We start from the raw sequence: 144,179 nt of genomic DNA, 5'->3' as shown, positions 1-144,179 counted from the left end.
CTGGCCAGAGCAATTAGACAGATGAAAGAAATCAAAGGGATGTGTATAGGAAAAGAAGAACTTAAATTAGTACTATTTGCTGATGATATGATTCTATACCTATAAGACCCAAAAAGCTCCACCAGAAAACTTCTGGAACTAGTAAATGAATTCAGAAAAGTACCAGGATATAAAATCAACACCCATAAGTCAAAGGCATTTCTGTAAATCAGTGACAAAGCCTCTGAGAAGGAAATGAGGAAAACTACCCCATTCACAATAACCTCAAAAAAAAAAAAAGATACTTGGGAATCAACATAATGTAAGATTTGAAAGATATATAGAATGAAACTACAGAACCCCAAAGAGAGAAATCAAAGAAGACCTTAGAAGATGGAAAGATCTACCTTGCTCTTGGATAGGCAGAATTAATATTATCAAAATGACCATACTACCAAAAGCGCTATACAGATTTAATGCAATTCCAATCAAAATCCCAATGGCATTCCTCATAGAAACAGAAAGCAATCGTGAAATTCATCTGGAAAAATAAGAGACTCAGAATAGCTAAAGCAATCCTTAGCAGGAAGAGCAAAGCAGGTGGCATCGCTCTACCAGATCTTAAACTATACTACAGAGCAATAGTAACAAAAACAGCATGGTATTGGCACCAAAACAGGCTGGTAGACCAATGGTACAGAATAGAGGACACAGAGACTAACCCACAAAATTACAATTATCTTATATTAGACAAAGATACTAAAAATATACACTGGAGAAAAGATAGCCTCTTCAACAAATGGTGCTGGGAAAACTGGAAATCCATATGCAACAAAATGAAATTAAACCCATATCTCTCATCATGCACATAACTTATCTCAAAATGGATCAAGGACCTATGAATTAAACCAGAGAATCTGCGTCTAATAGAAGAGGCCCTAATCTTCATCATGTGGGATTAGGCCCCAACTTCCTTAATAAGACTCTTATAGCACAAGAATTAAAACCAAGAGTCAATAAATGGGATGGATTCATACTAAAAAGTTTTTTCTCAGCAAAAGAAACAATCTGTGAGGTGAACAGAGAGCCTACATCCTGGGAGCAAATCTTTACCCCTCACACATCAGATAGAGCTGTAATCTCTAGGGTACATAAAGAACTCAAAAAGCTAAGCACTGAAAAAACAAATAACCCAAATCAACAAATGGGCCAAGGACCTCAATAGACACTTCTCAGAAGAGGGTATACAATCAATCAACAAACATATGAAAAAATGCTCATCATCTCTAGCAATCAGAGAAATGCAAATCAATACTACTCTAAGATAGTCAGAATAGCAGCTATTATGAAGACAAACAACAAGTGTTGGCGAGGATGTGGGGAAAAACGTACACTTACACATTGCTAGTGGGACTGCAAATTGGTGCAGCCAATCTGGAAAGCAGTATGGAGATTCCTTGGAAATCTGGGAATGGAACTGCCATTTGACCCAACTATCCCTCTCCTCAGACCATACCCAAAGAACTTAAAAACAGAATACTTCAGGGACATAGTCACATCAATGTTTATAGCAGCACAATTCACAATAGCTAAACTGTGGAGCCAACCTAGATGCCCTTCAGTGGATGAATGGATAAAAAAATGTGGTATATATACACAATGGAATAAAAGAGAATAAAATCATGGCATTTGCAGGTAAATAGATGGCATTGGAGAAGATAATGCTATGTGAAGTTAGCCAATCCCCAAAAAACAAATGCCAAATGTTTTCTCTGATATAAGAAGGCTGACTCATAGTAGGGTAAGGAGGGGAAACATGAGAGGAATAGATTAATTCTAGATAGGGAAGAGGGAAGAGGCAGGGGATTGGCAAGGATGGTGGAATGTGATGGACATCATTATCCAAAGTACATGTATAAAGACACGAATTGGGTGTTAACTTACTTTATATACAAACAGAGAAATGAAAAATTGTGGTATATATGTGTAATAAGAATTGTAATGCAAAAAAAAAAAAAGTACATGTATAAAGACATGAATTGGCATGAACATACTTCATATACAAAGATATGAAAAATTGTGCTCTATATGTGTAATAAGAATTATAATGCATTCCACTGTGTATATTTTAAAAAATAAAATAAATAAAAAATGGTTATTATCTAACAAGCAAAAAATATCAAATTCTGGTGAGAATACAGAGAAAAGGGAACTCTTATACACTACTGGTAGGAATATAAATTTGTAGAGCCATTATGGAGAATAGTATGCAGGCTCATCAAAGAACTAAAAATAGAATTATATATTACCCAGTTATCCCAAATGTATGTATATATCTAAAAGAAATGTAACTAGCACACTCATATTTATCCCTGCATTATTCACAATAGCCAAGATATGGAATCAAATGAGGTATTCATTGACAGAAGAAAAGATGAAGAAAATGTGATATTATATATGTGCATATTTGTATGTATATATAATGGAATTTTACTTAGCCATTTGCAGAAAAATGTATGGAACAGGAGAACATTATATTAAATGAAATAAGCCAGGCACAGAAAAGTAAATTCTGCTTTTTTCCTTCACGTGGAAGCTAAAAAATTTGGTCTTAAAGAAGAAGAGAGTAGAATAATGATTACTAGAGACTAGGAAGTGTTGGGGTAGGGAGTAGTAAGAACACAAGGAGATTGGATAATGGGTACCAGAATCTACTATTGTTAGAGCCAAAGAATAAGTGCTGGTGTTCTATAGCAGAGTAGGGGGATCATAGTTTTCATTAAACATCTATTGTATCCGTGATAAAAAAAAAAAAAAATGGAAGAGAGTAAGTAGGTTGAAATCTCCAAAGATAAAGAAATGATGATGAGATGGGAACCCTAATTACTTGATTTGACCATTATACATTATATATTACACTCTACCTCAGAAATAATCACAATTACCGTACATTAATGAAAACGTGAAATTTAGAAAGAATAACCATTATTAATGGTTATTATATGTATATTATACATAAAGCAATTAAAATAGCAACAAATTTTAATTTAGAAAGTCAAGAACACGTTGAAAGAAACAATTGTATAAAACGTTAAATTCAACATGAAGTGAAATAATTTTTAGCTAACCTGGAACAGTATAAATTGAAGTCAGGCCCATGAAAAATGCATGGTTCCTCATGACCTAGGTCTTAAAGCAAACTTTTGCTGTCCTTCCAGTTGATGGATTACCCACAAACATGCTGCTATCCCTGCCACATTGGGCTTCCACATTCCATTCCTTAGAGGTTTCTTCAGGGCATACTATCTTGAAGCAAGGCTGAACTTGCCACTGTTACACTCTGCAGGCCGGGACTATCACCCACAGCTTTGTCACTCTTCTCAGACATGGGTCTGCCTGCAGTGTCCTTCCACACTGGATAGTGCACTGGGCTTCCAGTGCTCTCAAGCATGTATCTACTTGTGTTGTCATCAAGATACAAGAGGCTGGAGCTGTATATGTCAAACAAGCAGGTTTTGAGACTTGGGAAGAGACAGCATAAATTCCGCATGTTTTCCTTCAAATGGAAGCTAAAAAATTTGGTCTTAAAGGAGAAGAGAGTAGAACTATATCTATAGACTAAATCTACAGAAGCGAAGTGGTCTTAGAATCTGATTAACAAGAAGCCACTGGAATTGCCAAAGATGAAATCAATTACAACAAAAAACTTAGGACAGCACATTGGATAAGACATAACCTCTGTCCTCAAGACACTTCCAGAAAAGAAATAAAAACACTTAACCTTATCATTTAAAATTCATTAAATATTCTTTCTGTTTTTTGTTCTTTCATTTATTTAGGAATTGTAAGCACATGAAACAGTTGAAGATCTCAAAGAGTGTTTGTTATCTTTATTTGATATTTGATCAGCATTAGAAATGAAAATATTTTTATGAAACAGAATGCCAGTGGATTAACTGAAAATAAGAACAGTACCTAAGCCAGTAGAGTTTTATTGCAACTTTCATTCTTTGACTCTGCATTTTAATTTCTCATCAGAAATTATATTTCATGTCTACATTCAAATCATGGTATTTTATTGATCATATTTCATTGTCCTTTCTCCAGTCTGTGCGTTTTTTCATATGGCTCCTAGAAGCAAGAGATATAAAAGAGGGATAAATTTATTATTACAGTATTTATATTGAAAAATTGAATGGAAAATTATATAGCTTTTTTATATCTTTATTTCTTTCAAGCTATAAATTCTGTTTCTGGGAGCAATAAAGCATTCTTACATGCATGCTCACCTTTCATGCAAATCCATCAGTTTCAACAGCTATTATTATTAATATATTACTGATGAGGAAACTGAGACTCATAATGGTTGAAGGATATACTCCGATCACATGGCTAAGTGCAGAGTCAGGAATTGTTCTGACATATTCTAAACCCAAATGTAGCGTCCTTTTTAGTTTTTCATACTGCCTCCTAATATACACCTTAGGTACACTGGTTACCTGTTTTATTCCTCCTTTAGTTACATTTTTGGAAGTCAACAGTTGGAGCAGATTCAGAGGCATTGCTGAAGATGATCGCTCTGTCAGCAGCAGGTCATAGACGGGTAGCTTTGTGACAGCTCAAGGCAATGACAAGCACAGTACTGTGAAATCATTCCTTCAGTCTTTTAGAATAAAGGGACTTGTCTGGAGCCTTGGGGACCAAAAGGAATTCTACAAAGATTCAGCTCAGCTTAGGATCAGTCTGTGGCCTGTAGGGTAGAAGGACACATAGTTATGATCTGCCTCTCTGCTTCAGCTGAGAGGACCAGCTCTGTCCCATCTGACTATGAGCATGACAATCATATGAACCCCATGTTCCACTTGTGTCTTAACCCCCTGCCCTCGCTGTGTCAGCTGGAGGCCGAGAATGTGAAGACTGATGTTCACTACACATTTGGATGCTGAGCACTTCTTAACCTTTTTTTTTCAAATTAGGAACATTATTAGAAATTTTAAATAATTATATGTATTGGTGAGTAAGCCTCCTAGTGAGTCAGTAGTATTTAAGAATGTGGAAATGGCACATCTCTTGGAGATTTGATACCCAATTAAGATCAGTCAATTCTCTTAAGCACTGATTCATTTGTAAATATCACCAAAAGTGAAACGTTTTAATTAGGAGCTTAAAGTCTTAGATGTAAGAGAAAGGCTCAAAAGAAAGGAGCCCAACCAGGTTTTTGAACCTGAACCAATGATCACACCAGGTAAAGCACCTGGGAGAATAATTAACTAGTTTTAAACATTCTTTTCAGGTTGTTGGCCTGAATATATCTTAAATCCAAGAGGTGTTTCAATTTTTTTATCTTTCTCTTTTTAAGAGTTCTTTCAAAGAATACAGTGGTTCAGCTTCTGTTTAAAGGGCCAGGGAATTTTTTAAAGAGAAAGTACTGCTATGTTTTTAGTCTTGAATTATAAAAATTGGAAAAAAAATTTAGATCAAGGACCTGAAAGCAGCTCAAATTAGCTAAAACAAAAAAATACTACAAAATATTTGTTTCCAAACTGCTGTGTTAATTATCTGAAAGAATAAAAAAAAGGAACACAGACTATTGAGAGTAATTTTTTTCTTCCTGTATATTCAAATGAATGTGCACACATTTGCTACAGGAATAAAATACAGAGAAGAAAGAAGAGGACTTGATGAGAACAATCCTGCTGTTATCTTAAAGGCTACTTCAAGTGAAATGTTGGGATTAATCATTCAGAGCTCCATGTGATAAACATGGAGTTGACAAGTGTATGGAGTCAAAACAATTTTGTTAATATTCTTTTTTGTCTTTATCATCCAGGATAAGATTTAGAGGACAGAGACCCTGATCTGAGGTTCACACTTTAGAGAGCCCTGAAACATACAACAGAAACATAGGTAAGATCTGTTCATGTAGCTACCGCTCTTCAGACCCCAGGAAATGCTTAACTACGTTTCTTCCTCTTGGTCTAAAAACAAAAAAATAGCTGGGTCTAAAATCCCATGAATATTTGCTGTGCTGCAGACAGTGGACAGATGCTGCTTTGGAGGGCCAAGAAGAGTTGAGTGACAGAAACACGCAGGTAAAAGGTCAGACAAATTCATCCCTCCTCTCAGAGCCTGTGAATGCAATAGATTGCTGCGTAATGAAGAGTAATTTCCAAGTAGTACTAAATGTCCACTCTGTAGCTTCTCTTTGTCTTCAAAATCACATTTTGGGAATTTTAGATCATCATGGTATTTGCAGTAGGCACACATAGTGGCTCAAAAGCATTTTACAATGTTAGACAATTTATATCATTCTAAATTTACTCATGTATGAATCAGGATGGAATCATATAATAAATAGAAGTATAAATAATCAATATAAATAGTTTTAGTTTTACAAAAATATTTCAAAATATTAAATTTTGAAATTTATTGAACTTTAAAATTCAGGTGTCAATTATTTTGATTAAATTTTAACATATATTAAAGATGATTTATATTTTGTCTTTAGTTTTTACAGAGATTAAAAATTTTTAATTGGTTTGAAAATATAAAAAATACTTTCAATATTTTGCATTTGTTTTAATTTATCTTTTAAAGAGTATATGTTCAGATTTTATAGAGTACATGAAACTATTTTCTTCTAATCTTTCAGGACAATGTGAATTAATGCACATAGTCATGATTGATATAGAAAATATATTGATGCCAAGAAGAGCAAAAAAATCTGTAAAGAAAAAAATGTGAAAACAATTATCTACTTGACTTTTTAAAAACTGACAAAAACAAAATTAAAAGATTTCTGGTGAGTATAAACTATATGACAGTTTAAAATAAAATATTACAAAATCTTCCAGTATTTGATTTAAAAATTAAGAACCAGGGCTGGGGTTGTGGCTCAGTGGTAGAGTGCTCGCCTAGCATGCACAAGGCACTGTGTTTGATCCTTAGAACCACATAAATGTAAAATAAAGATATTGTGTCCACCTAAAACTAAAAAATAAATTTAAAAAAGTAAAAATTAAGAACCAAAGAATAATAGTGAACAAGAAAATTCTTCACATCAAATACAAAATGAATGAATCCAGTGATTTTCTTTACCAAATGAAGAATTTAATGGCTGAGCAAAGAATGGGAATAAAAAAGGAATTACTTATGTCAAATTTCCAACTCAGAAGCAATGCATGCAAATCTGGTGTGCCCATTAGAGCAAATTGTATTCATGAAATCAGAAAATTGGATTTAAAAAAAACTTTGGAGTTTTGCTATGTTCATTAGAAACTTATTCTAGAAAATGAACATCAAATGCTTTGGACAATGTGAACATTTTCTAGAAAAACAGTTTGATTAGAATTTTTTCTGGTTTCAAACACTTTTTTAAATTGGTACATTATAATTACCTGTCATAGGGGATTATTTGTTGCATATGAGTTCGTAGATAACAGAATTCGGTCAATTTCATTTTCCTGTATTTTCTCATCCTCTGCTTTCCTCCCTTGCTATGGTCCTCTTCCTCTCCTGGATTAGAATTTCCTGCCATGATTTTTCCATTGAATGTGTGCAGCAGAAAGTCTTGTTTGCCCCACAATTTCTTCAAATGGAAAAACGAAACTATGCTAAACTTCCTTTTCTATTCTAAGTTCAAAGATGGTATACTGTGCTATAATGTGTTTCCAACCAATCTTTCTAGATTAGTTTTGCCCAGTGTAATATCTGTGACTGAAATTTAATTTGTTGATGACAAACACATATACACACAAACCATAAAATACAAAATATCACTTGCATTCATGAAGATACAAGGGTGGTTACTAAAAAGGAAGCATTGAATAAACAGCAAACAATGGACAGTTTTAAATACAGACAAGTAAATGCCAATATAGAAAACCAGAATGATGTTGTTCTGTGGTTCTGTTGGTGTAATATTGCATACAATAGTGTGGCATTCTAAATTCTATAGAAGTCAATTCAAGGTTCATACTACAATGGCCAAACATATAAAACAATGTAAGAAAAATGCAATAAATGAGTCACTACTTAGAACTGATTATTTAGAAAGTACTCTATTAAATAACTGCCAATGCCTGTTAGTGGGATTGGCTCGATTTTTGTTCTGTCACCTAGAACTGGCTGTATGAATTATAGAATTAAAACCATACACATTTAAGATACATTCTTCAGCTAGAAACAGGAAGCCATTATTTATATTTTAATCATATAATTGCATTATTTACAGTCACTGTAAAATGTATTTTATGGAGATAGAATTTAGCATGTAGAATTTTACAGCATATTTATCACACCTGAGTGAAAAATCTAGATTATTTCAGTTTTCTATTTAAAAAGATATCTTATCAATTCACACACACACACACACACAAAACACATAAAAATGACCTTTAAACACATGGATGAATGTACATTGCCACTCAAAATAGGAGAAATGAGAAATGCAAATCAAAGTGACACGAAGATGCTGTCTCTCACCTATCAGATTGGTAAAACTTAAAAGAATAACAAAAATCTATTGCAAGGCTGTAGAGACACTGGCACACTCACATATTGCTGGTTGAAAAGGAAATTGGTTCATGTCTTGTAGGCTGAGATTTACCAATACCTAAAGCAGCTGGATATGTGTTGACATTTTCACTCGGCGATCCAACTACTGAGAATTTTTCCTGAAAATACACTTTCTATAATAGGAAGATACGTCTATACAAGATCATTCACTGTCATTGAAAACACCCATGCATGCCCATCCATAAGATAGTGATTGAATGAACAATGGAATAGCCACACAAAGGGCTTTCTTTTAGTTTTTTTAAAAAGTGTGAAAGATATTTATCAGTTGATGTGAAATCATTCCCAGGATATTGTAGATATTGCTAAGCAGAGGGACTGTTAATTAATAATGATGTTTGTGGTAGCTTTAAGCTTCTTTAAAATGCATAATTTGTATTTACTTTTCTTAATCTTGGTAAATATTCTCTTTTTAAAACCAATTTTGTCTTTATAATTATGTTTTCTTTTTCATAAAAATTTCCTTGATTTGCATAAACTGCTGGCTACAAAATAAAAACAAACTTCAGTTTCTTCAGAATTGTGGACTATGGTACATAAATAAAGATGTACTGACTTTTAGTTGATTTTTGATAGTCTTTCCAACAACATTAGCCTAAAGCATTTTTTTCTGAAGCAATAGTTCTTAAACCTAGTTGAGCTTTAAGGAAATAGAGATGTACAACTTTAAGGAAATAGAGATTCCTGTACAATACAGAAGGCTGGGTGTGGCTCAGAAAACTATATATTCTAAAAGCTTAGTAAATTCTGAGCATCATCCAGGTTAGGGAACCTCTGCTGTGAGCACATTTACAAACTAGGAAAAGAATAAAGGCATTATTGGTGGCTGGGGTGTGGCTCAGCAGTAAAGCACTTGCCTCCCATGTGTGAGGCACTGGGTTCGATGCTCAGCACCACATAAAAGTAAATCAACAAAATAAAGATGCTGAGCCCATGTACAGCTAAGAAATATATATATATATATATATATATATATATATATATATATATTTATATAAAAGTAGTGTTACTCTGTATTTTTTTTCTTTTCAGTTTGGAAGTTCATAGTTATTCTCAATAATTTAATAGGAAATTGTTTATTGGACAAGAGTGTCTTATCTTGAATTTGGGGGATCTTAAGGCCAAACTAAACAACAGGGAATGGTCTGCCTGCCTTTTGCAGCATGGGTTAGTGGGATGATGACTGAATTTGGAGCCGTTCCACAGGAATTGATTCCTGATTCTCATCTTGCTGTGGTCTATGACTCAGCAAGGCTGCTAATGCTGGTATCTGGTTTCTTTTCGGCAAAACCTGTGTAGCTTTCCTTTTAGACAGTCAGGAGGATCCATGAAGATACACAATGCAAAATGTTCTCATAAACTAGCCAGTGTTCTAGCTTTGAACACAATTTGGTTACATATTTAAAGTCTAAATGTGTCACCATTTAATATAATGTGTAAAGCCAGATTCTATATTGAATGACATCACTTTTGTATGGTAACAACAATCTCTTTATGTATCTGTGTGTCTGTCCCTCTTTCCCACCATCTTCTCTGTTAATTAAAACAGGCATGGACTTCACTTATTTGGGAGTACTGTTCCCTTTCTCAAAAGGACAGTGTCAGTATCAGGTGACTCATGACAGATTTGAGATGGAGTTGAAACAGAAATCTAAGGCGCTTTGAAAATAACTCTCCTGAGGAAGGAGTTCCACACATCTTTCTAAGGCAGATGAATAATTATATTCCATATGATCTAATATAAACATTTACATCTGTTAAACATATATCCTTCAAAAAGTCTGGCAGAATCAAATACAGTTCACAAACAGTTTTATTATTATATAATTGCCTTATTTTCTCGTACATATTGTGTGCTATTATTTCAGAAAACATACCAAGTAACATCATATTTATCTTGGATAAATACATCCTGCATATTTTCAATAAAGTGATAGAAGTCACCACAATAAATTGAAAACCACATATGCTTGAGAAAAATGCCAAAGGGGTGGAAATAGTCTTGATTTTGGTGCTATGTTTCCTGAGCTGGAACAGAATCCTGCATTTCTGGTGGCAGTCGCACCTCTCTGTTAATGCCGTTAGCAATTCTTTATCTACTTCTGGAGTCTATAAAAGCTTAGTGCAGCAAAGCGATGCCAAGTGCATGCATAATTCCTGGTACTCTGTTATGAAAAAGATTCATTAGTAACACGCAGCCCTCCATGACGAAGTGTGGAGTCCATGTCAGAGTGCAGAAGACCCATCCCAATATTATTTTTAGATATCTTCAAAGTAAAATCATGACTACTGTATTTCTACAGCACATTCAGACTAAGAACATTATGTTAATTGACATATCCATTATGATAAGTATATATATTCTTGGGTGGGTGGATTTCCTGTCCCAAATAAGTCATTTTTATTGTTAGAATTTTCACCTGTCCTACTTTCTTCTAATCTATCTTTTAAATTTTTAAAATTTAAATATCTGTTGCTCAAATAAATTGATTCAATGACCCAGAAATATGAAGCAAAAAAAAAAAAAAAACCTGTCTGATCAGTAGTTTCAAAAATCAGCTGGCATGCTTGCTTGAAGCACATCATATTTGAGCACATGTACTCAAACTGTAACAAGAGAGAGAAGAATAGTAGAGCCCCTGATAAAAATGATGTACATTTTTTAAAGAAAATCACCTGGGAGGAGTTTCCATCTGCAGAAGAATAAATAAACAGAATGTGTTCTATACATGCAATGGAATATTATTCAGCCTTGAAAAAGGGAAATTCTTACACATGCTAACAATGTGCATGAACCTTGATGACATGAGGCTGAGTGAAATGAGCACATCATAAAAAGATGAATATTACATGATTTCACTTACATGCAGTGCCTGGAATAGACAAATTCATAGTCAGAAAATAAGATAGTGGTTGCCAAGACATAAGGGGGAGAAATGGAGGACTATTGTTCAACATGCATAGAATTTCAGTTGAACAAGAAGTAAAGTAGAGATGGATGGTGGTGATGGCTGAAAAACTATGTGAATTTACTTAATGCTATTATGCTTGAATTTGGGACCCCCAAAAGACCATCAGAGACCAAGATTGATGTAAGCAGCAAAGAGGTGTTTATTGCGAGCTAGCTTGGTCCTCCGCTCTCACACACCAACTGGTGACATTGAGAGGCCCCAAGCCCAGGGTTTGCAGCAGTTTTATACACTCTTTGGGGAAGGCAGGGACTTCACATACATCATAGCATCTCTTAGCAAATCATCACACACTGCGGGAAAATCATAAAACAACTCTAAAACATGATTAGCACATTCACTGGCGGGAACAAGTTGGGTAAGGGTGATTGGTTGGTACAAGAGGGGTATTTCTTTGAACTGATTGGTTTAGGCCACGAGGGGTGTACATGCTGAACTACATGGTTTCCCAACATATTATCTGCCACCATAAACTACTGGGAGGGTCATCTGGCATCCCAGGTATTTTCCCTGTCTCATGCTGATTGGTGGCTGCTAGGGGGTTGCTATGGGTCCCCACCTAGCCTGACTGAGTCAGGGACACCTTGTGCAGCAGATCTCTCCTGTTATTTGTAGATAAACAACTCAGCAGAGTGGGCATGTGCCTAGGAGTGCTCTGTGGGTCTTTCCAAGGACAAGGGTCACGCCCCCTTCCTTGGACTGGCTTTGCTCTGAGGTAGAGGCTGGCTTTTCAATACCATAGAACTGTACAGTTAAATGGTTAAGATACAAGTTTTATATGTATTTGACAACAATTATAAAACAATGTCTTAAAAAATATCACCCAAGAATACACAAACCCCAGTTATGTGCTTCAGGTCTACAGAATTAGAGATGGGGACCCTGCACATGGGATTTCTAGGAGATACCCAGCTAAATTGGACACAAAATTGTTTAGGAAACACTGTTTTAGAATACAATCATGGCTTTATTTTGTATCATTCATTTTTTAAAAAATATATACTAGGAATTAAACTCGGGCACTTAACCATTGAGCCATATCCCCAGCCCTTTTTATTTTTTATTTTGAAACAGGGTCTAGCTAAGTTTCCGAGGCTGGGCTTGAACTTGTGGTCCTCCTGCCTCAACCTCCCAAGTTACTGGGATTACACGTATGCACCACCCACACTAACTCCAATCATTTTACTGCTTGTTTAAGAAAACCAGATAGTGTGCAGCAGGATCCAACCAAAGTCTAACTTCACCCTTGATTAGAATTGGGGAGGGCGGGGAAAGGAAGAAGACTACGAATCAGAGAAAGAAACTTTTCCAAAAGAGACAAAAGATAACATTAAAAGACAAGATTGAACAAATGTTGATGCTTGAAGTAGCATTCAGGGTCTTTTCTCAATTAAAAAAAAAAAAAAAAAGAAAGAAAGAAAACAATCCCTTCCTTTGCCTTTGCTTATTTTTGCCTTTGCTTATTTTTGCCTTTTATAGACAAGTTCTTTACAGGTATGGCTTTATTCAGTAGCACAATGTTGTTAAATGAGAATTTACATTTTTATTTTACTGATAAAGAAATGAAGGCTCAAAGATGCCAAGACTTTGCCCCATGTTACATGCTCATATATGGTGAAAACTATGTCTACCTGACATCAGAACCTTTTGTCTTTTCAACGGTGCCCTGCTTCTCTGCGTGACTTCATTCCACTCCTTCACAGCGCAATGAGGAGGACCTCATTATTGCCATTTTTAAAATAAGGAAAGAACCTCAGGGAGACAAGTTTATGAAGGTCACACAGTAAGGCTTCCATGTTTTGATTTGATTTTCATCCATAAAATAGAGCTATTTCACCTTTGAGAAATATATTGAAGAAGCCAAATAAAATTGAATGTCATAAAAATAATGCAAGAAGAAGTAAAATCTTGATTAATAGAAAGTGCCAGGCAGCTATGGTTAATTGAAGGTTAACTAGAAGCTTCTTTTTGTTTTAACCTTTAATGCTGAAAAATCCTTTCAAAACAGATTGAGACACATCCTGGTTTTACATAAGTTTAATGCAATGAACACAATTAAATTTTTTTTTGACTGTTCTTTTTAAACTTCTGTCTATCCCTGCAGATATAATTTATATAGGAAATTTTTTTTAGAAATTTTTTTTCTTTATAGTTTTATAGAAAATTCATATATAGTTATATATGAATTTTTATGGAAGCCAGGAAAAACTTAAAAAGTGGTCCTTTTGACCAAGTCTTTACTTGGAGCTTACATGATTCTTTATTTAAAACAAAGCATCAAAAAACTTCTTTCCTAAGACAGTTTACAGGAAATAATTACACATTTGGTCAATATTTTATGCTCTTCCTCTTAAATAAAACTGTAGGCTAGAGAAGTATCGTCAATTTTATACTTAAATCGGATATTCCCTTATATAAAGGTGCTGAGGGCCATTGCCAAGTAGGAATGACGCATCGAAATTTTCTTGCCAGCGTACCCCATGTTGCTTAGAGGAAGGACTCGTGGAAATGGACTTGCCTTGGACATTCGCTGTGACATTGCATGTATGTTTGAGAAAGATGACCCTGCTCAAGGACCAGGGTGGATCCAGGTTTAGGGTGTATCCTGCAGGTTTTAGGAAGTATCCCGTTCCTTGGGTTTAGGGTGTTCCCCGGTTTAGGACAATTTGGGTTTAGGGTGTTCCCGGTTTAGGACAATCTGGGTTTAGGGCAGTTCCAGGTTTAAGGTTATTCTTGCTGGGAGTAGGGCATATCCTGCTGCCTGAGTTCCCGTTGAGTTCTCTTGGAATTCAGAAAGTAATTGGGATTCAAAGCCTGGTGGAGTACGTGAATTTGGGCCCAGAACTTGGATTTCCCCAGAACGTGTGTAGAGGCCCGTGTGAGTTCGGGAATAAAGAATTGCTGTTTGAATCTACAAAGCTGTGAGTGGCTCGTGATCTTGTGCCCAGCCAGACTGTGGCATAAAGGAAAAGATGCATTATGACTTGTATGACTTTCTCACTTATTAGGAAAAATGTGAGATATACAAGTTTGTCATATGATCTAGTGTTATGTTTTAGATATGAAGTATCCCTCAAAAGCTCATGTATGAGACAAGGCAAGAATGTTCAGAGGTGAAATTGTGAGAGCTGTAACCTAATCGGTAAGTCAATCCACTGGTCCAGATTAACTATGTGGTAACGGTAGGCAAGTAGGGTGTGGCTGGAGGAAGTAGGTCACTGGGAATTCGCTTTTGGAGTTTGGATTTTATCCTTGTTGAGAAGAGCACTCTCTGCTTTCTGGTTGTCATGTCCTGCGCTGATTTCCTCCATTGCGCCCTTCCACCATGATGTTCGGCCTCAGTTGGGCACAGGGCTATGGGATTGACCCACTGTGGACTGAACCTCTCAAACCATGAGACAAAATAAACTTTTCCTCCCTATGTTGTTCTTGCCTGATGTTTTGGTCACAGCAATGAAAAAACTAGCTAAAATACCTTGTGCAATACCCACTCTGAGAAGTTGATTTATTTATTTATTTATTTATTTATTTATTTATTTTTGCCTAAACTGATGTTCATTGACCTTCTCTTTATGTTTCATGCATTCCTGTCACAATTTTCATTGGCACATACCTGCTGAAACAGATAGTTAAAATAATTTGAAATAAGAAGAAATGCCAGAGTGGTCTATGACAAGAACTTAAGGTATCTATTGGCCAGTCAATATTATGCCCTTTGTATATTAGAAAAATAATAGTAGAAATAAATGTCCATTGTTGAAATTATGATTAGTGATTTCTCCAAGTAGAGGCTAAAATACTTTAAATCCCTTTCACACTTGCCAGAATACAGTATGTGAACCTAGCTAGTTTGTTACAGTTTACCTAGAAGAATGGTCCCCTAGATTTCATTCCTGCAAAAACCTCTGGCTAGACACTAGATTACGAAATGGTTGGTCACCCAAGGTTAACCAGAAACCCAGCTGCAATTACGTTGTATTTGTTGTATTTTCTTTGAGTGAATCTTCCATGCTAGGTTCAGCTGTAATATTCTTTAAAAAAAAAAAGAATACAAATACAGGAATTGGAAGAATAAATAGGACTTGATTATGTCTATACTTGCTAATAAATGTCTATTTTCACAGGAAAGTTTCATTCTCAGTTACTTAGAAAGCTTGCTTTATTTACTCAGAAAGATTGTGTAAGAACATCTTACACCATCTACAGTACTGTCTATTGTTTTTTACTCAAGGGAACCCAATATTTGTATATCCAAATTGTTTAGGTCAGTTTATGGCAATAGAGCCCCAAGTAAATTATATGCATTCTTAAAGATATTCAGGCAGTGGATTCACTAAATGATCAAGAAGATCCCTTTCAGTGTACAGAAACAGAACTGCATAGGGGCCTGCATTTGGAATAGTCCTAGAAAAGAAATCATTTATCTGGAACATTCTGATGATTAGAAATGACTTGCCAAGAAGAATTTGCTCGCTCTCGTTTGCTTGGATGGATGGTTCTTTTTGGAAGTCAATTTGCTGTAACACAGGCAGAACGTGTGGGAAGATGTTCAAATTCGTATGATAAGCCCAGGCCTGGCATTTCACATGGGAGTGGTTGTAGGGTCAGAGTCCAACAGATGGGATGGTGACAGAGTGTGCTCACAAGAAGTGAAAAGTGGCCTGAAGTCCTGATACACAAGATCGTTCTAGAAACAGGAAGAGGACTTGCCTCTTTTTCCCTCACCACAGCACTATCAGGCTTCCTGCATCCTGTTTCCCTTTTATGATTTTTTCTTACAGATATAGCTTAGTCTTTACCTGAGTTTTTCATTATAAGATTAAGAATTATGAGTAAGATGGCAATGACGTAGCAGGAAGATCCACAATCACACTCCAAATTTGAACAGGCGTGGCAGATGTCAGATCCTCATTTCTAACACATTGTCTGAGAAAGCCCAATGCCCTCCCGGTAGAGTTAGCTGCTGGGAGTTAAAAACTCACGTAAAACTCAAAACGTTCATTTTCCAAGGAGAATATCTGGCTCCATGTTTGTGGGTGATATTTATGTCATTAGAAGGGCTGAATGTCCCTTCTATTTATCATCACATTCATGAAGCTGGATATCAGATATTTTATTCTCCGGGCTTGTTGTTATAGTTTGTGGTGGAGACACTCCTCAAACACTTGCAAAAGTGATAACAGAAAGAAAGCTGACAAAACCTGATATGATTTTATTTCCCAGATTTCTTCTATCTCATATAAGCGAGTCTGAGTCAGCACCTATCTTTCTTGCTTTCTTCCATCTGCTCTCTTTTTGCACCAGCACAATTTACCATTTGATTGATATTCTGGCTGTTTAACATGTGGTCCAAAAGACAATGAAAATTTTATATCTTTAAATATTTAACAAAATGGATTTAACTAATTATGAACTCAGTATCTTTCCAGGACCAGAGCTGAGGCTGCACAAAGCACACAGGCTTCCTGTCTAATAGTCACTCACCACCTCAGTAGTCTTGCTTCTGGCAAGATTGAAAAGGAAAGGACTACAAACTTGGTGGGAGGGGCAGGTGGCCTAAGAAAATAAGGAAAGCATGGTTTCAGAAGCCTTTTATGCAACTCCCAGTGTTCTGGCATTTACTTCAATGTCACTTTTCTTCATGATGTTGAAAGATGCAAAACCTCTCTCCTTCTGTAACCTCAGGAAAGTCATATGCTCTACAGAATAGTTACTTTTCTTGAGCCCATCAGAGAGCCGAGTCACAAGGTATCTTGGTCCATTTGGGTTGCCATAACACAGTAACATAGACTGGGTGGCTTTTTCACAGTTCTGGGGACTTGAAGTCCAAGATCAGGTAGACTAGTCTGGTGAAGATGCTCCCCTTTCTGGATTGTAAGTGTCCCTCTCTTTGTTGTGTGTTCATGTGGTGGAGAGCAGAGGAAGAGTATGCACCCCAGGATCTTTAGTTAAGGACACTCGCACCATTTGGAGGCTCTACATTCATGACTTGATTACCCTGCAAAGCCCTACCTTCTAATAGAACATGCTCACTTCAGCATATGAAATATGGGATACATGAACATTCAATCCATAACACAAAGCAATCAAACACACTAAATGTCAATAAAGAACAAATCTTATCCAAAAGAAAAAAAGTTAAGATACACAAACTGGCTCACCTTGGGCACAGCATGAGACATACAACACATGAAGGGGAATAAAGAAATTGGCTAAAGTTTAACAAACTCTCAAATACAAAGGATGGCTAGCCAAGCATGCCAGTTTAGAAAAGATGATAGGATCAGACACGATTTTCTATTTTGCAGGCCTGTATTTTGCGCTTATAAGTACTTGAGACTAAATTAGAACAAGATATATTTCATTCTTTTATAATTATATAAAAATGGATTCTACTGTGTATATAACTAAAAAGAACAAATAAAAATATAAAAAGAGAAAGACTGGGAAAGGACAGGTGACAAGCTAGTATCCTACTACACACTGCACAGGGGGACATTTCAGGTACTAGTGACCAAGTCAAAGCTGTGCCTACAACCTAGAACCATTCTGTCCTACAAAACAAGCTTTACTCTGCTAGGTAGGAGCCATGAACTCTCACTCCTAAAGCATGGGTAAATATGCAGTATTTCTGGTTTAGGAGTAGAGGAAAACCAGTCTGCCTCAGAAAAAGGGTAGGAAAGCCTTTCAATCTTTATAGCCATTCTTGCTTAACTAGATGTAGAAGCAGATGTCCTTCTATTTGAATTTTTGCACCCCACACCATATGTTATATCTTAATTCCCAGTGTGATAGCACATATATATATCGATGTGGTATTAAGAAGGTGAGTTGTCATGAGAGTGGAGCCCTCATGAATGGAATCAGCGCCCTTGCAAGAGACCCCAGAGACATCCTTCGCCCTCTGCCATACAAGGACACAGCAAGAAGACAACCATCTATAAACAAGGAAAATGCCCCTCCCTAGACATTGAATCTTCTCGTGCCTTGATCTTGTTCTTCTCAGACTCCAGAACTGTGAGAAATAACATAAGGTCATCCAATCGATGGTATTCTTCTATAGGTATTCGAATGGACTAAGATATAGGGAAAAGAGCAAGAGATTATCTTGAACCTAGTATCCTACACTCATAACAAAAATGATCTATCATTACAGGAGGAAGGGCTGGAAATATTTCCTAAGACCACCTAGAAATAGAAAGCAGAGTTTGGGTGCTTTAGGGAAATGGAGCATGGAGGTAGGGAAAAAAAAAAAAAAACAGAAAAAAAGACCTAGATCCTGACTACAACTGACCAAAAAACAAAACAAACTAAAAGAGTGTCCTAAGGACTAAGGACATAGCTCAGTAGGAAAGCACATGCCTAGCATGTGAGATGCCCTGGGTTGAATCCCCAACACTGAAAAATTAAAAAAAAAAAGCGCCCAATCCTTTGACAAATCTAGTACTGACTAACACATATAACTCATGAGGTAGGAGAGAAACTTCCTATGCTGCACAGTAAAGCCTGAGGATGAACCAGGACACTGAGAGAGTCCTTCCTGCAGCTCCCCAGGAGGTGTGTTAAGCCAGAGTTAATGAAAGTCAAACATTGGAAGACTAAAACCTGGGCAGTACTACCTAGGAAAACCTTAAGCCCAGGTCAACTATTGACTGTGTGGAATCCACTCAGCACACCACCGAGAGCTGCACTGAGGACAACACAGGTCAGACTCCATAGCTGTTTTGCACACAGTGTTAATTATTCAGTCAAAAACCCCAAGGCACACAGATAAGAGAAAAGACCCCAAAACACCAATTGCCAATAGTTCAAGCAATCAATAGAACCAGACAAATGATCTAGATGCTAATGCCATCAGATGGGACTTTCAAATATCCAAGATAAATTACAGACACAGGTAATCACATACAGGAACAGATGGGACTTATATCAGAGAAGAAGAAAGTATTTGTTCAAGCATATATGCTAGTAAAAAAAAAAGAAAGAAAGAAAGAAAAAGCTATCAAAAATGAAAATTTCCTTCATGGAGCTTATTAGCAGACCAGATACCACTAAAAATATCAGCTAAGTAGAAGGAAAAAGAAGAAGAATAGGAATGAAAGCAGTGGAGGGAGGGAGAGAGGGAAGAAAAAAGGAAGGAGAGGGAGAAGGGAGGAAGAAAAGGAGGAGAGGGAGGGAAGAAGAGAAGAAAGCATCTGAGAATAATGGGATAGTATTAATAGGCCTAACATGCATGGATTAATTGGATTCCCAGTAGGAGAAAAGAGATGGAATGGGCTAGAGGACATACTTAAAGAGGAAAAGATTGAGAACATTTGAAATAAATGAAGAAAACAAACCAGAGAGTTAGGACAAACATCAAGACTCTTGCCAAACCACTTAAAACCAAAGGAAAAGAAAATATCTTGAAGATAAACAGAGGATCAAAAAACATTGCACACAAAGGAACGGAAGAATACAGCAAGAGAGAAGCCAATGAACAACATGTTTAAAGTATTTAGAGGACAAAATGAAATTGTATGGCCAATTCCATACTTTTCATACTAACAAACAGAGAGAGGATTCTTTGCCAGCAATCTTGTGCTAGAAGTTTTAAGGGAAGTTCCTCAGGGTAGCTTTGCTAGATTTATACAAATTAGTGGAGCACTAAAAATGGTAAAACTGAAAGTAAAGTGTTTTTCTACTTTTATTCACAGGATAGTTGATCATTTAAAGTAAAAATAAATAAAGAAATAAGGTAATGCATCGTAGGGTTTTTACTATGTATTAAAGCAAAAGAATTCCAATACCATAGTGGAAGAGAAGAATAGAAGTACAGTATGGTAAGGTTCTTGTACTTACATAAAGTAGTATAATATTATTGAATGTACAGAATGGGAAGATGGTGTATGTTATAAACCTTATAAATCATGAAAAGAAAATATGTAGTTTATAAGCATCCTTATAAGTGAAGGTAAAGTAGAATAAAATACTCAATCCAAAAGAAGACAGAAAATAAAACAGATGAGGCCAGCAAAAAGCAATTACTAAAATTGTGGATTTGAATCTAGCTGCAAAAATTATGTCAAATAAAAAATTCTGAAAAATGACAACTAAAAGGCACATATTTTCGGATTGCACACAAAAGTTACATCCAACTATATGCCTTATAAGTTTCCTTTAGTATAAATACATGTATAGGGTAAACATTAAGATATGGAAGTTATTTCATGAAAAAATCTATTAAAATAATGCTGGAATGGATACACTAGTATCTGTAAAAGTCAACCTCTTAACTGGAAATATAATAAGGAATATGAGAGGCATGACATAATAATAAAATTTCACCATCAATTCACCAAAAGATGTGACAATATTCCATGTGCATATATCCAAAATAGGGCATAAAAATTCATAAAACAAAACTAGTAAATTGACAGGAGAAACAGATAAATCCACAATTATCATTGGCACTTTCAATACTTCTCTCTTAGAAATCAATAGAACAAGTTGATGGAAAATCAGTAAGGATATATAAGACCTGAACAATACTGTCAAACAATGTGATCTACTAGATATAACGTTTCCATGTAACAGCAGAATTCACAATCTTTTCAAGTGCATATGCAACATTCAGAAAAATAGGCATATTTTGTGACATAAAACCATTTGAATAAATCTAAGCTAACCAAAATCATTCACAATATGTTCTCTGACCCTGATATCTTTAATTAAACAATGAGTAACTGAAAGATATATGGAAAATGTCCAAATATTTAGGAATTAACACAATATTACATAGTTCAAAGAGGAAGCCACGAGGAAAATTAGAAAATATTTTGAATTGAATAAAAATGAAAACCTAACTTTTGAAAATGTGTTAGATGCATCTAAAGCAATGCTTAGAACAAAATTTCCATTACTAAAAGCCAACATTAGAAAATTATAGATTATTTTGAATTCCCTCTGGAAACTAAAAAACAGGGATAAATTAAACTCAATAAAAAACAGAAGGAAAAAAAGATAAAAATAAGAGTAGAAATAAATAAAATTGAAAACATAAAAACAATCAATAAAATAGATAAAATCAAAAGCCGTTTTCCTGAAAAGATAAATAGAACTCAAAAATATATCACCATGTATATAAACAAAGGGAAAATGTGAGAGAAAACATTAAATCAATATTATGAAGTAAAGGAGAGGACATCACTACATGTTCAACAACAATTAGAAAAGATAGTAAAGAAATATTACAAGTGTCCTTCTGCTAGTAAATCTGGCAACTAAGATAAACTAGCAAATTCCTTGACATGTACCCATTAAGAACACTCAAGAAGAAATTGATGAGCTGAATAGTTCTATATCTATCAAAGTTAAATTCAGAGTTAAGCTCTTCCAATATATATACTGCCAGGCCCAGATGGCTTTAATAGTAAATTCTACCAAACATTTGAGGAAGCAATATTCCAAAGTCTACAAACTTTTTCAGAATATAGAAGAAGAAAAAAATCATTTTCATGTTTGCTTTATGAGGCCAATGTTAGTCTGATACCAAAACCTGACAACTTCAAACAAACTACTACATTTTAAAGGTTTAAAATGATTAGACTTAAAAAAACAAAACCATTAAGATAAAATTTTTAACCCCAAACCAATAAGATACAATTTTTCAAATGGCAAGTAGATTTTAAATATCCAAAACAACTGAACTAAGAAATTGCTGTTTGTTCTCATCAAACTTATTCTTATGGCAACAGACATTTTAAAACTTAATATTTAATAGGCCATGTAGAGATCTTTGCTAATAAAAAATAAATTAGGATAAGATAATAAAGACTGCTGAAGAAGGAGATGATATTTAGTATACTTAAGTGGGTTTTAGGAGAACTTCTGTGAGAAGGTGGATTTGAGCATAGACCCTAAGGAAGTGAGAAAATTAGGATGTGAGTAAGTTAACCAATGAAAGGTAAAGAAATGAAAAATATGAAACAGAAATTAAGACACAGAGCACAGAGTAAAATGTCTTATATGTATTGAACAGGAATTACACACACACACACACACACACACACACACACAGAGACAGAGAGAGAGAGAGAGAGAGAGAGAGAGAGAGAGAGAGAGAGAGAATATAAACAGAAGGGTTCAAGGCAACAATGTTCAACTAGATCTTGGCTGAGAAATTTCCAGAATCAGTGAAAGAATTTATATCCTCACATGAAAGGAATACAAGCCCTAGGATACCTTATACAAACAGGATACATAAAAATAAACCTCAGCAAAACACATCTTCATGAAATGGCTGGACACTAAAGATAATTTTATAACAGTAAATGGTACATGAAGTATTGGAAAAACTACGTAATGTGCTCTTTCGGGTCACTGGGCTATCATGTAAAGGGAAAAGTTAGGTGAAAGAGAAGACAAAAAAGGAATCAATTGCCCTTTCTGGTTTTTATTCAGGAGAAATTTGAATATGAAGAAGGCATTTGGGGAAGATATGGGTGAAGAGAAATGATTACAGATGGGAGAGAGAATGGGATGAGATAAATTTTAGTGGAAAGAAATATGACTCAGACTTACAATGGAGATCTAACTCCAGTGGACAGACTCCCGTAATAAAAAGGAAAACAGTAAACTGGGGCTACATGCAGAGGATTGTGGGTATTGTAAGAGCATCCTAGGGCCCCTCCTAGATTTGGTTTTAAATGTACCATGGCTTCTATAAAGTAAGTTCTGAAGAGTTGAAAACAAAATGGAAAAGTTGCTGAGTAACAGTTGCATCATCATCATCATCATAATAGCAGGCACAGGAACATCAGTCTCTGAAGCCAAAAATCGAAGAGAGATGGTCTCCTTCATATTGTTTCAAATGCATCAGAACCACAGACATAATGTTTCCTGGTTCTTCTTGGAGAAGCACATTTTTGTTACTTAAAAAAGTCTTCATTTCTTGAAAAAAATAAAATAAAATAAACGGTCTTATCTACTTTGTAGGTCAACATAATGTTAAAAAAAATCTACATTTTATCCTTAGATTTTAAAGCCCACTCATTCAATGAGAAGGAACACATATGGCTAAGCTGTGTTAACAAAAATCTCCCAAAATTTCAAAAATATTTGATTCCTCTCTCCAGATAACCTAATTTCTTTCTCAGATTTTTCCAAATGAAGCATGACACATCATTGTTATGACACAACGAGGTAAGACTTCAAAGTGTGAGGGGGTGTTAGGCAGAAGAATATTGCTAACAAATAAAAAAAATGTAGGTTGGATTCCCACATACCATTTTAAAAAACAGTCGTGTCTGTTGCACTCAATCACTTATTGCTAAAAATGAAATATCACAGGATATAAAGTGTCAGAGAGGCAGTCAAGAGACTTCCTTCAAATTTTTCATTGCATAAAATTAATTGGTTCAATTGAAGTTGGAGGATTGTCTAGGGGTTTCTGATAAATGCTCTTTAAAAACCATGTAGCAGTAGATTTTGAAGTGAGAGATCTATCTATTAGTACAAGCTGTTCCATTGGAGGCATTTATAATTTGGTCAAACTAATTCTAGAAATAAATGTTCCCATCAGAAGTTGCATGCGATTGCCAATAAAATAAATGTGAGATAGAAATATTGTTCAGAAGAGAATATTGCCCTTGGTGGAAATACAATTTATTTTTTTTAGGTGAGATCAGAAACATGAGTACATCTGTGTTTCCTGTCATGTAAAGTAAACATTAGGCTCTCGCTCTGGTCACAGGGACTCATTTAACAGGAATGGACCTTTAAGGTCATATGGTACTTTTGTGGTAATGTTTGATCAAAATATGTTGCTTGTCTTTGATTGTAAAATCAAGAGACTAAAAATTCCAACACAAATCACAGGAACAAGAAATAGTTGGGAGAATCATGATTCCACCCTCTCAGTAACAATTTCTAATATGATATCACAGTATCTGAAATTTAAACAGTTCTGTAGAGCTGAACTGTCACTGCCACTGCCTGAGTGTCATTGTTCCAGTGGTGATGATATGGTGAGCAGCCTGGTGCTGGAGCCACCTGCCAAAATTCACACCCTGAGACAGAGGCTTTAGAACCAAGTTGGCCCAGTTCCCTTCTTGAGGCCCTAACTTATGCCTGAGCCACACGAGAAATGATAAAAACTGCCTCCATTGAAGAGTCGTTGAGTGAATCATATAAGAAAATGTATGGCAAAGCCATCTGTAAGTTTCAAGGATCCATATCACTTTGAGGAATTTTTAATATTGGGTAAGAGCAAACATCACTGCTGCTCTAGATTATGGGGCCAAATGTCAGTATGAGAATATCTTTTTTTTTCCAAAATATTTTTTAGGGGGCTAGGGAACACTGGGTTTGATCCTCAGCATCACATTAAAATAAATATATAAAGATAGTGTGTCCATCTATAACTAAAAAATTTAAAAATATTTATTTTTTAGTTGTCCGTGGACCTTTATTTTATTTTTTTATATATAGTTCTGAGAATTGAACCCAGTGCATCACACATGCTAGGCAAGCACTCTACCACTGAGCCACAACCCCAGCCGTGAGAAAATTCTTCTTGTGTGCTTGCCTAGCATGTGTGAGGTACTTGATTCGATTCTCGGGACCACATATACATAAATAAAATAAAGGTCCATTGACAACTAAAAAATATTTTTAAAAAAGAAAGCAAATTCTTCTTGCTTTCATTTTGTGAAATATTTTCATCAATCAGAACAGCTTTTGCCTAACAGTTTTAATTCTGTGTGCTTCTGCAGAGTCTTTGACCAATGATATGAATCTTTTTAAAGAACAGATTTTCTAATTTTAGGACATACTAGGACTCAATGAACCACAGTGATCAAATATGCCTAATCATTGTTCATAGTTGTTGTGGGTCTAAAAAAAGGCTTATTCACTGGGACAAAGAGAATTGCAGATCTTGTTTATCAGACCCTCATACCATGTGGCCACAGAGTAAGAAATGCAACCAGTTAACTTCATAACTGAGATGGAGAGATGAAGAGCCAGAAAATAATAATAAAGGTGCTCTTGTTCTTTTTTTTTCTATTAAACATTGGGTCCCTGTAATCAAATACTGATAATTTTAACACATTTAAAAATTATTTTTCAAAATATTTTCTTTTCTGACTTTTCTAATGTTGACATTTTTTTCATACTTGGCTGTTGTTCAAGATGCTTATCAATGGAGGTTGCTAGGATAAAACAGGAAACAGTTTTTTGGTACACAGTTTTTCAATGTTTTTATGTGTAAAATCATAGAAATATGTTTTCTTGTTTCCCCCTGCTAAGAGGTTCCATGTTGGCATGTACACCTGTTCCTATGCAAAGATTTTGTTGCAATGAATGGGGGACTGGGGAGTAGCTCGATGGTGGAGTGCTCTTCTAATATCTGTGAGGCTGGATTCAATCCCTACAAATAAGTAAATAAAAATTATTGCAATGAAGTAGTTAACTGATATAATGTGCTTCAATCTTCTAGTGAGGGAAGAAGAGTGCTGATCATCTAATAAGCATTTGTCATTACTGAAAAGCACTAGCAATGACCAACAGTGTTTGGAGTTTGCTTTTGACAGTGTAAATGAGGGTTCAGAAAAAAAAAAAAAAAGCTTCATTCTCAGTATTCTGTGTTAAAAGAACTAGTTCATTTTAACAAGTTTTGATTGTATTAGGCCCCAGGTTCAATCCCTAGCATCACCACAAATAAAAATAAAATAAAAAATAAAACTACATGTTTGCACTTGGACCTCACTGGTAAGAAAAAAAAAAAAAACAAAAGAAAAAGAAAAAAGAAAGAAAAGAAAACCCTGAGCAGAGGCTTATGATATCCTGTGATAGGAGTATTGCAGCAGATGTGATGCAGACAAAAATGACAGATTTCAGGCTGGCATGAGGAAAGCATAATTCACACTGAGGACAATTAAGTTGCATGTTAAATGATGAGTAAATATTCACCATAACTGGGGAACACTGATAAAGGAAAAGCATTTGGAACAAAGGCTCATCAGCATTGAGATGGAAGGGCTAGAGAGAAAGTTTAGAGAACTGAGAAAAGTCTTTGTGAAAGGCTCATTTTCTGTTAAGGAACAAGAAGCTTGGATTTAAGTGCAAACCTACCTATAATCATTTCGATCTGAAACAGTTCCTTTTCTTAATATACATTCCTTTCCAGTCCCTTACTCTCTAAGTAGTTATGAATTCAGCAGGTCTGGTCTCCAGGTCTGCTTCAAAGCTGTCATTTTGACATCACCATTGGTTCATCCCAGGGCTATTTCCTTTATCTTGAAATAGCCCCCTCCCCCTGCTTTACATCTGATGCACATCCTCAATAAGTTTCTCAGAAAGGGTAAATGAAATGTGAAATTTATTCTTTGTAAAACTAAAAATCTTTCATAGGCTTTCAATTTTCATCAATCGTTCAGTTAAATTTCAAAAAAAAAAAAAAAAAAAAAACCTCTGTTTAAAACTTTTCCACTTAGAGGAGTTTTTTGTTTGTTTGTTTTTGTTTTCAAATCAACATCTAATGTTAATATAATGAAAAAGTCAGTATGGTACCAGTTTCTTTCTTTGTCTTTTTCATTTTAGGTGAACTATGGGTAGGTGGAGGGAGTGGGGAAGGGAGAGCACATGGCTGAAAGACAGAGCTAGCAAGTCCTGTGTTTTTAAGTATGTAGCTTCTCTTGCCTTTAACCAAGCAGATTCTCGCTGCCCCTGAAGTTTCATGTGCATATTGTGAAATATGGCCCACCATTGCTTTACCATTCAACATGTGAACATGTTTCCAAGTGCTTTCGGTCTTCCAGAAATTTATTCATTGCTCTCCCTTCTCACTTTCCAACCTTGTCTCATGGCTCACTTCCTTTTCTTCAATTTATAGTTTAAAATTTTCATTTCTATGTAATATCAGGAGGAATAAAAAGTGAATGTGTATTATTTGTTTACTGTCTTGAGTTAGAACTTCACGTCACTTTTTAAATGAATAAGTGAGTTTACAAAGGGACAGTCCATTGTAGTCACTTAATTTATTTTAAGATGATATTGTGATCTGGTAGCTCAGTGTTAGAGCTCCTGCCTAGCATGCTGGAAGCCCTGGGTTCAATCCCTAACATCATCACAAAGAAAAAGAAAAAAGAATCAGAATAGATATTACTATACATATCCAAACTTCTCCTTATGATTTCTTATTCTGCTTTTTACTATGCCATTTTTGTTTGGTTTATGGATATATAATGAATGCAGGTTAAATAAAATGATTTTGACCTTACACTTTCTATGCCCTCATTTTTTTCATAATACAGAACAGTAGCTTTTTGTTTCCCAAAGAAGTTCAGATAAAAGGTATCGACCAAAGACTCAGCATAATTTTAATTTTTGGAATCTCCATAAATTCTTCAACAGAGATGAATTTATGATGCCTTTAATGATTGGCACCATAGAATTGAAAGAACTTCAAAAAATCCACTGTCATCAATCATGCATGGCACTTCTTTACTGATGCACATGTTAAAGGATTTAACGGTTTCTTATGATGTGTGCACCTTGAAATTTTCGAGTTTGATTTAAAAGAGCTCACTAGGATATAATTAACTCAGAACTTAGAGCCTTGTGCATAATTTAGAAGCAATTACAGTTCAAGGAAATAATAAGCTAACTTTTCAAATTCAAACAAAAAACAATCTGGAAAAATAGAATTAATCACTGGCAATTACTGAGTTAAAATATCTAACTTATTACCTAAAACACCCCCACATAATCATGCATTCAACTTTAACTGAGCCTGTAATTGTAATCATAATTAGGGATGTGCAGGCATTAAAAACTCAAAAGATCATAAAACACATGAAGTTTCTATTTAAAAAAACTACTTAAACTTTCCTCCTACAAAGTTTGTAATGCAGTTTAAAGTCCTTAGCTATGCCTTATAAAACTGAAACTTGTGACAATTTGAAATGGTTCTTAGACAAAATATAATTTTACACAATTTTGGAAAATAGGTTTGAAAAATCAATAGTAGAAATCCTATTTGTTTCTTATTTCTTCTGAAATCTTATTTGATTATTAGTTGCATTTAAAATCAACAGCAGGCTACAAATCTTTTGCTATGTTTCACTGACAGAGCATGGAGTTAGCCTTGTTTACACATTTGAAATAATAAAATAATTTCAGACTTCTCATTAAAGTCCAATTCCCTCCTTGATTAGCTCAAATAAGTGGACATTTTACTATACCTAACATTGGTTTTGAGGTCCTCTCTTGTATAAATACTCATTAGGGCTATGAAGTGGCATCTTTTACTATAATGCAATGATAAGAAAAATTAAAAGGTTCAAGGTTGATTCATCTAGGTACCACATGTATTTCATTTAAAAAATTCAATATACAAATGCCCACAAACTGAACAAAGTGTCATCCTTGCATATCTCTGAGGTTCTGTATAACTAAATCTCCACTTTAGGTATATCCAAGATGCTTCTGCAATGTCTGAGCTTGTTCCTTTTCTTCTCTGTTATTCTATAGACTCCCTTGAATTGAATTGTGGAAGGTATCTTCTGATGATCTTAAGCAAACATTAAGAACAACAACTGTACCAAATTACTCAACACTCCTTCCTGTATAAATAATAGTCAAAAAATTTTAAATGAAAAATGTACTTTTAAAATATCAGTTTTTGAGTTCTATAATAATATTTGGCAAATAGCAAGCGTCACTGAATGGCTTCAAGATACTCAGGATGAAAATAATAAAATCTTAACACAAAGGATGAGATTAACTCTTGATTAAAAGAATAGAAAAGCAAAAAATATATCAATAAAAATACTAGAATAAATATAGAGAACTATGAGATTTGAAAATTCCTACCTCTAATAAAGAATGACCAAGTTGTTCCCTTAGAACTTGAATATAGTCATAACAAGTAGAATCTGAGTAATGGTTTAGAGAAAACAATCAGGTGGCTTGCATATGGTCCAGTAAAAGGTACACTGTCACCAGGAGAAAGACTGGCTCAGGACAAACTAGGGGGAAGATAACTGGATTGCAGTTTCACAAGCCTGATATCACTAATCACAAACGTCATCCATTTGCTCCCTTTGCTCTGATTGCATAACTATCAAATTAACAAATACATTTCTTAGAATAATTTGGATTTTTCTAGACTTTTCCAGAAAGGAAAATCAAAATTTGAATTGTCTTTTTATATATATAAATATCATATCCAAAAGAATTTCCTTTAAATATGTACCAGTAGTGGGATTGTTAGATCATATGATAGTTCCATTTTTAATTTTTGAGGAACCTCTGTACGGTTTTCATAATGGCTATACTAATTTACATTATATACAATTATTTCATCTCATCCAAAAGAATCAATATTTTCTTGACTTTATAGTTACCTCTTGTGATTCTAGTTGTGGAAAACCTGTATCATCAAAATAGCTCAATCAAAGGAGAGACAAAATGTGTGTTTCCTAGCCTACCAGGGTTAAGGTTTTACCCCAAGATCATTAATTTATGAGGCTCATGGATGGAAGTTACCTAGAATCCCTTGTCAACATCCAAGATATCAACATTACACCTTTAATTTCTTAAGTTTGAGATGTTATTCCAAGAAGTAATTAAGTGTTCACTTTTATATTTGTATTGTTATTTATTTGTTTACTCCAGGAATTTTACAGTCCTACCAGGAATTATGCTAAGCTCTACTGTATTCAACAGATTTATTCCCTGATACATAGTTACATTCTTTGGTTTTGAAGGTCTTATCTTGTTGCCCATGTATTCAAGTGATCCTCCCACCTCAGCCTGCTGAGCAGCTAGGACTGTAGACACATGCCACTACACCCAGCTTCAGAAACCACTGGATGGGAAATTCGGTAAACATCTATTAGGTCCTTTTGATCTAGAATGCAGTTTATTTTATTTTTTTTTTTAAAGAGAGAGTGAGAGAGGAGAGAGAGAGAGAATTTTTAATATTTATTTTTTAGTTCTCGGCGGACACAACATCTTTGTTGGTATGTGGTGCTGAGGATCGAACCCGGGCTGCACGCATGCCAGACGAGCGCGCTACCGCCTGAGCCACATTCCCAGCCCTAGAGTGCAGTTTAAATTTTGGTTTTCTTTGTTGATTTTCTGTCTAGAGGACCTTTCCGTTGATAAAATTGTGACATTGAAGTCCCCTATTATTATGGTTTTGGAGTGTATTTGTCCCTTTCAATCTACTAATGTTTGCTTTATATATTGAGATGCTCCAAAGTTTTGTACATACATATTTATAATCATTGCATCTTCTTGTTGTATTGATTTATTCATCACTATATAATGGCCTTATTTGTCCCTTTTTATAGTTTTTGATGTGGTCTATTTTATCTGACAAAGTATAGCTACTCCTGTTTTCTTTTGCTTTTTCATTGTCTATCTGAAAAAGAAATTTGAAAAATCAGTTCCATTTATAACAGTTACCCAACTAAGGTAACTGGAAATAAGTTTAGCCAAGGAAATATAAAAAAAAAATCTACAATAAAAGCTATAAAACATTGATGAAAGAAATTTATAAAGACACAAATAAATTTAACAATATCCCATGTTCATGGATTAGAGGAATTAATATTGTCAGACTGTCCATACTTGCTAAAGTAGTATACAGATTCAAAATACCAATTTTTGAGCAAAAAGAAGAAAGCTAGAGGTGTCACACTACCTGACTTTTAAACATTACAAAGCTATATATTTTAATTAATAATTAAAACAATATGGTACTGACATACAAACAGACTCATAAGCCAATGGAACAGAACAGAGATCCAAAAGATAAATTCATGCATTTTTAGCCAACTGTTTTTTTTTTGACAAATATGCCAAATATACACAATAGGGAAAGAACAATCTCTTCAATAGGGGTACTTGAATAACTAGATATTCCCATGCAAATGAATGAGACTACACCCCTTTCATCACATACAAAAATCAACTCAAAGTGGATTAAAACTTAAATGTCAGACCTGGAATTTTAAAAACACTAAAGAAAACAGGGGTAATGCTACCTAACATTAGTCTGGGAAAAAACTTTTTAGATAAGACCTCAAGAGCATAGCAACAAAAACAAAAATAAACAACATGGATATGTCAAACTAAAAAGTTTACACATTGAAAAGGAAACAACCAACATGGTGAACAGGCAACTTACACAATGGGAAAAATAACTGCAAGTTATACATTTAACAAGGGGTTAATATACAGAAGGCATAAGAACTTTAGCAACAAATTTGTTAGCCATCAAACATATAATCCAGTTTTTAAAATGGGCAAAAGACCTGGACAGATCCTTCATTAAAGAATATGTGTAAATGGGTATTAGCGATAGAAAAATGTTTAATATCATTAACTATCAGCAATGCAAATAAAAACCTAAATAAGGTACCACCTCACCCCAATTATTTGATAATAACTATTATCAAAAAGACCAAAAAAATGCAAGTTGTCAAGAATGGGGAGAAAATGGAATCCATATATTGTTGGTGGAAATGTAAATTAGTATAGCCATTATGAAAACAGTACAGAGGTTCCTCAAAAATTAAAAATGGAACTATCATATGATCTAACAATCCCATTACTGGTACATATTTAAAGGAAATGGAAGCATTATGTTGTGTGCATGCTTTCATGTTTGCCGAAGAACTATTCAGTAAGAACTGAGATATGGAATCAACCCAAGAGCCAACAACAGATGAAGGGATAAAGAAAACAAAGAATGTATAAGTAGAGCAATACCATTTAGTCATAAAAAGGATAAAATCCTATTTTATTCTATTTTTTCTGGATGGACCAGGCTAAAGGACATTTTTTTTTAAAAAAAGGAAATAATCCAGGCATAGAAGGACAAATGCTACATGATCTCACTCATAAGTGGAATCTAAAGAAATGGACATCATAGAAATTGAGATTACAATGGTAGTTTCCAGAGGCTGCAGGGAGTAGGAAGGAAGGAAGGAGAGGTTGATCAGAGGGTACAATGACACACCTGGGAGTAAGTTCTGGTGTTCTATTGCACAGTAGGGTGACTATGTCCAACAAGAATGCATTGTTTATTTCAAATAGATAGACCAGAGAATTATGAATGTTCTCACAACAAAGAAATTGTAAATGTTTAAGCTAATAAACATGCTAACTAAAGAGATTTGATCATTACATACTGTAAACATATAAAAGATCATGTCATACCCCGTACATATGTATAATTACGAGTTAATTTTTTTAAGCTAAGGTAAAAAAAGACCACATTGGAGGTGGTAGAGATGGGGAAAAGTGTGCTGTTTTGAGTATTGACAATTAATATCAACAGAATTTGTAAAAAGTTAAGAGCAAGCTGTATGTCAAGGAAATTTCTAGAAATCTGACCTGTCTAGCAGAATGGATTGTAATGCTATACCCCAAGACATAGAAAAATAATCACACCTTCTAAATTGTTTGAAAATCCTTTCTAAAATTGCATTTCTTCAAAAGTGTCAAATCATAGCCAATTATTTCTTCACTTTCTGACAGTCAAAATGTGTATTTTAATTAAGCCTTCTTCACAGTTTCACTATCAGCCTATGGTCTTCCCAGGACAGAATTCACAGGGAATCATCTCTGAACTACTGTTCCTGTTTTTTTTTTCTTTCTGAACCTTGAAACATTCCTTTTCTTGCCTACTAGACTATTAACTTCATTCATATATACTACTTGAGGAGTTAATATTTGCCAGATATTGTGCACTTGAAATCCAGATGACTCTTCAATATCCCACTCACTAGCACCTCCTCCAGGAACTCCTATTTCATAGTTTTACCTTCTTTGTAGTCCCATAGAGCTTTCCTTCAATCTATGTCATCAATATTACTTCATTTGTTTTGAATTTAACTACTTGTTCTACGTGCCCCACAACACCCACACATATCTTTAAGAACTTGTCTCTGTTTTCCCTATGCCAAGCATGGTTTGTTTTACACATATTAGAGGCTGTGTTTGCTGATAAAATTATATCGATTAGAGATCCACAGTGAACACTGTAATACCTGGGTAAGTGTGCAGATTTGTAAAAACAACAACAAAAATCTTTTGACTGTTGGTTCAAATATATTAGAAATCACTACAGGGAAATTGTAATTGTAGAAATTAAAGATGCCCATTTTTTTCTAAGTGCTGATGCCTCTATAACATGATTGTTTTAATGTTCCACATATTTCCATATCATTGATTAAGTGGTTCCATTTTGCACTGACTCAGGGAAGCATCCAACCAAGGCAGAACAGCATGCTTCAATAAGGGAAAGAAGAGCTTAATCTTCATTTCAGATTCATGACCTACATTTTCTAATAGCCGTAATGACCATCTTCTTGGCAGATATTTTCTACATTTTTTTACCAACTGATCTTGAGTAGCATAGTTCTTCAAAAACATCAAAACTAAAATGCATTTCCTGAAAACTATAAAAAAAATAGGATGAAATGCTAGTCAAAACTAAAACAATCATCTGTAAGTGTCCTATTGTCTGCCTGGCACTAGAACTATTACCAGTCTCTGAAATGAAGGATCAATTACATTAGTAGTTCATCATTAGCCCTGAGACTGCCCGTGTCCTCGCGGCTGATTGAAGTTGAGTGGAGGCAAATCAGAGAGAGAGCTGCTGAGGACCATTTTCTCCAATTTTACACGATATTTGACTATAGATACATCTAGATTCTATTAAAAATGAATCTCTGGCACTTCAAAAAAATCACCCTATTAATGGACATTAATTCAGTAAACTAAAATGGGGGGGGTGCACAGTGAATATTGCTAAAGGAATAGAAACGTGACATTTACATAAGCATTTAGTGACCACAGGCAATTGCCCCTATCTCTGTGTTTCCATTAACTCCTCTGTAAAATGGGAGTGATAAATAAATAATGGTTCCTACCTCACAGTACTGCTGTGGGTATTAATGAGTTAAAAAAGACCATTGCTTTGGACACTGGCTGGCACTATCTTTGTAGCCCTCAATCTGTGTTCTTTTCTTTTTGCTTTTGACATACCCTCTCTCTAAGTTGCCCAGGCAGGTCTCAAGTGATTCTTCCACCTCAGCCTCCCAGGTAGCTGGGATTATGAGCCACCACACTGAGCTCCAGGGCCTTGTGCATTCTAGGCAAGGGCTCTACCACTAAGTTATCCTCCCTCAGTGAGTGTTCTCGTGTGTTTTTATTCCCTGAGTTGCTTTCAACTTAATTTAGTTAATCGTTTTTAAAAGCATCCAATCCAAGCAGGATCTACCATAGAGTGGAGGCCAGGATGGCTTGTCTACTCTTTCAATTCATCCTCCCTCATGGCTCCTCAGTAAGTTTGGGTTCTTATATCTCTGCTTTTTATGGCTCTTCCAAGATGCCTGTCTTCTACATTTATTACAAAACAATACCCCTATGGCTGTCTTCTTTTCTTTTTAATCCCTATTCTCCCAGCCTCTAGACGCCCACATTTTTCTCTTCATTTCCTGATATGTAGTGATACTCATTCATTTCCACTGGATTCCTATCTAGATAAATAGGCCTGAGGGATGTGCATCAATTAGAAGACCATTCCCATTGTTGAGTTGTGCTTTCTCTTACTGTTGCTAAAAGTATCTCCATCTTTTCTTCACCTTGATTCTATTGACCTAGTTTTAGGGTCTGCCGAATGCAAGAAAAATGGCCCTAGGAGAAGGATGATGCTAAAGGAAAAACAAAACAACACCCCTCCCCGAAAGAAAAATAACTCTTCTTCCGAAAAGTCTGAAATAATCTTGAAAAATTCAAAGCAAATCGTGGTACCTGCCCTTCAAAGCACACTCAACAGCTTCTCATCATATTTAAGATGAAGTTCAAACTCCACACTATGGTGAGATCCTGCAGGATCTAGAATCCACCCACTGTCCTTGCCACTTACATCTCTCAGCACACTCTCAGCCTCTCCATGTCACTGACCCTCTCTCTGACCCTGAAAAGTTTCATCTCTCAGCTGTTTCAATGCCTGAAATAATCTTCTCTTGACTTTCTCTGAACAAATCCTTTGTCTCCATCAGGCTTTAGCTTAATTGTCCCTTATGTGGCAAGGCCATCTTCTCTTGACCTCTCCAACTAAATGTGTTTTAATAATACCTTATATTTTCTTCTAGAGATTTATTCATAACTTGTAATTATATGTTTTGAACTTGATAGATTTCTGAATGGCCATCTCCTCCATTAGGCTCCACCTAAGGACATTGGCCTTATGCTGCTGAACCTCCATGGACTTGGGTGTGTATTCATTGAGCTCATCTATTCATAGTATTGAGGAAAATGCCTATGAAATAATGTTAAGAGTTCAACAGACCTTATTAGCTATGGGACATGGGGATGTTACTTTCTGAGCCTCAATTCCCCAGCAGTAAAATGTAGCTGCATTCCCAAAGTCTGATGATAAAAGCATGGGACAGGTGCTCAGTAGACACTCAGGGACATTCATCTGACCTTCCAGCTGCTACTCTTGCCATCATCACAGCCAGTGTGTTAAAAGTTGATCCTCTCCACTTGCAACTCCTCGACATCTTATTTCATTCTGGGTTCCTCGGAATCACAGAGACCTTCTCTCCACCTCCCTCTCCCTTTCCCCCCTCACAGGCTCTTCCCCTATTCCTTCTTCCCCTTCCCTATTCCTCTCTTTTCTGCAGCAGCACTTACCCCTTCCTAATCTCAGAGCACAGCACGCCCCCTATGGGGCCTTTGCCTTGGCTGTTCCTTCTGTTGGGAGAAATCCCAGATGTCAGAATGGCTGGCTTTCTAGCCTGTCCAGGAACAGTTCTCCTGCCCCAGCACTCCCCATCCTCCTTATCTCACTTCCTTTTGTTCCATCTCAGCATTCATTCTTCAAAGCACTCTTAAGTTACCTATTTATTAGGTACCCCACCAAATCGTAGACCCTATGACAGAAGACCTGTTCATCTTTCATGTCATTGGTGACTCCTCAATACCTTGAATGGGATGTAGCCTATAATAGATTCTTCATAAACATTTCGATTCATAAGTGTAGCTATCACATTAGCATTATTATTGTCACTCACTCTATGGAGATGGAATCTCTTTTCCCAAGGTACCTCCTCTTGGATTCTAACACTATTTTCATTTTTTTAAAAAAAGCCTAATTATTTGCCATCATGATAGCTTCAAAATAATTTGTCCCTTCAGAGAGTTAAGGGCAAATAATTTAACCAAAAATCACCTTACATTCTGAGACAACTTAGGCCTTTTGTCATTTAGTCACTCTTATTTGAAATGTTCAGCTTTACAAGTATTTTCATTGAACTTGTTTTTCTTTCTAATATGGCATCTTAGCCTTTCCTTACCAATTTATTTTTCTTTTATTTAATTATTTATAAATTTAATTTTATTCAAATTGACCAATGAAAATGAATCATGTATTGTGATGTTTGAATATATACATTATGTAATGTTTACATCAGTTTAAACTTCTCTATTTCCCAAACATTTATCACTTCTTTATGATAAAACTTTCAATGTCTATATTTTACCAAAACTAAATATTTGCACTGGGCCATGGTAGGAAAACATCAAGACCTTTTCATTCTTCCCTGTCCATCTGTTCCTGTCCTCAGGCTACATTCTGTGATGACAGGGCCTGCGCCCTTCATCTGTGTGTCTGATCCACTGTGCCTCACTAGATCTTGATTTTCTGACTTTCCCTTACATAATCCTGCTGCTTCTCAATTGCTCACACTGATTTAGCTACTTGGCCTGATTAAGACTTTGATTGACATCAATATTTGCCTTTTAGAACTCTATTTGATCTAGCTTTTCACTCTGCCCTATTACACTTTGCTATACTTTCTAATTCCCCTTTGCGAATATCTTGAGGCTTGAGATTTGGGGTAGGAGCCAACAAGGGGCTATAATTACAAAGATGTGGATGATGGGAAAATAACACACATACCAAAGGATTAATATAAGACTTAAGTCACCTTAAAGCCTTCCCTCGTGGGATTGTCACATGGGAAATACAGGAGAAAAAGATCCCTCTGGAACACAGAATAATGGACCAGAAGGAAATCTGGTGAGAAATAAAATGAGACTTAAAAAAATTTTTTTTCATTTTCCCAGGGTAGGAAGACTTCGTATTACTTTACTTAAGCATTTCACATAGTGTCTGGTAGCAGGCATTGAACAAATATTTCTTGGTGAATATGTTTGTAAAGACAAAAATAGGGCACCGACTTATTATAAATCTGTAGTGGGTCACTATTGTCACAATGTAGTTACTTTCTGTCAGAATTATATCATGAGTACGCAGTTACAAAATCTTAGGATATGAAAAAAATGTATAAACAATACATGCAAGGTCACTTCACTATACCTTATATGGAAGAAGGGGATGTGGATGTGGTTGAGATAGAGCCAACTGGCTTACTAGTGCTTAAATTTTTGGGAAAAAAATTCTCCAGGGTTGTGGGAGTATGAACTAAGTTAATCCATATATAAAACTTAAAAGAAGAGTGACTTAAGTTCAATAAATGATAGCTATTATAAAGCTTGTTATTATTTTATACTGATAGAGATTAAAAATATCTATTCCTGGTTCTGACATACAAGACTTAGAAAGCCCAGGCTTAGAAAACCAGAGAAAAAACTCTGGTTTTAAAAATCTCATCTGTTGATTTCAAAATCTTTCCCTGGGAGGTCAATGTAACAACCAAGTAAGTGAAGATGTGACTGTAGAACTCCAAGCCTGGTTCCTACCTGGTACATCTTGGTACCACATTAATTACTGTCCTGTGGCCAGAGACAGAAAAAAAAGGGCATATGCCTCTTCTAGTTTTGTGTCATTAGTCTGAAGAAATTCTCAAACTTTTTTCCCTTAATGTATTCCAGAGGTGGCATGAACCAGAAAGAGCTTAAAGAAACATAACCATATGCTAACTGTCCCTGGTGCTGCCTAGGAAGGAATTTCCAACTGAGTGTAAATGAATTTCATTGCCTCTCTTCCTTATCTTGATTCTGTTATATACGCCCTTTCTTGGTTAAATGACCCTATAATCCAAAATCAGTCTCCCAACCTAGAAAATTATAATTTATCTACATCTGTTCCATCCTTTACCCTATTCACTCCCAAACAGCATGATATTCTTCCACAGAATATCAATTTCTGCTCCTTAAGACCCACCTTGCTCCAAGCCCTGCTGCTCTCTTGCTGAGTCATGAAACAGACCCCTGCCTCTACCTCCTGACCTGCTACATGGTCCTTTTGATTGCACCATTCCTCTGCCCAGAACCTTCCACTGCCTTCTCAATGCCCACAGGACCATGTGCAAAAGCCTTGGCAAAGACCAGATGAATCTCCAAACACATTGGGAAGGAATATGCTAAGAAGTTCAGGAAATGGGTTTTGGAATCCACAGAGCTGGTTGAATTGTGATTTTATTGTCTACCAACTGTGTAAACTTAGAAAAGTAATTTTTCTTTTTTTTTTGGGGGGGTGAGGTACCAGGGGCATTCAACCACTGAGCCACATCCCTAGCCCTATTTTGTATTATATTTAGAGACAGAGTCTCACTGAGTTGCTTAGCACCTTGGTTTGCTGAGGCTGGCTTTAAACTCTGAATCCTCCTGCCTCAGCCTCCTGAGCCACTGGAATTACAGGAGTGCGTGATAGCAAAAATAATTTTTCTATGGCTCAGTTTCCTTATTTGTTAGATGAAGATGTTAATAATGTCCTCAGAGAGCCCTTGAGAATATTAATTTATATATGGTGCTTAATCATATTGTTTGATACCTAGTAAAGTTAGTGCTAAATAGTTGTCACTGGTAGAGTTATGATTAGTTGTGGCATAATAATCTGTCTCCAATCTATGTTGTTAGACTGTCTTCCCTCTGCCATTTTTCTTCATCTCTCCACTTCCGTGTCTGAACTCCAAAGCCTAGTCACTGAGACTTCTCCCCATTCTCTGAACAAGCCTTCTCTGTCACAGTTCCATGCCATTATGTCTGCCTGGATTTTCCCTTTCTATATTCTCTGGTCAGCAAATTCCAATTCTTCTGAAAGATCTGATTCAAATAGCACCTCTTCCATATGGCCTCTTCATCTCGTCCTCTCTGTAATTGCACTCCACTCAAGTTCCCATTGTACTATAAAAAGAGATCATAGTGTTGTCAGGAATGTCTACTTTATCAAAGAATGAATTAACTTCTGTCAGGAGTAAGAAAATTAACCATTTGAAAAATAAATACTCTGTAGAATTGCAATAATTTCTATTGCAATTTAGGAGAATAGAGACCTCTAATAAAAATGAAAAACTTGCATTATTTTTATAGATAATCCAAAACAAATTCTTCTACTCCCACCCAGTTTATTTTGGAGGCTATATGTTATCTTAGAATCTGATTTATCAACAGATAGTTACTCTGCATACAAATCTGCAACACAGTGTTCCAAATCCTATTCAAATCATTAAAATGCTACACCTAATAAAACTGCTTTCTGTCATATCACATTGACAGATGGTTTTCTTATTGGAAATGGGAATTATTAGTAACATCTTTCAGAGACACAAATTTTGGATAATGCCGCAGTCTCGGCTGGGCACAGAATCACGAGCCACCACACAGCTTTGTAGATTCAAACAGCAATTCTTTATTCCCGAACTCACGCCGGCCTCCACACACGTTCTGGGGCAATCCCAGTTCTGCTGCCACCCCATTCACCTCCTCCACGAGGCTTTTTTCCCAAAATGCTCTCTGAATCTCACAAGAACTCCAAGGGAGCTCAGGTAGCAGGAACCCCCTATTTCCAGCAGCAATAATCCTTAACATGAACTTCCCTAAAACCCAAGGTCTTAAACTGGGAACGCCCTAAACCCAAGGACCGGGATACTATACTTCCTCAAACTGCAGGATACACCCTAATCCTGGATCCACTCTGGTCGTTGAGCAGGGTCACCTTTCTCAAACACACATGCAAGGTCAACAGCGAAATTAACATGGGGTACGCTGGCAAGGCAATTTCGATGCGTCATTTCTACTTGGTAATGGCCCTCAGCATCTCCCCCCTTCTGATTAATTAAACAACAAGCAATGTAGCTTAAGGACCGTGCCTGGTAGGTTGTCCAATTCAACATATGGTTCTTACCCGTCATGGGAAAACTGACCTTTAGGCGTCAGCCTCCTGTCTTAGGTTGAATCCACTGCAATCAGATCAACCCGTCACTGACTACCGGTCCAGCATTCAGCCATGCTTGTGGATAGGCCTATGCACTAGTGGGGGGGTGAGGTTCTTGCCTCACCTCTGTTGGCCCCCAAATTTTAGACCATCACTAGTAGAAGGGAGGAAGATACAGAAATGCCACGACACCAAGGCAATTGACGGCTCTTTTGGAAAAATTGCGTCACTGGTGACACCATCAGCAAAGATATGCCAGCATTACCACAATTAACATGGGGTGCATTGGCAAGGAAATTGCATCACTGGTGACACCATCAGCAAAGATATGCCAGCAGTACCATAATTCGCTGCATCAGACGATATTTCACAATGCATGCAACTGATATATAGTCCAGGCAAGTTCTGCAGGCAGTTCAAATCGGAGGAGTCTATCAATATGTCCATTTCCTCCCAAAGTAAATCGAGTCCTTGATTGAGCATAACTTGTTGAGTTATATTCATTGATGCATCAGTTTATACAGTTACTGTGATGGCTATCATAGAAGCTGTAGTTTGGTTTTATCTTAGTCTTCACCGGCACTGGGATGGAGATGGGAATTCTGGCAATGACGCTAAAGAGACATTATCCTGAACAGAATTATTAAATATAATGAAAAGGAAAGGTGAAAGTAAACAAACAGATCTGTTAACCTCCTTAAAAAACAATCTTTAACAGCTGTTTACCTAATTTAAATTAGTAAGCAAACAGATCTGTTAACCACCTTTAAAAACAATCATTAACAGCTGTTTACCTAAATTAAATTAAACCATTTAAATCACGTGAATAATAAAAAAAAATTCGGATCCATTTTTTCATGAGCGCTCCTCATATATGAAATATGGACATACACACATACAGACATACAACACAAAACAGTGCACACATAACATACAACACATAAGACAATAAAGGCCTTGTAGTTTTACCTAGGTGAAATCTCCATTGCAATGTTTAAAAACTCTAGTCAAAAAATAAAACACAGTCAAAAAATAAAACTGATCAAAAAAACATTAACCTAGGTTTGTATGAGCTCAAAAAATAAAATAGAACTTTACGATGTGGGAAAAATGCAATAATAAAATAGATATTGAAAAAAGCACCGTGGTTAATCACTGTCGAAGATGTAAGAATAGCCAAGCTGGAGCTCCGGATATCAGCTGTTATGGATTTGAGTCAAATCATCTTCTTTTTCTGTAGAAATTGCTTTAGTTAATCTCTCTGGAATCCAAATCGGCTGCTGTTCTCCCTGTGGAAACACACAAAGGGAACCCCGATTCCAGACAATAACTGGATCAGGGCCTTTCCATTGTCCTGTTAGAATATCTTTCCAAAGTACCTTAGGCTTATGTACATTTTTTGGGTACATATGTCTTTCCGCAGCACTAAGTCCTGATGAATCCAAATTTAAAAAGTTTAGAGTAAAAAGGGTTATTTTAAGTTTATCTTTGGGGGATATATACCCCTTTCCAATTCCCTCTTTTTGCTTTAATAGGTACGTTTTAATAGTTTGATGAGCTCTTTCAACTATGCCTTGTCCCTGTGGATTGTATGGGATTCCTGTTATATGAGTAATACCAAATGATGAGCAAAATTGTTTAAAAGAGGTAGAAGTATAACCAGGACCGTTATCAGTTTTTAACTGTTTAGGAACACCCACAGTGGCAAAATTTTGTAAGCAATGAGCTATAACATCTTTAGTTTTTTCTCCGGCATGAAGGGAGCCCATCAAAAATCCAGAAGAAGTATCAACTGTAACATGTAAATATTTTAATTTTCCAAATTCTGGCAAGTGTGTGACGTCCATCTGCCAAATATGGTTAGGTATCAGTCCTCTAGGATTGACTCCAAGATTAACTTGTGGTAGAAAGGTTACACAATTTTGACATTGTTTTATTATATGCCTGGCTTGTTCCTTAGTTATTTTAAAACGCTTTTGTAAAGTATTAGCATTAACATGAAACCTTTTATGAAAATTTGTAGCTTCTTCTAATGTAGAGAAAATATGTATGTCATGTGTAGTTTTATCTGCTAAATCATTGCCCAAACTAAGGGCTCCAGGCAATCCTGTATGTGCCCTAATATGTCCTATAAAGAATGGATCTTTTCTGTCCCATATTAGACTTTGTATAGTGGAAAACAAAGAAAAAACAGTAGAAGAAGGGGAAATCCTACCAGCATCTTCAAGGGAATTAATAGCATTAACTATATACTGACTATCAGAAAATAAATTAAATACAGAATCTTTGAACATCACAAAAGCTTGTAAAACTGCATTAAGCTCTACCTTTTGAGCTGATTGTTTGGGTACTAAAAATGTAAAAGTTTGATCAGGGGTAACTACAGCTGCTGTACCATTATTAGACCCATCAGTGAATATATTTGGAGCATTCATGATAGGTGTTTTCCTTGTCATTTTAGGAAAAACTACAGGATGCTTAGACCAAAAAGACAACAAAGGATTCGATGGCAAATGATTATCAAATGAAACATTAGATTTACACATGATTATTGCCCAAGTATTTAACTCATTAGCTAACTCATCAATTTGATCCATAGTATATGGAGTAATAATTTTATTGGGAGAAATTCCAAACACTCCCTTTGCTGCTCTTATTCCTTTGAGTATTAATTGTCCTACAGCCTCAGGATACCTAGTAAGAATAGTGTTAGGAGAATAAGATAAATGTATCCACAATAATGGACCTTCTTGCCAAAATACTCCTGTAGGAATATTTTTTGTTGGTAGTACAATAAATAATAAAGGCAAACTTATATCAATTCTATCTAGATGCATATTTTCCATATATGCTTCAATAATTTTTAATGCCTTTCTAGCTTTAGGAGTTAACATTCGGGGTGAATTTGGATCTGATGGACCTTTTAGAATATCAAATAAAGGTCCCAACTCTCCTGTTGGTATGCCTAGATAAGGCCTTATCCAATTTATGTCTCCCAATAACTTTTGAAAATCGTTGAGTGATTTGAGTTGATCTACTCGTATTTGAATTTTCGGCGGACGGACCATGGTTGAGGATAATAGAACTCCTAAATAATTAATTGGAAAATTTAATTGTACTTTATCTATTGCTATCTCTAGATTATAATTTTTTAATAAGTTCGTAAGTGTGGCATAACATTCCAGCAATATGTTTTTATCTTTATGTGCTAATAATACATCATCCATATAGTGAAATATTTTTAGTTCAGGATTTTGATTTCTAAGTGGCTGGATTGCTTTATTTACATAGATTTGACACATAGTTGGACTGTTAGCCATAGCTTGAGGGAGTACTTTCCACTCATATCTCTCATCAGGACCTTCATGATTTAATGCAGGGATAGTAAATGCAAAACGTGGACTATCCTCGGGATGAATTGGAATCGAAAAAAAACAATCTTTAATATCTATGGCTAAAACATGCCACGTTTTTGGTAAAGCAGACAATTGAGGAATCCCTGATTGAGCAGGTCCCATAATAACCATCTCATTATTAATGGCTCTTAAATCTTGCAATAATCTCCATTTACCCGATTTCTTTTTGATGACAAAAATGGGAGTATTATGGGGAGATACGGAAGGTTGTAAATGTCCTTCTGCTAATTGTTGTTTGACCAGATCATGGGCTACTTGTATCTTTTCTTTAGTCAAGGGCCACTGAGGAACCCACACTGGTCTTTCTGATTTCCAAGTAATTTTGATTGTCTCAGTGGCCCTTTCTGAAAATCCGACCCATGTCTGTCTGTTCCTTGATCTAATTGGACTGGTGCTGCTAAACCTTGTTCTTGTTTTCCTAATCTTTTTTCTTTCTTAACACCTTGTCTAGCCCTAGTAGTGGGCGCATTAGAATTGATGTTATTTGTTAACATCAAACCTAGTTGATCCAGGACATCTCGTCCCCATAGATTAATAGGAAGGTGATCCAAAACATATGGTTGTATAGTTCCTTCACATCCTTCAGGATCCCTCCAATCTAATACCATTGCGCTTCTATCGGGATTAGTCGCCACTCCTAGGCCTCGAAGCGTTTGAGTGGCTTGTTGTAATGGCCAATGTTTTGGCCATTCTCGACGAGATATGATGCTAAGGTTAGCACCTGTGTCCAGTAGCCCATTAAACTCGTGACCTTGAATATTTAGTTTTAGCATCGGGCGAGAATCTAAATTTAAAGACAACATAGCCCAATCTACACCTGTGGAGCCTAATCCCTTAGAACCTCTTTCTACATTATGACTAGAGAACTTATTATGTAGGCTGGGTATTATTAACAACTGTGCTATTCTATCTCCAGGTGAAATTACTGATATACCTCCTGGAGAACTAGCTATAATTTTTATTTCACCTACATAATCGGGATCAATTACCCCAGGACTTATCATAAGTCCTTTTAATGTAGATGAACTACGTCCCAATAATAAGCCTACTGTTCCTTGGGGAAGAGGTCCTTTTACTCCTGTAGGAATGATTTGAACTCCCATCTCTGGAGTTAATACTGCTCTGGCAGAGGCGCAGATGTCCAACCCTGCGCTCCCTCGGGTTTGTCTGATGAGGGATTTAATGGACAATGTGTCCTGGGCACCACCCTGATGGTGTTGCTGGGTTCCTCCACTGCCCCGTATATTTGTGGTTTTGGGCCCCGGAGCATTGGGCCCCTCACTCCGTTTTTTGGCAATGAAGCCTGATGTCTTTCTCCACAATATTGTGGGTAAATACCTGATCCTTGTCCGTTTTTTGATAACGGAGTACCTTCTACGGTGGTTTGAGAACGGCATTCATTGGCCCAATGTCTCCCTCTACGGCATCGTGGGCAAATACCCGGTATTCTATTCCTTTGATTTCTAGTTTTGTTAAAACCTCCTCTTATAGGGCAACTCCTTTTAAAATGTCCTGTTTGTTCGCAATTATAGCATGTTTCTGGCCTGGCATCTAAAGCCTGTTGTACTGCAGCTGCCAAGACTTGCCCTTGTTCATTAATATCTCTACATAATTTAATATATGTATTTAAGTCTTCATGTCTCCATGGTCTAATAACCTCTCTGCAGCAACGATTCGCTTGGTCATAAGCAAGTTGTTTTATTAATGGCATTGCTTAAGCAGGGACTCTGATGTCTCTGCACTAACGGGATCAAAAAGACCCTTTGGAACAGCGGCAGTCTTCACACTGAGGAACCTCTAGCAGAATTCCATGAAGAGGGGTCCTGCAGGGATCTGGTAGGTCCATTAGAAGTGTCGGTGTGTGGCCGCCGGGACTCGGGGCCTGGGGACTGTGATACTTGCCGGAGTCAGGCCGTCGCCTCCCCGGCCCCAGGCGCCGCGAGCCATAAAGACACGGACCGGGCCGCGGTGCGGCTAGAAGCCGGGAACGCCGGGGGCTGAAAGAGCGAACAGGGCAGCGCCGGCTATAGAAACCGCGGCGGAGAGAGGCGCGGGAGCTCGAGGCAGAGACACACCGGAGAGAGTGAGCCAGCACCCCGCCATCATCCCGAAATAGCGAGAGGAGAAAGATGGCGGCGGGAAGTGAGTAAGCCCCTCCTGTTCCGAGCCCCGCACCACCGCGTCTGAAAAGCTGAGACAGACAGCTGCGACTCAGCATTAAGCTATCTGGCTGAGGCGGCTGGTCAGCGCTTCTCATTCCCCGGAGGTGGATGCCTGCCGGGCCTTCGTGGGTAGTGGCCGCAGGGTCCAGGCGGGGCTTGGGAGACAGTGGGGACCCGCCCGAGGCGTTGTTCACCCGGCAGGGGGAGGCGAACTGCAGCCGTTTGCTGAGGACACCACTGTGGCAGAGGGCTGGCGTGGCAGGACTGCGGCGGAGGAGATAACTTCATTGAAGCCTGCTGCAGCAGGTGTGTGGTCTCCTGGTTCTCCCTCTCCACGCATCAGGGAAACCTTAAGAGCCCCTCCCAGCTCTCCCGAGAGTGCTACAGCCAGTCCAAGGGAGTCAGAGGTGCTGCGGGACTGCGGCTCCCTCCAGGGCTAGCTGTTGAGGTCTCTTGCACCAGCTACGGGGGTGTGGCTACAGGAGGGCAAGCAAAATTCGCTGAGGATTCTCAGCACCAAGCTCTACAAGCTTAGGGTCTGAGGGAATGGCAAACTGGAAGAGTGTGCCCAGTCGTTCATGAAAACAGGGCTCCCGGGAGCAGCAGACCTGGCCTGTAGCCAGTATTGTGGTGAGAGGGGCCTGGCTAGAGGAAAAGTGGAAGTGTTTGGACACAAGAGGAGGCCCTAGGCACTCAGGATTGGAGACTCGCCCAGTCTGGGAGGAGCTGCTGCACAGTGAATGGTTCCCGCGTACTGACGGGAAAGACTTGACCTGGGGGGCACAGCACCACCTAGTGGAAGAGAAGTTAATGAAACTCTAAGACGGCATTTATTAGTCTTTTTTATTGTTTTTTTTTTTTTTGATTGATTGGGGTTTTTCTTTCATCTTCATTTTTCAATCTTGTTTTTTCTTTCTTTTCTCTTTTTTTCTCCTTCTTTCTCTTCTAATCTCAATTTTATTTATTTTTTCTTTTAATTATTATTAATATTTTTTTAAATTTTTGTTCTTTTTTAGTCCCTATTTCTTTCTTCTTTTGTCTTTTCATTTTTCTTATCCCCCCTTCCTTGAATTCTACCTGCCTACTCTCATTCTCCTTAGTGACTCCTTCCTTTCCCTTCTAATACCTTTCCTCCCTAGCATCAAATAAATTTATAGGAAAATAACAGTAACCCAGCAGTCAACCAGAACAAGAAGCAACATGAGCAGCTTCAAGAAGCAAGGAAGAAGAGGAGTACAAGCAATGCAGGACAGCCTAAATATTCAAGAGGACCTAGAGTCATCAGAAAAATGGTCATATAAAGACCTCAAGGAATACCTTAGACAGATGGAATGGCATTGCTTGATCTGTATCCCCAAAAATTTTGGCGGCTGTTTGAATAAGCCTATCTACAAAGTCAGCGTAAGGTTCATTAGGTCTCTGTATTACCTTAGATAGCTGACCTTGTGAATCTCCATGTCCTTGTAAAGTCTTCCATGCCCTAAGTGCATCTGCAGCAATTTGTGCATATATAGCAGGATCATATTCAATTTGTTGTCGTTGACCCTCATAAGGTCCTTTTCCTAAAAGCATATCTAGATTTCTTTGAGGGTAACCGGCTGCTGCATTTCGCCTAGCTGTCTCCGTGCAAAATTCCTCATTGGCAACTTTCCATAACAAATATTGTCCTCCATTTAGCACAGATTTACACATGCTAGCCCAATCTGCTGGCGTCATGTCCAAGTTAGTAATGGATTCGACCATGCTTACCGTGAAGGGAGCTTGGGGACCGTAGGTTGTTACAGCCTCCTTTAACTGCTTCACTGTTTTAAAATCTAAAGCACGGTGAATTCGCTGCCCTCCTACCTGTTCAAGTACAGGGCATGCTAATCTTTGAGGTCCTGTCTCAGGATCCCACTTATCAACTACGGGGTTTGAGGGCCACTCAGCTGTTTCCATCGGTGGGGCTGTTGGTTGAATTACACCCTCTGGTAATAAAACGGAGTTAGTAACAGCCTCTTGTTGTGGCCTTTTTCCTAATAACCCCTTTTCCTTTAAATTTTCTTCCTCTCTCTGACTAGCTCGAGAGATCTTCTCTTTTGCTTGATCAAAAATGCCTTTCTCCATGGTCTGAATCTCTAACAATTTACTTAACACCTTTTCAGTTTCTTTTTTACTAATTTCTAATCTTCTATAAAGATAACGCAACCCAATAAGATAACACAAAACAAAACCGCAACTGAATGAAACAAAAACTGAATAAAAATTCACTGTATCAATTTTCTCTTTCTCTGGGCTGACAAACGTCAAACCTTGAGCCATCCATTTTTCCCAGTTTGCCTGAGAAATTTCTAGGGACAGGCAGCTTGAAACAAAAACGAAATAAATCAAAACAGGAACACATTGCTTTTTAAAATAGTCACCCATTCTCTCGCCTTCCCTCAGGGGCGAGGAATTTTACTTACCTCCAAGTTTCAGACGCTCCGCGTACGGGCCACCAAATGCCGCAGTCTCGGCTGGGCACAGAATCACGAGCCACCACACAGCTTTGTAGATTCAAACAGCAATTCTTTATTCCCGAACTCACGCCGGCCTCCACACACGTTCTGGGGCAATCCCAGTTCTGCTGCCACCCCATTCACCTCCTCCACGAGGCTTTTTTCCCAAAATGCTCTCTGAATCTCACGAGAACTCCAAGGGAGCTCAGGTAGCAGGAACCCCCTATTTCCAGCAGCAATAATCCTTAACATGAACTTCCCTAAAACCCAAGGTCTTAAACTGGGAACGCCCTAAACCCAAGGACCGGGATACTATACTTCCTCAAACTGCAGGATACACCCTAATCCTGGATCCACCCTGGTCGTTGAGCAGGGTCACCTTTCTCAAACACACATGCAAGGTCAACAGCGAAATTAACATGGGGTACGCTGGCAAGGCAATTTCGATGCGTCATTTCTACTTGGTAATGGCCCTCAGCAGGATAATAGTGATGTGTCAGTATAACCATTAGCGATTTTCCTATTTTTGGTGTCATGATGTCGTAATTTGGAATTAATGATTCAGATTTGACTTTTTAAAGCTATTCTACAAAGTCCTTGTATATAAGCAATTGATGAAAATTGTGAACAACCATTCCATTTGGTTGCTACAGTTTACAACAGTGGATAAAACCAGTAGAGCCAACTCAGAACTTGGCCATGGACACGGTTTTGCTCACTCTACCTATACCAGTGGACAGGTAATTGTCTTCAGAAGAACAGCAAGAGGTAAGTGCTAAACAGAATCATTTTCCCAGGATGGAAAGGACCTTCTCAGCAACCCAACTGGCAAAAAAATGGTTTAGGGAAACTGCACTGTAGAAACTGTCCCCCCAAACATCATTCTAGTAGATGTGCCCCCCCTCCTTTCTTCTTTCCTTGTTTACCTGCCTCCCTGCTTTCCTTCCCGTCTTTCTTTTTGAAATAGAAAGTAAATATCTGCCTAGGGAATTTAAAATTGAATTATGTTCAGGGTTACTAAAGACCACTTTCTCATTTCTTGTCAATATGAGAGAGAGGAAGAACATTCCAAGGAGTTTTCAAGGACTGAACTTAACTTTCTTTCTTTCTTTCTTTCTTTCTTTCTTTCTTTCTTTCTTTCTTTCTTTCTTTCTTTCTTTTTTAATGGCTAAGGATTTAGAAACAACTTGAGATGTTTTAGGAATATCAAACAACAGTTGATTGTAGCCTCAAAAACAAGCTTAGGTTTTTGTTTTGTTAGATTTACCCAGCATAATAATGCAATTGAGAGCTACTGACTCATCAGTCCACTGTAATGTGAGTTTTAATGGCAAGAAGCACAGTTGCTTCAGTGGCCCATGGATAACACTGATATAAATATGTCTTCTTTACTGAATTAAAAAAATGAGAGTAGCTTTTTAAAAAATTATTGATGCATAATAATTATAAACAATAGGGAATTCATTGTGACACATTTGTATATGCACATAATTTGGTAAATTTCATTCCCCTGTACTACCCCTTTCCCTACCCTTCTACCTTTGATCCCCTTTCTCTACCCTTCTTGACTCCCTTGTAGTTTCATGGGCTCCTTTATTTTTTAAATTCCTTTATTTCCTCTAGCTTCCACATATGAGAGAACATTTGACCCTTGACTTTCTGCGTCTGGCTTATTTCTTTTAACATGATGTTCTCCGGTTCCATCTGCTTTTTTTGCAAATGACATATTTTTTTTTCTTCTTTACAGCTAAATACAACTTCATTATGCATGTATGCCACATTTTCTTTATCCATTCATCTGTTGATGGACACCTGGGCTGGTTCTATAGCTTTGCTATTGTGAATTATGCTGCTATAAACATGAGTATGCATGTCTAGTATAGTGACATAGAAATATGCTGACTTTACTTATTTAGGAAAACTACTGCAATTTACTATAGTTGGGTCATATGATAATTCCATTCCTAATCTTTTGAGGGACCTGCATATTGATTTCCATAGTGGTTGTACTAATTTTCAATCCTACCAGCAGTGTATAAGCCTTTCTTTTCCCCCACGTCTTTGCCAGCATTTACTATTATTTGTATTCTTGATGATTGCCATTGTAATTGGAGTAAGATAAAATCCACTGATTGCTAAAGATGTGCAATTTTTCATATATTGGTTGGCCATTTGTATTTCTTCTTTTGAGAAATGTCTATTTTCTTCATTTGCTAATCAGAATATTTGGGGTGTGTGTAAGGTTTTTGAGTTCTTTGTAAATTCTGGATATTAATTCTCTGTTGGAGAGGAAACTGGCAAAGATTTATGTAATGCTGTAAGCTTTCTCTTGATGTTCTTATTTCATTTGCTATACATAAGCTTTTAATTTGATGTTCTCTCATTTATTAACTCTTGATATTATTTCCTTAGTTTTAAGAGTCCTATTGAAGAAGTAATGCTCTGCCTATATGTTGAAATGTTCCATCTGTTTTCTTCTAGTAGGTGCAAAGTTTCTGATCTAATTCCTAGGTCTTTAATCCATTTTGGGTTGACTTTTCTGCAGGATAAAAGAGAAGGATCTAGTTTCATTCTTCTATACATAAATATCCAGTTTTTCCAGCACAATTTATTAAACTTACGGTTTTAGTGCTTTTATCTAAAACTGTGAGTTTAATAATGACTGTATTTGTAGATTTGTCTCTGTGTTTTCTGTTCCAATCCACTGGTTTGCATGTCTTTTTTCTATACCAGTACTAAGTTAGTTTTCTTACTATGGCTCTGTAGTATAGTTTTAAACTGGGTATTATGATGGTTCCAGCCATGTTCTTTTTGTTTAAAATTGCTTTGGACATTAGGGTTCTTTTATTTTTCTATATGAATTTTGGGGACTGTTTTTTTCTAGATCTGTAAAGAATGTCATTAGTATTTTTTATGGGGATTGCATTGAATCTGTATAGCATTTGGGGGAACATGGCCATTATAGAAATATTAATTCTGTCTATCCATGAATAGGGGCGGTCTTTCCATCTTCTCTGTCTTCCTTTATTTATTTTTGCAGTGTCCTGTAATTTTCATTGTAGAGGTCTGGCATCACTTTGCTTAGATTTATTCATTGACTTTTGGGTTTTATGTGTTGTTATTGTTGTTGAGGCTACTGTGAATGGAATTATTTTCCAGATTTCTCTCTCAGCAGATTTTTATTGGTGTTTTACAGAATTATTGATTTTTGTATGTTGATTTTGTATCCTGCTACCTTGCTGAATTTGTTTAACAGCCCTGGTGGAACTTTGGGGATCTTCTAAGTATGGGATCATACCATCTGCAAGCAGAGATAATTTGATGCCTTCCTTTTCTATATGTCTCCCTTTTTAAAAATATAATAGTTTATTTTAAAAAAATAAATACTTGTTTTCTGCTAATAAACTACATTATGTACTTTGTGTGATTTAAAAAAAAAAACATTCAATATTGTTCTACTAAATATAAACTGAGGCGTCCTAAAATACAAACTGACTTAGGTCACACAGCAGCTGAATGTGGAGCCCAAGTACACTGGAATTCATATTCCCCACTTTTCTGACTAGCTTTCTGACTCATAAAGAGAAGAGAATTTTACCTTATTTTAAAAAGAAATATTTTATTTCCTTTTTAAAAGTCTATTTTTTGGCGTGTGTTTTTTTTCAGCCTATATCCATCCATTTGTTTCCCCATGGACATTTCTCTCTCATGAGTTACAAAGAAATAGCGATTAAGGACAGAATATAAACCAAGTAGTTCCAAAGAGCCTTATGTCATACAGAATTAACAGATATTTGTGGATAATGTTAACAATGATGCTTTAGTGAATGAAACCAAAAAAAGACATTTATAGAATACATTTTTAAGAAATAATTTGATCTATATTATCTCTTTTAATATTATAATCATCTTAAGAACAAGATACTATCTTTCCTTGTACTACTTCTTACTATACTTCTATTCTATTTTAAATATTTTTAAAGTAACTCAAATACATAAAATAACTTCTCTAAGATAACACAATCAATATGAGGCATAATTGGAATTTGAATCCAAATATGTCTGACTTTCAATAATTTTCCCTCCCATAGGATTAATTGGCCAATCCAAAGTAAAGGGAAAAGTAGCCTATCAGTTAGCAATGCTTGGACTTGGTATCACAGACCAAGTGCAGAGTTGACCATTTCAGCACTCAGCTGGTGGATCAAGGGAATTATTCTAAAAGGAAGCTTCTTCTAACTTCTTATCTATTTCCCTTAGAATGAGTCCTCAGTCCCCATGATTCCAAGATGCAGCTCCCCTGATTGGTCATCAGTGCTTCATTTACACAAGGAGTGATGAAAGGTGAAGGCCTAAAGACAGGGACTAGTTAGTCTGTCCGGATCAAGACAATACTAGCCATCCCAGCAGATTTGTCCAGTGAGCTTTATTTTGTCTGTAGGACAGTGTTATATGTGCTTCCTTCATTATAAGCCAGCCTGGGAAACTGCAGTGGATTTTAACTTCATGCATTGATACTGCAAGCAAAATTTAGATTCTGCTAAAATGAAAGAATAGATGTGGTGTTGACAGACAACAGTATCCAGCACAAAAACAGAAACTCTGGAAAATAAGGAATGGAGGCTAGTTAAAAATTGAGACATTCACAAAGACTGGAAAGAAATGATTCATTATTTCCCTTAGAAAAACATATTGGACAACTAGATAAAAAAGATCATAAGGGAGTCATTTTCTCAACAACTTAAATATATTTTCTGTTAACCTCCCTATTGGTCTAATTATTAGGACACCAAAGAGCAGTATCCTACTGGCATCCAGACTATCCTATTTATACTCTGAGGAAAGATCCATTTAGTTAAGACACTCAAATACACCATAAAGATCCAATTGAACTAATAGTCCCTGGCCTTCAGGGTGATTTTAGAAGTAATCTATTGGACAATCCATACCTAAGTCATCAGTAAAGCAGTCAAATCGGGCCTTAGATTCTCCAGACATTTTTAGATGGAAATAATTGTCATAGTGCTTTGGAAATCAAACATTTGCACCTCTTAGGCTGGAAAAGAAAGGAAAAAAACCCTTCAGATGACAATTTATACAATCCACTCATGTTAAACTGGACATGGTTACTCTGATAAACAATCTTCATAGCCATCAAACTTGAAACATGTTCAACTTTTCTATTCTTGTCCTCTTCAGCATAAACCTAGAGAACTATTACAATTGTTCTTTACCTATTATGTCCATAGGTTTGTGTACATCTATATGGGGGAAAAACATTATAAAGAGGAGTTAATGATGGGAAATTAGAAACCCTTTCCCTGCCTTCCCCTCCAACCAGTGAATAAAATAAAGGTCTTATAGCACATGTACTAAAACTGGACTTTCACAACACTGGGTATAGAGCCCATGAAAATTCTCAAAGCTTTTCATGTTTTTCTAAGATTCCCTTGTGAAGCTGTCAGAACCTGTTCTCCTACAGCAGTTAGTAGGTTCCTATCTTAACTGTACATCTTTATATCTACATCTTCTAGCTTCTCTAAAACACTACAGAATCAACCCAGTAATTATTTTTTCTCTCTCCCTCCTTGTCTTTTTAAACTGTGATTTCCTCAAAAAGGACCTCTCTGTAGAACTATATTCCAACCCTTTTGTCATCTGTAGAATATCTCTTTCACTTCTTTTTGAGTAGTTTTTGCATTTTATTTACCAGTATGGTACACTGGTTGGCAATGAGAACATTTTCTGACTCACAGTAGGTACAATAAATCATTGTTAAATGAATTAATAAAACACAATAATATATATGCATATATATACATACATATAATATGTTTAATTATTAATAAAACTACCACAAAGGATGGTGGTAAACATTATATTTCTATAATCAATGAAGATAGTGTTGTCTCAGACAGAAAAGGAGGGAAAAGTAAATGTTAAAAAAGAGATATTTAAAATGTCAGCAATATATTCAACACCTGTAAGCACGTTATAATTGGCTTACAACTCTGAGTGCATGGGAGCTTTAGAAAATGCTAATGCCTGGATTCTACTCTCAGAAATTCTAGTTTGATTGCCTACAGGATGGACTGGTTGGAATGATTTCTAAAGATTCCATGTGCTTTCAATGTGTAGCTAAAGTTGAGTACCAGTAGTTTAGAATCACTATCTAATCATTATGAATTGTCCTTCCATGAACAGAAATTCTAAGAGTTCATAGACAAACTATACACAGACAACCTATTTCATTTTTCAGTTGGAAGGGTTTTGTGATGATTTCTGGAATTGAGTAGTGAAGAGAAGAGAGGGTCTTCATTTGAAACACCAATATTAGCAGGATCACCAAATATACCTTTTCCATGAGAGTGCATCTTCCAATAGGCCTCACTTCATCTCTACCCTTTCCTGCTACACTAAAAATCAAATGGTACCAAAGGCTTAAGACTTGTTTACTATGTAAGTGAACACTCTTAACACTGCAAATTGCTTCTATGATGTTAGATATTTAGTGATTACCAAGAGGGCTGATATTAAAGTTGGTATCAAATAATATTATAATCTACCAGGTAAATAATGTAGGTCAGCCTGCTATTGTATCTTATTGTAGCCATCTCCTTTTAAATGCACTGTCCCTGTGCTGACTCTTGGAATTTAAGGGGGATCAGATCAAGTAAAATTATTATGGGGTAGAAAGAGATAACCTACCTGGAAAGAGAAGGAGAGACAGGGTTACTTATAACAGAAAGGGCTATCTCAGTGTGCAAAGAACTCTAACACAAATAAAGATTGGCTGTTCTCATGCAAGGTAAACAAAACCTAGAACAGGCTATAACCAAAGAAAGAATGGGTTAGACATAAGGACTACATAGGAAATTGAACTTGAAAATATCATACAAAGAATACTCTATCTCTAGAGATTTAAAGGATAGTTTTTGGCATAGGCATATTTAGAGATAGGAAGCTAAATCAGACAGATGACCCTTTCAAAACTCTTCCAGATCTGAAAGTCTCTTTTAAGAGGAATTCCTTTAAAAATAAAATTAGAAGGTATCTTTTTGGTTATCCAGAATATAATTTCATTTTCTCTCTCTACTACTTAATTGGCTCTTTTGCCCAAAGCACATTTAAATTTTGAGTCTCAATAAAGCTATGATGGTAATCATAAAAGATTCAAGAGTATTCATTTCTCATTTCATTACAGTAAAACTACTGCCCAAATCCTACCTAATTCTATAGGCTAAAAATAGTTACTATAGGCAAAATGTCTACTGTACTAATATTCACTAATAGCTCTTAACAGGATTAAGAGTATTGAAAAAACATGTTGTCATATTGCTGGATACACAGAATAATATTTAAAAAACTGTGTTAAATCATGTATTTCAGGGGCCTTTTCTTAGATTAATGCTAAGACCTACTCTTACAATGAAATAGAAAAAGACCTAAAACTTCTATGGGTTGTGAAAGCAGGAGGCTATGAAATAACTTGAAAATGAGAGAATGAGACTTGCTCAGAGAATTAAACTGAGAGATTAAAGCACTCCATAGCAGTATTATGCAAAATTGCCTCAAAGGGACAAAATGACTCATAGGCCTATAGGAATTGACTAAGATTAAATGTATGAACATTTCTAAGAATAGAATATTTTACTCACAAGGGAGTTTGGTTATAGAAGGTCCGAAAAAGATAGAATCTGGAGGTCCCTGGGAAATGGCCACATTATCCTAATGTTCCCTTTTAGAATTGGGAAGGTGAGAAAGTGTGCTCCTCATTCCCATGCTGGTCAGTCACTGAACTGCTGCTCTGGTGTATATTTCAGGCTTGTGGTTTTTAACTTAGAGTGACTTTACTTGATCCAGCTCTCCTTGTTCACCTTCCATATCACCAGTGCCCAGCATAGCACCAAACACAACGAAAGTGCAGTACTTTTATAATTAAATTAATAGCCCTGACATCTGACAAGAGTAAACCAACAAACTAGAATTTCTGGAATACAGGTCCGGAATTAGACCACGGATTGTTAAGATTATCAATAGAATAATTTGCACAGGACCTTTAAGTAACCCCATGTTATTGGATCAAACATATTTTGTCTTCAAAAAGAATAGTTAAACGAAGAAAGGAGATTCAGAAAAGGAAATTGCCCTCTAAAATAGGTTTTAATGACTCTTATCAAATGGAGAGGAGGTAGTTACAACAGGAGCGGAAAAATCTGGATTCAGTTCTTCTCAGTACCTATCAGCTTTGATGTCTTTTTAACATTCTGAGGTTTTACTCATAATTAACTCAGGCATTAGAAATAGATCATTTCTGATGTCCCTTTCAGGACCAAGATATTTTTATTTTAAGTTAAAGGAAATAAGAACTGATAGGTCAGATAGATTTAAAATCAAGGTTTCCAGTAGCAACGAGTACAAATTGGTAACAAGATTTCTAACAATATCATAGGAAAAGTCTGGTACATAAAATATTACTAATGCTTCCATCATTCATAGTGTGTGCTTTAATAAAGATTTTTTATAAATTCACCTAAGTATGTTTATATTGAACTATATAAACATAATGTGTAATCACATTTATATTTAAGTATATTTATTTTAAAATATATCTAGTAAGTATGTAAATTACAGATAATATGTGTCCAAAGATGTTTCTCAGTGTACAGATAATGCAAATTGTCTTGCTTCTGAAAGTGAAACTATTTCTAATTTCTTCAATCTTTTATGTTAATGTCAATTATTTATATTCTAAATTATTTTTGTTCTACATCGTTTTGCTGAGTATAAAAATTTCAGCTTTGCATGAAATTATGAAGTCCAGAGTTAGACACAACTTTTGGTAAGAACCGAAAAAGCCAAGTGTAATCATGAAAATACAATATTGTACTGGTGTTCTTGTATGTTCACTTATATCTGAGTATCCAAATATCAGGCCAGTTTATAAGTTGTCCCCCCTCCCCTTTTTTCAGGCTTGGGGATTGAACTCAGCGTGCTCTACCATTGAGCTGTATCTCCAGCCCTTTGTTTGTTCATTCATTTTTGTTTTGTTCTTAGGGTCTCACTAAGTTGCAACAGCCTCCAAAGTAGCTTGGATTCTACGTGAGTGCCCCTGTGCCCAGGTACATTTTGTTGCTTCTTGAAATACTACCTCTTTTATTTCCAACCTTCAAAACAGCACTATTGGTATACTTTCGCTGGAAGTTTACATTAAACATTATAAAAAGTTCTCCTATTCTTTTAATGGCTAAATAATATACCCTAACTTAATATGTTTTTTTTTTCCTTTTGGAAATTTGGCTTGTGGGAGGTGGTGGTCTTTGCTAGCCAAATTAATAAATAAAACCAAAACATAAAATAGTATGAATAGTTTGTGTAAATCTCTTTTCAGTTGTTTATTCAGAAAGGATAAAAAGTGTAATAATATTTGAAATCTCTTTATATTTATTGAAAATGTTATTTCCAGTATGTTTTGCTTACAAAGATATTTTAGGATCCCTCGTAAAACCACTTGTCAATGTCGTCTATGTATGGTTCCTAAACATACAAAGGAAGGCACTATAAGGTTATTAGTATTTATCCCTTGGTGGTGATATTATGGATTCTTATAACAGTTTTGCTGAGGAATTATTAGTATAATACAATAAGCTACATATTTTTAAAGAATACAGTTTTAATGTTAGTCATCTTCTCATGCTCTTCTTCCCTACTCTGTTCTTAGTTACTCCCCTTATATCAAAGAAGACATTTGGCATTTGTTTTTTAGGGATTGGCTGGCTTCACTTAGCATAATCTGCTCTAATGCCATCCATTTCCCTCCAAATTCTATGATTTTGTCATTTTTTAATGCAGAGTAATACTCCATTGTGTATAAATGCCACATTTTTTTTATCCATTCATCTATTGAAGGGCATCTAGGTTGGGAAGAGAGGTGGGAGGGAAAGCGAAAGAGAAGGGAAATTGCATGGAAATGGAAGGAGACCCTCAGGTTTATACAAAATTACATGCAAGAGGAAGTGAGGGGAAAGGGAAAAATAATACAAGGGGGAGAAATGAATTACAGTAGAAGGGGTAGAGAGAGAAGAGGGGAGGGGAGGGGAGGGGGGATAGTAGAGGATAGGAAAGGCAGCAGAATACAACAGACACTAGTATGGCAATATGTAAATCAATGGAAGTGTAACTGATATGATTCTGCAATCTGTATACGGGGTAAAAATGGGAGTTCATAACCCACTTGAATCAAAGTGTGAAATATGATATGTCAAGAACTATGTAATATTTTGAACAACCAACAATAAAAAAATTTTAAAAAAATTAAAAGAAAAAAAAAGAATACAGTTTTATAAGTTTGTTGCTCTGTTTTGTTCTGTATGCATTCGAGGAATCAAAACCAGGGCCTTGCACATAGTAGGCAAGCACTCCACTCTACCCTGGGCTGTGCTCTTCCTCAGCCCCTGATAAGTTTTGACAAATGCATTTACCCATGGAATCACCCCGCAATCAAGACAACAATGAATATATCCACCACCCAGCAAAGATTCCCCTGCTCCTGTGCTGTTTCTTCCTGCTACCCTTCCCATGAATATGCAGAAAACACTTACAACTTTCACTTTAGTCTACAGCTTCTATAATTGCATATAAATGGAACCATACAGTATGTGATCTCTTTTGTCTGGCTTCTTTTACTTGGAATAATTGTATTGAAATTCCTCTAAGTTTCAGCATCTATCCATGATCTGGTAAGTTAGATCCATAGTGTGGACATACAGGTATTTTTATTCATTTACTTATTGATGAACTTTATTTGATTTGGGGCTATTGCCAATATAGCTCCTTGAACATTCATATTGACATTTATATGGACATTTGCTTACATTTTTCTTCAAAATACAGTAAGCAAGAGGGGGAGTGGTAGTTCCTTATGGTAACTATAAGTTTATCTTTTAAGATGCTGACAAATTGCTGGTGAAAATATGTATTAAATGGTACCTTGGGAAAGCTTTGTATAGCTTTGTCAGATTTATTATTAACATTTCATAGTTTATAATATTTTAAAAATAAATGTTAGTGAAGCATGGTGGCTCATGCCTATAATCCCAGCAACTTGGGAAACCGAGTAAGGAGGGTCACAAGCTCAAATTCACCGGGGGCAAATTACCAGGACTCTCAGAAATTTAGTAAGATCCTGCCTTAAAGTTAAAAGGGCTGAGGATGTGGCTCAGTGGAAGAGCTTCCCTGGGTTCAATCCCCACTACCAGAAACTGAGAAAGAGAAAGGGAGAACTGTTACAATTAGAATTTTGGAGTTCTAATTATTTATACATGGAAATATTGATCTGCATGTTGATATAGTTTCTTGAAAAATTATTAAAGTCATTATTTGTAGAAGTTTGCTTGTAGTTTATGTAGGATTTCCTGCTTGAAAATTATGTGATCTGCACAAAAAGAAAGTTCTAGTTCCTCCTTTCCATTCATCTGAGGCGTTTTCTTTTTCTTTCTTTCTTTTTTTTTTTTAACCGCTGTTGCACTGGCTAGTAAGATATTGAACAGAACTAGTAAGAATGAATAGTGTTACCTTTTTGCACTTCTTAGGAGAAACCATTGAGTTAAAACCATTCTGTTTTTTCATTTTATTAAGGTGAGATGCTTCCTTTCTCTTCCTATGTTGCTGAGGATTTGTATGAGTAATAAATGTTGGGGTCTTTCAAAAGATTTTTATTAAAGTTATTTTATGGGCTTCTCTTCTTTTGATGGTCTGTTAATATGGCATATTGCATCAATTAATTTTCAAATGTTAAACCAATATAGCATTTTTGAGATAAACTCCATTCAATCATGATACATTATGCTTGTAATATACTGATGGATTTTATTTGCTAAAACTTTTTTGTAAGTCTCTTTGTGTCAAATTTCGTGAGGAATATTGGTCTGTGATTTTTCTTTTGTTGTAATGTGTTTGTTTCTGGTATTTGTATAATGTTGTATTTATAGAGTGAGTTGGAAAATATTTTTTGCTCTTTGTTTTATGGGACAAGTTGTGTAAATTGATACTATTTCTTTATAACATATATTGGAAATTTTTTTCAATCAAGCCATCTAAACCTAGAGTTTTCTTGTGAGATAAATTTTAACCAAAAATTTATTCATTTGGTAGATATGTCTATTCAAATTACTTATTTCAGAGAGCTTTGGTAGTTTGTAGCTTTCGAATACTTTTTATATTTAACTTAAGCTGTCAAATTTAATACCATAAAATTTTTTAAAATATAGTCAGTTCCTTGACTATAAGGTACTATATTGCTTATTTTCCTATCTATGTAATCTATATTGATCCATCTCTATCATTTCTAATACAGGTGCCTTCTTTTTGTTCCTGATCTCTGTGGATAGTGGTTTATTAATTTTATTTACCCTCTCAAAATTTGGCTTTGGGGTTCATTAAGTTTCTGTATTGTTTTTTCATTTTCTGTTTCATTGATTTCTACTCTGATCTTCTTTTGCTTACATTGAGCTTTGTTTGCTCTACTTTTTCTGAATTATTAAAATGGAAGCTGAGATCATTAATTTGAGCCATTTTTCTTGTCCAATAATCAGCATTTAATGTTATGCATTTTAAAATAGTACTCTAAGGACTATTTTAACTACGCCCAGAGGTGTTAGAGTAATGCATTTTCATCGTCATTTAGACCAAAATATTTTCTAATGTTCCAGTTCATTTTTTTTTTTTTGTCATCAAGGGTTACATTGAAGTACATTTTCTAGTTACCAAATATTTTTGATTTTCCAGATGTCTTTTATTTCCCTTAACTGTGGCCAGGAAGTACACTTTGTTTGACTAATGATGTTTTTATTTTACTGAAATCTATTTTATGTCCCAGAAAATTGCCTATCTCCGTAAATATTTCACATACATTAAAAGAAATGTATTTCTGCTATTGTTGATTAAAAGTGTTTTATAAAACAAACCTTGTCAAGTTGGTTGACCACGTTTTGCAAGTCTTCATTTATTTTAAATCAATTGATAGTATTGTAATTTTCTCTCAATGAGTTCTACCAGTTATTGAGAAACAGATATTGAAATCTCTGAGGAGGGTGAATTTGTTGTGGAGAAAAATAGAATACCTAACCAGACATTATCCAACATAATCTAGGTTCCTGGAACCAAGAAGTCAGGGGCATGAACTCTGAAGAAACCTAGAAAAAGAATACTTAAACTCCCAAATACTGAGCCAGAGCTGAGAGTTTTTCAGAGAATGTGTCAGGGTGATACCCGGTCTTGGCTCCGATTCCTCATTCTCTTCTGCCCTCTTACCATGACCCTTTCCTTCTGATATTAGAAACCCAAAACACCAAGTGAATCCTGATTCAATAAACAAATATAAAACATGGATTACACATTACTTTGGAAAGTTGAAATTTTATAATACATTGTTTTTAATATTTTATTCTAACACTTATTATTAAAATAATATTATGCCTGTTATTTGCTTCAAAATAATTCAGTGTAAGAGTCTGTAAAGTTCATAGGCATATGAATGAAATAATATTGATCATGAATAATAACTATATAAATTGTGTGATAGATGTATATTCATTTTACTGTTATAAATTTTCTACAATAAATTTAAAACATCATTACCCTCATAACATATGTTTTATAAAAACATGTATTATAAATTATCTATCTCCTATACGCATTCTACTTCTATGATTTTTAAAGGAGGCTTTACTTAGAATTTCTGTATCAGTCAATAGTTCTGTCTGGATAGCAGTAGAGTATCCATTTCTTCATGCTTAACTCTATAAATTTGGAAAACAAAGATGTGCTTTGTCCTTTTGTTGTTTTGGATGAAGGACATTCTACCTTCAAGTCTTTGCCACAATTACTACAGACTTAATCATTTACTAGATGCCTTTGAGGTCCCACAGGAGTCAGTTACTTGACTATAAGGTACTATATTGCTTGATTTATTGCTAAAGCTCTGTGATCAAGAGCTGTAGAATTATTTGAATAGTATGAGACAGTTTGTTGGTAGCTATGTTAGTCAAATCAATGTAATTCATTTCAAAGTTTCATGGAAACTTGGCTTACAAGCAAATACTTAAGAAAATTTAATACCAAGATAAACAGATAAGATCCCCGCCCTGAAAGGTCCTATTAGATAATGGAGAATTTGGACACATTTTGATGATATCAAAAAGGAGGGAAATAAAAGTGCTGTTCAAAACAAAGGTGGGGTGGGGGACAAATTCAGAGGAAGAATTTCCAAAGGGCAAATCTAGGGAGGTATCAATTGAAGGGGGTAATGGCTCTAAAGTCTCAGTTCTTATGTCCTTGGAAGATGAGTAGGACATCAACACTTGAACAAAAGCCTGCAGGATTTTAGGAAAGATGGAATATAATTTCAAAGCAATGACTTCTTCTTGTTCTAACATGAAAATTTACTCTTTCTCAGGTCTATTTTAAATACAAAAGAGTCAGGATAATTTATCTCTTCTACCATAATTTATTACAGTGATATTTTTATTTTCATGGTAATATATTAGCTTCATGACAGTCTCAATATTTTTTTGTTTGCAAATATTGCAAATACTTAAATCAAGGGTGACATTTGGTCTTTTGACATTTTATATTCAGCCACCCAGGAAAAGACAGTTTGCACCATTAAATGTTGCTGTTTTAAGCACTCTTAATAGGAAGTGAGGGCAGAAATACTAGGCTAAAATGAACAATGAACTATCAGATAAATCTTAACTTTGATCTTTGAAATAACATTTTTAACAATTTAAATATATATTTTGCATTTTATTTTTATTTCTCTGTGGTATTATAAAATCTTTTAGAATGTACTGTAACTCAATTGCTAGTATATTCTAAGCAGCCCTTCTGGGAATTCTTAACAGAAACAGCATGAAGTGGGTGCACAGAACACTGCAGCTTGCTCTATAATTTACGATGTAGGTGTAAATCCTTTCTCTTAAGAACACCACAAAATTGCCATTTAATTCACTTCAGGAACATTTAAATTAGGAACATTTATACTTTAAAATAACACTTTGTATTTTCCTCAAGTTATAGCTAAGTGATCTGTTCACCCAAGTGCCACACGTGTATAACGCATAATCAGTAAAATGCCATATGATGCCGATTGTATAATAAATAAGAACAAGCCTGACAATTGATACCCTGGTTAAGCCTGGAATTTCATTCAATGAAGTACTTCCCAGTGTCCTCAGGACCTCTGATTCAAATGGTCATCATGAACCACCTAAGCTTTCTTTAAAAGATGAGTCCATGGTGGTAAAGACTTATATGAGAGAGAAAGAAAAAAAAATCTGAGATTGTGTCCTATTTTTAGATCTTAGAGAGATGCTAAAAGAGTGCATGTTTCCACAGAGCATACAAAAGTCATGAAGGCAGATGAAGAGAAAAAAGGAGTAGGAAAGTGTAAGCATAGCAGGGGTGACAAGCGAATAACAGGCATTGGGAACCTCAGCAGGGGGGGAAGTGCACAGATGGGGGACTGTGGTAAAAACTAAAAGTAGGCACCTGTACAAACAGGTGCACTTACAGTAAAAAAGTGTGACCTCAGGGAAGGGTGAAACTGTGATGAACATCTCAGTTTTGTTTTGCTATGAAGGAATAATATTGGAACAAATTAAATGTTTAATGTTCAGGAAATGAACTGTGACTCTATCATTTTATGAAGTGATCAAGAAGGTTTGTAAATAAAATTGAACCAAGAAAACTTATCCACTATAGACATAAGGCATAGACACTCAACATATCAAGGAAACTTTATTTTGATTTGTTATGTATTTATCTATTTCAAACCTTTTATCATGATCCCAATAATTATCAAGCACTGTTCTAAATATTTAGGATACAGCAGAGATAAAAACAAGTTCCGCACTTTTTGTTTAGAAGCTGGTAGTCCCATAAGGCAGGCAAAAGACTATTCATACATTCAAATACATAATTGCATATAGTGATACTTTAATAGTAATAAAAATTGGCTACTGTGCTAGAGGTGGTGGGCAAGTGTGGATTAGGCAAGTACTCTCAGAGCAGGATGCTGAGGGGAACTCCCTGAGGGGCTGAGGCCTGAATTACACACAAGAAGGGGCCAGCTGGTAAGGGAACAACTGGTGGCCAGATAATAAGACAGAGTCCGGGCATTTCCATGGGCTGTAAATACTATGGGTGTAACATCTTACAACCAAAGTGAGGGTGGTAAAAAAATCTGAAACGTGTTCAGATTTTGAATACTCTTGTTGGCTTTCATCAATGCTGTTGAAAGGTTGAACATGACAAAGTCAAAAGGTAGACTACAGGCTTCTCCAAGTGGGAAGTCATTGCTGCCAATCTTAATGAAAGCTATTTTGAGGCAGTTCTGTAAATGCAAGCCTGAATAAAGTGGGCCGAGAGGACATGGAAATAGAACTAGAGGGGCACATGGTTGTTTCTAGAACTGTGGCTTTAAAAGCAAAAGGAGAAAAATAGGTTAGTGGATGGAGAGTGGAAGACATTTATAATGTCAAGGGACTGTTTTTATATTTCTTTTTTATTGTTTCTTTTAAGATGGCCAATATTAAGGCATGCACATATGCCAAAGTGAGTAACCCTGAAGTGAGGAAGAAATTAGTGCTGCAGGAAAGAAAGGGAATAATTGCAGAAGCAAAGACCTTGAGGTACTGAGAAAGAATTACCCTAATTTCCTCAGTGATGCACTCGATATTTGTTTGCTGTAAGTCTTAGCTAAGCCACTGAATAAAGTGATTCTAATTTAATTGTTCTGGGCTGGGTACTAGGCATCAATATTTTTTAAAAGCTCCCCAGTTAGTTCTAATGTGCAGCCAGGGTTTATAAGAAGTAATCTAAACAATAGTGTTCTGTGCCTTTCATTCCTTGGCTTTTCTTGTTGTTTTATGACATATATATGTATCCTCAGAACTTTACAGTTTAGTGGTATCTGAACATTATATAAACAAAATCACACTGCATATATATCTTGATTTCTTTTATTTTACATTATATTTGTTGGAGTTTATACACTATGATGTGTGCTTTCTCATTCATTTTCACTTGCCCAGAATGCCCCAGCATATGAAAATGTACTATAATCCATTCTCCTGCTTAATGGATATTTGAAAAACTTTTTTCCTTTTTTTTTAATTTTTGAGAAAAAAGAAAGAGAAGGTTTATTGCTTTGCTAACAAAGGAGAAACACAGGAGACTCCGGTCCCAGAAACTGTAATTTTGCCCATCAGGAGGAACAGGGGGCTTTTAAAGAGGTGATTCAAAGGCTACATTCCACATGTTCTCTTTAGGAGATGTAATTCACGTGTTAATTTGGGAGATAGTTATTTCTGAGCACTTTTAGATTCCCAAAATCTGGATTACTTCATTCTTATAGTGGATGTGCTCAAGGACAGACAAATCTGCCTCAAATGGTGAAGAAAGATAATTCTATTTCCTGTGAGATCAGGGAGTGGAAGAGATTATGGAGGAGAAGGGAGAGAGGAAGAGAAAGAAACATGTCCATTTTAAAAATAAGTTGCAATAGCAGAGCAGCAAGGGGTCTATCCAAAGCATAAAGTGGACCACTGTTACATTTCTACATTCTATTTCTATGGAAAGATGAGTGATGATGTCTCCAAGCTGCTTCCTGCTGAAAGAGGGTAAAATTTGGGGAAGTAGCCCAAAGTCCCTGCTCTGTTAAGGATATTCAGCATTAGAGCAGTCCAGAAGTTCACGGTGGTAGATGCAAGATGAGTGGACAAGGCATACTAGGATAGGTCTTTCACTAAGACAATATAAACAAGACAGCAAAGCATTACTTTTGTGTAAACAATTAGCCAAAAATAATTAGTATTTCAGCCAGTCTCTGAAACAATGAGGGCAATAAATCATAATCATATCATTGGAAATCAGATGAAGTTTATCAATGAAGGAGGTTAGGAATATTTGTAGGTCTATGAGATCAGGCTCAAATTAACTCAGGACAAACTTGTGACTTCCACACAAGAAGAGTTGACACAAGTGTACATCTTTTTTTTTTTTTTTTAGTGAGAGAGAGAGAGAGAGAGAGAGAGAGAGAGAGAGGGAGAATTTTTAATATTTATTTTTTTAGTTTTCGGCGGACACAACATTTTTGTTTGTATGTGGTGCTGAGGATCGAACCCGGGCCGCACTCATGCCAGGTGAGCGCGCTACCGCTTGAGCCACATCCCCAGCCCACAAGTGTACATCTTAAATTATATTCGGGAAGGAAAAAAAACATTGTTTTTCCTTTTACATGTTCATGTAGGACTGTGCTTAGGCTACACTCTCTTGCCAGGTGTTTAGGACCAAGTTGGTCAAAACTGACCTTGTTCCTATATACTCTTTAAGAGTCAGCTACGATTTCTCTGAGATCACTCTTGGGGACATGTGTGAAGCCTCTTGGCTCCTTTAGCTTTCCTATACCAGTGTTGCCATCTGCTATGTTGGGTCAGGGTCTTGCTGACCATATGTGGATTCTCTTGAAATCATCAGGGATATTTCCCTCTCCAATGAGCCTCCTCTTTACAGAATGTGCACTGGGTTGTCTTCCTGTTCTCTAGGGTCCTCTTGATCTCCCTGATCAGCATGTCCAGTGACTCACCAGAGTTGCAGGGCCCAAGAGTGATGCCATCATTCTCTGGGTCTTGGCTGACCTTAGAAGGCAAGAGCCAAAATGTTGGCAGCTTTTCCTAAGTTTTTGGTTTTAAAACATAGCTAATCCATTTCACAAGTCTTAAAGTGGGAGTAACAGGTTATAACCTCAATATCTATAATTTTACAGTTTTCCCTTTCATTTAATCAGGGCCAGTATTAGTACTGGAAGCCAGCATTATATCCTATCTGTCCCATTGGTAGCTGCTTATTAACTCAAATTAACTTAGGTTGTTTTATTAGAAGCAGTACCTGCACAAAACACTAACAAGCAACAGTTATGAAATTTATAATGTCACCTTTAAACAGATCAGGCTGTCTTTATTACCTTCCAAAAATACATTAATTTCTAATTCCATGTGAAAAGTAACACAAAATTGTATATATAACTTTTTAACAACAGGTTACTTTATCCATCTATAAAACATCAAACAACATGAATCAAAGCTGTTATTTTTATATAATCCTGACACTATTGCTACAGATAATTTTAGTTTGGAGAACACCAACTTGGTAAGGTGCTTTCCACTAAGCTTTATATTTAACTAAGTTCAACAATTTAGAATGCATAGTTATGGTAACAATAATCACAGATCTTCATGGGTCAACAAAAATCAAAGGATAGCCTCACATCTCTTATACAAGTAGGAAACAGCATTAATGATCAGAAAATTAACTTAATCAAAGCAAACATATATAAGATAGGCCTTCAAATGACAACGTGACACTTCTATGTCAGATACATTGCATAAAAGAGAGTAGTTATTGGTTATTTTGCCAGTAAAGCATACATATACCTAGTCACATATATTTAGAGTGTCAACTATATTGTTATAACCTAAATAACAGTTTATTTTAACCAGTTACAAAGTAAGCATTTAAGACTTTAAAACAGGTACAAACCCTAAGACTTAGTTTCCCCAAGTAATAAAACCTAACAAATACAAATACAAGAAAGTTTTCTTGATAGATAAGAGCAGATCAAAGTTTCAGACTTTGCTTCATATCAGTACATTAAAGTTCAAATAATTTTAACTGTGCTAATTATAGCCAATTTAATAACAAACATAAACTTTTTGAGATTTACTTTCTGCAAATCATCTGTGACTTACTTAAACAATCACAATTTTTTAAAAATCCTTAGTTTGTTTGTTTCTTGAGGTGCTGGGGATTGAACCCAGGGCCTTATGCATGTGAGGCAAGCACTCTACCAACTGAGCTATATCCCCAGCCCCTCCATCCTTAGTTTTGTCCTCTTTTATCTTGGACTTTAGCACAAGAATATTACTTTAACAGACAATATATTTTCTCATCCAGAAACATTTCTTTTACCTTCTATTTTTTCATACTGAGATATTTCCATACTTATGACTTTCTTTTATCTTTTTGGGTTTCAGACCCTTTCTTAAATTTATATTCTGAAACAGACCTTATGAATGTTATCTGAGCATATAATTTACACAATAAATTCCATCCCAGGAGAGGGATCAGACAATCTGGCATATACAAAAACTGTGAATTCATATTTTCTCTCCCATGTGGTATTCAGGGATTGGAGTACAAGATATTTTTGAGCCTGACCTGTCTGCCTTATCATTATCATGATACCATCAACTTTAAGTGAGTTTCCCACTGTTAATTGTACCCAGAGTCTCCTTTGGGCCTTTTTCTTGTACTAGGCATATTGATATGCAATAGAGGAGGTTCTTTCCATCCTTTTCTTTAAGCTTCCTTGAAGATCCCCTTGCAGAGGGATCTACAAAACATAGGATAGCCTTACTTTCTGGTTTTTTTTTTTTATGGGTGCAGTTGTTTATTCTTCCAGTCTCCCCAGCATTTAGTTCGATGGGATGCTGCTATAGCAAGAATTGCTTTGACCCAGTTATGGATATCCCCTGGTCAAATGGGGTGTTCTATCAGATCTGAAAATGGAGATATTCCTATCCTTAGGTCATAAACTAACAGTTTTAAAGCCTACTGCCACATTCTTTGTGGCCAGCAGCCTCCACCCTCCAAGGGCAAAAGGGGCTGGAAGGCAGGGCAGAGGCCAGGTTCTCTTTGTCCATTTTTCTATAGCCCAGGCAGCTTTTCTGGGACTTTTTTTTTTCTTTCTAGTTTAGGGCTAGTGTTCTTTACAACAGTAAAATAATCTGTGGCTTCCTGGGGCCAGACTGAGAAACGGATTTAAATCTTTTACCCCTTTCTTCTGGTGTCCTGCTACCCTTGCACATCAGAGGCAGTGCCTTTTGGCACCTTCAGCTTAGTTCCTGACTATTCAGACCCCTTTATCATACAACAGCATAAATAAATGCCTGTACATACAGAATCTCTTTCATAAACTTTACTCCTGAGAGACCAATTTCAATGTCAAGATTATATAATAATCCAGAAAAAAAATATTTAAAGGCCAGATTGTGTTAGAGTAAGCTGTCTTTCTCTTACACAGATTTATACCTACATGTGGTTCATTAAGCTAAGATCTCTCTGCTCAAGAGACCACTGATAAGAAGGTGGCATGGCCCATTCTTAAGGACCAGTAACAGATACAAAACAAACAAACAAACAAACATCAGACAAAAGAGTATCACTGAAACAAGGCTGACAGATGGGAAACTTTAAAACAGACAGACCTACACATACGAATTTCTTCCCTTTACTTTACCTTTGAAAGACCAACTCTAACTGCAACAATAATCCAGAAAATTATTCAAAGGCCAGTTCATTATAATAAAACATCATCTTATACAGACTTATACCTATAGGTGGACCTTTAATTTACTACCTCTGACAGACCAACTCCAATTGCAAGGTTGTACAAAAAAGAAACACAGAGAAAGAAAACCAGAGAGGAGCCCCCCAAATCGTGGCCAACAGACAGGAACCTTTAAATTGACCAGCCAAAATCTTTCTCAAGAAATTACCTATAGGATCAATGCCGTATTGGCCATGTCTTAAAAGGGTCAGTAGCAGATACAAACAGAACAACAACACAGCCAGACAGCCGGACGGAATGCCCAATCCCAAGGCCAACAAACAGATGAGAACCCAAACAGATAAGAAGGGAGTACATATCCCTAGGTTCAAGAGTTTCAGTTATACACCTGTACCTCAGAGGTCCTTAGAAAGATGAACCATATATTCTTACCAAGAGGATCTACATGTGTGGAATCCAGAGTCTTGGCGTGTACACCAGGGGAATTACTAAATGGCCAAGGGTGTCGTGACTTTACTGAGTTCCGTTTTGTTTTTCTCAAAGTGTACCATGACGGAGCAACCTGTTCCATTCACGAAGAGAAGGCAGGAGTTCCTGGAATCAAAAGGAGCTTTGGCAGCTGCTGGGACGGTCCCTCAGGAATAGCTCCTCTCGTTGGACCTGAAGCAAACTCACCCATCTACTAACGCTTCTGCAGCTGGCTATCAACAAGTTCTCTAGCCACTTTGCATCCTCAGCATGGAAGTGGGTTTCCTTGGAGATCCAGGCCTGCCCAAGAAATCTGGAGTGGGGGTGCTCTTGGTTCCTATCTAGGGTGCTAAATTTGTTGCCAAAAGGTCATTCCTTGTCCCTGATGCTAACCCAATAAGAAGGTTATGATTTTGAGAAAAAAAAGAAAAAGAAGGTTTATTGCTTTGCTAGCAAAAGAGAAACACAAGGGTCTCCTGTCCCAGAAGCTGTGATTCTCTCCAGTTTTTAACTAGCATAAGTTGTGCTGTTATGAACACTCTTGAATATGTAATTTATTCACTTTATAATTGTTTCCTGGAAAGTGGGAATATAAACTAGCATAACTAATTTGGGAAAAAATAACACTACATGATTGTTTTTCCAAAATGGTAATATACTTTACATTCAGTTCTGTAACTGCTGCTTATCATATACTATATTTTGAAATTGATTTGGAAAACACATGTAGCTCAATTTGCTGTTTCTCTTCATTATTTCTTTTATTACTTTATGCTTAGATCATTTTCCAACATCCAATACCAGTTTAAAATTTATCTAGGTGAACTAATAAAAAAAGAAAATATTATCTAGCATTTTCCCAGTTCCATTTATTTTACAGTTAGTTCTTTAAGATACCTAAGAATTTGATTAAATAAAATTAAAAAGTCAAATCATAAATTGGTCAAAACTTTATATGAAAGGAATCGAGGTACATGGAGTCAATTGGAAGGAAATATACTGGGAAAAATGAGTCAAGACATGAAAAGAAAATTTAACCAAAAAAGCATAATTGTTCTACCTCAGTAATTAAAGAAATAAAATATCAAACCATTTGTAAATATTTGCACTTACTAATGTTTTAAATAAATGTGTTTAAGTCAGTCTTCTTCATACATTGCTGGTAAAAATATTAATTAGTATCCAATTCTTGCAAAATAATTTCATAATATATATCAGGAACATTTAAACAGCCACAATTTTATGCCTAGGATTTTTTTTTTTAAGAGAGAGTGACAGAGGGAGAAAGAGAGAGAGAAAGAGAGAGAGAAAGAGAGAGAGAGAGAGAGAGAGAGAGAGAGAGAGAGAGAGAATTTTAACATTTTTTTTTAAATTTTTTAGTTATCAGCGGACACAACATCTTTGTTTGTATGTGGTGTTGAGGATCGAACCCGGGCCGCACACATGCCAGGCGAGCGTGCTACCGCTTGAGCCACATCCCCAGCCCTGCCTAGGATTCTAATAAAAGGAAATAGTTGAGTTTGTGAATAAGAATGCATATTTAAGGATGTGTACTGAAATATTATTTATAAGAACAAAAGAAAAAAAGTTTGAAACAATGTGAATAATTCCAAATATAACTATCATTAAATTGTTTGCTCCTACAGTGGACTATTGTGTCATTAAGAACAAGTTTTCAAAAAAAAAAGATAATGAAATAAAAAATAGTCATAACTAAAAAAACACAAATTAAGTGTATAATAATATATTATCGCTATTTTATTAAATGTTTCTGTCTATTTTTCCACGCAACAATACTTTCTCCTTTTCTTTCTCCCCCTCTTTCTAACCATATAAGCCAGAACACTGAGTGGTTCTCTATATAAATAAGGAATATAAGTACATTTAATATTTTTCTTTACAGATTTTTATATAGTCTTTACAATGCTAAGATGCTCTCTATATGTTTAATTTAGTCAAACAGTGTTTGACTTCCTAAAATACAACAAATTATAGATGCATTCAGTTTTACTCAGTAAATGCACATACATATCTCTTTGTGGACACTCAAGTTTATCAAGTCAAGCTTTTCTGATAATAGCTGTTTTGCTTTTTTTCTTGTTTTGAACCTCATATCCATCTCTCCAGCCACTACCACCATTCACACCATCAATTGAGTCTATGGGGGCTGATCACCTGTTTCAGACTTTGCCTACTAATTTTGCAAAAAGTGGAGTGAAAGAGGAAAAAAATTAGAGAAATGCGATGTCACTGCAGCCATCCTGTGCTAGAGCTTTGAGAATACTGGAGCTAAGTAAATGAGGGACCAGGGACAGTGGTGTTCTGAGAAAACCCATAGCCCCATCAAAATGTCTTCTAATTAGCGTTGACTTCCACTGAAAGTTCTCTGTGAGACCTCTTCAGCTGTCAAAAGGGGATGACAAGACTTCCCTTCCAGGGATGTCACAGAATTCAATACAAGTGATTTGAGCACAACACCTGTCATGGGTGGTCAAAAATGAAGGAGGGTATCATTTCTTACCTCACTCCAGATCCTCTTGTACAGAATTCAAAGAATATCTCTTGATGGAGACAATTGAGACCTTTTAGCTAAATACATTATAAATGATGAGGTAAAGTCACAGTGTTGATTTCCCAGGACATATCGATCTGCTCTTGTAACAACATCCTTTTTTGCAATAACTTTGTTTTTGTTTTTTAATGCCACATTATTGACACACAGATTTTGTGAGATGAATGTTGATGCTACAAATTCTTTTTCATTCTTTAAAGTGTAACTAACCATTTTATTTTTATCGGGATGCTTTCAAGATGCCAGTGAGTATCGGTAACCTGGTAGTACTTTTCTCTGGAGACTGGAGAATTTAACTCGTGTCAGGTAATTTGCTTGATGTTTATGGAGAAGTATGTGGCTAGAGCTAAAAGCTCTGTTTTCCCCTTGGCACACAGAAGAAAACCCCAGGCCCTGTGATGCAACTGGCAAAAGACTGGAGCTAATTGTGATCCATGAAGGAGAGAATGTTTCTTTAGGCAAGTGAAGCCAGAAATAGGGAGCAGATGAGGTCAAGTTTTCAATAGAGATTCAAGGAGGGAGGCAGAGCTCAAGGTAAAGGGCAAAGCAAAGCTGTGATACAGCAAAATTAATTACAGAAACATCTATGGAATATCTTAGTCATAACAGGGATTTCAGATACAGGGCATGAGTGAAGAGGATGCCTTCTTACTCTGAGCTGGCAGTGATGACCAGAAGTCACACACCTGGGATCTCTGTGCCAGGTGCAATCAGGGCATCATTTCTGTTGAAAGACTGAAGCCCCATTTCTAAGACTTCCTCTTATGATCCTCAGGACAATGTCCTTTGTGTGACCTTTGAGGTTCCACCTTAAGGAAAAGAACCCAGAAGATGAAACCTGTCCTCAGCAATGTGGGCCTTTCTGTCTGTGACCTTCTGCCTCAGATGCAGATGCTTCCACCTTATCCCCTTGCTAATCGCTGTACTCCCTCCCCACCAATGGCATAAATCATGGGCTCAGAAAAGGGATAGCCATGGACACCCAGATGTCCACTTTAATGTTCCTCCTGGTAGGGGCCATCAATGGGTTCATTCCCAAGTCTGTGATCATGAAATAATTTGGAAAAGCAGATGATTCACACCTGGTAAGCTATCCACTGCCAGGCCAGTTCCAGATTTAAATGTTTTTATGAAAACTCCTCTTCTCAAAATTATCTCTGCCTCTGTCAGTACTCTCAAGAGTGTAGTTCTTTTGTTTGTTTGAAGACACTGAACCTTCCAGAAAAAAAGCACAGAAGGCACCATCACTTAGCCCCACCTTAGCAATAAGAATTCCATCACCACTCCATCAAACAACCAGTACCAAGAGCTGGGGCAGTAAACGTGTGGAAATTGGGGACAAGAACCATGGTTTCCAGCTTAGTTGTGTGGCCAAATCCTAGAGGAAGAGTAAAAAAGGATGGTTTCCTGACTTCACTCCAGACCTGCTGAATTACAATGTTTTATGATGAGTCCTTAGTGTTTCATTTGTTTAAAAAAAAAATCCATGGGTAATTCAATGCACAGTTAAGACGGGGAACTCACCATGAACCAAAAAGATCTCAAGTAGAGATTGCAGTAGCCAGGAAATCACTAGCTTATTGATTTCTAAGTCTACCTGAGCCATGCTAGTTTCAATGTTTATCAGGGTGGCAGTCAGGCCCCCTGATATGTATTGCCAGCTCAAAGTTGTTCTGTGTATTCAGGACATCTTGAATATAACCCACTCCACCTTCTGTGAGCATGGACAAGAGAGAGAAACCTCAGATAATGAAGCATTATTTACTCCAAATCTGTGAATTAAGTGTTTGATGTTAAAAAATATTAAAATAACAAAATAATCAAACAAGATAAAATGACCTAAATATCCTGCAGTGGGAAGAAGTTAAGTGTGGTATTTTGATACAATAGAAATGCTTGTAAGTTACCATGAATAAAGAACATTCATATACCAAGAAGATCATAATACACAGTAGGTAAAAAATTAAATCATGATATTACATAACATTATGTAGTATATAGTTTATATATATTAAAATTATACATATCCCCACACATACTGCTAGGATTTGGGCATGAGGTATCCTGCAAAAGTTCCTGTGCTAATATAGAAAGTGAAATGGTTAATTCACGAAAGCCATCACCTAGTCAATGAATTCATCCTTTTGATGGATTAATAATTTGAAAGGACTACTTTACTGGTGATAACTATAGAGACACAGGTGTGGCTGGAAGAAGTAAGTCATTAGGGGTGTGCCTTAGGAGTTTATATTTTGCTCCTGCATCTCTTCTCTCTGCTAACTGGCCACCATGAGCTGAGCAGTGTTCCACCACCACCCCTTTCTGCTATGATGTTCTGCTTCATGTTCGGCCAGAGTAATGGAGTAGTAAACCACTCATGGACTGGACCTCTGAAACTATGAACTCAAAATAAACCTTTCCTCCCCTAAGTTGGTTCTGATCAGGTATTTTGGTCACTACAACAAAAAAACATAACTAACATACATACTGTTACAGCTGAAAACATTAGGAACAAATTTTGATAAAAATATTTCATGATCTCTACAATAGTTATTTCAGAGTAAGGAGTTTTAAAGGAGATTTTTCTTTCCTCTTTTCCATTATTTTCTGACTTTCTTGCCAGGAACCTGCATTATTAGAAAAATGAAAGAAGGTAGCACAACATTTTCAAGCCTCCACAATGAGCTCATACTCTCAGCATCTCTTCCCCCAACTAGCACAATAGACTCCCCTCAAATCTCTTCACTTCTGATCTCTTGAGTATTCAGTATAATTTTGTCAATACCCTGAAATGCAAGTCAAGTGGTTTCCATCCTCTCCGACTTGAATGACTTCCCATTAGCTACCAAACTGAGTCTAGTTCTTTCATAGGCCACTCCCGTTGTTGATGGATTCTTTCAGTTTGGTTTGTCATTTTCATTGCTCCATCTATCTATCCATCTCTCCTTTACTCTATGCCTCAAATCCCATATGAATACAGGGTGGGCAGGCACTCCCAGCACACAAAACAGTTTTAATGCCAGACGACTTTCCCACTTTATTTTTTTTATCTTTTTAAATTATACCTACTCTTAAAAGACTGCTCAGAAATTACTTCCTACATTAGGCCTCCCCAGGCACAACTTCAGAATTTTTTATTTATTTTTCAAAATCTTATTGACTGTCAACAAATTACAATTGCATATACTTATGGGCACAAAGTGATGCTATGACATGTGTATAATGTGGAGTGATTTAATCGGCTAGCAAACATATTCATCATCAAAAATACATATATCCACTGCCCACATCCCACTCATTGGCTGAACACACACATACCACGTATATTTATTTTTTCTTGTTCATAACTTACAGGTTTGAATCCATTGGAAATTAAAGGGTCCTTGAGCAAAATTATCTTCCTGATCACCTTTTTATCTTCTTTAGTTCCCAACTTAACATACTGAAGACTGTATTCAATGGAAAATGCATTGTAGCAATTTACCTAAAAGATTAAAATGCTAACAATCCAAATAACATCTTCTCCCTTCACATGTGCTTCTTAAAATGTACAGGACTGAAGAAACTGAATAGCCCACACATTGCTTGAGCTAATGGAAAATTACTAATTCACACTGGAAAATAGTTTGCCAATTAATATAAAACTATACATGCAACTGTCGTATGACACAGCAATTTTATTCCTGAGCATTTATCCTAGGAAAATAAAAATTCAAGTTCACACAGGAAACTTGTATTGACCATGTTTTCTAGTTTCTATGCCTAATGTTTTGACATTTGGGCCTTGTCGACTACGGGGAGACTCCTTCCCAAGATGTTAGCAGTTGGGATCCCCAGAGTTAGCAAAGGACTCCCTACTCTCACCAGAGTGTGCCTGTTGTGTGTAGTAAACCAACCTAAAACCCAGACCCCTGATCACTTGCTTTATCTGGGGTTCTTGCACTTGTAAGACACTGTTTGGCTGCCCAAACCACCAGCCTGCCAACTTCAGGCAGCCTCTATACCCAGGAACATAGTGAAATTATTCATCTCAAGCAATTCTAAACTTGCTCAGGCCATTTGTACTACCTTGTCCATTTCTTCCCAAGAAATCTACAGTAAAGACTCTCCAACAGCTTCCCTTGCCCACTCTCTCTCTCTCTACCTGTGCCCTATCTCAGATCTTCTTCCTACTGTCTCCTAGAGTCCCCATATAGTGTGGCATTGTCTTCTCCAGCTGGGCACTCTGAGCAAGGCACTGCCTTCTCAATGGCAATGTCTCCTGATCTGTTGGCCTCCCTGTACCTGAATAAAAACAAAATTTGGGTTTACATTTTAATACAAATCTGTACATAAATATTCAAAGCAGCTTTATTTGTAATAGCCCAAAACTGGAAATAATCCAGATATACTTCAGATGAGTGGTTATGTAAATTGCTATATCTAATTGGGGTTATTTCTCAGTAATAAAATGGAACAAACTTTTGATACATATGACAATTTGGATGAATTTCTAGAGTCTATTGAATGAAAAAAGCCAATTCTAAAAGGTTATATAGTTTATGATTCTATTTACTGTGCATATCTTCTTAAAGGGACCAAATTATAGAAATAAACAGGCTAGCGTTTTCCATGGGTCAAAAGCATTGGCAAGGATAGAATGGAAGTAGATATGGATATAAAGAGCAACAGGAGGGATTCTTGTGATGATGGTACAATTCTGCATCTTGACTGTATCAATGTCAAGATCCCAGTTGTGATACTATATTAGATCTTTGAGAAATGTTACCATTGGGTGGAAACTTGACACAGTGCAAACTTGTATGTGAATTTTAGTTACCTCAAAATGAAAAATGTCATCAGTATAAAGCACAAAGCTGTCAAGAAATAGCCCATAATGGTGACTATTAGTATCTTTTACTAAATATGATCTTCTATCCAAAATCACTTACTCCACAGATAAATTCTACTCCAGATTATTACCTTCTAGACCAAATGATAACCATGTTATTAAAACCAATACATATAAAACATGCACGTGCGCGCACACACACACACACACACACACACACACACACACATTTTATGCAATCCTGCTTGTCATAGGTCTTCACAGGGCAAAGAGAAAAAGGGTGATGGAAGTTATCTACACATCATATCATAGCATCTAGTCTTAGAAAAACTTAAGAAGAATAATATATAGGTGTGACTAAGAGTATCAAAATAATTATTCATTATGCATTCACTTTAGAAAGAATCATTAAGATAGGATTAATATATCCAACTAAAGATTTTAATTACAAAGGGATGTAATTATCATAACTATGTAATCAAGTGACCAAGCATGACTATGATGGAGTGGAATACAATGATCAAGGGCAAAGTTATGTACAGAGAGACTGCTTATGCACCTCAGTCCATCAAAGTCAGGTTCAAAGCAAAATGTGTGCATATTGATATCAATCAAAGAAATCCAAGTGAACACTGGAGGCTAAAAAAAAATGAAAGAGGAGCAATAAGTGATGGTTGCAGGAAGGGGTGGAAACTACTGAACAATTCTAAAGAACAGAGCTGAAGCAAGCAGAGAACCCTGAGGATGGGATGCTGACAGAGGTGCCTGGGGAATGTGAAGGCCTTAGGGGTCAACTAATGGGAAGTGAGGGAAGTCCATGAAAATCAGTAGGAAACACTGAACAAAATATAAGGTCAACTGGGCAATAAGTGACCCTCTACTTTATGGCTTGTTGCTGAGATAGAAATGGGGAGGTGGGGGCCAGGCAAGTACCAGAAAGCCAGTTCAGTGACAGCTGCTCTGATTGTTGCTTTCTTCTCTGGGAGGAAAGACTTATGAATTTGGTAGTCAGCATCTGGTGCACACAATTCTAACCACCTTCCTGCAGATAACTGCTGGAGACACAAGCCACGTGAACATGCGCGGAGGAGCATTTGTGATGGTTTGGAGCAGAAGTCAGGAAAGTTGTTAGACAAGTGTCAGGTTTACCTGGGTTATGAGAGGGCTGGAGCATGTGCTTTGTTAAGGTGTCTCTTAAGGCTTAACTCCCTGCTACGGACATCTATACCAATATTATACTTGTTTAGAGATAACAGTGAAAGGTCGAAATTTTGTTTTTGTTGTTTTGTCTTATTGTGGCTCTTGGCTACTATAAGGGAGTTTGGCCTCGTAGGGAGAATTTCTGGAGAATGTCAAACTTCCATCGTATATTAGTTTGCAAAAGCTGCTTTAAAAACCTACAGAAAACTGGAATGCATTAGCATCATAAATTTACTAATGGTTGTGGAAGCTTGAAGTCCCAAATAAAAGTACTATGAGCTTTGGTCCTCCTGAAGGCTCTGATGGAAGGGCCTGTTCCAGGACTATCTCCTTAACTTATAGCTGGTTATCTTCTCTTGATGTCCCCTCATATAATCTTCCTTCTAAGTGTGTCTGTCTGTGTCTAAACTTTCCCTTTTATAGGTTCACCTGTCAAATGGGATTAGACTTCACCTTAATGCTCACATCTGAAGTACCTCCATACCAACCCTTGTCTCCACATAAGGCAATGAGGTACCAGGGGTTAGCACTTCAACATATGAAGTGAGACACAGTTGGTAAGATACAATTCAAACGATAATCCATGGGAAGTTATAGATGAGATATTGACAATTATTTAGGCACTTACTGTCCCAGATTGAGTTGACAATATAATAATTTTGACCTCATAGATAATAAAACATTGGCCCATAGATTGGTTAAAGGCAGAGCCTCAGACTATTTTGACTCAACTGGAGACAGACAGCCAAGTCACTGTTCTACCAGAAGTTGAAAAGGTATGACCCTGGAGCCTGCTAATGAGGTTTTGGCAGTGTTCATGGTGGGAAACCAAACTAAAGAAGATCTGTGGGCGGGGTCTTTCAAAGGATTTGATGCATAGTTGTTTTTCTTTCTCTTTTGAATGTCGAGGAATGACTATATTCATGTTTTGCTGCCTTGCAAGTACCATTTCAGAAAGGGTAGAAGGGTAGCAGTGTGACATACAAATTATATCCCAACTCACATTGGCATTAAGATATGCCCCTGAACATATCTCTAGACATACATAAATTGTCTGGCCTTTTGCTACTGGTGAGTTGGTCTGGATGTCACCCTACCCAAAGCTGTCACTTAGTGCTCCAAGGATTGGATAATCAGAAGTCTCAGTTATGCCATCACTAATGGCAGTGTTACCAATGTTATGGTTTAGATCTCAAATGTCCCCCAAAGACTATGTATTAAAGGCCTACTCACCAGCCAGTAGCACTATTAGGAGGTGGTGGAACCTCTAGGAAGTGGAGCCTAGTAGAAGTTAGGTCACTGGGGACATGCTCTTGGAGGGGATATTAGGAGCCCTGTCCCTTCCTGTCTCCCTCTTTTTGTTCCCTGGCTGTTATGAGGTGAGGAGCTTTTCTTCGCCACACACTGCCTGCCATGTGGCCTAAAACAAAGTAGCCAACTGACTATGGAATAAAACTTATGAAATTATGAGTTAAAATAAATCTTTCTTCCTTATTAGTTCATTATCCCAGGTATTTTGTCCTAGCAAAGGAAAAGCTGAGTAACAGCAAATCTCCTCAAAATATAAACAAAATTATGTAAACACATTGTATGACCAAAATAATATTTAGGGGCATGCTCACAAAGGGAAGTTTCTTAAGACTGTGGGGGTAGAATTGCAAGGTCTTTGGAAGTCAAGCAAAAAATCTTTCTTCAAATATCCACCATCCAGAAAGAAGTTGAACACATTATTGCACCTACTGAATACTGAAGACAGCACATGCCTTCTTGGGCATTCTACTTTGTCTTTTATATCAATTAACCTGAAAATAAGCATCTTTGGTTGTGTGGGAAGCAAGCTGTGACATACTTTCCACCTTTGACTCCTTATAGCCCAAATGATCCCTTTAAGCTAAAAGTGTCTGTGACTAGTGATTTCACCAATTTAATCCTCAGATGAAAGGAGGCAGCCTCACTCAGGAGGTTCTCTACGAGGCTGCTTCCTTGTCTTGTCTACTAGGTGCTATTTTTGAGAAACAACTATTAGTGTGCTTTGGGAATTTTCTGGATATCTGAACATCTCGCCAATGGAGGCCTGTGTCCTAGCCTGATATTTCCAATTGGTGTGGCTGACCTCATATTCAATCACAAGATGGGAAGGTGCCAACAACCTTCCTGTTCTGTGAAAATAAGCCAGTGATATCTTGGCTTACGTGAAAAAGTGGCATCTGTCTCTTGGGGGAAGAAGTTTCTCTAAACACTTGGGTCTAATTCACTGATGGTTCAGCTAAACTAAAACTTAACAGCATCCACTGGCCAGCTCTGACTACTCTGCATCAGTACCAGCTGTGCAAAACTGGAAATTGAAGTAGTGTTTCCTCTCAATGGGCAAAACTCAAAGCCATTCTCAGTTACCTAGACAATACTTTCACTTGATGAACCTTCTTATGTTTCGTTGCCAATAACAGCTACTGCATATGCCACTTGGAAAATTAAAATTGACAAGTGAAAGACACCCCTTACTTGGGACCATGAACTCTGGACATGAATCACAGCTGCTGATCAACTATGTGGGTCACTCATGTGGGCACCCACAGTAAACAGAGTTTCATGGCTGAGACTGGTTGGAATAAAGCTGCTGATTAGCCAGCATCACCCAACTGCAACAATTGCTATCTGATCATCATTACACTGGGCATGTAAATATATCCATCACCACAGACTGACACAAAGTCAAGCACTTGGAATTTGTGATGCAGGGGCTGCTACTGCATGAATTACTGGGAAAGTGTTTGCCTTGAGGCAAGAGAGGACACATTGCTTAGGATATCATCCCTGATTGCTCCTGGTTGATGGAATTTGAGCTTCTTTCGACAGTGGTGCTGCACCACTGTGGACAGTTTTTCTCAGCCTATGGCTTGTCTTTCTTTGGTCATCTTAATAGCACTTTTTAATGAATAGAAAGAAGTGTTTAAACTTGATGAAGTCAAATTTATTAATATTTCATGGTTTGCACATTTGTTATTTCTTCAATCATTTTTAATCACAAAATCAGCAATTTTGCATGGTTCAACCTAATACATGTATTAATTTATTTAGTTTACACTAACAACCTATAGGTTAGACAGCCCATTTCATAGATGATGAACATGAGAACACAGAGATAACTTCTCAAAGGTCACATAGTTAATAAATGACAGAGTAGGATTCAGGCATAAGAAATCTGACTCTAAATTCCTTGCTCAATCACCAAGTTTATCCCAATTGGTACTGAAGTATCAGTTGATATGTCTCCCCTTTTAGTCTATGTGCTCCTTCACAGCAAACCCGCTTTCTTGTCTTTGTAACCCTTGCACCCAGTTCAGTACCTTGTGTATGATGGATATGGATTAGTACCCGAGGAATGAGTAGATGAATGAATGAGGAGGTCTCCACCCCGCCCCCATCTGGGGATTCTGGTTTGACATTGCAGAAACAATAGTCATGTCATTTCAGCCTGGATGCATTTGTACAATGTGCCTGCTAACCTTTGAACATATATCAGATTTTCTGGAACTATTCATTTTCAGGGCTTTCCTCTTACATTAAAGCATTGGATATTGTAATATAGATATTCATGAGTCATGGTCCCTGGAAATGGGGATCTTTAAACTATATGGCTGAAGAAAATTCTATTGCATAAGACTCTAGGTATTAAAAAATATTACCTCATGGATAAAAGAATGGTGCATATGAAGGATTACAAAAACTAAATTTTATTCTCCCAGTTCCACTGGAGAATCATGTTCACCTCTTCACAAAATATCTGCATGTCCTATTATTATATCTATTATATCTAAAGAATATTATTATGTATATAAATAGAATGCAATTCAGCCAGAAATAAATTAGTTTGTCACATTTTAAATGTTATTATTATCAAATTCATCAAATAAATTTGGAAGAATACTACCACCTCTTTTTATTTTTGAAAAATTAGTCTTTGTTCACTCTTGGTATTGTTGCCTGCTACACTAGCATACTTATTTAGGTAAGAAAATTTATGTGAGTTTCCCTAAAGCAGTTCAGTGACAATGCATATGAATTATGTTATAATTTTGGTAATTAGCATTCATAAAAACAGGAACATCCTTTACATATAGGCAAGGTATAAAATTCCTTCTCACATTTAAAACTGCTAAATAAATCACTGCTAATTTGTGCTTTATAGTTGAATGTCCATTGTGATTTACCAGTTCTAATTTATGTCAGTCTTGGTGCAAAGGATATTTTGCAGAAATTTTAACATTGTAATCTGACTTAAATATCATTGTAAATTGGGTTTATTGAAGTCAGATCTGATTGTTGAGAAATAAATATAATTTTATTTGTTCTTAGTAGTTCTTGTCAAAATATTTTAAAACTATTTGACTTTATATAAATATAAAGTCTTATATAAATATAAATATAATTTAAGCTTATCCTAATGTTCTAATTTTCATTCATCTTTGAAAGAACAATTTCTTTACCACATGGGTAGCATGCAGGTGAATATGTTTCTTACAAATAAATAAAATGATTCCAGCTTCCTAGAAAAACACTTAGGAAATGTTTTTCAAAACAAGCTCATATTTTTTCATCAGATTTGGGCTCATTAGAGAAAAATGACTTGAAAATTCCAAAAGTTTTTGTTATTATTATAGTTATCATTTAAATTGTTATTAGCAATATATCATATTAATTATCCTTAATGAGAATAATAAATAATTACAATAATAATGATGAAAATAAATCACTGTTCATGGAATGAGTTGAATTTCATAATGTTTTTGGATGGACATGATTGGCAACATAATTAAATTTTATTAGTAGGCAATACTATTACACACACACACACACACACGCATATACACACACTTTTTTTTTCCTTTGAGATGGGCTGTTGTTAGTTGCTCAGACTGGCTCAAACTTGCTGTTCTCCAGACTCAGCCATTAAAAGAGCTGGGACTATAAGGGTGGGCCAAAATGCCTGGACAAAAATATATTTTTATTAGAATATTAGGAAGTTCTATCGTCAAAATTTTCATATGCACACTACACTCTCAGCCAAATTCTGGGATGATGTGTTATAAATATCTCTACTAAAAGATAAAGGCACAACTATTGTGCTGTATAATATTTCCCCCAAAAAAGTCAGGGTGATAGTAAAAATGGCCAGAGGTATCAATGACAGAGAGATAAAGGATTCCAAAAGTTTTAGATCAGAGAATCTAGGGGAATTTACAAAACAAAGACTTGACTCAAAGCTTTTTAAAAATGTACTTCTTGAACACTAGCCCTAGAGATTCTGATCCACTGGACCTGGATACAGGCACATTATCTACATTTTTCATAGGCACCTTAGAAGACTCCAGTGAGGGATGTCCCATAACACTGAGAAACATGCTCTGGGAAGATTAAAATATCAGGCAAGTTGCCACAGTGGGGACTCTATATGTAGAGCAAGATTGAAACCAGGGTATCAGTCATATCACAGGTTTAGGGCTAGCCTGTAAATGATGCTCCAGGGGTTCCATGAACAAGGCCAGACTGGTCTTAGGGAGTCAAGTGGGGTTGAGGCTACAACCAAGAGTGCAAACAGTTCTGATGGAGGACAGGAAAAAGCCCAAGGGACAGGAGGACAGTTCCAGACAATCAGTACTTCTTCCTCCTCCCACTCCTGGATATTCTGTAGCTAAGTGGAGTATGGCTCTCCCTCTCAAAAGAGCCCAGACTTTGGGTGTGGAAGGAGTCATTTTCTCTCTTCTCAAACAACCTGAGGCTGGGATTATGGAGACACATTATTATTATTATGCAGAACAACCTGAGGCTGGGATTATGGAGACACATTGAGAGGTGATACTTTCTGGATGTGTGACATTTGCTCTGCCTGTGTCACAGTTGTGAGTAAAGTGGCTTCCTGTAGTTCACTTAAAGAAATGAGTAGAGTTGTAATAGAACCAGAAAATTCCAGTTCAGCTACCCATCAAGATCATCTGGGGACTATTAAAATCCCTCCCCTGAAGAATCTCATTTAGTAGGTCTTACACAGAGTTTAAGAATCTGTTTTTAAATAGTGTTCCAGTTAATTCTTATTTTCAGCCATTAATTGTGAACCACAATACTAAAACATATCAGAAAGTTAGCAAGTATCTGAACACTGACTTTGGTTTATCAAGAGTTTAATGCTTAAAATTTCTATGCTTATTTTTTCTGTGCCTATTAATTAGTACAATCAAGTGTACAATTTTCCATGAATATTTGAAGTGTTGCTTAGTGTTTTCATGCCTCCCATCATAATTCACATTAAGATATTTTAACTAGAGTCCATCAACAATCATTAAATCGGTGTTTTGTGGCTATGTGACTATTTCTGTTTTACCTAATGATCTGTGAAAGACAACTAGAGTGTGACTAAAACTTTCACATCAAACAACAATTTTCAGAAAGGAAAAAGGCCAAGGCCCACTTAAGCATACAAGATCAAAGGGAAGAACTCTGGTATTCCCAAAGCCCACCTAAACATAATCTTTAGCAAAATGCCAAATTGTAAAAGGTAGATTTTTGTGCAATGTATTCCCTTTGGTGCAATGAAGCATTCATTAGGAAGGGGAATTGAGCATAGAATGACATGGTGCGACCATGACAGGCTGTGACCCTTAGATGAGTGGAGACTGGCAAGGCTGACATTAAGTAATGACCACAAGGTTTATACAGAATTTTCCCTAGATTAAGGGGAGATCGTAAAGCACATGGAGAGAAAGACAGCCAGGAAACTGGGTTTTGTTATCTGTCTAAAAAGAGAAAGAACAGCTAGCTGAGGGAGCTCTGTCCTTGAGCTAATTATGAAAGCTGAAGACACACAAAAAATAATATTTCACTTTCAAAAGGTGCAATGTTAAACAGCTCATCTAGCAGAAATGTAAAGCAAATAGCATCAAACCATTGGATTTTTGGCCACTTTTAACACAAAGTGGAAAGGCCTTTGATTCTTTTTTTTTTTTTTTTATTGGATGTTCACAACTTTACAAAGCTCATGACAAATCATATTTCAAAAATTAGAATCAGTTGGGTTATGAACTCCCATTTTTTCCCAAATACAGATTGCAGAATCACATCGGTTACACATCACATTTTTACATACTGCCATAATAGTGACTGTTGTATTCTGCTACTTTTCCTATCCTCTACTATCCCCCCTCCCCTCCCCTCCCATCTTCTCTCTCTACCCCATCTACTGTAATTCATTTCCCTCCATGTTTGTTATCCCATTCCCCTCGTAAACTCTTAAATGTAATTTTGTATAACAATGAGGGTCTCCCTCCATTTCCATGTGATTTCCCTTTTTTCTCTCCCTTTCCCTCCCGCCTCATGTCTCTGTTTATTGTTAATCTTTTCTTCCTGCTCATCCTCCCTGTTCTGTTCTTAGTTGCTCTCATTATATCAAGGAAGTGATTCTTGAGAAAATCAAGTAGTGAGCAATTTAGAGAAAATGCCATGGAGTGCTCTGTAGAGGGCATAGCCTCTCCCCTGGGACCCACCCCATCTTTTTCTGAAAACTAGTACCCTCTAACTTCCTAAATGCATTCAAATCCATGTGGTCATTGTGAGGCTCCCCTGACAGTACAGTGTGACCCCCCTCTCCTAATTGCATTTGATCAGCTCCTGGGTTGGGCTTCCAACCTAGGCTGAGCAAATCACTTTTCTTTTCTGAGAACTTGGAATGGGTCTAAGAGATTTTTACTCCTTTTGGTTAGACTCTTGAAAAGAAAAGGTGAATTCCACAGCAATGAATACAGAAATCACTTTCTATCATAGCAATTATAAAATAACAACAACAAAAATCAAGTCTGCAATGTGAGAGTAGATGTAAATGTGAAAAGAGAAGCAGAGACTGAGAGAAGAATGTCAGTGGTGATTTATCACCCTGCACTAATCACCCCTGTGGCCTGAGTGCACTGTTTCACCCCACACTAGTCTAAAATGGGTGTTCATGATTATAACCAAGGGAATTGTAAATGATATAGAAGGAGAAACCTGTAGGGTTATTCAAAAAGGACCAGCTCTTAACGATCCCTGTTGTCTAATCATTGAACATGGTGATACTTGCCTATAGAAGGATTATGAAAGTACAGGTGTTATCAACAGCCTCTTCACCTTGATGTAGGATAATAACGGAAAGGGAAAACAGACTTTGGGAACAAACAAACAAGCCAATAACAACAACAACACCCCATTACCTAATATTACCTAATCCGTTATTAAAGAAATGTATTTAAAAAAATACAAATGGAGGATGAGAAGATCATGGGTGACTATATTCATGAAAGCTGGCAATCGTAAGTTAGAATAAAGAAAAGGACACTCAACCAGCAAGGAAGGGAGGAAGTCTAATAGCATTCCAATTTCCACAATATTAAGGGCCTCATGTCCTATTGTGGTTTCATATACCTAGACTCCTTTTGTAGTTAAATGCTCCTGTGTATGTATTGTTGGAGCAGGAAAATAATATTTGCTAATATACAAGTAATATGTCAGTAAACATCTTTAAATTATTTTTCTTGACTGTCTTAGAAGAATGGTTATCATTTTTTCCAGACTCATTTGTAGTAAATTTTCACAACAGATCAGAGTAACTGGCACATTTCTGGTTGACACTTGGTCAAATATAGTCCTGTCACTATCATAAATTATTAGATAGAAACCCGTGGACCTTCTTCCTATGGCCCAAATGAAAGTGTCCTGATTCCTAGACTTCTAGATTCATTTATTTGCTGAGGTGTCAGGTTTTTATACCTCTTTGCTTTTCAATTTCATATATAATTTTTCTTGGATAAAAGATGAAAGCCCTAGAGGACTTTTTACTTGTTCTCTTCTGCTTCAAGAAAATAAAATTTCGAAAAATGTATAGTTTGCCCAATGGAATAAGGGATGTGTAACTTACAACAGTCACAGTTCTTCTAAACATCGTAGCAATATCATTATTTGCATTCAAGTTAAAAAAAAATTGCAGAGCAAATAGAACTTAGAACCATCGCAGGTAAAACATTTCATTATGTTTTATTATTCCCAAATCAATTCCTAAAGCAATGTATGAATTAAAATGTTTTATCCAGCATCTTCAAGAAACCAATTTAAAGTTACACAGATTATAAGAAATTGCCAGAAACATTACAGGCAGACATTAATTTACTCAAACCAATTAAATTCTACATTAATACACGCAGTAATACACATGCAGTTGTTCTTAATTTCCTTTTGTAATTAAGCATACAAGGTATAGCCTTACTTGATAAAGAATTTTAATCCCCTCCTTTGATCTCCCCCTTGTCTTCTCTGGCCCCTATCTCCAAGTAGAAAAAGTCACTTTGCCTGTACCACCCTTTTTTCACTTATAAGAACAGTCTCTTTCATACACTAATATACACTCTGCAATAAGTTTCTAGGCATCCTGAAATTGCTTTTGTATTTGAGAGAAATTCCACCTTCACATCCATGGTGAGAATTTCCCAGAAGGTTAATGGAACATAACCTTCCGTACATGCATAAGTGTTCCAGAATTTAATGTCAAGAACACGGAGAGAATAAATGCAAATTGTACCAGTTCATGGTCAAAACTCAGTTCATGTGCCATTCTTAGCTTCACATCTTCAATTGTATATGGAAATTAGCCTGACCTACAATCCAGGATATTTAATACTCTTGTAAAACCTGTTCAAACATAAAAATTATTGACCAATTATGGGAGTGCTATCATTACTCTGTAATTTCTAAACATTCACTAAAAATTCGAATTTGAGTAAAAAATAAAGATTGATATATCTATAAAAATTAATCAAATTGAACAAAATGTCTCCATCTTAGGAAGTCTCAGACATTTATTAAAGTGAAAGGGATTGGTATTGGGCTTCTACTGTGTCCTAGACTCTTGAGTGGATTTGCTCATTTAACTCTTACACACAAACACAAAACTTAATAAGGACATGGATGGATACTCAGAGAGAATCATGAATTTGCCAGGGTCACACAGCTATGGAGGAACTGAATTCAAACCTGGCTGTAACCTAAAGCTTGCACTCTTTACACAATGTGAACATTTTCCTCAGTGAAATAACTCTTTCCACATAGGCAATGGCACCACCCATACCCACATGAATATTTCACCCACTTGAGTACAAACATTGCGCTCCGCTTTTCTTATTCACTTGGCATTATGATAAAAACATTTTCCAAGTATGTATAAAAGCTTCAAAATGCTAGATTTTAATATCTTTCTAATGTGTTTTTTTAAGCATTTCCCTAATATCAGGCATCAAAATTGTTTCCAAGTTCTTTTTATTGTAGGTAATTCATGCATAAAATATTCATTTCCTAAAATTTTTGTTTGCATTGAACTATTTCCTTAATAGTTTTAGTTGCAGAAGTCATAGGACTAAAGGATATGACCACTTACTTACTTACATAGCTCTTGGTATGTGTTGCTTTTTATTTTTCTCAAACAGATTCACTAATTTAAAATGAAATATTGGTACTTTTAAGAAAGGAGACATTTTCAACACAGACGTTCTACGATAAGGTGAAGAACATCAAGCTCCAGGGATTTATCATGCAAAATGATGTTGTGAACAAGATGGGTGATGGACTTCCGCCCCTCCCTTGAATTATATGACGTCTCAGAGGACTAAAATTGTCATTAATTTTTAATATTATCTCTTCTGAGTGAGGAGTATAATGAATTTTCTTTTATACAGTCCTGTAAGATTGAAGTCCTGGCAATCCTTGAAAAATCTCAGGGCATCTATAGTAAACCCAGAAAATGTTAAGCAGCTGCTAAGTTCCTGTAAGAAGGTACATATCAAAAATAAGAATAATTATTAAATCACCTACAACATCACCTCTAATAAGAATGACTAATGAATATGCAATGAATTCCTGTTTAAAGAGTATTTCCTCATATGTTCAATTCTGGGCAATAGTCGATTAAACTATTGGTGAGATACAGGGAACTCTGTGTCAGGAGTGAATATAGTGTCTCTGTCTTTGTTGAAGTTAACATTTTCATTGGATTAAAAAGACATCATATTAAAAATTAACTATTGATCTCCAAAATGGTAATATTAAATACCTCATAAGTAAAACATATGTGTCAGAATGTAAAAGAAGGAAATTTAATTATTCTGAACTTGAGTGATCGAGGTAGTTAATGGTGCTGAGGTATGGAAAGTACTTTCAGAAAAGTTATACATAATGAGTAAAGTTAGGTCTTAGTTACATTTTGGCCCTTTTGCTTTCTCACATCACCTTGGTATACCTGATTCAAGGTTTTGGGGCCATCCTGAGGGCTCACCTATCAGAAAAATGTATATGACCACTTTTCCTTGGCCATCTGTGGAAGTAGAGCCTGGTAAAAACTCAAGAGCAAAAAGTTATACCAGTGAGCCATTCTACTCCAGAGCAAAATCTCTCTCCTGCATCAAAACCATCCATGTTTAAAAATCTTACTCAAATTTGGGTATGGAAAACATCAAGCTACAAGAATAAAGAATGAAAGGAGCAATTTACTCAGGCAGATAACTAAATACATCCATTTTTTAAACAAATACTTCTAACCACTTAGAAGGTACCTGACCTGGAACTGAGTGTTTGGACACATTATTGACATAAGGGGAAAATAGCATTTCATTCTGATTATAGGACAGAAGAAATTCATTTAATTTAACCATATTAAGAGAAATTCATCTATTCTAAATTCTTTATCATGAATATCAGAAGATCACCAAAAGCAAAGGAACATCCTATAGGTCCAAAGGTGGTTAGTGTAAAACCCAGATCCTAAACTCAAATTGTCCTACTCTTTGCCAGCTTATCTTATGCAATAGTCCCACAAAAACGCTTTTATCACCTTTGTCTTGTTAAAATGTTCAATACTCTTCCCTGAAAGAAACTGTGAAAAAACATCTCCCAGTGCACAAGTAGTTGTTATCTTTCTTTTTGTTACTATGGTTTAAGAGGAAGGTCTTCATCATCTAATATTTAGCCTTTTATAAAATGAACTTGAGTAACTAGGTATACATCTACAATGCTTCACAATAAAACTATTAAAGCTGCATTGTCCTACAGGATAGTCACTGCCTATATGTGGTTACTGTTTCAAAATTAATTATTCAGTAGCTCAGTAGCATTACCTTCATTTTACATGTCCAGTGGCCACAAGTAGCCAGTGGCTACCATGATTGCAAAAAATTCTAATGCAAAGTACTACACCTGGCCCTGTAAACAATGTAAAGAAGGAATTAATACACAAAATTCATTTTTTAAAAAGCATCTTCTGCCTGAGGAACAAGATATTTACATAAGGAATGCATGCAGAAAGAGATTTTACTGAGAAGTAGTACAAGAAAGATACTATCATTTGTTTTTCTGCTTTCCTACTTTCAAAACAAAATGCTTAAATGGCATTCTTTAAATACCTCAGATGCTGAAATTTTTCTCTCCATATGACCAGAGTTTCAAATTTTTCCATAAGATAATTGAATGTCTTAAATGGAAATGTCTGTAATATTCACTATGGTACTCATTCTATTACACATATGTTACAATTTTATTAGAAGAAAAGCAAATATTATTTAGGAAGGAAAGTTATTTCCAAATAGATATTCAAGTGATATGCCATTAAAGAAAAAATAGTAGCTTTGACTACATTATTAAATTGAGCACATCTGATTTTTAGAACTAGAGAACTTTGGAGAAGGTCATAGGAATAATAAAATATTTTCAAATAATATCATTTATAATAGTGAAAATATTTTAAAAACCTACATGGTCATTAATATGATATCAGGAAAGTAAAATAATCATTCCTATATAAGGTGGCATTATTTAGACCTAAAAGTGAAAATATAGTCTTCACCCAAGCAAGAACAGTATAATTTCATATAAGAAAAATGAAAAGTGTAAACCCACAAACAAAATCGACAGATAAACACTGAGGTACTAATATTGGGTACTTGGGTTGATAATATTTGTAATGTCATTCTCTCTGTCCTTGTCCATCTTTGCTGACAGGGTTTTTAAATTTTGTGTGTTAAATATAAACTATTATTACAATGGGAAGGCTACAATAGAATTTTTTAATTAAAAAGTTTTCCCTATCTCCATGCTGTAAAAATGCAGAGTTCAAATAATAAATACCTGAATGAATAAGCAAGGGAATAAACAGATGAATAAATATGGCTTCCTTTTCCAACACACTGGGAATACAGTGGTCTTGTTCCCATAGTTTTAGGAGGCCTCTACTAAATGACATAGTTTGTTTTTCAGTTTATTATACAATAAATCATTAAGGAATCAAGCTTTCACTTAGTTGTTAGCCATGGTTGAAAGTATAAAAGGGCCAATGGAAAAAGTAAGGGAAATTTATTAAAAAAAATTAGAATCTATGGTTGGAGATTTATCTTAGTGGTGTGCACAAGGCCCTGGGTTCAATCTATAGGACAAAAAAGAAAGAAGGGAAAAGGAAATAGAACCTAGAATACACATATTTACTGTGCCAATGTACCCTGACTATTCCCAAAATTTGAGTTTTAATTGAATTTTTAAGAATTTGAAAGGTGAAATGTAAATGAATCAATAGTGCTGAACAAAGCAACCTACATATCTATTGTGTGTCATCAGCTTTTTTTTCTCTTTTTTTAACTTACTGTGCAAATTATAGGCAATGTATGAATTTTCGAAAGGCCACCATTTTAAAAGAAACTGAAAAATTATAAATGTTTCTCCTCCTTTCCTCTGAACCTTAATGAGATCAGTATACGTGAGTACTACAAACAGAAGAGGGAAGAAAGAAGAATAGATGAAGGGGCGGTAAGGGGAGAGAAAGTTCTAAACCATTTCAGTGGAGTAAAGATCAATTTCATTTTAATATAATTTTTAATGGTTGTTCAAACTCCTATAATGCACCCACACAAAAGGCTTCAGTTAATGTGTGTGTATTTTGTATTTTCCCCTCTTCGACCCTCGATTTTAATTTCCGTCCTTCAAATGAGATGAATGGAGCGTGAAGCAGGTCATATCTCAATGCTGACACATGGGTTGCAGATAGAACTCACAGCCTAGAGAAGCAGCCAGTTTAGAGATTAAATCAAAGCAGCTCTGAATAGATGGGAGGTCAGCCAGGGCCAGCTTTGACATTTGATAGGACCTTGCGCTCAATCAGGCCTTTCTTCACTCATCCAGGCATCCTTGTGACAGTGGCCCTAAAAAACAGATGGGATATGTTACAAAGTGCAAGAGAAGCACTAGATTGAGAAAGGAGATAGGTATCAATATTATCAAAGGGACAACTGTTATTTGAAGCAGCCAGCAAATCAGAAGCCCCTGCTTTGCTGCAATTGTTCAAGTTTGCCTTTCATGATTGTGAAATCTGGACCTTGGGGATGCTGAGATAATTTGTAAATTGCTTTTAAAATGTGCTTATATCCTATGCATTAAACTGTAAACTTTGAATGTTCTTGATGTCATAAGATTAAATTTTAGCCTGTGTTCACTTGGCCCATAAGCAGTGTTTCCAAAAAGCCAAGCATAGGTTACACTCTGTTTGTTTCTTTGTTTGCCTTTGGGAAACACACACACACACACACACACACACACACACACACAAACACATACACACACATACACATACACTCTCTCTCTCTATTCTACACACACACATACACATATACACACACATACACACACACACACACACACACACACACACACCAGGATAACCTTTGGAAGCGAAGAATCAGGGGCGTTAATGCAAGCACTCACTGTGCAGGGACCTGTGTGTGGTTTCAGGAAATCCCAGTCACGTTGCCAAGAGGATCATGAAAAATAAATGGCCCCAGAGCACTGCAGTGACAGACCGTTTTTAGTGAGTGGTAATGGGGCCATCTCTAGGATGAAAGGCAGGCTACCAGGTGTCACACCATTCATTATGCCTGCCTGATTTAAAGGAGATGCCTTTTACAGGGGTGACATGGGAGCAAATTATTTCCAGGAATATCACAACTCTCTTCACCCCCTCCTCTCACAGCTCTGTCTTGCTGACTCTCATCCCAGCCATAGATACCTGCACTTTCTCTGACTTTTTCCTGTCCTAGGCTATGTTGTAACTGGAGTTGACCCCTCCAAAATGTACCCCCTCCATATTGGCATAAGCAAGCTGGATGCCTGGCCTGAGGAGAGCTTAGATAAGGACGGAAGCCTTGCTCACATCCCACTGCCCCTCCTTTACCCACTTTCTGGCTGGGAGCCTACAAGCCCAGGCTATATGGCCTTAAGACAACAACTAGACTCATATGCAAAGTGAGATTATGAAGTCATATTTTTGCTTGACATGGACTCCATCATCAGGGAAGGTAGTGTGTGACTCACATTTTATTCTTTCATTACAGTGGTCCATCAATAGTCAACTATGTGAAATTACTCACCTGAGGTTATTTCTGATAAAACATTAACCAATTCATAAAATTTCTCTAAGTTATGTTCTAACACTAATGCTTTATCAACACTCGGAATTTTAATAAGAGAGTTACATAAAATAACCAAAAATTCCAATGAGCAAATCAGATTAATTATTAAAATTAATTATTAAACATAATTGATCTCAGAGAATTTGTGGGTAGAACTATCTCACTTAGTAGAAATACGCAAGTCTCATTTTGAAAAAAAAAAAAGCACATTATGTAAAATTGTGGAAGTGTAACCGATGTGACTCTGCAATCTGCATTTGGGGTAAAATTGGGGGTTCATAACCCACTTCAGTCCAATGTATGAAGTATGTTATGTCAAGAGCTTTGTAATGCTGTGAACAACCAATAAAAAATAAAATAAAATAAAATGGAAGTCAACAAAAAAAAAAAAAGAAAAAAAAAGCATTTAAATCTATCAGAAGAGTTATCATAGGATAAATTGTAATATATGCCTTAGCTCACTTAAGGTATAACATTAAAAAAATTAACTTCATATTTCACACTGATATGTTGAGGGAAAGATACATATAACCTACTTGAATCCTAACTAAGTTAATTTAGCTGCCACTTTAATGTAGCAAAGTACATCCATAGCTTAAAATAAAGTCTCTACAGGCATGCATTCAGTCTGTGTCACAGGTCTTTGTGAGGAGATGGCACAGTGATACTGATGAAACTTTCCAGAGAGGATCAGAGCACATTGGAGAGGCCTTTGGATTATCAGATGCATACAAGTCCTGTGAGTCTCTGTGTGTATGTTTAATTTATGCAAATTGTGCCCTGATTCTGGCCCCCAAAGGCTCAGATGTTTGTGAGAATTTAGAGAATATTTACAGAGAAGCATTTTTTTTCTGAATAATTTTATCATTGAAATGTGGCACAAATCTTCCAAAATGGTAATTCTTTCTAGCAAGCTAATCCTTCAAGAGGTTTTTATGTCTCAGAGAAAGCTGTGCATAATCAAAAGACTCTACAAAATACATATTGCTTTGAGTCACTCTATAATTCCATTTAACTATTGCCAACTCCAAAAGCAGCCACAATTTCCCTGTATCTTGTGCACATCAGATGAGGAATGCAGAATGAATTGGCAGTTGGCCATCCAGTAGCCTAAAGAGGAAAGAGAAAAAAAAAAAAAACTTTGCAGGTCTTTTCCAACTAATTTTCTTTTCTTTTAAAATATTTTTAGTTGTAGATGGACACAATACCTTTATTTTGTTTATTTAGTTTTTTTATGTGATGCTGGGGGTCAAACCCAGTGCCTCGAGCATGCAAGGCAAGCACTCTACCGCTGAGCCACAATGCCTTTTCAAGGGAAAGTTTGAAAAGAAAAGAAAAAATAAATGGGAAATGACTTCAGAAACACTGGTTCAATAAGATAAATTTTGACCTGCCCATCTTTCTATGACTGAATGTATAGTCCAGTTACCAGAAAGATGACAAAGAAAAAGAAAGAAAGAAAGAAAAAGAAATCATAGAATGTATCTTTCAACAATTAATTTTTTAAACTATGCTGACACTTAAAAATAAGAAGTAAAAGAATTGAATATTGAAAAAAATTAAGTCTGTTGGAAAATTAATAAGAAATAAAGCAAATAAATATATACTTAAGAACCTTAACCAAACTTCCATTTTCAAAAATTGTGCTAATTCCAAGTAATAAAGAAAAGATCTGATTGTTCAAATAGAACACAGACACTTGTAAATATCATAGAGTATGTTTTATTTCATCTTGCAACTTTTTAAAAAAATATAAATGAGTCACTGACGTTTGTCAGAATGACCTAGAAGCATAATGCCCTGGTACATATTCTGGCACATAACAGTTCACCATATACACCGGCCCTTCAGTGAGAAGCAAATTACTAGACACGGTAACAGGCATAACCAGGGAGTTTTTGTCCTACTCAGTCAAATATTCTGTAAACTCTCTGATTTATCCCTTACAGTTGTGTACTCCTGAGCCTAGAAATCAATATAACTAGCCAGTTCAAATATTGCCCACATTCTGAACAACATTTAAAATCAGTTGAAGTTTTCTTAGGGGCAAAGGCAAAAATCTGGTAACAGTTTATTTCAGCTTGGGCATTCACCTCTCTCTCTTCAAAAATATCACAGGCTCAGAATTAGGGAAGAGAACTTAAGGATTCAAAACCCTCTCAGATGGCATCCATGAGAATATGAAAAGGATGGTCCTAGTTCTGTAGTAAGCATTGGGTCATGAAACAGATCTACCCATTGCAGTTTACTGTTCTCTCTGTGCAAAGCAGCCCCAGAAGACTTAGCCTAGAGGGATTAAGGGCTCAGGTCTTCCTTGCAGGTGGGCAGGTCTGGACTCAAATTTGAGACCTGTGTCACCAAGGTGTGACATTGGGAAAGTCTATTTTAAGTGCAGTGACAATGATGCTTATTTCAAAGGACTAATAGACAATTGTCTAAAATGTTTACATAAAGCAATTTTCACAGTTCTTGGCACAGATGAAGCATGTGACTGGTATATACAAATCCAATTCATCTTATCTTTGAGCTTTCTAGCCTGAGAGGATTCCAAGAATACAAGGATACTACATGTCCTCATGCCCTTGTTAGTTATCATTCTGCAACTAAAAGAAAGAATTAACCAAAAAAACAGTTAAGTCAATGGAGAGATAAGAAACCAAACTTGAAGATGGTGCTCTTCAAATGGTAAATAAAAGATTCATTGATAATGGCATCCTATTAAACAGATTGGAATTGCTTTTTCAGAGAATGCTGCATAATAACAATTAGAACATTATAGCATAGTCTATCCTGTAGAGTATTAATGCATTTTTTAACCTATTTCTGCATGACCTATTGTCTCATCTTTTAATAGATGAAAACAATGAATGTTTATTTTCCAACAGTTTCTGGCAATTGTGAGTCCAAGAGGAGCTTAGCTGAGTAGTTTGGGCTAGTTTTTTTTCATGAGCCACAATCAAGACTTTGGATGGGGCGGGGGGGATGGCTTCCATTATCTCAAGGTCTGGATGAGGGAGAGTCTGCTTCCAGGCTGATTCACAGTGCTGTGAATCACTGAAAGCCTGCTTCCAAGCTCACTCCCCTGGGACTTGCCACAGGGCTGCCTTATGGCATGGCAGCTGTCTTCCCCTAGGGTAAGCCATTCAAAAGAGGGGTTGGGGGCAGCCCCTCCTCAATGCAAACCACAGTACCTTATAACCTAAACCTCAGAATTAACATCCTGTTACCTTCACTGCATTCTATTTGTGAGATGTGAGGCTGTAAGACCACTCTATGCTCAACAGGAAGGGAATCAGAAAAGAGTATGAAATCCAGGTAGCAAGGATCACTGGGGCCATATTAGAGTCTACTCTGCTTTCACAGTCCATCCTCTGGCTCCCAGTGACTTTTGTCCATCACAAATGCAAAATACACTCACTGTCCCCAAACACCTCAAAACTCTCATCACATTGCCACATTGACTGAAAGGCCAGAATCTCATCATTTAAGACCAAGTCCAGATGACGCTTTTCGAGGATAGTTCCTTAAGGAAGACTCCTCAAGTACTGTTCCTTGCAATTCCTAAACCTTGAAAGAATTAAAAAAAAAATTGTGTTCTGTCTGTCAATATACAGTGGGATAAGCATAAGATCCATTCTATATAGTCCTGTTCCAAGTGGGGTTGGAGGACAGACACCAGAATTACCGATCCATAACAATTCTAAACTCCAGTCAGGTAAATGATAGAAGATCCTTTATTAGGTCTCATATAAGAAATAATCTTTTGTTTCTCTACTATGGCTTCTGTACTCTTGGTTCTACCATTTAATCTTCTTTCCATTTTTGCTAAAAGTAGCAGGTATTAAAATTCTCTGAATTCAAAACTCCATTTTTATTCTATTCTGTCTCTGTCTCCTCCATCCAAATGGTAATGTTTCTGTACATATCTCTTTTGAGAACTCTGTGGACTTCTTGTGAAACTTTCTGGGGTTAAATTCATTAGACAAAAGCTATACCCACAAGTCTCTTCCAGATAAACCCCTCCCTACCTGAAACCTGTGCTAAAATGACTAAGGACAGTGTCCCTCAGCTTCCTGGAAGCCCTATTATTTATGGAGAAAATCTGTGTGGGACACTCTTAATCTCTTCAAAGGGTCTTAAGTCTGAGTGTTCTCTAAGGCATCACCTTAGATCTTTTTGAGCTCTCAATAAAAATATTTTACAATTACTCTCTGGTCTTTTCCCTTCACACAATGTTTTCTTGGCATTACCCTGGATTTGATATTTGTTAGGAGCTTTTTAAAAAATTATTTCTTGTGCTCGCTTCGGCAGCACATATACTAAAACTGGAACGATACAGAGAAGATTAGCATGGCCCCTGCGCAACGATGACACGCAAATTCTTGAAGCGTTCCATATTTTTGTGACATAAAAAAACCAAGCTTACGAGTCATCGGGATAGAAGAAGGTACAGAGATTCAAACCATAAGTAACCTGCTGAATGAAATAATTACAGAAAACTTTCCAGAAATAAAAAAGGAAACAGATATACAAATTGAAGATGCATACAGGACACCGAGCACACAAAATCACAGTAGACCAACGCCAAGACACATTGTTATGAAGATATCCAATATACAGAACAAAGAGAAAATATTAAAAGCTACAAGAGAAAGGAGGCAGATTACATTCAGGGGTAAACCAATAAGGTTAACAACGGATTTTTCATCACAGACACTGAAAGCAAGAAGGTCATGGAACAATGTATTTCAAACACTGAAAGACAATGGATGCCAACCAAGAATTCTGTATCCAGCAAAATTAAGCTTCAGGTATGACAACGAAATAAAAATCTTTCATGATAAACAAAAGTTAAAAGAATTTGCAGCCAGAAAACCAGCATTGCAAAGCATTTTGAGCAAAACACTACACGAGGAAGAAATGAAAAACAATAACCAAAACCATCAGTAGGAAGTGCCTCAGTAAAGAAAGAGGGCGAGGGGAAAGATAATCATGGAGAAATAAACTAATTTTTTTAAAAAAGGATAAACTGTCAAACATGGATGGAAGTACAAACCATATATCAATAGAAACTCTGAATGTTAATGGCATAAACTCTCCAATAAAGCGACATAGGCTGGTATCATGGATTAAAAAAACAAATCCAACAATATGCTGCCTCCAGGAGACACATCTGATTGGAAAAGACATACACAGGCTGAAGGTGAAAGGATGGGAAAAAATATACCACGCACACGGTCCTCGTAAGCAAGCAGGGGTGGCCATCCTCATATCGAATAAAATCGACTTCAAGACTAAGTTAATCAAAAGGGATAAAGAAGGACATTATATACTGTTAAAAGGAACCATTCACCAACAAGACATAACAATTATCAATATTTATGCACCAAATAATGGTGCTGCGACATTCATAAAACAAATTCTCCTCAAATTCAAGAATCAAATAGACCAAAACACAATAATTATGGGTGACTTCAACACACCTCTCTCACCATTGGACAGATCCTCCAAACAACAGTTGAATAAAGAAACTATAGAACTCAATATAACAATCAATAACCTAGACTTAACTGACATATATAGAATATATCAACCATCATCAAAGGGATATACTTTTTTCTCAGCAGCACATGGATCCTTCTCAAAAATAGACAATATATATTATGCCATAGGACATCCCTCAGTAAATATAAAGGGGTGGAGATAATACCTTGCATTTTGTCTGATCATAATGGAATGAAACTGGAAATCAATGATAAAAGAAGGAAGGAAAAATCCTACATCACATGGAAAATGAACAATATGTTACTGAATGATCAATGGGTTACAGAAGACATAAAGGAGGAAATCAAAAAATTCTTAGAGATAAATGAAAATACACACACAACATATCGGAATCTATGGGACACAATGAAAGCAGTTTTAAGAGGAAAATTCATCGCCTGGTGGTCATTCCTCAAAAAAAGAAAAAACCAACAAATATATGAGCTCACACTTCATCTCAAAGCCCTAGAAAAGGAAGAGAAAAACAACAGCAAATGTAGCAGAAGGCAAGAAATAATTAAAATCAGAGCAGAAATCAATGAAATTGAAACAAAAGAAACTATTGAAAACATTAACAAAACTAAAAGTTGGTTCTTCGAAAAAATAAATAAGATCGACAGACCTTTAGCCATGCTAACGAAGAGAAGAAGAGAGAGAACTCAAATTACTAACATACGGGATGAAAAAGGCAATATCACAACAGATGCTACAGAAATACAGAAGACAATTAGAAATTATTTTGAAAACCTATATTCCAATAAAATAGAAGATAGTGAAGACATCAATAAATTTCTTAAGTCATATGATTTGCCCAGACTGTGTCAGGAGGATACACACAAGTTGAACAGACCAGTATCAATGGATGAAATTGAAGAAGCCATCAAAAGACTACCAACCAAGAAAAGCCCAGGACTGGATGGGTATACAGTGGAGTTTACAAAACCTTTAAAGAAGAATTAATACCAATACTTTTCAAGTTATTTCAGGAAATAGAAAAAGAGGGAGCTCTGCCAAATTCATTCTACGAGGCCAACATCACCCTGATTCCGAAACCAGACAAAGACACCTCAAAGAAGGAAAACTACAGACCAATATCTCTAATAAACCTAGATGCAAAAATCCTCAATAAAATTCTGGCGAATCGAATACAAAAACACATCAAAAAAATTGTGCACCATGATCAAGTAGGATTCATCCCTGGGATGCAAGGATGGTTCAATATACGGAAATCAATAAATGTTATTCACCACATCAATAGACTTAAAGATAAGAACCATATGATCATCTCGATAGATGCAGAGAAAGCATTCGAGAAAGTACATCATCCCTTTATGTTCAAAACATTAGAAAAACTAGGGATAACAGGAACTTACCTTGACATTGTAAAAGCTATCTATGCTAAGCCTCAGGCTAGCATCATTCTGAATGGACAAAAGTTAAAGGCATTCCCTCTAAAATCTGGAACAAGACAAGGATGCCCTCTATCACCACTTCTATTCAATATAGTTCTCGAAACACTGGCCAGAGCAATTAGACAGACGAAAGAAATCAAAGGCATAAAAATAGGAAAAGAAGAACTTAAATTATCACTATTTGCAGATGACATGATTCTATACCTAGAAGACCCAAAAGGGTCTACAAAGAAACTACTAGAACTAATAAATGAATTCAGCAAAGTGGCAGGATATAAAATCAACATGCATAAATCAAAGGCATTTCTGTATATCAGCGACAAAACTTCTGAAACGGAAATGAGGACAACCACTCCATTCACATTATCCTCAAAAACAATAAAATACTTGGGAATCAACCTAACAAAAGAAGTGAAAGATTTATACAATGAAAACTACAGAACCCTAAAGAGAGAAGTAGAAGAAGATCTTAGAAGATGGAAAAATATGCCCTGTTCATGGATAGGCAGAACTAACATCATCAAAATGGCGATATTACCAAAAGTTCTCTATAGGTTTAATGCAATGCCAATCAAAATCCCAACGGCATTTCTTGTAGAAATAGATAAAGCAATCATGAAATTCATATGGAAAAATAAAAGACCCAGAATAGCAAAAGCAATTCTAAACAGGAAGTGTGAATCAGGCGGTATAGCGATACCAGATTTCAAACTATATTACAGACCAATAGTGACAAAAACAGCATGGTACTGGTACCAAAACAGGCGGGTGGACCAATGGTACAGAATAGAGGACACAGAAACTAATCCACAAAGTTACAACTATCTTATATTTGATAAAGGGACTAAAAGCATGCAATGGAGGAAGGATAGCATCTTCAACAAATGGTGTTGGGAAAACTGGAAATCCATATGCAACACAATGAAACTGAATCCCTTTCTCTCGCCATGCACAAAAGTTAACTCAAAATGGATCAAGGAGCTTGATATCAAATCAGAGACTCTGTGTCTGATAGAAGAAAATTTGGCTCCGATCTACATATTGTGGGGTCGGGCTCCAAATTCCTTAATAGGACACCCATAGCACAAGAGTTAATAACAAGAATCAACAAATGGGACTTACTTAAACTAAAAAGTTTTTTTCTCAGCAAGAGAAACAACAAGAGAGGTAAATAGGGAGCCTACATCCTGGGAACAAATTTTTACTCCTCACACTTCAGATAGAGCCCTAATATCCAGAGTATACAAAGAACTCAAAAAATTAGACAATAAGATAACAAATAACCCAATCAACAAATGGGCCAAGGACCTGAACAGACACTTCTCAGAGGAGGATATACAATCAATCAACAAGTACATGAAAAAATGCTCACCATCTCTAGCAGTCAGAGAAATGCAAATCAAAACCACCCTAAGATACCATCTCACTCCAGTAAGATTGGCAGCCACTATGAAGTCAAACAACAACAAGTGCTGGCGAGGATGTGGAGAAAAGGGTACACTTGTACATTGCTGGTGGGACTGCAAATTGGTGCGGCCAATTTGGAAAGCAGTTTGGAGATTCCTGGGAAAGCTGGGAATGGAACCACCATTTGACCCTGCTATTGCCCTTCTTGGACTATTCCCTGAAGACCTTAAAAGAGCATGCTACAGGGATACTGCCACATCGATGTTCATAGCAACACAATTCACAATAGCTAGACTGTGGAACCAACCCAGATGCCCTTCAATAGATGAATGGATAAAAAAAAAAAAAGTCTCATCTATACACAATGGAGTACTATGCAGCAATAAAAAATGACAAAATCATAGAATTTGCAGAGCAATGGATGGCACTAGAGCAGATTATGCTTAGTGAAGCTAGCCAATCCCTAAAAAACAAATACCAAATGTCTTCTTTGATATAATGAGAGCAACTATGAACAGAGCAGGGAGGAAGTGCAGGAAGAAAAGATTAACATTAAACAGAGACATGATATGGGAGGGAAAGGGAGAGAAAAGGGAAATTGCATGGAAATGAAGGGAGACCCTCATTGCTATACAAAATTACATATAAGAGGTTGTGAGGGGAATGGGAAAATAAACAGGTAGAGAAATGAATTACAGTAGATGGGGTAGAGAGAGAAGATGGGAGGGGAGGGGAGGGGGGATAGTAGGGGATAGGAAAGATAGCAGAATATAACAATTACTAATAGGGCATTATGTAAAATTGTGGATGTGTAACTGACGTGATTCTGCAATCTGCATTTGGGGTAAAATTGGAGGCTCATAACCCACTTCAATCTAATGTATGAAATATCATATATCAAGAGCTTTGTAATGTTGTGAACAACCAATAAAAAAATAAAATTTAAAAAAAAAGAAACATTTAAATTCAGTACCTTATTTAGACATTTTCCCCCAGGGGGTCATGAATTGCTCTCATTCCCTATAGGTGCCATGATTCATCAAGTGCTTCCACCAGTCTTTCCTACGCCCATCATTTTCTTTAAGATTACTTTGCTCTATAAGTCAAGTTATCATTTCCAAAGCTCTTCCAATGTTGCATGCTTTGAGGAAAACTTGTAGGCAGGACTATTTTATATAGCATTTTAGATAAAGCTCCCCGTCTACCCAAACTAAAGAAAAATCAATGGTTAATTGGCCAGCAACCTACAAAAAATGCTGGCATGCTCCAGCACTTCCCTGCCCTTATTATGCATATTGGCAAATACTGTAAGAATCAGATTGTTAGCAGAGAAGCTACAGCTTCAGCCCCATGAAGGGAGGGGAGCCAGGATTTGCTGACAAATGCCACTTATCTCCTCTGTACCACCACCCCCCTTATCCTGATTCTCAACCACTGTTAGGGGGACTTTACCCTCCTTTTCTAATTGTAGGACTGTGTTACCCTACAGACAGACTGATGAAAAGGCTATAAGGTTCTCTGTGTTCCAACAAAATGACTAACCTAACTCAAGCAATTCTAAATAGCTTTTTTTTCCATGTAATCCATGTTTAACCCCAAATAAAAGCAAACTAATTTTAAACAAAAAAAAATTATTTCTTATTTGTTTTTAAATTTTGGCCTCTTTGATCTTCTGAATAGTCTGAGAGCTTTCAAAGCCCTTAGTCCTGGCTTTGTTTTGAAGTTTTGTTTAACAGTCCTTCCCTTGGCTTGTCTTTCATCTTACATTTTGCTCTAAGCAGCAAGAAGAACCCAGGCAGTACCTAAATGCTCTGCTTGAAAATCTCTTTATGTAGGTCCCCACGTTCATCGGGCACATTTCTACTTTCCATGTTACTGCACGCACGAGTCTTGCTAGATTTCTGCCCTCTCTGCCAGTGTCCAGTAAGATCTTTCTCCCCTTCCTTTCCAAACTCACTGCCTGCCTCCTCAGAGTTCAAAATTCCATGGATAATGGGCTCAATGTACTTGTAGCTTTTACCAAGACTCTCCTCAAAATTCTTACTGTGTTTCCATTTTCTATATATTGCCAAATTCCAAAGTGATGCTCACATTTTAGACTTTGTTACAGCAGCTCCTCCATATCTGTGCCAGCCAGAGGTCAAAGTTCATTCAGTATTCAGAAAGGCAGAACAACCGGGAGATGAATATCTCCTGGGAGAGGAAGGGTTCACTTTGGTATTTGTGGGCTTTGAAAAATAGAATTTGACCTTCCACTATCGTGGAAGACGGGCCATCAGTCTATGTCACGCTGTTTCTTCAGTTTGATAGGCTGAAGTCCAAGGTAAGCAGTTGGAAAGGGAAGACTGACATGAAGGGGATGAGATCAAAGATGGGATTCCATCAGACCTGACTGGAACCCATGAGGGCAAACCACAAAACATGTGTGTCCTTATTGCTTCTGACTTTGGTGGTGTGAGTGTCCAGAGCAAAGCCTGTGTCCCTGGTCATGGAACTGAAACACACCCCTGGTCCAGGAATTGATGAAGCTTTTTAAAGGAAGAGAACAAAAAGGTGGAGCAGTTGCAGGCCTGGCTTCTGCTGGCACCAATGGGAGGAGCCAACACATAAGCACAGAGATTAGCTATAAAATAGCTGCTGCCTCACTTCTACCTTCCATGCCAGGCCTCCCCTGGGAATCTATGTTGTGGCTCATACTCATTGAAAACACACAGGAAAAAGAATGTTGAGGAACATAGTTCAACCAAGCCAAGATGGCATGTTAAAAAGTCACCACAATAAGCTCCTTTAGTCAAGTATGTGTGTACTTTTTAAAAGAATCCCTTATCTCTTATATCTGTTCAACCAATATCAGGCATTACTCTAGTTGGTCGGAATTAAAAAAGAAAAAAAAGAACAAATCAGACAAAAATTCCTGCCTTCTTGGAGTTGATTCCTTATTTCGGGAAGATTGATGGTTTAGTCATATTTTCATTGCTGTGACCAAAATACCTGGCAAGAACAGCTTAGAGGAGGAAAGAGTTATTTTGGCTCAGGGTTTCAGAGATTTCAGCCCTTGTTTGGCTGGTTCCATTTCTGTGGGCTGATGTGAGGCAGAACATCATGGCAGTAAGTGCAGGAAAGCTGCTCAGGCTTGGCAGTGAAGATGCAGAGGGTGGAAGAGGGCCTGGATACAAGAAATACCCTTCTAGGGCATGTCCTATTGACTTACTTCCCCTAAAAATGCCCCGCCTGCCTCAAGTTTCTGCCACCTCTCAGTACTCCATTTGGCTACCAATGGATTAACTCACTGATGAGGCCAGAACCCTCATGATCTAATCCCTTCCCAACAGTCCCACCTGTGAACATTGCTGCATTAGGGACCAAGTCTTCAACACATGAGAATTTTAAAAGGGACATTCCAAAATCAAACTGTAACAAGTGACAATAACCAATGGTGTCATAAATAAATAAATCACACAGTACCTTACAAAATGAAGGGTTCTGTAAAAACAAACAAAGAAACAAAAATCAGGACAAGTGGATTGGAACTGTAGTCTGGGGAGATCACAGGTCTCATCGTGATATTTACTCAAAGACTTAAGGGAGATGATTTGAAGGAATATACAGATATTTGAAGGAATATTGTCAATACGTTAAAGATGGTAATAGTCAACAAGCGAATGAATAAAAGACTATATAATCAAATAAATGAATAAGCAAAGACAACTTAGACAAATCCAATGGAAAGAAATTACCAATACATGAATTTCTGATAGTGGGGACATTATCTCCCCACAACTTTTTTACCCAGTTAACTTTCTAAGACATGAGTCATATTGAGAAAATATTTCCACTTTTTACAGTTAGGAGGTTTTGGTTGTAAACACTCTGGCCAACTTAAAATCAAATTCATAGCAATTATATCAATTAACCAATGGACCCAAAGAAAGAAGTTCATCAGCCAGGCTTCAGGAAGAAGGCACAAAAATCAGGAAAACTCACATGGTGTAGGTATGAGAAAGAATGCATTGATGGGGACTCTCTTCCCGGCACCACTAGCAAAATGAACCAGTGACCATGATCCTTGTTTGTGTCATTCCACTGAAAACTCAAATTCTTGGGAATATGTTTCACTCTTCAAACTTGGATCACCTGTCCACTTACTGGCCCAAAGAAAGACAAGCCAGCTGGACCGACAGTGTCACCAAGATGGGCTGTGACAAGAGTGGTTGGTTCTTCAAAAGAAAAATATGGACACAGAAAAGGATCCTAGACCTACAGAAGCAATTGATACTAACCACTTCTTTCAAAACTCATTGTAACTGGCTTATGGTTGGATATATGTAAAGAATGGATAAGAGGACTCCTTAAAGTATATGAATCCTAAAGGTGTCTGTGTGACTTAAAAGATCTAATGACAAGGGAAGGGATGAGATTTTACTTGTGTCCCCAGCACTAGGGCCATCTTCTATATGCAGGTTGGTTCATGCTGTCTTGTGGATGGTATTGTATAGGAAACAGGTAGTTCAAGGTAAGGAAGAAAAGAAATGTCCTAAACCACACAGGATGATTAGAAATGCCTGTCTCCTACAGACATGGCCTTGGCTGATAAATTATCATTCTCAGATCATAGAAAAGGCCGGGGGCATTATAAACAGGATAGAAATCCAGACCTTGGGTCTGCCATGACTATAGATAAGGTTGCGTGTTTCTTCTCAGTCTGTTCATGTCAGTTTCTTCCTGTTCTATTGCTCACCTTTCTCTGCCCGTATATTTTAAAAATATTAATTCGGAACATGAATCTTTCCTTTCTCCCTAAAATGTCTTTGGGTATATGATATTTTCACACAAAGGAGCTATTTTTTGGTATTCAAAAATTGCCTTTCTTTCTGCTGACAAAAAGAATTCACTCACTACCTACTAGTGCATAACACATATTTTGCTAGAGAGAGAAAAAGAGAAAGAAAGAGCACGCTCTAAATTATATAGGGAAAAAGAGAGGATATTAGATTTTAGAGGGACAAAATTATCCCTCCTCTTTGAACATTTTTGCAGAACAACACAGTGCTGCCTGCCCACTGTTTCGGAGCTAATTGTTATATAAATGTCTCTGTAACAGCACCTCTTCCTCAGGGCTCTTGTAGGCTATGGAATAATGACTCACTTCAGAACCACACCCTTATCTCTATCCAGTACTCCGGAAAGAAAAGAGAGTGCATTTTTTAATTTTCTGGTTTTTAACTCCTTATTTCCTTTTCTAGTCCTTGTAAAGTTCTGTTTTCAATGTGTGTGATTGACCCCCTATGTCAATGCTGAAAAAATGGAGAAAGAAAATTAGGACAAGAATCAAGATTCTCTCTGTTCTAATATCTTACAGAAAATTCAGGCCAATATTTTCACCCGACAAAGAAAAAAAAAAAGTAGAGATTTTATAAACAAGATTTTCCCAGTTTAATGTACAAATGGATATTATAAGAATTAGACTTAAAAGATCTTTTTATTTAACTTCTTTTTTAAATTCTAGGTTGCATGCTAATTTAGATAATATCACTCTTTGCTAGGAAACTCAAAGAAATGTAAGTAATTGGTAAAAATAAGCTTTTTATTAAATTTCCTCACTGAATTTATGCATAGAATGACATCCCACTTTTGTCAGTATTTGTGTTGGATTTTCTTGGAACTTAAATTATAAAATTCCCCGAGCCATTTTAGTTCTTAAAAATTAAGAGGGTACCATTTAGAGCATTTAAACTCTTGGGATACCAATTAGAGAACGATTGGTCTGGAAAATTAAAGATGTCTTCTAGAAAGTGTTTTCAGAACAGAGTTTTTAAAAAGCCTTCGTATTGGGACAACTAGACTCAACTGATGAGCATTTTAAAGGATAAGCTATTATTCCATGAAAGTATCACCTATAATAGGAAATATAAAATGTTACTCTAGTTGGCATTGTAATACAATATGATAAAACACGAGCCACAGGTAATGGCTTCCACTAACCAAATGAGGCAATCAGATATGAGATCAAACTACTGGAGAGGGTAGAAAAGAACCTGTCCTAAGAGGCTATATTTTGTCCTTTGACTCCCTGGGATTTGTTTTCTCCTATGGTAGAACTTAGAGCTGTATGGTTTTTCAGAGGCTACAGATTTATAACCTCCTCATAGACATTTTATATCACCTGCTATTTATTTGCACTTCAAATTCTACCTTTCCTCCTTCTTTCCACTGGCTTCTCACTGCTAGTTACAATCTTCTTTTCTCATCTGTATTCCTAGTATCTTGCCTGGCCTCTTGCTTTAGACACTTGATGACCAGAATCTTTCAGGTCAGCAACCATGTCTCTTTCTACTCAGTATCTCCAACACTAGCACTGAGCAAATTCCTAGCAGAAATAAAGTAGTATTTGATGAATGAGTGATATAAAAAGAAAGAAAGAAAGGGAGAGAGAGAGAGAAAGATGGATGAGTGTTGAAAGAATGGTCAGCGTCTATGATAAAAGATTCATCCTTCCCATCACTGAAACAGTGGGAGATATGTTTTTGCAAAGGATTGTTTTTTTCAATGAAAACATAATACCATAGATAGCCTCTGTATTTTTCTTTTTCTTTTTCTTTTTTTTACATAACATGGTCCTCTACTTCATGAACATTACAGATAAAGTGGACTTTTTGTGGACCTGTATTCTCCTGTAGTGAGATCTTGATAACCTTGTAAATTTCAAGTTGTGTTCACATCTCCAAAAACCTGATTGGTAATGCATGTCTTATATGTTGGCTTATTGTGTTTATAAGTTGGAGAGTCTCAGAAAGATAAAGCCAAAGTTAACTTTCACGAGTCCAAGTTTAATACGATTTGTAATTTTATGGAGGCTTTAAAGGCTGGAACTCATGGGCTGACAAACGAGCACAGACCCCCGTACCACCTTGGCATCTGGCATGCTGTTTATAAAAGTGCTTCCATATGTCAAAGGGAGGGAAGTGTTCTGTGACTCCCAAAGCAGAATCGGGATCCAAGGGAAGAAGCAACAGGATCAAGAACTCAATTCACATTTAAAGAAAGACAAGTTTTAAGCTGATTGCCATTAGTCATATTCAAGAAACAAAACTACTTGGTTTGTGCCTAAAGAATTCTGAGCCACCCTGAGGTCTGCTCAGCCCATTGAGCAGCCACCAGAAAGGAGACCTGGTCTGATGGTTTTCTTTAAAGGCAGGTGCAGGGACTCACCTAGCATATCTATGCATCCATCCCGCTGTTCAGTCATCCACCTGTTCATTCATTATTCTCATAAAAATTCTCTCTGAATTTTCTTGAGGAGTACCATCCTCACAGTGTCCATGACGCTGACTTTCACTCTGTGTTCTTCCTCCTTGGTAATCTTTGCTTTCCTTCCCTTCTCCTGCTGCTCAGACCTCATTACACTAATCTAGGACCCTCCCCTACAGACACTATAGGATGTGCATATTCTAAAAAAAAAAAAAAAAAAAAAAAAAACTAACCACTCACTCTGACTTCTTTCCTCTCCATGTGATCAACTCCTTAGAAATCTAGGAGTAACTTCCTGCTCTTATCACTCACATTTATTATTTTTGAAACACCCAATGAAAAATATGGCATTGGTATTAGTATTCCCAGTTTGTAGATGAGAAAACTGAGGGCCAAAGAAATTCCCTCACTGTCCTGAGCTCACACAGGTAAAATGATAAAGCCATCATTTAGATCTGGGCCCTCTGGCTCCAAGCTTGGTGCTCTACTCACTACTTCAACTGGAACCACCAGGTGTTGAGGCTTTGAATGGGGAATTCCTCCTTGTTAAGGCTAGAAGTCTCTATTTTACATATATATGAATCCATTTTTATTTTCTTTATCTATCAATAAAACTAATATGGGGATCTATAAATGTTCCTAGCACCAATCTCTTTTTATGGAGTACATTGCAGCAGTCATAAACTGAGTGTACTATTATTTAAGTTAGTTTAAGATTATACAAAGAGGCCAATTTTACTTCACTGTTATTGCTATGGTGTCACTTTAGCTCAGACAGGTTAATTTAAGAAAAGAAAGTGATTTCAAAGGCAGTAAGCCACAGTGGTATAGAAAAGCCTTTGCCAGCTGGATATAATGCTCTGAAAATTAATGAAATCATCACCCCTTAAACTTTTCTCTAGAGCGGCATTGTCAAGAATGTTTTTTCTTTTTTCCTAAATTTAGCCATTGGCAAAAAGCCTCTTTGAAAACTAATAAAATTTAGTAATTTTTTCCATACATGTATGTTAGTGTGAATAAAAATTGACTGAATAACATTGTAATCTGAATGACTGTTCCTCTGTGGCATAAATGAATCAAGATGAGTGGTACTGAGCTAAAGAAGCAAGTCCAAGGAATGATCCTCAAATATTTGCAGGAGTTAATTCAGCTTGGGTTGGAGAAAAACCAGGATCTTATTTCAGCCCTACATTCATGTACTGCAAGCCTTTGAGTATCCAAGTAGGATGATGATAAATGTCACACGGGTCCAGGCAGAAGGAGGCTACATAGATCATCAGTCCTCAATAAGATCTTGCTGAAGGCCAACTTTTGGTGAATAAAATAGTTATGATCCCCGTAAGTTTAGGAGCATAAAATGTGCTACATTTGCATAAAATTTACATAAACCTACCTAAATGATTCCAGCTGCCACAGAAAAAAATATATGGGCATCTCCTTCTATTACCTTATACCTTGAAAGTGAGAGAAGTGCTGAGAAGTTGCTTGCAAGGTTCTCTGAAGAATGCTGCCCCAAAGTTTAATTGTAAAAGCTTGATTAAGTGGAATAACTGCAGGAAGGGAATCTGTTTGGCTAATTTTAATTTAAGTAAATCTGTTTTTTAAAATGCTTATTGTTAGGGTTGGGGATATAACTCAATGGTAGAGTGCTTGTCTAGCATGCACTAGGCTCTAGGTTTAATCTTCAGCACATGTATGTGTGTGCACATACACACAGACACACACAATCCTTATTGCTGAGTATATGATGTGGAACATTATTAAGAGAGCAAGGTCCTTTAGGGGATGACCCAGGTGGGCTCTGATCATCTGCTGGCCTTGGGATAGAGGCACACTTTAAATTAGTTTAACTTCTCTATTTCCTCAGCCATAGAATAAAAGATGGGGGAGTATTCAACCTAAATGGGAATGAAAATTATCTGAGAACTTTATGAAAATTAAAATCCCAAGATCTATTCTGAGAGATCCCAATTCCAGGGTGAGGAGAGGAGTCATAAATCAATACCATGATCAGTACTGTAGATGATTCTGTATAGTTGTTCAGGTCACCAGACTTAGACCTTGCTGGGCTGAAAGAAATTTAAAAAGTACATAATACTCATGGTTTGTGTCCATTAAACCCCCAGTTTGAGGTTCAGCATCTTGAAATCCCTAAGTTCTGTGAACATCAAAAACTTGAAAAAATTTGTTGTCAAAGTTAGCCTTGGATCAGAAGTCAAGAGAAATCCTGGGTTAGAATCCTGGTGCCTTCCTCTAATTTTTATTATATTTGCAATCATTTTAATCTCACTACATGTCTTTGAGGTGAAGACTAACTCATTTCCAAAGTCTCCCCAGTTTAAAACACTATAAAGAGTAAAAGAACTTGATATGAAGTTAAGTTGTTAGGTATATTTTGAAATTTGTGAGGAAACCATATTCACCTCTAAATTGACTGCTCTTAAAAAGCATTTCACATACACACACAAAAAAAATCTCTGTTCAGTTGACATGTGCCCCATAGAAGGAGGCTTCAGCACACCTTACATTTGACTCAAAGTGAATTCTCATCCTCTGATCCTTCTCTGAGAACTTTCCAAAATGTCACATATTCCTATTTTAAAATCATAAACATAGGGAACAAAAGAACAAAAGAGAAAAAATGAAGATTGTTTAAATCATTTAGCTCAAAAGTTAATTATAAAGTAACACCTCTATTCAAGACCTCAGCCCAATGTTGTGCAAATCTAGACTAACCTTCTCTGAGGTGGGTGTATACAAAGAACTGGATGAAGCATATATGAAGACTTTATAAGTCTGTTGCAGTGGTCAATAATCTAGAGGCAGTAGAAAAATAGGTTTTCTGATAAGGCATCAGTTTTGCAATGAACACAATGAAATATGTCACTTTCAAGTTGAGTCCATTTTTGAAATCTCAGGCAAAGCCATCACAGCCCCTGTCATGGATACTGGATAATTGGGATTCGTTGCACAACCTATATTCTCTAAGAAATGATTGACATCCCTGAGGTTTGTGCTGTATGAAAGTGGCCACATTGTCAAAACCTGGGCAAACACAATCTTCTCAAAAGGTTAATTGAAATTCAGTTGAATACAAAGGTATAGAGGTTTTTTTTTTCATATATTTTAATACATAGCTTTAAAAGTTATGATTAGAATGAAGTATTTTATCTAAACTTACACAGTCTGACATGCTAGCTATAAGCCATGTGTGGCTATATAGCACTTGAAGTGTGTGGCTAATCCAAAATGAGGTTTTTTTGTAAATATAAAATACGCACCAGACTTTTAAAGCTTGATTTTAAAAAAGAATGCCAAATATGGTGAATCTCAATAAAACCTTTTATGTTGATTATATTTAAAGAAATTATATTTTGGATATGTAGAGTTAACTAAAATATAACAGCAAAACTACTTTGACTTTTAAAAACTTTTTGAATATGACTAGTAGAAAATATAAATGACATATATGACTCATATTACATTTATATGAACAGCTTTGTTTTTAAAGAAAGATCAAATGTACCTTCTCAAAACAGTTTAATTGATGCTATTGATTACTCATTTGAGCATGTATAGCAGGTGAGATCAAGATAGGAATGTCATTCAATACCTGTTTATTCGTATTAGAATCATACTGATTCCTCTAAGATATGAAATCGTAATTTCAAATTTAAATTTCTGTCTCAAAGGACCTTGTTATGACATAATGCCCCACAGAGACTTGGAACATCTAGATGTTGTACTAAAAAATCATTTAATTGAATCCTACCTTTAGAGAACTCAAAGAAGTCCTAGAGTTTAATCTCCTTGATATTACTTGAGAGAAAAGTAAGGACTAGAACCCAGATCACTGAATTTCAAGCCACAATATTTTGTACCATCACTACTTAAATTTAACTCTGTTTCAAAATGGGAATAACATTACTGTGTTTTTTCACAATGAATAGTCTTATTTTTATAAAAGATAGATATGTTTTTCAATCCAAAAGCTATGTTTTTAAAAATTGCCATAATTGAGACCACACTTTATTTTTTAAACAAAGATATTTGACTAAAGTAATTCAATGATATCCTTTCATTGATGTTCTTCCCCAGTAAATATAGTCTGGTCTAAAAGGATTTTGAGATATTAAGCAGTCAAAGCACAAAACTTATAAAATCATTAGAAGCAAAATGTGTCTGAACAGAAGTGGAGATGGGAAGGAGAAATCAGCCTGACTAAAGGAAGATCCTTAAAGCCCTGGAGCAAAGTCAGATGCCAGGCAGACCTCCAGCCCGACAAAAATAAAATCAGATAAGGGCAAGGATTTCCCCAAAGGGATAAACTTGGGTGAACAAAAGAACACAGACCAATTTACGGGAAATATTTTTTTTAGATCTCATTAATTTTATACATATGGCACAAAGGAAGAGCAAAGGAAAACTGTCACTTCTCTCCTACATAGGGACAGAAAACCACCCCCTGCCCCAGGTCTCCTCCATGCTGACCTGGGTTCCTTGGGGAGCACTCAACCTCTTCATGGTCTCAAGAAGGTGCCTCTCCAGTCACTCATGTGTAAAGCAGAGAGTCCCATCAAGGCTTTCACTGATTCTCCATAACTAACTATATTCTAAAAATATAGCTGCGTGTGGGGGCTACACCTCAGCTACTAGAGAGCCTGAGGCAGGAATTGCAAGTTCAAGGCCTGTCTCAGGCCCTAAGGGGACCCTGTCTCAAAACAAAAAATTAAACGTACTGGAAAGGTAGTTCAGTGGTAGAATACCCCTGGATTCAATCCCCAATAGTGGGAAAAAAATTAAAAATAATAATAATTAATATTCCATTCTGTAGAGGTTGAGGGGGAAAGGAAACAAAATGTATCTTTTAAGATCATTTAAAAATAGTCTCATTATCAGAGGAAAACAGTCATTCTAAAATACTTTTTAACTAAATTGGCCAATTGTTTTTGGTCAAGGAAATATAATAAACTTTAGGGTGCCAAATGCCTACCACAGTGCCTGCCCACCCAAGATACCCAATAAATGTTCAAATTATCTGCATCACTCAGAGAGATGCCAGTGTATAGGGTAGAGATGATTAAGGACTGGGGAGTATCAAGCATCAATATCCTGTTTCTTTTTCCTTAATTTTTTGTATAGTTGTAGATGGACAGAATGCTTTTATTTTATTTAGTTATTTTTATGTGGTGCTAAGGATCGAATCCAGTGCCTCCTACATGCTAGGCAAGCACTCTGGCGCTGAGCTACAGCCTCAGCCCCAAATCCTATTTCTTTTTAACATCCTGATTTTATTTTACTTAACATTTCAATTATAATGCATTTTCTTGTATTTTACCTAAAATATATAAATACATAATATTCAAAGTATAAAGTATAATGAAAATCCTTTTCATCTTTCCTTTTTTTAATCTTACCATTTCTCTTCTTTTAGTTTTGGCTTTTCTCAAACAAGGTTTGTGTCACTCCAGACTTTCTCTAATTCTATTCTCTTCACTGGGAAAACACATTTACAGAGATTGAGAATACTTGGCGCTCTCTTAGAGCAAGATGAAGTGGCATTAATGTCAAGACAGTTTCCTAACCATCAAAGGAAGACCCAAGATGGTTCCTATGGGATCATCTGCACCTTAACTTTTAAATGCTGTATCATCATTTTAGAGTGCCAATCAAATTTTACCTCGATCTGGGAACTGCCTCCCACTAATCCAACCATTAACAATCTGATGTTCAAACCATCAAGTATTTGTGCATTATCAATCAATATCCAAAGAAAAAAAAGATGTCCTGAGAAGACATGAACATTCACATCAGTTCATCAATTCCAATATTCTTTTCCCATAACACAATATGCATAGGAAGTTACATTTACTTAGTAACTTGCTTAAGGTAGATGGTCTTACGGATCAGTGTCATTGAGCTATGAAGTCGAGACGTACTTATCCACACTGTAGAATTTGCCTACCGTAAGGTCTGGGGAACCTGCAGGAATAAGGAAAACTTTATTTTCCCCTAGGGATTATTGGCAATATTCTGACAAATATTAGTTCTTAACATTTCTTTTAATTTTTCTAAGCAAGCCATCTTTCTTCTTTTAATATTGCCTTTTTTACAACTGTGTGTCATAAAATTAATCAAATTCAGTATACTGCCTTGTATTGTATTCCCATTCTGCTTTTCTAAGAAGTCTCCTTGATGGGTTTTTAGCTGTTATCAAGAGTTTATAGTCCTTCTTTTACAATTATCTATTGGTTTACCCAGAGAGAGTACCAATCAAATCTGTTATGTGGATATTTTTACCAGATTAACTCACTCAAAGTGCTGCTATTTCCAAGTTTCTTGTTTATATCTCACTCTTGTACCCTGCATTTACTGTGTAGGCACCCCTGTTCTTTAGCAATGGAACTACCGAGCCTTATTCTAAATAATTCAGGACATGTCTAAACACATTTTTCATGAGCGATGTTGACCCACATGACTCAGGCACTTCAGAGAACATAGTATCATCATATAAAAATTCCAGATCTAGACAACTAGATAACTTTCCTTTTGAAAGCAAATGGTTCTCTATTTTAATTCCTCCCCAGCCTTCCAAGGAAAGTAGATTTCTTCCACTATTTTTCTAAGCTAAGTAAACATCATTAAGTGGGCCTTTGGCATAGCTTAGGTTCATTAAGTGATGTTTCTATCTGAAATTAAAATATAAAAACAATCCTTGTGTCCTATTTGCTTCCACTCTAATGGGGAGTCTAGGCATTGGCTTAAAATTTTAGTGTGGAGGCAGGGTTGTGTATTCCACTTTGAGCTGGAAGAACCTCTACAGTCAGATGCCTGTGTAATTTCTATGAAAAACTCACAACAAATTTTTGTATAACAGTCACTACACAATACTTAGATATATTTAATTCTTACATTAGCTACAGCTCTATAAGTATAGAGATCATAATTTTTGTTACATTTCTTGGATCCACTGGGATCTCTATTATGTCAAACCAGATGACGTCTTTTTCCCCACCATATTGTACATTTTCCAACCACCAGTATACTTGTATTATAATTATAATACAAAATTGTCTTACAGTTTGCAAAGACAAATGAAGATAAAAACACCTCTTCCTCATACTACTGAATTCTCAATTTCTAGAATATCTTTGCATTTTGTCCATAAAGGCCAGATTGCTGGCCTTGACACCTCCCATCTTTCATTGAGTCATAAACCAATAACATCGCAATGTGCAAAGGGCAGGCATGTGAACAAAGGGGCAGTGGAAATCAGGAGTAGGACCTGGACTGCCAATCCCTTTGAATCTTGTAAAAGTCCAAAGGAGCTATAGTTGTTAAAAACAGGAGAGAAAAAATTTAACATTCATGAATTTACATCAGTGAATTGTGAAACATGTTATTACTAATATACTTGAAACCTGATTGAAAACCTCAAAAGTTTTCTTCTTATAACACAGAAAAAGAAACAAGAAAAACTAGGAGCATACTGCCACAAAGCCTCTGTTGACAAAGCAGCTATTCTGTCCCCTTGCCACCATCACAAATGTGACTGTTCATGTCCACATTTTCCAATGTTTGCAATATCTGGATAACAAATCTCGTGATTCCTTACCATTGTTTTGAATAATTGATCATGAAATTTTTGTTTGGGTAACTATGCTTCTCTGAAAAGAACATCAAAACCAAGGTGTTTCTCTTCCATTCCAACTGTCTGAATTCATTTCCCATCTCCGTCCTGCACATTTTCTTCCTTTTCTCACATTTCTGCGTATTCCCTCAACAAGTCCAGAATTTCTGAAAGAGGTTGACAAAGATTACCTACATACAGTCTAAATAAACAACCCCACCATGATGAAGGACAGATTCGGGCTACAAGGAGGGATCAGTCTGCTTGCTGCTGTCCCAGTCCCTCCCGATGTCATGGACTATCCTCTGATCACAGCTTCTCTCTTTGGAACTTTTTATACCCTCCTGGCTTACTGCCGCCGGAGATGCTCTCTGATTTAGTTCTCAGCTTGGCAGTGTGCCCTAGTGTAAGCACGTGGTCTCTTTGCTGCACAGTCCTCCACAGCATGCACCATGAGTTACAGCTGTATGGCCAGCCAGCTAGCGCCAGCTTTAAAGACCCCCATGACATACCCTGGCGATCCACAAACACCATCTAGGAAAAGAGAAGGCAAAATTAGGAGAAATTCTAGAATGTGGAAAAGGACGTAAGTGAACCGCATTACCAAAACGATAACAATTTTGGGCAACAGCCTGAAACACAAGTGAAAGAAAGGAGGTTACTAACTAATTTATTAAAATGTGCCCTTTCTCATACTCACACTACATACCTACGTGCTTTGGCTTTCTTTGTTCTCGGATCCAACAACAGCTATGGAATACTTTGGTGACAGTTCTTACTTCATAAATTTGGTTCCCTGGTCCAATTTTTCCTTGCAAGGAAAAAAAAAAAAAAAAGAAGAAAAAGAAAACTTAAAGATCTCTCCTCAAATGAGATTCTCTTTCCCCCTGGGTTTTCATTGATTTATAATTGCATCGATATTTCACATTTCTATTAAAAACACCATGTTCTAATGCTCAGTCTGGCAGAGGCTTCCCTTTGCATTTGACAGAACAGTCACCAAATCATCTTATTACTGACAGAGCTCGGGTTTAGGGAAAATCAATACGTGTTTAGCTCTCAGGAAGGTACAGAGGAGCTTCAGAATGTGAACAGGGGCCACCAGCAATTGCTAGGATAGGAATGTTGCTAAAGAATGAAATGAGGCCACAGGGCTGTGGGTTGTGGAATTTCAGTGGTTATGTAACCACATTTTTAGGTTAATTATTCACTCTCTTCTGCCCCTGTTTCCTTTAGGGTAGCTGCTCCTGGGACAGCAACATTGTCATTTCCTGTGAATTGATGCTTCACTGACCACTGTTTTTGTCTAAAAGGGAAGGGGCCTTTCAGAGAGACCCTATTTGTTTAAGTTTCTAAATAATAAATCCTTGGCCTCTGTGCTTCACATTGCTTTGCTGTCAATCGTGGACAGTGTTCAGTTATACATCAGGGTGAAGATGGGGTTTCTCTTTCAGGCATGTGCCCTGGAAAAAAAAAAAAACCTACTTCCTTGCTACTTACAGTGGGGGTTCCATTGTAACAGTTCTGCCTTTTCCCTCATCTCTGCCCCCAAATCAAAACATGTACTCAAAAGGCAATGAAAGGTCTCAAGCTGCTAAGGAAGCTAAACAAACCTGCTAACAATAGTCACAGCCTTACTGAGGTGGGATGTACAAGAAATTAGGTCTGTAATCCTCCGAAGGCATTCTGGGAAACCTCCCCATCACACCAAAACCCACTTCTAAAATGTGACCAGTCATGGCGCCAGGCAGAGGGTTGGGGGTTCATGCCTGGTGACTAGGGATGATGGCTCATGTGTAAAAGTACAGCATTCTCCCTGCTCATGGCCCATCCCAAAGCTCCTGGGAGTGAGATCAGCAACTAACTGCTTCAGAGTGGTTGGGCTACTGTCTAACTAGTTTCTATTCATCATAAAAGCAAAGACCTGAGCCTTACTTGAAAAATGTTTTGAGACTAAGGCTTCCAAGCAGCAAACCTTACCATCAAGGAGAAAGAACAACCTCCTATGGGAAACGGCTAAACTTAAAATAAAATTGACCAAGCAGAGAGTTATAAATAATATTATTTTAACAGGGTTTTGAGGTACAGCCAAATATTTTGGAATGTTCTCAGTCTGAACAAAACTAGCATATTTTTCATGTTTTCCAACCTCATGACTGAAACAAGAGATAAAGGGAAAAGAAAAAAAACCACAGTTTAAAAATGTAAATTGAAGAGAAAAATCAATCTGGGCAGTCATAAAATCCAGGTGGCAGGCAAAAATTGAACTCATTTATGAAAAAATGCAGAGTTTCCTCTAACAGGCCATAATTCAGGTGGAATGAAAAGAGAAAAAAAAATTAGAGGCAGAAAAAAGTTCAAATCCCAAGTTTACCATTCATAAAATGTTTGCATATGGGCAAATTCCTTAGCAAATCTGAACTTCATGTTACTCATCTGGATAATGGAAATTATAGCACCAATCTTGTAGAGCTGTGAGGATTTAGAGATTGGCTATGAAAACATCCAGCACAGCACTTGGTGCAAACGGGCATATAAAATTTATGCTGTGTACAACTGCTTCCCACATCCCTTCACCTCCGGGACCCCAGAAGAACAGAAAATTTGACCTCAATTAAATTCTTTTAAATAGTTTGGGTTTTGTTTGTTATTGAAAATGATCATTTGGCTTTTAAAAATAAAATTAAATTAGAAATCTTGCCTTTTGCTGATTCTGCAATTGTGGAAGAATTAGCTATGAGAAGAGGCCTCACTTCTTTAAACTTCAGGTTCTTGTCTTTAAAGTAAAGGGGCTGGAATCATGTATAAAAACAAACGAACAAACAAACAAAAAAAAAACCCTTCCAGTTTGGCTATCTCAGGAATGGATGGGATCTATGCCTATTCAAATCATGGTTTTCCTGTTTTGTTTTCAGATGGCCTGCTCTTTGATAAGCTATTTAAAATTGAGTTTTGGTATAACTAGTACTGGTGTTTTTCTTTGTATGTGGAGATCTTCGTGAAGGCAAAGAAGAGTCTTGTTCTCAGAAGATGTTCAATGCATGTTTGAAGAATGAATACCTTATACAAATTAAGACAAAACAGAATGACACTCTTAGTATAAAACTCTGGTCCAATCCCAGTTCATGGCTCCCCCTTATTCAAAGCTCCCCCAATCTTTATGGAAACATGGGATGCACCATCCATAATACTGTCAATGCAGCAAGCAGCAGGTATTTAAAGAACTTTTGCATCCAATTCAGTTTTTTTTTCATTTTATTTTAATTATTTTTTTTTAATTTTGGTGAGTAGCTTATGAGTTCTTTATTGTTACTATAAAGTTCAGAAAGTTCCCAAAATAATACAATTATCTGTCTTTCAAAGTAAAGCATTTATAAAATAAATAACAAAATAATTGTAAGCCATCCTTTTCCAAACATTCCTAAGAGGAGAGAGAGGGAAAAAAAAAAAAACAACTAAACATATAGGCTCTGACTTAAATGCCTATATTATGTCCACAAGTTGTAGTGTAGCCTTTGTCTCGGGTGTAAATAATCCAAAGAACAAAAGAGAAACTCCTTCTTCATCAACAGGACTTTCTGACCCTAGAGGTTTTTTGTCAAGCATATACCAGTCCTATAGGACATGAAAATGTGCGGGTTTATCTGTTAATCAAATTAATTTATTTGTAAATTGGAAATATTTAGTCAGTGGAAACAAAACTTTAAAATCATGAATTTCCGTGGAAGAGAATTCTTCTGCTCTCAACATTTAATCTTTTGAGGGGTTGAGGAGAAGGACATATTTCCTCCGCCTCTGTTGGCCTTTGGACCATTTATTGGTCAAGATTAGAATTTAAATTGTCTGTAAGGAAAATGAGGCATTGACTGGAGTCTCTACCCATCTGGTTGCAAGGTCTCCTCCTAAACGTGTCCTCACTGCTGCTGCTGCTGCTGCTGCTGGAACTTGTTATCCTCAGATTCAGATGTCCTTGGGATTCGTGACAGTGGCTGGTATTTGGCTTTGCTTCTGGGGTAAATCTGTTCTAACTCTTCATATGTCACCTTATAATTTTCCACTTTCATGGATGTAGTTTAAATTTCCACAGTAGTCAGTTCTTCTACTGAGAGAATGCAATAAGTCAAGAGAGAAGTGTTTGCCAACTCAAAAAAATTTAGACAATTAATCATGAGATGTTTCACTAATGGGATGTGAGATGTTGATTTGGCTTTTAAGTTTACGTGAGTATAACCAACAACTCTACTACATCAGTCAAGTTACTGGTTTTAAAGAATTCCTCTACCTTTTGAATATGTTCCAAATATGATTCCTTGTATTTAGTTATCCATTTTCTTTTCTACTGGTATTTGGTGATTAGGCAGATTGTTACATATAAACCATAAAGTTTTCACCAAAACTTCTCTGCAATATAAAGATATGTAAATTTAGAAAGAATGTAACAAAAAAAGTTTTAGTGTTTAGAGCCATGTGTTTCCAAGAATATAAGAATATTCTTGGAAAAATGAGGAACATTAAATTTGAATCTCCTAGGCCATTGATAAAATGAATAAGCAAAAACTTTTTCAGAATCATATACATTCAATTATACCAGTCAAAATTCAATAGCAAGGCAATCAGTACTTTAAATTTTACTCAGGACGTTGTTATAAACAATTATACATCATGTTAGTGCACAGTGACCTTTGAGGCCCTTCACAACCTGCTGGATGATTGACACCCTTTGACACTGGAAGTTCCCATCACTCCCTTACCTACAATTGTGTTCCTCATGGTCTGAGCCCTGCAGCTGCATTCCCGCCTCCACCTCTAGCTTGATCTGTGTCTGGGATTATCTGCACTTCTCTTTTTCTGTGCTTGGCAACAAATCTATCAAGTCATACTCTTTCTTATGTTTTCAAGGCCTGGCATAGTCCAGACATGCACCAAACTAATGCACATAGAAATTAGAATACTTCCTCTCCATGACTGCCTGAGGCAGTCTTACTACATGCTTCTTTCATTTCTAAGTCTGAATAGACTCCCTTTGCTCCGCTATGCATGCTGTCTTAGAATACTATTATTATACTAATAATCTACTTCTCCCCTCAGATCTGTTAATGTTTGCCTTTTATATCTAAGTGTTCCAGTGTTGAGTACAGATGTAACAATGGTGATGCTCTTTGGATTAATTGACACTTTTATGTAATAGCTGTCTTCCTTTTTTTACAGGTTTTGAATGAAGATCTATTTTATTTGATGTAAGTTTCAGATCCTGCTGCTGTCTTTTGATTTTCATTAACATGGAACACCTTTTTCCATCCCTTCACTTTCATTTCATGTGTGTCCTTAGAGTCGAAGTGAATCTGATAGGCAGCATACAGGTGGGCTTGTATTTGTTCTCCACTTAGCCACTGTGTATTTTTTGATTGGAGAATTTGATCCATCTATATGTAAAGTAATTATTTCTAGGTAAGAACTTACTGTTATAATCATTGTGCTGTTTTCTGTTTTGTAGTTCCTGTCTTCCTCATCTGCTCTTCCATAGATTTGATTTTCTTCCTTTTTTTAAAAAAAATATTTATTCATTCTTTTTAGTCATACATGACAATAAATCCATTTTTGTATAAATTATATAAGCATGGACTATATTTTATTCTAGTTAGAGTCCTATTTCATGTAGGTTTGTGATGGTGGGATTCACCGTGACGTTTTTATACATGTACATGGGAAAGTTATGTCAGGTTCATTCCAGTGTCATTCTTTTGCCTATACCCCTCCCTTTCCCTTCCTTCCCCATTGTCTAAAATACTGTGTTTTTATTCTTCCCCTCATCCTCCCCTCTATATTGTGGGTTAGCTTCCTCATATCAGTGAAAACATTCAACTTTTAGTTTTTGGAACTGGCTTGCTTCACTTAGCTTGATAGTTTCCAGATCCATCCATTTGCTGGCAAATGTAACAAAAAAGTCATTCTTCTTCATGGCTGACTAATATACTCCATGGTGTATATATTTCACATTTTCTTTATCCATTTATCTATTGAAGGGAATCTAGGTTGGTTCCATTAGGACTGAAAATTGGTGCAACCACTCTGGAAGGCAGAATGGAATTTCTTCAGAGAACTTGGAATGAAACCACATTTGACTCAGTTATCCCACTCCTCACTATATACCCAAAGAATTTAAAATTAGCATACTATAATGACATAGCTACATCAATGTTTATTGCTATAAACAATAGATTTGATTATTTTCAAATCTATTATAAAATAGATTTGATGACTTCCTACAGTGCTGTGCATTGATTTCTTTCTCATTTTCTTTTGTGTATCTATCATAGGGTTATGCTTAATATGGAGTTTACATAAATATCTTATAATAAGTATCATATAATAGTCTATTTTAAGCTGATATCAACTTTGCATACAAAATGTCTGCACTTTTCTTCCCCTCCCATATTTTAAGTTTTTGATGTTACAATTTACTTCTTTTATATTTCATAACCATTGTATTTTTTTCATGATTATTATATCTAATACTTTTATCTTTTAGTTTCATACTAGACTAAAATTGATTTCTACACCATCATTATAGTATTAGAGTATTTAGAATTTGACTGTACACTTTCTTTTACCAGTGAGCTTTAGACTTTCATTTATTTTTCATATATTAATTAGCTTCTTTACTTTTCAGCTCAAAGAGCTCCCTTCAGCATTTCTTGAGGCAGATGTAGTGGTAATGAACTCTTGGATTTTTTTTTTTCAATCTGAAAATCTCTTTATCTCCTCTTCACTTCTGGAATATAGTTTTGCCAAGTGATGTTTTCTTGACTGGCAGGTTTTTTTTTTCTTTCAACACTTTGAATATAGGCCACTCTCTCTTGGCCTATAAAATTTTTGCTTAAAAATCTGATTATGATCTAGTGGGGTTCCTTTGGATATGACTAATCTGTTTTCTGTTGTTGCTTTCAAAATTCTCTGCTTTTGATTTTTATAATTTGATTATGATATGTCTCACTGAAGTCCCCTTGGGGTTGAACCAGCTTCAGTACTTGGAGCCTTGTGTACCTGAATGAGTCACAGGACTTCTCTACTGGGACCCCCAGACTTCTGCAAAAGGACTGTCTTCTGTAGGTGGCTATCAAAATCAGTGCATGTTGGAGAAATGATGGTAGAAAAATCCTATTCAAAATCTTTCTTGTGTCACTCTTTTCCATGGATTTTTATAATCTGTATCAAGTTCCTCAAATTGGTCTGAATAAACTAAAACAAATCAAATTTAGTATTCAGATAGCAAAATTTCTTCATGTTTAGAGACCATGATATCACCATTTTGGTGCTGTCATTTCCCAAAGTGTGTTCTTTGGGTCATTAGTTCTGTAGAATATACCTCAATGGAATGAAGATAAATTCAATCTTATGACCAAATATTTGGGAAAATTCAGTTAAGCATAAAAAAGATTTCTGTATTACAAGACTTGAGTATATTAATAAATAACATGAATTCTCAAGAAAAAATATATTATGCATTCTTTCTCAAGTTTTTAGACTTACTTGACTATGGTTCCCCTTCCCCATGTCCTCACTGGGGTATAATAAGAGACTAAAGGTCAACAGACACAGCTTTAGGAAACGTGTTTATACAAGTCTGTGATTTAGCAATCCATTGTATGACAGCTGAAAGATACAATCAAGTGGCTGGATGTTTTCAAAGATATGAGTTTATAGTATTAATTAGAGATATCTAAATCATGTGCACTGAATACATAGAATTCATAAGCACATATTTGCAGAAACATTAAAGACAAGCCTAATCCTTGAGCTTACTGATTTATTGTTATTTCATACAGTTTTCACTTTTGTTATTTAATGTAATATATTATACCTATAAGAATTTTAATTTGCCCTTGATCATGGTCCTGTGGGATAAGAAAATAAAGCAGTGTTATGTTTTTAACAGTAATAATAGTTTATTAAGCACTTTCATGAATTAGGCTTTAAGACTCCTCTTAAATGTACTGATTTACTTAATACTTATGAAAACCCTAAAAAGTAGATACTACTGTTAAAAAATGAGAGATACAGGAAAGTCAAGTAATTTTTCCAAAGTCATCCAACTGATAATCTGGTGGGGCAGAACTTGAGTTCATACAGTCATCTCCAGAGTTTGTGCATTTAACTATCACATTAAACTACCTTTCAAGCATTTAGAGATAGAAATATAACCTTTCTGAAATTTCTATTATTGCTTCTCAAAATAGATAAAATAATTCAAGTATATAAATCTCTTCCATAACTTCAGATTGAAAGAAGTACTTTTGTTCAGCTTGATAATAGGGAGAGAATCAAACCCTAAAGCTTAAAGTACTTTTCTCCTTATATTAAAATCAACTTTGACATCTAACCCTACGTGAACCAATGAAAAATCACACAGAAGATGCTAGCAGGAGGCATCAGTTTGGTTTTATAAGAGACATAGTAGAAATGGAAATATTATTTTAAGGCAAAGGTATGTGGCTGAATTTTTATCCCTTTGTTGAGTATAAGTGACATATACTAAAAGAGTGTTTTCACTGAGATCATTGACATGTGGCTCAAAAATCATGAATTTCTAAACTAAAATGGGAGGCGGGGAAAAACTTGGATAGAAAGTGGTAGTTAACCTGAAAATTACTGGTCTCTAAGATGTACCCTTTAATCATTTCTGAGATGGGAACTTAAAATGAGTAACATTTATTAGTGAATTATTTTTAGCTTTGAAGTGATCCCTAATGACTTTCAGTGAAGTCCTGATTTAACCTTGGGATATATTTCATTATCACATCTATGGACAGAGCTTTCTCACACAGCAAATTGAAATAATAATTTTTAGTAGATGGTCTCTATTTAATCAGATCAATCTCATATATGTGGGTAATTTCAAATTTTGGTGGCTATAAGGTCTTCTTAACAATAATAATAATACTAAGAGTACACAATTCAAGTTTAATACCCAAAGCCTATGAGTTCTTTCCTGCTTAAATGCAAGGACATCATCCAATACTCTTCTTCTTGACAATACCCTTGAAATCCAGGCAAATGACAGGTCTCATTCTCCATATTTTATAGAAAGAAGATCTGAGTTAGAGAAAATGGCAACCTTGAAGTCTAGAAATTTTTAAAACATCACAACTTCTGCAGTACAGAATAGCACAGCAAAAGGATAATGGAGTAAGACTGAATGAGATGTCATGTAATATCTACCAAACAGGAATTAAAATTTTTAACCATAATTAGCTTTAAATTACTGTTCATCAATTCTGAGAAAATATTCTGTACAGTAAGGAAAAGAAAGATATTGTCCGTTACATCATGAAATAGTAATGGATTCAACTGTACAATGCAGCCAATTTCAAAGATATTAACACATGAAAAGATATGCATGGTAGGATCAATGAAATATAGTATACATGTCATGATAGATTATAATGATATGGTCTTTTTATGATAGCATGTGAGAGGTACTGAACAGTTCATGATTTTTAGAGGATTATTGAGAGTTTCAAATAAATTAACATTTCCTTTTTAATTGGCATTCTATTGTGTAAAGAGAAAAGAGCCAAACCATAATCAAATGATGACAGACTGGAAGAGATATTTTATAATTTGTCAATATACAGATAATTTATCAAATTAAATGGACTATTTAAACTATTTATACCATTTTAGGTCAAGAATAGATTATATTACAAATTTTCTTATCCCTGTTAGAAATGGAAAAAGAAATTTGTGGGTGAGACTAAAATACAGGAAATTCAGCCACCCAGAGTAACTATATTCTATCAACCTCAGCCAACTACAAATGCTGCACAGAGGGTCACCTTTCATCCTTAGTAGGCCAGCACTTTCTCAGGAGGACACAGAGCAGTAAAGAGCCAACAACACATTCAAAACTGTAACTTGTCAGTTGTGAGCTTACTGGAAGCCTATAAGATAAACAAGACCCTGGCTAGGACTCCATCCAGATGGGTATAGCAGGATCTGCACATGGTTTAAGACCCCAAATATTGATCAAGCTGCAGGAGTAAAAACCAGAAGTCAACAGTGCTGAGAAAACAGGTAAATGGTCTGATTAAAGCATGATGTAGATATTTGCTGAGTACCTACTATGTGCTGAGCACTATTCCAGCCACTGTTAGCAGAGAGAGAACTCAGAGTTTCAGAAGATCAGAAAAATAGTATTTCAGGGATCAGAGTTCTTAGAACAAAGCAGGTCCTGGCAAAATTTTTTGCTGAAGTCTCCATTATCCCACATTTGTCGTAAGATGTCAAATGAACCTGCTGACCTGAGATCAGAACTTAAAGAGCTGCCCCCTGAGTTGCCCAGAGGTCTGGATATGTTCTGTTATCACCAACAAGCACAAGTGTTTTTTTTATAATAATAATCCATTCCTGAGTACCAGCACTGAAATGTCTAGAAAAGTTGGCCTGCGATATTTATGATTCATAATATATTTTGCTGTCAGCTCAAAGATTGCAGATGTCATTTGCCAACATCTTGCTTATTTGATTTATAGAATAATTAATTGTATGTAAGATAAGCAGTGCACTGCAGACTGGCAGCTATAATTAATAGATCCTTGCAGCAAAGAAGTCTTTATGAAATTGTGAATGCAAGTTTGTAGACCACAAAACCAGTGTCTCTCAAATTGCCTGATGTCCCATTCTTCAGGTGTGGGATTAAAGGGCCCTTTTTTGCAGTCAGTTAGGATGTTATAATTTACAAAGTGACTTCTGACACATGCTATTTTGTTAGAAATATCACAATATACCTACAATGAACATGGAAAAGGCATTGTTACCTGTGCAGAATAAACCCTGAGAGGTTAAGTGATGTGCCCAAGTCCATTTTGTAAGTGTCAGAGCCAAAGAAACCCAAGTGCAGCAACTCCCAATCTTCCCTTGGTAATTCCACAGGTCATAGAATGGTTGGAAGAGCATGCTTTGAAGTGCCTGGATTTAAACTCTGCCTCTTCCATGCATTACCTATGCAAACAAATCTCTCAATCACCAGGAGCCTGTTTCTTCACATGTAAAAGGGGACAAAATAATTTCCGTTAAAGAGGGGCAGATCTTTAAGTGTTGATCTCAGGTCAGCAGGTTTATTTGATACTTTGTGAGGATTAAATAAAATAAAGCATGAGAAAGCTCCTCTCTCCTGATGCCTGGAACACAAGAGCTGCCTAAAACTGTAGCCTTTGGCTGCTGCCCACCCTGCAGTCTCCCTTCCCAGCCCAACCCACTGTTATTTTCTAGTGCCAGACTTAGCTGGGTGCTCCATTCATTAAAAGCTCTCCATGATTCTGTCCGTGACAAGGGAAGATCAGACAGCCTTAACATGTGTCCATTTTGGTTGTTCAGTATACCTTTTGGAAATAACTCAAACAGATCTACTCCAATAAAAAAAAAAAAGACTGCTTCAAATAAAACAGTATTGGATCCTAGTTTACATTTATTCTATGACAATAAGTGCCCCACGTACACAGAACATGGAATGTTAAACATCATCAGTGCAGTAGCTGGTAGACACCCACCATGGCCATCTTCAAGGAACTTAGGATCTTAAGGGAAAGATGTATGTAATAACTTGCATGGATCCTTAGTTATCTTTTTCTTTCTTGTATATGAGAGCAAAGCTTCTCCACCTGTCAACCTTAACTCACCGCAAAAGATTATATTTTTATTTCCTTAAAAGGGGGGCAACTGTTACTGGGTCGCTGTGGCACATGCCTGTAATCCCAGTAACTTGGGAAGCTGAGGCAGGAGGATAGCAAGTTCAAAGTCAGCCTGAGCAGTTTAGCAAGACTCGTCTCAAAATAAAAACCAAAAATGTATGGAGGTGAAATGTATGGGGGTGAGGGGCCCCTGGGTTCAATCCCTGTTATTAAAAAAAAAGGAGGAAAAGGGGGAACTGTTATAATATCTTCTGTTCAAAATACCAAGAATGCTTTTCTTAGGAACGGGAGGGAAGACTGGCCCATCAAACAGCAACAACTGCTTTATCATTTTAAGCTATAAATTGCAGGACACTAACTGAAATCTCTGGTTCTCTGGTTCTCACTGTGTCCAGCTCTCCTGGCTGGAATACTTCCTCTCTCTCTCTCTCTCTCTCTCTCTCTCTCTCTCTCTCTCTCTCTGTATGTGTGTGTGTACATCCTAGAGAATAGGAAGAGAAGTTGAACATGTTGAGACATTTTTACTGTAGAAAACTAGCATGGAGTGCAGTTCGTGAAATGGGTCAAATAGCCCCTGATATATTGTTCTCTCTGAGCAAGATTTTCATGCCCATCAATAATACTTCTTGGAGCACAGTATCAGAGTATGTGATTTCCTCTCTAGTCTGTGGACTGTGACTGAAGACTCCACTTCAGAACGATTTACCAATGCCTTCCTAAGGTGACTTCAGATGGTATGCTCAATAGGCGAGTCCCCTTTTCATCAGAGGCCCACAAGCATCCATTTTTTGGATCACCCCTGTGCCAAGTGTGATTTGTGCTAATCCATTTAACAGAAAGTAACAAGTGAGATGTGAACCAATAAGAACAGCCCTACTGATCTGCTGTGTATGAGAAAATGAACCGTCACCCGAGAAGTGATTGGTGGTCTTGTGTCCTATATAAACATGTTGCATATATTTTTCCTGGATGCCTCTGAGAGTATTACACTTGTTTTGAGCACGGAAAAGAGATATTTAAAAGAGAAATCGCATATGGATGTAAAATATCTGAGTTACTTTTAAGCAATTTAGAGTGGATCTTATTTTAACAAACCCATAACCAACACCAGTCCTGTCCCAAGAAATATTGATATAAAGATTAAAAAAAAGAGCAAAGGATCACCATGGAGCTCATGGGAGGGCAATATCCTGGTAAGAGCTATAATAGAGCAGTCACAAAAGACTGAGGACATATAGAGGGGGCTCTAGTGGAGCATGTCCTAAGATGTGACTCTTTTATAGAGACTGAAAGACAAAGCAGGAATTAGCCAGGAAGCAAAGTGGGAGGAGAGGGATATTTCAGAAGGACATAAAAGCCAATGAGAGCATCCTGGTTAGGGAACAGGACACGGTCCTGCAGGTCCATATGCTGGTGCCGGGCGGGGCTGCAGGAGGGAGAAGGATGAGCGGTAAGACTGGGCCACATCTTCACAGGCCTTGGATGACCTGCAAGAAAGAAAGCTTTCAGAAGATTCCAACAGAGGACATGATCTGCTTTCTGACAGCAGAGTGGAGCCTGGATTAGGGAGGACACAATGGTCCGCAAGGATGCACTCAGAGCCTATGGTCATGAACTTCACTGCTCAAGGCTTCATTCTTGATATAGGGAGAACATTTCATTCTTCCCTGGCAACACTCGGGAGTTAGCAACTGATCTGTGCATGAGGATATTTAGGTTTTACAGTGAATTCAGCATTTGGGTTTTTATTTTTTATTTTTATTATTTATTTGTTGTGTGTGTGTGTGTGTGCGTGTGTGTGTGTATTGTCATCACTGTGAAATCAACAACAAAAGTTTAGAAAGGGAATTCTTTGACTTCCTTGAGATAACCAAGAAAACTGCCATAGCCCTTTCATTATTTACTACAGAAGAAATTAGAAATGCTATTTTCAGCAGTTAACATTATACATCAAAGACACCCTGCTTTTATTATGACTGCTATTAAAGGAAACAAAAGCTGGAGTGTCAATGTTAGCTGTCAAGGGGAAACTGGGAGATGAGCCACATCACTCAACCTGTGGAGTGTTTTCTGAGAATTAAGCACCAGCATTATAGGGGATATAGTTACTGAGCTTCAGCCCTGCAAAACAAATCATAAAATATTCTGCCCAACATAAAACGCTCATTTACTATATTGTCCTTCAAAATTAATCCTTGGGTTCATCTTAAAATGTGTCACAAAAGACAGATTGCATTTCCATCTTGGTTGTTTTGCCCGGAGAGCACAAAAGGCTCAAATGTACATAGTTTTGTTGTGTATAAGATAGAAGCTGTTTAGTTTTTTCAAAAATAAATATTCATATTAATTTTTCTTCCATATTCTACCAAGTGTAGCTACAACACATTTTCTTCTGAAATATATAATCTTATAGTTTTATTTTCTCTGCACAGTTTTATGGCATAGCGAAAGGATTATAACTGTTTGTTATAGAAAGATGCCAAAGATTTATTTTTCATTCTTACTAAAGACTATTTTCATCTATAGGATGCTGTATATTGTTTGACCAAATCAGAATAAACATAGTTGAAACTTGTTTATCCTTTATGTTGTTTATCCCATCTATATGAGGATGTGAGCACATGTGTGTTCATGGGGGTGAGGAGGTAATGATTGGTGCAAGGAAAAAAATAGAGATCATTTTGAACTTAAAATCATAGGGATAAGAGGTACTCCCATTATTACACAGATAATTTTTGTGCTTTCCTATTAGGCTTCCTTTTTAATATTTCAGTGATAAAATAATGCATCTCAGACCTCATCCTTCACTACACTTTAATAAAACTTGTCTAAAATAGTTGTGGCATACCTGCTGTGTTCAATTTGTGGTGCCAGAGGTTAAGGGACACTAAAAGAAGACAGACCTCATTCCCTTGAGACCCTCATGGTCCCAGAATACAGGTAAGATGATTATAGACATTTATAAAGTGAGTCGGGTGGAGGGCCGGGGAGAGATGAAATAGCAGTTCAATGAAGCAATCACACGAAGGGAGGGTCATGCTCATTTACAGGAATTCAGGAATGACTCATGAAGGGGGTGATCTCGCTCTGACCTCCAGGATGGGTTAGTCTATGAATGGGAATCCAGATATCTCATAAGAAAGAAATGCATGCTTTGGTGAGTTTTCCCCATAGGTCAATGTATAAGGGCTTGGTCATCAGGGTGGTCCTGTTGGAACACGGTAGAAGCTTTAGGAGGAGAGGCCTTCCTGGGAGGTTCTTAAGTAATGCCCTTGCAGATGTGGGACCCAGTTTCTTCCTCTTCTTGTGTTTCCTGGCTTCCAGTATGAGCAGTTTGTTCTACCACATATTGCCCAACCATTACCAACTATATTTCTGTCAGAAGCCCAAAGAAATGGGAGCACCAAATCTTGGATGGGAATATTCACAACTATCAACTAAATGAAATTTTTCATCCTATAAGTTCTTACCTCATGTATTTTGTTGTAGTAACAGAAACCTAACTAATACATGGAAACAAGGAAAAGTACATTGTATTGCACCTGTACCAAACAGGAACATTTGACTGAAGTGTCATGTAGAGGTTGGTAGAATAGAAGTCTAGAAGGCAGAGTTGAGCCACAGGGTGAAGTCCCTGAAATAGGAGGACACATTTGAATAAGAAATAGAGAGCCATTGGAAGTTTTGAGTAAGATAACTGCTATCGAAATCATGTTTAAGAAAAATTTATCTGGCAATTATGTGTTTGAAGGAAATGGAGAGAAAATGGCAGTGATATATTTGAAGTCATTGAATACATTTTGAAATAAGGAAATTAGGAAGCTACCTCTTTAGAAAAGAGATATTGAGTAGGACCCGATGAGAAATAGTTAAGACTAAAAAAGAGAAGGTAGATACATGCTCCTACTTTCTGTGCCATGGTTATTGAATAATTTTTGTTATTGGCCAATCTATTCCTTATGTGTGAAAATAAGACCCCTTCAAGTGATGGTCCACTGTAGAGTGTTTTAAATCCAGATGAATTAATCAATGCCAATATACCAATATATTTTGTTTAAGGTTCACTTATGAGAACTCAGGTGTCTATACTACAAAGAAAAAAATAAATTAAATCATATTGGGGAGATAAGAAAGAGAAATCCGAATGAAATGAATGGCAAGATAATGCAGAATGTGGACAGACAGAAAATTGTTGAGAATTTAGAGTCAAAAGAACTTGTCCTTTCATCAGGTGTTGTAGGTCCACAGAAATAAGATTCTGGGGCCTAGAAATCAAAGTGTTACTCAGATGTTAGCGTTTGATGAGATAGAAAGGGAAACAAAACAGAACTTGTGCCGAGAAGTCTGGAGCACACTGTACTGGCACTAGGGACAAAGGATGGGGACCATCAAGACCTTTAACGAGGACAAGAGTGAAGAATTGTGACTACAATGAGGAGCGGGTAGGGCTAGCGTGACTGAACACATTGAAAGCACGTTTGAGTGCTCCAACAGTCAAAAAAGTTGAGACACGGGCTTGGAAGTATATATAAAGATATTTAGGAGAAGATTCTTCTATAGGTACTTTTATTTGTCCACCATCTGGATGAGGAGATTTCATTTTGTGTCTTAATAATCATAGCCTGCCAATAATGGAAGCCTATTATCTGACAGAAGGCAGGAGTCACTACTAATGCAGAAAGCATGGAGCTGGCATGATGAGGAAACAGGAATTGCTCAAGAAGCCCGTGGGCCTGGAAGAGCCATCCCAGGGCAGGAACGATGTCATGGTGGCTGTGTCCTCCCTCTCCAACACCTCTGAAAAGAGCTCACCCATCTCAGTGGCTTCACCGCCCTTTTTGTGTGCCCTGTCCCAAACACACATTTAGCAGGTGATGAAAGAAGAGATCAAGGAGTCCCTATAGGTTTAGCTTCCACACATTCAGAATTTAAGCCAAAGACACTCAATATAGCAACCAAAGTGCTGACTCCTCTTTTTATTAAAATTCCCTTCCTGAATTAATCACATCCCTCTCTTCTTAGCCCCAAACCCTGTCCTTCCTTAGAGTGAATTGTAGAGAGTGGCCATGCCACATTAGTTTACATCCTTCTTTGACCCAAGTCTTGCTTTTTTTCATTTGTAAATGTAAATTAGAACCCCTGACCCTTAACTTTTCCCATATAGACTTAATAGGTGTACACCTCTTAAGTTCTCGGTGCTTCTTTATGAGAATTGCTGCGCAAGGATATTTTAGTCCAAGAAGAGTAAGTTTTATTTTTCTTTATCTCTGCCTTACCTCCCATGGTAACAAATTAAATAAATGACTTTCCAGCAGAGGTTTTCAACCTTGGTCGCGCATTAGAATAATTTTGGGACCTTTTAAAAAATCTCAATGCATAGACCATACTAAGGACCAATTAAATCAGGATCTCTGGAGATGAAATCCAGGTACCAGTACTCTTAATGCTCCCCAGACGATTCCAATGTGCAGTCAAGATTGAGAAGCACTGATCAACACCAATACCTAATTACTTCCAAATTCCCCAATTGGTATTTACTTTCATGATCCTTTTGCCCATGCTATTTTCTTGGCATCAAATGCCTTTCTGTATTTTACTAACTGAAACAAAACAAAATCTGCACAGCCATTAGAGCCCAAGTCAGAGCCCCTTCTTGTTTCCTGACTCACTTCCCTTCCAAGCAACATGTATTTTTTCCTAACAGACAGACATCGGACTTTGATCTCTAAATAATGTCAGTCATCATTCTGTGAAATATGGTATATTAAGAACTATGTAATATTTTGAACAACCAACAATAAAATAATAAAAAAAATAATAATAATGTCAGTCATGTTTCTTTCCCAGATGGATTTTAAGCTTCTTAAAAATGGGGATTTAGGATTATTCATTTATACAAAGTGAGCATTCAATTAATTTTTTTGAAATAGAATTAAAACTTCCAAAAATGAAAGATATATCTATACCCTTCCCTTATATAGTGTGGGTGATGACTTATGCCTTCTATTAAAAAGGAGTTCTTCAGAAAAGCCATAATACCATTTCTTATAAAAAGTGTGGGATGTGATTTACTATTCCTGGTAACAGCTGCTGTTCATCAATGATGAGTTCAAAGCCAGTGATAACATAATTCAGCAGCCACAGTGGTTCTCAACCCTCAGATGACACCACCTGGACTTTAGCACAGTATTGCTTCCTGATCACACAAATACACTCCATGTTTTGTTTTGTACTTGAATTGGATTAAATAGCTAAAGCATCCAACTCCACCTAAGACAATGTCTTTGGGTTAAATGCTGGAATGTGTGTGTGTGTGTGTGTGTGTGTGTGTGTGTGTGTGTGTGTGTGTCGTGAGTGTAAAACATGCACAAAACCAGCCTCTTCTGGAAGAGACAACTTGGGCACGACCAAGACATTTTCCTTGCCTTCCAAATGTCTCCATCTTTCTTTTCTGCTCCCATTTAAACCCAGGCTTTAATTCTATCTTAGTGTGACCTGCACCTTCCACTAACAAATGTGGAGCTAGTTGGAAATAAATATATTTGACTCACTTTTTTCATACGTAGCATTTGTCACAGTTCCTATCACACAAGGAGTCAAAAAGCATTTCTTGGGTTGTTAACTGAACAAAAGAAAGAACCCTAAATAGAGAAAGTAAAATCAGTATAAGCAGCTCTCTGACTCCCAGTGTTCCCTGGCTTGCCTACAATGAGCAAGCACTTTTCATACCACATCCAGAGGTACAGGGGCTTGAGTGGGTCCCTGATTAGATATTAACACCAAGAAGAAAAATTATTAAATGCACAAGTAAAGAATCAAGCAAATGTTATTTAATGAAGCAATACTTTGTGCAAAATTTAATGTATAAATTTTACTTAATTGTCAAAAACCTTAAGAAGTTTCAGTTAATTTCTAAAGCCAGAGCTAAAGTGAGATAAGTCAGGGACCTACCTTGAATGCAAAAAGACTCAGAAAGCAAGAATAATAATAGTTAATTCAATAAATTTGAAATTAATGCAAATAAGTACATAATGAACAAAATATAATAAACATCAATAACAGGATTGATATATGATATATTCTGAAAATATTACATGAGAATTATATCATGATTGGTATTATATCAAAATATTCTAAGAGCATAATTACATAATGCTATGAATAAAACTCCAAGCAAACTAACAACAGCCCACAGGTTTCGATGTGCATAGATTTGAAATTATAACCAGCTATGCATAGACATGGGCTTCTTTATAAAAGGAAATAGTTTAATACCCAAGGCTGATGTGGATTATTTTCCATAGGAAGAAATAAATAATTTTTCATGCTTAGATTTTAATTAGTGGTCAAACTATCTAATGTGTTAGCAAAGAAATTGATATTTCCCTCATTATGGAGTTCTTTAAAAAGTATTTGTCTGTTGAAAGATTTGTGTTTTCATTTAATTATTCACTCTTTTCTCATTTCTTAAGTGCCTAGTACTGTTCTAAGCACTGAGCTAATACTCTGGCCAGCCTGGGGCAGCCATTCTTATGAGCAGACACCATGATAGAATGCTGAGAAAGATCCAAGAGAATGCATGGGGGTTACCATGGAGAAGAGATGGCTTTTCCCTGGGGAAAGAATGAGGAGAGAAGCTGGAGGAAATTTCAGGTCAGTATAATGCGATGTTAGTTAACATGCCCTTTTCAAAACTGCAATTTTTTCTACCTTAAAGGCTGGTTATTGTGTCCAATGCCTTTCAATTTCAAATAATTTGGATGAAGCACTTTCATTTCAAGGAAATTTCCTCAAAGAAATGTTAAGGGATGTGTGTAAAGATTTCTCTCCATAAACATTCACCATTGTTGTTTTCAGAAAATAAGGAACAAACCTAACTAGCCAATAACACAGCAGTGTTGCGATATACATATTACAATAATGGAAGACTTCACGGTGGTTAAAAATACATGCATAAGGAATCAGAAATGATGTGGAAATGTGTGTACACCTGCTATCAATGTGCAGCCTGGGCCAGCAGCATGGGCCTCACAGGCAGAGCTCGTTGGTCATGCAGAATCTCAGTCCCCAGTAAGAGCTACTGAATCTGCATCTGCATTTTTTTAAAAGGTTCCCAAATGCTATGCACATTATTGTTTGAGAAGCACTGGTATATATATTTTGAGAAAAAAAAAGTATGGAAATTATAATTTCTTGTTTGAAATTATAATAATTTATAATCCAATCATAAACTGGGCTATTTTTTCAGTTTTTTTCTTTTGCTCATATATTCTAAATATTCAATTAGAAATGTGTATTACTTTTGTTGTTAAAAAAAACAAGTTTTATAAATATATTTTCTTTTTTGAAAATGATTGTTCTTGGTTAATGATTTTTTTTTCTAAAAGATAAAATTCAGGTCAATTGTACATCAGAAGTTTGTAAAAGTATAATTTCACACTCAATAGGTTCTATGATCACTTATTTAGTATGTGTGATTTAGAATATTAAAACATTGCTTCCATAAGTATCTTTCTATTCCTCTATCTTGCTCTTAAGTGTATAAATTTCTTTCTTTTCTTTCTTTCTTTTTTCTTTCTTTCTTTTTCTTTTCTTTTTTTTTTTTTTTTGGTATCAGGGATTGTTGAATCCAGGGGCTCTTAAACACTGAGCCACATCCCCAGCCCTTTTTATTTTTTATTTTGAGGCATGGTCTGGCTAAGTGGCTTAAGGTCTTACTAAATTGCTGAGGCTGACTTTGAATGTGGGATCCTCCTGCCTCAGCCTCCCATGCCATTGGGATTACAAGCATGCGCCACCTCACCTGACTATATGAATATGTTTATTGAACAAGTCGCACCCATTGGCAGGTTACACACTCCCTCAAATAGTTCTTAGTTTCTTTGGAACTTTATCCTCTTTTCTGATGCCATCCTAAAACTGCTAAGATAAAATTAAAAAAAATAAAAAACTTTTTCCTTTTGTTGTAGGTTCAAAAGCCTTCTAAGACTTCTGACAGGTGTAATTAGCATTCCAGCTGTGATTAGCATAATCTCCCTTGTTTTATCCTATCTCCTTCCTTAGAGCATTGTTGGATTAAGGCACATTGGAGGTGTTTGGTAAGTAGTCAAGATGAGAGAGGAAAAGCTTTTCCCCTGGAGAGTTGCTCTGGTGGGTCCTGCTAGCCACGGAACTCGCTGGAGCAGACAGAACACAGGGAGGTGGAAGATATCAAAAAGAAAACAAAGCAAATAAACAAAAACTTACCTGCAGCAGTTCTCAGGGCATCCCAAGACATTTGAGCACTACAGGTCAAATCCCATTCTGATGCAAACCCTCTTAATATAAGATTTTACTAATGAATTAAGGCACATGACCTCCCAGAAGGCAGGATGCAATTGTGCTTTGCTTATCTCATTCCATAGACCTTATAGAACAAGTGGAACAATGAGGCTTGTCCACGGAGCACCCTAATGAGAGAAAAGCTCGCCCGGATGGACATCTGTGCTCCTCTATTGGAGAGACTTCTAGAGAATATAATGGGTGATGAACCAAAGAAAGAGGTTGCTTTTCAGTGGAAGAGATGAGGAACATTATTGAAAACATACTAGAAGAAGAAAGCAAAATGGAAAATAAGTTGTTATTACAAAGGCTATCAGGTCAGGCTTTTTCAAATACCATTTCATTTTACCTCAAAAAAGATAAATAGTGCATGTGAGCTGGCTGAGATGTGGTGGGGCTCATAATTTCCCCAAGTTCACCCCCTCGTGAATGGCAGAATGAGAACAACAGCCTTCCAGCTCTTCGCCCACTCCAAGAAGTAGTAGAGCACCAACACGTGTTTCCACCTTTACAAAGCTGACTAGCTGGAGAGCTCTCCTGCCCAAGCCAATCACCTACTCTAATTGCCGTGGAATTGGAGTTGGGACAAAGAACACCTTTGCATGACTCCACTAAGCAGGCAGCACAGCTTCAAAGAGCAGCTGAGGCCCCCCAGAGAAACAGGGGCTCAGCATGTAACCTTCTGTGTAAATCATCCCATGTGCACTGCTACCAACCACCATCAGATGACAATGACATTTTAATGCAAGCATATGGATAACCCCAAACAAATTGAGCTGTTTCTCTGTGTATTTGGTGATCATTTGAGTATTTAAAAGAGTACAATAAAAGTTACCAAAGCAAAGGAAAATGAGCTTCAAACTTCTTTGAAGATTTTTACCTTGGGCATGGTTATAAAGCTATACATTTGTGTTGCAGGCTTAACAGCTTGGCTAAATAAAGTCTGCCTTGGATAGTAGTGGATTCTGGTTGAAAGCTCATGGGCTAGAAAGTCACAGAGTGGATTCAAATCCTGACTCCATCATTGCCATGTGTGGGTCATATCCTCTTCTTTGGTCTCTCCTGCTCTGAAATGAAAATGGTAACTTAACTTGAGGGTGTAAATGGAATAACACTAGTAAATTACCAGATAAATGGCTGGTGGGTGCTAATAATTACAGAAATCATTTTATTATAGAAATTTATAACTTTATTATGAAAATTTAATTTATTAAAAAATATAATTATGGTTATAATCCTGGGTTCACTATTCGTATCATCTTTTCCACTTGTCTGTAATCTTGAAGAGTATGGGAACTTTCCTTTGTTCAGTTTTACAACTCTAGCATGAAGCACATTCTCTTGTGTTCACTTTATAATAAATGGGTATTGAATGAATGAGAAAGAGAATTGAAAAACTCTTCAAACCAGGCTATCCCAGGTCATTTCCAACTACCCCCAAAGTGGACCTGTATATCCCTATCAGTGCCTGAGCTCTCTTCCCTCTTCCTTCTTACATACCACACTCAATACCAAGAAAAGGGGAAATATCATGTCAGTTTCTCAGAAACTATTCCTAATTCCTTACTTCAAAATTTGCTGAAAAAAAAAATTCTACAAACAACAAACAAGCTATTTGAGTTAAAAAAATCAAATGATAAGAAAGTGTCTTCTTAGCAATAGGTAACTTGAATCTCTCTACTTCAAACCTAGTTCTGCTTGAGGTGGGGGGTCCAAGAACTTTTGGTCTGAGAAACAAGAAAGCAAGTTTGCAAAAATAATCAAAATTTAAAATTTGATCTTGCTAAAGATAATTTGCCATAGAAAGTTGGTTATTTAAGTTCCTCAAATATACACTAATTTTTTTCTAATGTTCCAAGTGATTTGGGACACAGAAAAATCCAAGATGAGTAAGACTTGCTCCTCTTCCAAAAATATTGTCCTGGCCACCTAATAAGACTTAATATTTTCCTTTTCCATTTTTATTTCTCTAAATTTGTAAAGTTCTTGTTAACTCATTTAAAACTGTTATCTCCACCCCTTTTCTCATTAACCCACATTCATAATTGAATTCTACATGATATAAGTTATATTGATGTTTTAATTCTTTATCAATCAATAAATATTTTCTTTAGAACTGTGTGCTAGGAGTCCATGTTAGTTCAAATATAGACATGTGGTTTACATGTGCCTTGAATACCTGCAAACTAGGTACTAACGTATTTTTACATATACTTCTGGTGTCTGAATTAGAACAAGACATGTTCCATGCTTTTATAATGATGTCAAATTGGATTCTACTGTCATTTATAACTGCAAAGAACCAGCAAAGAATAAAAAGAGAAAGAAAATGCATGTACTTAAAAGCAAAGCAAGAATTATTTAAAAACATACCAAAGAACAATGTAGCATTTAGTTATTCAAGTTAAAAAGGAGTTTTTCATTAAGATATAATTTACATAGTGTATGTAATTTGATGAGTTTGACAGATGCATACATACACTTGTGTAAATGCCACCTTCCTTGCAGATGTTAACCTTTCCATCACCCCTCACACCCCATTCCATCAATCCCTACTCTCACACCCACTCTCAAGAGGCAACCACTAAATTGTGATATTTATCACTTTATATTTTCCTTATTTATTCCAGAACTTCATATAAATAGAATCATACAATTTGAACTCTTAGAATCTTGTTGTTGTTTTTTTTTACCCCACAGCACTATGTCTTTGAGATTCATTCATGTTTTTGCCTATAGCAGTAGCTCTTCTCATTGTTGAGCAATATTCTACTCTATGGATATACCACTATGCCTTTGGCCACTCTTCTCTAAATGGATGTGTGATTATTTCCTATTGTGGGCTATTGTTAATGAAGATGCTAGAAGTATCCTTAATGGAGCTTTATAGCAGGCTTTGAAATGAGATAGTATAAATGAAATAGTGTAGATCCTTTCCCAAATTATTTTGGCTGTTTTAGGTCTGTGCACATTTCAAAATCAGATTATCAGTTTCTACCTGTCCCCCACCCCCCAAAATAAAGAGCAGGTGGAAGCTGGTAGAATTTTGATTGTAATAATATAAAGTCTGTAGAACAACTTTGGAAGAATTTACATCTTAATAATGCTGAGTGTTCCAACTAACAAAATTGTATATCTTCCTCTTTGCTTTATGAAATTCTTCATTTTCCTTAGTAGCATCTTATAGTTTTCAATGTCATACTTTTGCATATATTTTCATAAACTTGTTCCCAAGTAGATTATGTTTTTGATGCAACTATAAATGATATAGTAAAAAAAATTTGATCATTTGTAGAAGATATATAAAATACAGCTTGGTTTTTATATATTGCTTGTTTATTTTTCTTGCATTTAAAAAAATGCACAACTGAAACTATCCAAGAATGAGGTTTTGTCATGGGAATGTTATTACATAAGATTGCACAATCATTGATATGTACAGATTTATTCAGGTTCTCTAATTTTTATTGTACCAGTATTGATATCAACATATTTTAAAGATTTTTTTTCATTTCATCTAAATCATTTTATTTTTATCCAGAACACTCTATTATTATCCTTTTAGTACCAGTAAGGTCTGTATACTTATCTCATATTCAATTCTGGATGTTTACAATTTATATTTTCTTCTTCCTTTTCTTAAACACTGTAACCAGTGTTTTATCACTTTCATTGAACTTTTCCAAGAACCAATTTTTTGTTCCATTGATTTTTCCCTATAGTTTGTCTGATTACAACTTTATTGATTTTTTTCCTCTCATCCTTATTATTTCCTTCCTCTACTTATTTTATGTTTAATTTGCTCTTCTTTTCCTAGCATCCTAAAGTGACAGCTCAGAGCACTGATTGTATACTATTGCTATTTTCTAACTTGAGTACTTAAAAATCACAAATTTCCCGCTAACCACTATTTTAATGATATCCCACAAATTTTGATAGTTTAACTAAACTTTAATTTAGTTAAAAATTTTATTGCATATCCTTTTATTTAAACTTTGATAAATGGGTCATTTAGATATGTGTCTTAACTTAGAAAGGAAAGTTTGGAGTTTTTGTTATTGATTTCTAATTCCATTCCATGAAGGTTAAAGAACTTTTAAACTTATGACTTGCATTTTGACCCATCCAATTTTATCTTTTGAATATTCAATGTTTGCTTGAAAATAATATGTATTTCTCATGATTGAGTATGGTTTTCTAAAATATTAATTATATTAATTTAATTAACAATGTGCTTTAACTCTTCTGCATTCTTGATGATTATTTTCATGTATTTATTCTAGCAATTGCTAAAAAGGGGGGCTATAAAAATCTGGAATTCAGGTGGAAGCTACAAAAGATAAAGGAAAAGAGATGGGGGGAATCTTAGGAAAACCAAAGGGAGACCAGTAGAGGAAAGGGCTTAGGGGGAGGGAGAAAGAGAAAGAAAGGGGAAATACTGCAGAATGATATTATGCAAATCATATCATTATATTGTGTGCATGAATATGTGACAATGAATCTGATTTGTAATGAACCAATAAAAATCTGGAAAACAATCTGGAATTCAAATGGTGGATTTGTCTTCCTCCATTTAATGCTGTCCATTTCTGCCTCATGTATTTTGAAGTTCTGTTATTAAAATAGTCGTGTTTTATTATTTCCTCTTAATGGTTTGACTTTTTAAGTGGCCGAGTTTATTTCTGGTCATTTTCTTTGTCCTGAAATCTATTTTGTCCCATACAGTTATTCCCACTTTCTTGTGATCAGTCTTTACACCTTGTGTTATTTTTCTTTTTATCAAAGTCCTTATGGTACCTATAGTTGGGTCATGCTTTCTCAACCAGTTTGGCCAACCTCGACATTTAGTTACAGTGTTTACATTGATTAAATTTAATACAAACATAGTTAACTTTAAATCTTTTTCTTGGTATTTGTCTCCTGTGTGTCCCATTTATACTTTTCTTATTTTCGTTCCTACCTTCTATTGGATACATGAGATATTTTGTAGGTCCATTTATTCTTCTAATTTATTTATGGTTTGCTTAGTTTCTGTATAGATCATAATGTGAACCGTTGGCTTAATCTGTCTCAATCAGCACACTCACTCTTCACAAGCATAACAACCTCACAGCGCTGGGCTGCCACTTACTATATGCCATTTTTTGGTTGCTATTGCCAAGTA

This window comes from Spermophilus citellus (assembly GCF_964194105.1).
Source record: "Spermophilus citellus genome assembly, chromosome: 7".
Classification (NCBI taxonomy): Eukaryota; Metazoa; Chordata; class Mammalia; order Rodentia; family Sciuridae; genus Spermophilus; species Spermophilus citellus.
The sequence above is the reverse complement of the archived record's forward strand: the minus strand, read 5'-3'. Positions refer to the sequence as shown.